The following is a 134,446-nucleotide window of genomic DNA, read 5'->3' as shown; positions in this document are numbered from 1 at the left end:
CAATCTAACTTGCTACTTCCATTCAGGAAGTCACTGTCTGTCAAATGGGGCTTTCTGCAGGCACTCATTCCTGCTTGGATTGATTGTGCTCTAAAGACATTCTACTGTAAATGTGATCTCCTTTTGTTTATCATGTATTTAATAGGATTGATAATGGCAGAATAGCTATGTAGTTTAATGGAATCACAACGTATTGTGGATATGGCAATGGCACCCTTTTTATTTCTCTGTCCCGCTATTTATTTGTGTGGTGTAGATGTTGCCACGGTAACCAACCCAGGAAACGTACAGGAGTACCATGTTAGACGGTAGCAGGTAGCAGGCAGGAGTAGTGTTTACAGTAGTACCACGTTACAGAAGGTAGCAGGCAGGAGTAGTGTTTACAGTAGTACCACGTTACAGAAGGTAGCAGACAGGAGTAGTGTTTACAGTAGTACCACGTTACAGAAGGTAGCAGGCAGGAGTAGTGTTTACAGTAGTACCACGTTACAGAAGGTAGCAGGCAGGAGTAGTGTTTACAGTAGTACCACGTTACAGAAGGTAGCAGGCAGGAGTAGTGTTTACAGTAGTACCACGTTACAGAAGGTAGCAGGCAGGAGTAGTGTTTACAGTAGTACCACGTTACAGAAGGTAGCAGGCAGGAGTAGTGTTTACAGTAGTACCACGTTACAGAAGGTAGCAGGCAGGAGTAGTGTTTACAGTAGTACCACGTTACAGAAGGTAGCAGACAGGAGTAGTGTTTACAGTAGTACCACGTTACAGAAGGTAGCAGGCAGGAGTAGTGTTTACAGTAGTACCACGTTACAGAAGGTAGCAGGCAGGAGTAGTGTTTACAGTAGTACCACGTTACAGAAGGTAGCAGGCAGGAGTAGTGTTTACAGTAGTACCACGTTACAGAAGGTAGCAGGCAGGAGTAGTGTTTACAGTAGTACCACGTTACAGAAGGTAGCAGGCAGGAGTAGTGTTTACAGTAGTACCACGTTACAGAAGGTAGCAGGCAGGAGTAGTGTTTACAGTAGTACCACGTTACAGAAGGTAGCAGGCAGGAGTAGTGTTTACAGTAGTACCACGTTACAGAAGGTAGCAGGTGGCAGACAGGAGAGTTGTTGTAATTTAAAAGGTGTGAAGGAAATTAACAGAATATTGCTATATACAATGCAACCCACATCATTACAATTTCTTGGTTAAACCACAGCACATGAATTTTTAGTTTTGGAGTCATTTATTAGTGAAAAGGGAATCAAACAAAGCCATTGTATTAGCTGTGAATTACTAGAGATGTCCATCTACTACACTAGGCAAATTAAAATCTGCATCTCAAAGACATTTCCATTGTGATTTTCATTCTTCCCCCTCTAATCAAGGTCTGATTTAGTCCTGGGACATCGGGTCAGTGCGATGAATTATCAGGTGGAACAGAACACCAGCAGTACTCTGGACCTCCAGGCTGGGATTTGAATAGCCCCTTTGTACTACACCATGAAATAATATCGTTGTCAGCTAAAGATTTTCCCAGAGTTTTTTTTTGAACGTTTGTGAACACTGACTGGACAATATAGTAATCTTCTTCTTCTTGTTCTCCTAGATGCTACACAACAAGCATGTGATGGTGCGTGTGGGAGGAGGCTGGGAGACCTTTGAGAGCTACCTGTTGAAACACGACCCATGTCGGATGCTCCAGATCTCCAGAGTGGAGGGGAAGACCTTTCCCATGTCCCCCAAGTCACCCAACACCAAGGACCTCACCCCAGACAGCTACTTGGTGGTGGCCGCACACTACCGCAGCAAGAAGTAAAGATGGCCGCCTACTAACACAACAAGAAGTAAAGATGGCCGCCTACTACCGCAGCAAGAAGTAAAGATGGCCGCCTACTACCACAACAAGAAGTAAAGATGGCCGCCAACTACCACAACAAGAAGTAAAGATGGCCGCACACTACCGCAGCACGAAGTAAAGATGGCCGCCTACTACCACAACAAGAAGTAAAGATGGCCGCCTACTACCGCAGCAAGAAGTAAAGATGGCCGCCTACTACCGCAGCAAGAAGTAAAGATGGCCGCCTACTACCACAACAAGAAGTAAAGATGGCCGCACACTACCACAGCACGAAGTAAAGAAGGCCGCCTACTACCACAACAAGAAGTAAAGATGGCCGCCTACTACCGCAGCAAGAAGTAAAGATGGTCGCCTACTACCACAACAAGAAGTAAAGATGGCTACCTACTACCGCAGCAAGAAGTCAACTGGCGCTTCAACCAAGGGGATCAGTTTGAGCAAGGCGAGGATGGTGATGGCCTACTACCACAACAAGAAGTAAAGATGGCCGCCTACTACCGCAACAAGAAGTAAAGATGGCCGCCTACTACCACAACAAGAAGTAAAGATGGCCACCTACTACCACAACAAGAAGTAAAGATGGCCGCCTACTACCACAACAAGAAGTAAAGATGGCCGCCTACTACCGCAACAAGAAGTAAAGACATTCATGAGGACCTGAGGAAATGACCTCTTGCCTTTCCCAACTAGCAAAACTGATTGAAATGACAGTGACACAGGGCAAAGCCAGTTGACACTGTCATTCCAACCAGATTCCAACCAGTTGCTTGTACAGTATGTCTTCTAGTTGATGTAAGCCACAGCCGGCCCACCTGAGCTACAGAATAGACAGTGGCCAGCAGGTATATATCTCCTGTCCTAGCGGTCACGGCAAACTAGCGTCACGGTGACGGTTTGATTTGGATTTCTAGCCTTTGAGAATAATCTATGCAATCATTTTGACAATCATTTTTAGTCGGGGATTGAGGCTGGTATATTTGGTTCTAAAAGCATGTTTTCTAATGTTACCTTGTGTGTATTTTGTTTGACTTTTGTCATTCATTCATTTAATAGTGTGAAAGTATAGTATGACTTCTGTAATAATTGATATATTCTGAATAGTGATTGGATACTGGTAAATCTGAATCTGGACATGTTCCACCAATCATGTTCCTCCTACGGTTCCACCAATCATGTTCTTCCTACGGTTCCACTAATCATGTTCCTCCTACGGTTCCACCAATCATGTTCCTCCTACGGTTCCACCAATCATGGCGTTTTTCCTTTCCTTGTTTTCTAAATATGCAGCTACACCACACAAGGGAAGATAATCATGGCTAAAACAATATATTTTTAAATGTATTCATGTAATCACACAATCAGTCACAGTACAGGCTTACTGGTTACCATGCCCAGGGACTTGTCTCTGGCTTGAGCTTTTGGCTTTAAAGACCAAAGGGTTCCACCATTCAATCTAATGGAAGTCAACATTTAAAATATGTTTGAAATAGTGCTACTTTATTATGTTAAAAGTCCTGACTAATATGAACAGCTGTAGGATGTGTTTATTATGGTGCTGATTATGGATTTCTCTGTAATGTCTGTTAAGAGTGATTCTCTTTTTTTTCACGAGCTAGTTCTGCTCTCCTGTTTTGAAGTTAAAAGCTTTTGATCATTTGTTAAAGGAACGCTATTAACATCATTATTGTGAGAAGATTATTTCCGAGGATTAAAGAGACAATCAAATGTAGAATATTTCTTTTTGATTCTTGTGAATGGCAATAGGACTGATCCAGATAACATGTATTGTATGGTCTGTCTACGATAACGTAGATTTGTGTCCATTCAACCTCATCCCCTGGCAAATTGCAAGAGAGCTGGCTGGTGGACAAGACTCGTGTTGATTGCTACTTTACTGACACCTACTGGTATGTTACAGTACTGAAAATGGCCATCCACAACTACAACGTGATGGCTGGCACTGGCTTGTTCCAAGAAGCCTTGCGAAACCACACTAACAGACATGTTATAACATGACATTCAACCAACCGTCAGAGCAACCTCCAATCAAATCTAATCCTCTTTTATTCGCATTTACAAAATAACCTGTTTTACAACAGCATAGAAATTGGAGTCGTTATCCTTCATCAATGTTATTCAGTCACAGAACAAATCGTATATTTTACACACTCTAGCCTATAGTGCTGTGCACTACTTTTGACCAGGACCCATAGGGTTGTGTTCAAAAGTACACATGATGACAGGGAATAGGCTGTCATTTGGTAGAGCCTGGAGCACCGACAGATCACTGCTGGGTTACATTACAGATTAGAACTATGAACCAACCAGGAACTACTAGAATTCAATGACATCACTTTATTCACACAAACTACTAGAAAACATAAACAATCACAAAGACAACACATCCGTTTTATAATACAATTTATTGAATTTATTTTAAAAGAGGACGGAACATAAGATTAGAATCATTCAAACAGAATAGGGCCCGGTTTCCCAAAAGCATGTTAAGGATAAATGAATCGTTAGAACCTTCGTAGGAACATCGTACAATTTCCCGAGCGGTTTCACAAAACCATTGTTATTAACGTTGCACTGGAAAACGCTCGTAAATCTAATACACTACCTCAGACCACTCGGAGAACAGCTAAATGCGTCCGTACATGTTTAAAAAAATATTTTTAATAAACAATCTCCGGTAAAACATGAACCTAGAATCACGTGTTTTTCCGTCTGTGACCGCCAATAACATCTGAACAAAGTTGACTACAAATAATACAAAGTTGCCAATGCCTTTGCAATTTATACAAACAAGCGACGAATACAAATATGCTTCTAATGCAAAACGATGACTGTTTTAAAATATAAACAGTAGGCTCTAGGACCATTTTAATCATATTGAAATACATTTAATGTTCAATCAACTGAATTATATTTTGTTACTTGAAGGCTACTGTCTGAAACTAAACCAATTCACCTTGGTGGTGTGCAGACTGGTTTTATATTATTCTTAACGATTTCACACAAAACAGAAAAAAATGCAACAATTTGTCTGTGAAACTATATATACACTGCTCAAAAAAATAAAGGGAACACTTAAACAACACAATGTAACTCCAAGTCAATCACACTTCTGTGAAATCAAACTGTCCACTTAGGAAGCAACACTGATTGACAATAAATTTTACATGCTGTTGTGCAAATGGGATAGACAAAAGGTGGAAATTATAGGCAATTAGTAAGACACCCCCAAAAAAGGAATGGTTCTGCAGGTGGTGACCACAGACCACTTCTCAGTTCCTATGCTTCCTGGCTGATGTTTTGGTCACTTTTGAATGCTGGCGGGGTTTTCACTCTAGTGGTAGCATGAGACGGAGTCTACAACCCACACAAGTGGCTCAGGTAGTGCAGTTCATCCAGGATGGCACATCAATGCGAGCTGTGGTAAAAAGGTTTGTTGTGTCTGTCAGCGTAGTGTCCAGAGCATGGAGGCGCTACCAGGAGACAGGCCAGTACATCAGGAGACGTGGAGGAGGCCGTAGGAGGGCAACAACCCAGCAGCAGGACCGCTACTTCCGCCTTTGTGCAAGGAGGTGCACTGCCAGAGCCCTGCAAAATGACCTCCAGCAGGCCACAAATGTGCATGTGTCAACATATGGTCTCACAAGGGGTCTGAGGATCTCATCTCGGTACCTAATGGCAGTCAGGCTACCTCTGGCGAGCACATGGAGGGCTGTGCAGCCCTACAAAGAAATGCCACCCCACACCATGACTGACCCACCGCCAAACCGGTCATGCTGGAGGATGTTGCAGGCAGCAGAACATTCTCCACGGCGTCTCCAGACTCTGTCACGTCTTTCACGTGCTCATGTGCTCAGTGTGAACCTGCTTTCATCTGTGAAGAGCACAGGGCGCCAGTGGCGAATTTGCCAATCTTGGTGTTCTCTGGCAAATGCCAAACGTCCTGCGCGGTGTTGGGCTGTAAGCACAACCACCACCTGTGGACGTCGGGCCCTCACACCACCCTCATGGAGTCTGTTTCTGAACGTTTGAGCAGACACATGCACATTTGTGGCCTGCTGGAGGTGGTACTCTCCTCAGACAGTCTGCTACACCTGCAAAGTGGTACTCTCCTCTGAGACAGTCTGTTACACCTGCAAAGTGGTACTCTCCTCTGAGACAGTCTGTTACACCTGCAAAGTGGTACTCTCCTCAGACAGTCTGCTACACCTGCAAAGTGGTACTCTCCTCTGAGACAGTCTGCTACACCTGCAAAGTGGTACTCTCCTCTGAGACAGTCTGTTACACCTGCAAAGTGGTACTCTCCTCTGAGACAGTCTGCTACACCTGCAAAGTGGTACTCTCCTCAGACAGTCTGCTACACCTGCAAAGTGGTACTCTCCTCAGACAGTCTGTTACACCTGCAAAGTGGTACTCTCCTCTGAGACAGTCTGCTACACCTGCAAAGTGGTACTCTCCTCTGAGACAGTCTGTTACACCTGCAAAGTGGTACTCTCCTCTGAGACAGTCTGTTACACCTGCAAAGTGGTACTCTCCTCAGACAGTCTGCTACACCTGCAAAGTGGTACTCTCCTCAGACAGTCTGCTACACCTGCAAAGTGGTACTCTCCCCTCAGACAGTCTGTTTCACCTGCAAAGTGGTACTCTCCTCAGACGGTCTGCTACACCTGCAAAGTGGTACTCTCCTCTGAGACAGTCTGCTACACCTGCAAAGTGGTACTCTCCTCAGACAGTCTGCTACACCTGCAAAGTGGTACTCTCCTCTGACAGTCTGCTACACCTGGCGGTTCCTGAATAACAGTCTTTATGAACCCATCATAACAGAACCAGTAGAAAGGGAAAATACAGCCTGGTCCAACAATGGGCTGGTTGTTCTCTGAACGTCCCTCTGTAAAAGAAATTGTGAAGAAATAGTTCTTCGAGTAAGATTTTTTTTTTATTCACAAGCACTTGTGGTAATCTTAGTACAGTAAAACAATGTTTGTCTTCATTGAGTAGCCAAGCTATCGGTCAATCCACAGACATCTTGGATATCTCAGTTACAATCACATGCTTCTGAAACTTCACACGAGATAAAACTAAGGTGATAAAAATCAAGAGGATTTAGGCTGCTTCTCCATTCAATTAGAATTCTAAAAGTTATTAGTAAGACAAGAGAGATTCAATATCTCCCAGATAAAGCAGAGTTTTGCAGGACACAGCCTGTCTGAAAGCATAATATCTCTTATCCACCTTTATGTTTGGATGTTCAGGGAATCGAAGATAAATGATACTTAAAGGTTGATTTAAATTGGTAGATAAGTGATTTGGCATTGTTGGGCTCCCGAGCGGCACAGCGGTCTAAGGCACTGCATCTCAGTGCTAGAGGCGTCACTACAGACACCCTGGATTGATTCCAGTCTGTATCACAACCGGCCGTGATTGGGAGTCCCGTAGTGCGGTGCACAATTGGCTCAGTGTCGTCCGGGTTTGGCCCGGTCGGTAGGCTGTCGTTGTAAATAAGAATTTGTTCTTAACTGACTTGCCTAGTTAAATAAATGAGTTGAGAGGAGGAAACAAAAGAAGATGAGGAAGAGGAGAAAGTTGGATATGATATGATATGTTACCTTTGGCATAACAGTAGGTTACTTAAGGCAAAAACTAAAAGACGGTGGTTGTTCGGGATGGATGTGTTTCCGTATAACGCGAATGTCAATCCAAAGGTTGCATGTTTTGAATCTCATCACGGACAACTTTAGCAACTTTGAAACGACTTACTACTTAGCATGTTAGCTAACACCAACCTTAACCCTATAACTTAGCATGTTAGCTAACACCAACCATAACCTTAACCCTATAACTTAGCATGTTAGCTAACACCAACCTTAACCCTATAACTTAGCATGTTAGCTAACACCAACCGTAACCTTAACCCTATAACTTAGCATGTTAGCTAACACCAACCGTAACCTTAACCGTATAACTTAGCATGTTAGCTAACACCAACCATAACCTTAGCCCTATAACTTAGCATGTTAGCTAACACCAACCGTAACCCTATAACTTAGCATGTTAGCTAACGCCAACCGTAACCTTAACCCTATAACTTAGCATGTTAGCTAACACCAACCGTAACCTTAACCGTATAACTTAGCATGTTAGCTAACACCAACCGTAACCCTATAACTTAGCATGTTAGCTAACGCCAACCGTAACCTTAACCCTATAACTTAGCATGTTAGCTAACACCAACCTTAACCCTATAACTTAGCATGTTAGCTAACACCAACCGTAACCTTAACCCTATAACTTAGCATGTTAGCTAACACCAACCGTAACCTTAACCGTATAACTTAGCATGTTAGCTAACACCAACCATAACCTTAGCCCTATAACTTAGCATGTTAGCTAACACCAACCGTAACCCTATAACTTAGCATGTTAGCTAACGCCAACCGTAACCTTAACCCTATAACTTAGCATGTTAGCTAACACCAACCTTAACCCTATAACTTAGCATGTTAGCTAACACCAACCATAACCTTAACCCTATAACTTAGCATGTTAGCTAACACCAACCGTAACCTTAACCCTATAACTTAGCATGTTAGCTAACACCAACCGTAACCTTAACCGTATAACTTAGCATGTTAGCTAACACCAACCATAACCTTAGCCCTATAACTTAGCATGTTAGCTAACACCAACCGTAACCCTATAACTTAGCATGTTAGCTAACGCCAACCGTAACCTTAACCCTATAACTTAGCATGTTAGCTAACACCAACCGTAACCTTAACCGTATAACTTAGCATGTTAGCTAACACCAACCGTAACCCTATAACTTAGCATGTTAGCTAACGCCAACCGTAACCTTAACCCTATAACTTAGCATGTTAGCTAACACCAACCTTAACCCTATAACTTAGCATGTTAGCTAACACCAACCGTAACCTTAACCCTATAACTTAGCATGTTAGCTAACACCAACCGTAACCTTAACCGTATAACTTAGCATGTTAGCTAACACCAACCATAACCTTAGCCCTATAACTTAGCATGTTAGCTAACACCAACCGTAACCCTATAACTTAGCATGTTAGCTAACGCCAACCGTAACCTTAACCCTATAACTTAGCATGTTAGCTAACACCAACCTTAACCCTATAACTTAGCATGTTAGCTAACACCAACCATAACCTTAACCCTATAACTTAGCATGTTAGCTAACACCAACCGTAACCTTAACCCTATAACTTAGCATGTTAGCTAACACCAACCGTAACCTTAACCGTATAACTTAGCATGTTAGCTAACACCAACCGTAACCTTAACCGTATAACTTAGCATGTTAGCTAACACCAACCGTAACCTTAACCCTATAACTTAGCATGTTAGCTAACACCAACCATAACCTTAACCCTATAACTTAGCATGTTAGCTAACACCAACCATAACCTTAACCCTATAACCTAACTTAACAACTCCTAACCCTTTTTTATATATATATTTAATTCAACTTATTATTAAGTAACTGGTTTCACAGCATTTTTTTTGTTTACTCAACTTTTTGATCAAAGTGTTTACAGAACTTAAAGTTTTAAGTTGGTCCAAACTTGAGAAGTTAGGCTAGGGACACCCACACATTCAAATAGATATTTTAAATACAAAGTTTTCAACTCACGTTGACATTGTGCATGTTCATAGTAATTATTATTCAACATGTCCTCACCTGGGATTTGAACTCACAACCTCTTGGTTCACAGTATTACTATATTCCTGCTACGCCACCATGTCTGAGTCAATGACTGATTTCACCTGTCAAAGGACACTCCAAAAAAAACATTTTTGATTTATTATAGTGATTTAAGGAGTAACAATAAAACAAAAAAAAATGAAATAATAATAAGTCAATAGGTAAATCAAACCAATGATGAGAGAATAGTCAGATTACTTGATAATTGACTAAGACCTGATGGCGTTGGAGGAAGATCATAATACTGAGAACCAAGAGGTTGTGAGTTCAAATCCCAGATGAGGACATGTTGAATATCATTTACTGCATCAACAAACATCCACAATGTTGTTGTGTGTGAAATATGTAAGTTGAAAACGTTTGTTAACAGCACTGTGTGTTTCACTAGCCTTGATTTTCTCGAGCTTGCAGCTTGGGCCCACTAAAAGTTGAGTGAACTAAAAATGTTAAGTTCAGGTAACACTTTGACTGAAAAGTTGAGTAAACTAAAAAATGGCTGTGGAACCAGTTACTAAATATTTATATATATATATATATATATTTTCTTTTTTACAGTGTAACCTAACGTAGCATATAATACTAAAGCAGTCAAACGTAATATATCATACTAAAGTTTAGTATGATATATTACGCGAACACTGTGTACTGGTCAGTACAACACAACCACCTACTAGCCGCTAGTAGGTGGTTGTGTTGTACTGACCAGTACACAGTGTTCGCGGGGTCCGACATGTCAATCAACCTGCTATCTGCCAATCACGGGAATGCCTGGAATGTTCTGATGCCGGGCATCGTGGTGGTTGGCGGAGTGGCGTGGAGGGGGGTTGGGCAGGGGGGTGGAGCATCGGAAGTTAAGACCAGGTTCACCCTTTGTTCTCCCTCTTTCGTCTGGATTTCACAAGAGAAGGTCACGGTTGGCTTGTGGGTTATTTTTCATTTATTTGGCGTGGGCTACGGCCAAACAGTAGCCTGTGTAAAGTTAGGTTAATAAACCGTCAATTCGTAAACTCAAACCTCTGTCTGGATAATTGTTCCTTTATGATCTAGTCAGGTCATTACATTGGTGTCAGAAGTAAAAACGTCGATAAAAGTTAGCCAGCTAGCTAGCTGACTTCTGTGGCTAGCTACCGTAGGTGAGAACGGGGTTGAAAATGCTTCGAGGGAATCCGAAAGTGAAGGTGGAGGTAGGGGACGATTATGGCCAATGAGGTACGTGTGAATGGACGTCGGTGGGTCTGGCTGAGGAGATCGCCAGGGCGTCGGAGCCCAGAGGCCGCTTGAGGGAGGACATTAGAGTGATGGCGGCTGAAGCGGGCATGAGCGCTTTGTCGACTGCTTCGCGCCGATTCTGGTGGGCGGACCGAAGGTGTGACGTCGACGAGGAATCTGGGGCTCAGGATGTAAACAAACATGGCGGCGCCCGGTTCCCAGCTGCGTCCCTAGCTGTTAAGACCCCGAAGTATTCCGGTAAGGCGGATTGGGAAGCTTTTCATGCTCAGTTTGAACTGTTAGCTCATTTTAGTGGCTACTGGCAGGTGCCCCTCTCCCCAGAGGCCAGAGACAAAACTGTGTTCTCCACTAACAGAGGACACTGGCAGTTCAATGTCCTGTGTTTTGGCCTGTGCAACGCTCCAGCTACTTTTGAGCGTTTGATGGACAGGGTGCTGGATGGCATCCCCGACAGCAGTGTCTGGTATACCATATATAAAGGCCTCCTCACAATGGCCTTATCATACAAGGCTCTACAGACAGATTAAAAAATACATAGGCTATTTTTGCGTTGATGATGTATGTATTGAAGTCAAGTGGTTCAACATTCAAGTGTATTTTATTGACAACATAGAACTGCTTGTACAAGGCGACGGTCGGTGGAAGTCTGGCGCCACCAAGTGGACAATTTGTTTTGTTCCCTTGTGGCATCAACGCTTCCTGAGATATTTTATAAAAGATAAAATGTTATGTCAATATTATTATCTGCAAATTGTTTCTCCCACCCGTATTTGATAGATTATTCCAATTTAGCTGTAAATCTGGTTTTAACTCAATAAGGATTTGTCTAGTTTCCGATTGGAGGGCGGATGAACGCGTGACTTTGTATCCTACCAATGTGTTACATTGTATCAGTGAAAAGTGTCTTTTCCCGACGTTGATCAAATCCCGATCTATGCCACCATTTTTTAACAGCATCATAATCTTTGATATTTGATGTAAAGTTTACAGAGCTCATTTTGCTGTAAGCGTTTCCGGATTTGACGTGTCTGAGAACGGCACCTTCCTCCCGAAAGCATTGCGGTATCGCTTCTCGGCCTTTTGGCTAAGATCAAGAAAAAGATCGCGAGAAGTACCCGCGGGATCCACAAGGAGGTGCGATGTCGACATCGGCCACATCACAGTCAGCAGCCGCTGGACTGAAGAACACGCTGCGTTTTCAATGGACCGGAAATGATAGTTTGATGGAGAGATTTCGTTTTGGGAAGGAAGTTCTTTTTGGACCGCTACGCCTGACAGCAGACGACGTGCACTGCCTGCAACAGAACACACCGGAGAAGTTTTACGACGTCTCGTTCTACACCATCACCAGGCTGGAGGAGGTGAGAGGGCTTTTCCGCGCGAACGCGACAGCACCCGCCCTCAGTGCTTTTCAAGTGGAGTCCCTGTGCAGGCACAACATGAGGGTGCTAACGGTGCACATGTTCAACCCATGGGTCACAGAGGAAACATTAGTGTGCTACCTCAGCCGGTACGTGACCATCTTGCCAGGAGTGAGAGACATTAAGGACGCCCTGGGCATCTGGACAGGGAAGAGGCAGTTTCGTGTGCTGCTAAAGGAGGACGAGAGCGGCCATGATGGCTACCGCCATCCACCCGCTTCTTTTTCCATCGGAGCAGACAGGGGCTACCTTATGTATGCTGGTCAGCCTCGTTTCTGCAGGAAGTGCAGCACCTACGGGCACCTCGCTGATGCCTGCACCCAGACAAGGTGCAGAAACTGTGGGACTCTGGGCCATATAATGAGGGATTGCACCGTGCCCAAGCGCTGCAGTCTGTGCAACTCAGAGGACCACCTGTTCCGTCACTGCCCGAAGGCAGCCCCCTCTTACGCCAGAGCGGTGAGCGGGAAAAGAGCGGAGAGCGACAAAAGACCAGAGAGCGGGAAAATACCAGACAAGGGAGAAGGAATGGAACTACGCGCCATTGAGGAGGTGGTGGAGGAGCTGGTGATGGAGAGAGAACTGCGAGGGTCCGAGGAGAGCGGGAGTGAGACGCCATCATCATCCCACGAGGAGAGCGGAGAGACCGACGGGAGTTGGAACAAGCAAGTGGAGGGGGAGAAGGGAGAGCCCACCGCGCCCTCGGCTCAGGAGAGCTGGACAACGGTGAGAGAGAGGAGGAAGTGCTCGGTGAAGAGGAAGCAGATGAGCCCTGTTTCCCCACTCATCAGCATGGAGGCGACGGAGAAGTCTGCTCTGGGGGGAAACCGTTTCAGTGTTTTGGAAAGCGGGAGGTCTGAGGAGAAAGGCGAGGGAAACCCGGGCAGCGCAGAGGAGACTCTGCTTTCCCCGTCAGGCAGCTCCATCGACAGCAGCGGTCTGGCACCCAGCGGTGTTCCAGCGCCCACACAGATGGAGGAGGAAAGGGTTTTCCCGACCAAGATCCTTGTGGACAGTCCTCCCGCAGGAGACCACCGTTTCCCGGATAGGCCTCCTAACGAGGAGATGTATTTAAAGTGAGTATGGAAAAATGTCATATTTTAGATAGTAGTCCGTTTCCCTCCTTATCCCATGTCGTCTTTTTTAAACCTAGCTAGCATAAATGTTAGAGGGCTTAGGAACCCAGTTAAAAGGGCGACTGTTTTTTCCCATTTGTCCTCCATTTGCTTCTCTGTGTGTTTTTTACAAGAAGTACATTTAAAAGATCAAAATGACGTGGAGAGGTTTACGCAGGAATGGGTTCAGGGAGAGTCGAGGTGGAGTGTAGGCGGGGTGCATTCAACAGGGGTTGGGGTGCTATGTGGGAATAGGGATTTAAAAATAGTAGGGAGTTTTTCGGCTGTACACGGGAGGGTTTTAATAGTAGATATCGATTGGAGGGGTAAATGTTTTAGATTTTATTAACGTGTATGCACCATCGACACCCAAGGAAAGGAGGGAAATGCTTAACGACCTAGACGCTATTTTTATGACAAACAGACAGGTGTTTATGGGGGGAGATTTTAATGTATCATACGACCGAGGTAATCTAGGAGGGCATCTTGTAAAAAGTTTAATAGGTAAATATAATTTGGTTGATACGTATAGAGTGGAGCACGCGGATGCTACAGGTTTCACTTGGGAAAACAGCAGGGGCGCGAGGAGCCGAATAGATTATCTGTTTGCTCCGCGTGGACTCGGTGTGTCCTCTGCGCGCGTCACTCCGGTATTCTATTCAGACCACAGTTGCCTGTCTGTGACAATAGAATTAAAAACAATTGAATTTGGAAAAGGGTATTGGAAAATTAATAACGGCATTTTACATGACACAACTTTTGAGACAAGATTTAGGTCTTTTTTCCAGGGCTGTGTAACTATGAAACCGTTTTATTCTACTGTCATAGAGTGGTGGGAGAGCACAAAATTAAGAATCAAGATTTTTATTCAGAACTTTTGCAAAGACAAAGTACGTAATACCCACAAAGATTTTTATGAATTGCAGAACGAACTAAAAGATCTACACATCCAAGGTAATTTGAATGGTGGTGGATTAGATAAAGACAAATTATGTATCCTACAGAAAAAGCAGCATGCTTTTTTTGAAAAGAAAGCTCGAGACTTCATGTTTAAAAGTCAGCAGGATAAATGGGAAAATGATGAGAAGTGCTCTGCATATTTTTTCAAACAAATTAAATCACGGGGAAAGAGGAGGACTATTTCGGCTTTATTGGACCAAGATGGGGAGATGGTTGAGGATGGAGATGGCATGCTTGGTGTCGCTACACATCACTTTTCTCAGCTATTTCAAAAACAAACAATTGATTATGAGAAGGGGACTAAATTTTTAAAATGCGTGGATGTGCAGATACCTTTAGATATTAGAGACCAATTAGAAGGGGAATTGAAATTAGATGAAATTTATATGGCACTGAAGAGCATGAAAGATAACAAAGTACCAGGAGTGGATGGGCTCTCTAAAGAGTTTTACATCGTTTTTTGGGATTTAATTGGATGTCATCTGTTGGAAGTGTTTAGAAGTATATTTGGTTTGGAGCATATGGGAGGTTCGATGTGCGAGGGGGTAATCTCTCTACTTTACAAAAAGGGAGACCCCAAGACATTAGCAAATTGGAGACCTTTAACAATGTTGTGTGTTGACTATAAATTATTAAGCAAAGCCATAACTAATCGCCTATCATCTGCCATGGCATATGTTGTTGGTTTAGACCAAACATGCGGTGTGGTGGGGAGAAAATTAACCTGGAACTTGCAATTGCACAGAGACGTTCAAGCATATTTAGAGGAAAGGCACTTGCCAGCTATTACTGTGAATTTGGACCAGGAAAAAGCCTTTGACATGGTAAGCCATGAGTTTTTATTTAGAGTTATGGGAAAATTTGGGTTTGGAAATAATTTTATGAAATGGGTCAAAATTCTTTATAGTAATGTGGGTAGCAGGGTAAATATTAATGGGAATATGGGAACGGTCATCAAGCAATTACGAGGTGTCAGGCAGGGGGACCCTCTATCTGCTCTATTGTATGTTTTATATATCGAACCTTTTGCATGCGCAATTAGGACAAATTACAACATCAAAGGCATCTGTTTACCCGGAGGGGATATCCTAAAAATTTCGCAATATGCGGACGACACAGTTTTATATTTACAGGACGACCTGAGCTTGAAAGAGTCTATCAAAGTCATGGATGAATTCTCTGTTGCCTCTGGGTCAAAGATAAACAAGAATAAAACAGAAATAAAATATATGGGACCGTGGAAATGGAGAACTGATCAGTTATGTGGTTTGACTGTGTGCACAGGACCAATGGTAGTGCTCGGCATATCTTTCGGAAATGAAATTAAAGATGACATGTTTAATTGGAAAGAAAAACTAGTATCTCTTAATAAAAGATTGGGACTGTGGAAAGTGAGGCGACTATCCTTTAGTGGGAAGGTGTTAGTGCTGAAGGCGGACATTCTGCCTTCATTACTTCACCTTGCCTATGTGTTTCCCATGCCGGTGTCTCTCAGGAAAACTTTCATACGGGCACTGTTTAATTTCTTTTGGGGGGGATATGAGTACATCCGTAGAGATCGGATGTACCAGCCTATAGAGGCTGGTGGAAGGGATTTCCCTCATATTCCTCTCAAGCTAGATGCTTTGTTCTATTCAAACGTTTGTTGTATTTTGCCGTCTTCTGTACACAAATGTCATATTTTAATCAAATTCTGGCTGTCTGTACCGTTAAGGTTCATGGTGGAATGGGATAATAGTAAGCCAAAAGCTGAAAGTATCCCATTACATTTTAAGAAAATAGTGGAATGGGCAAAGAAAACCCCTGTCTGCAAAGTAAAAGAAAACGTAATCAACCACAGATTGCTATACGAAAAATTAATAGAAAATTGTCGTCCTAGAGACCGATTACCAATATCGCCTTCCACCTGGCTACGGGCACAATTAAAAGGGTTAGACAACAGACTGAAAGATTTTAATTGGCTTGTTTTACACAGACGTCTTCCGGTCAGATCAACATTATATGATCATAATTTGACCCTGAATAAATTTTGTCCCAGGGACAATTGTTTTGCAATTGAAACAATTCCCCATGTTTTATGGGAATGTTCTTTTGCCAAATTGGTTTGGAGAAAAATTAAACAATTTTTTGTGATTTTAAAAAACATTGATTATGAAGGGGTAGCCAAACTTGAACTAAAAAATGTGGAAAGGGTGCAATTATTAGCATTAGTGACTCTGGTGTCCCTTATCAAGACCAAACTTTGGGAGGCCAGATGTGGTGCGGTCAATGACACCCTCAAGTGGTCACCGACGGGATTAGTTGAATTTATAAAACAGGACATTTGGAAAAGAATACAATTCGAAATAGATAAGTGGGGCATTGTATCAGTGAAACAGAAATGGAAAGGGGTTTACCCTTCACTTTAAATGTTTTTAGAGCCAATTGAAATGTAGGCTAAGCCTTTGTACATATTTGATATACACTGAGGTTTATTCAGAATTCACTTTGGTATATGTATATGTTTGTATTTATAGAATTCTTTGTATTGTTTTTTAGAGATTGTTAGAGGCAAGTTAAACTTGAATGTAATAACACTGGTCAGGTTCTGCAGAACTGCATTTTTTTGAGTAGTTTTGCTATTGTTATATTGTTACACTATTTTTGGATACTGTTTTTATGAATCGATGTTATGTAATGCACTGATTATGTAATTGTATTTCAATGAGAAATGTAAATAAAATTCTTTTTCCAAAAAAAAAAAAAAAAAATCTGTTCTTATCAGTTTAATATCTGATACGTCCCCTATCTGGGGACCATATATTAAATTGATTTTTGGAATAGGGAGATGGAATAGGGGCTTGCTCCGTCCACTCCACGCATCGACCTGGTATTGCAGTACCTCCAGGAACGGTGCACCCCCTGCCGTTGTAAAGAAAAAGCAGACGAAGCCAACCGGATGGTTTGTTTATTATATTCATGATGGATATTGCGTTTAATTAAGCAAGTCTATGTCACTAGATAGTGTTCAGTCACCCATTTAATCAAAACAAATTCAAATAGTTTTTGATGCTTTAATGCCGTTTTTATGTGTATAATATGATGTACAAAAATATATATGAGCTGTTTTCAAAGAAAATGCAACAATAAAACTTTTCCATAAGAAAATATATGTTCTCTGGGAGACCCGCCAGGGACCTGTGGAAGAAAACAGGCCCTGATCTCATGTCCGCCAGCAGGGGAAGACCTAACGCTCCAGCTCGTGCTGTTATGGGGTGGGCCGAAGGCCTCCACAAAGCTCTGGCCCACCCTCACGTGTCTGAAGGACGCACTGTGGTCCTCCCGCAACCTGCTGGTAGAGAAACGAGTCCCTCATGGTGTACTCTTGTACTATTTCAATCAGGAAACAACTGTCTTTACCTACTATTTTTTTTGGAACAAGGTTGTCGAGTTTCAAAACAGGAAATGGATTTTCAAAATGTAGTTGTCTTTTTAAAACATAAATACATTCATCAAAAGAACACGACTGCTTGCAACAACAAAAAAGATTAACGCGACTATACTTGTCTCTTGTGTCCAAGCGGAAAAAACAGGAAGTTAGTTTTGTATTTTAAAAATCCCAGTAGATCTATACATTTTCTTTGCAGTCACTAAAATCATGATGATCAAAATTGGAAGTGCAACTATCCAAAGGTACAGAATTATGGGAAATGACTCATTTTAAGCATATTTCACCAACCAATATTACAAATCAAATTTGATACCTGATTTCAAAAAAATATTTCAAAAATAAGCAGATTGTGTGCCTGATTCATTCATCAGTACCATCCCAATCCAATTCCATGTATTCAATACATGGCTGGTTTGCTCTTTGTTTTGTCGACTTTCCATTGGCGTACAGAAACACAATCCACAACAGAGCTAAGGAAAGGTGGAGGAACACAAGTTCAAGTGCTTAATTTGAGCCGAATCCTGTCGGAACAAGATCCGGCACCTCTACGTTTTGGACTGTTTCGTTCCGGACCCTATTTGGCCGGATCTGGTACCTCTCGTGGCATGAAAAATAAGTGTCACTTTTTACAATGTAAAGTTCTAATAAACACGAACAAAGTTCATTTGAGTTGCCTCCTCCTTAATTTCCCCCCCCCCCCCCCCTGTATCTCTCACCAAACTAGAATGAGATTCCCTTTCTAAAATCTCTCTCTGCTCTGATAGACATGAGCCTGCAACTCTCATCTCTCCAGCGTCGCACTTCATCATTCCCCTTATAGAATCATACGAAGGGTTCTGGAGGAGCTGAAGCACGCATGAGAAATTGAAATAAATGTGCCAAAGTTATAGAGTTACTGCTGTCTGTTCAGAAATACATTTAATAATTCAGAATAGCCTACTACACCATGAGAACGCCTAAACGTTTGCCACAGAGGATAAATAGCCTATTGGAGTGTACAATACAAGGCATAGTCTACAGTCGGGGACGCGCGCATAGGCCATCACCAGTGAGTGAGCCGCACATCTTTGGGTGAATCAGTGAAACTGGAAAGCATTTTTAGGACTATAATTTCCTATAGTCTCCACACAACTAGGCGTTGGGTATTGATGGACTCAAGAAGAGGTGGTTTTCATTCATCTCAGTTTGTCAGTGTCAAAGTAGCCTGTCATTTCGCTCATTTCTGAGCTATTATGGTGCTTTCGAGATGAATCGGGAAGTCGGAGCTCTAGAAAGAGGCCAGTAGAAATAGTAAAAATAAAGAAAAACCCTTGAATGAGTAGGTGTTCTAAAACTTTTGACAAGTAGTGTACACACACTGTATATTCCGGACTATGACATTGCTCGTTCTGATATTTCTTAATATCTTTCTATTACTTTTTGGTTTATATGTGTATTACTGCACTGTTGGAGCAAGATAAAAGCATCTTTTTATATATATATATATATATATATATATATATATATATCTGTGTACGTGACCAATTAACTGATTTGTGTGTCCATCATAAAGGGTGGCAGGTAGCCTAGTGGTTAGTGTTGGGCCAGTAACCGAAAGGTTGACGGTTTGAATACCCGAGCCGACAAGGTGAATAATCTGTTAATGTGCCCTTGCGCAAGGCACTTATAACCCTAATTTGCTCCAGGGGTGCTGTACTATGGCTGACCCTGTAAACTGCACCTTTCCAGTGTATGTGACAAATTGTTTATTATTTTACATTATTTATAAACACATTGTTATGCTCAGCGGTCTAAGGCACTGCACCTCAGTGCTAGAGGCGTCACTACAGACCCTGGTTCGATCCTGGGCTGTATCACAACCGGCCGTGATCGGGAGTCCCATAAGGCGGTGCACAATTGCCCCAGGTCAAAAGGTCATAAACAACAGTCATCTGACAACTTTATTTCAACAAAATGACATTGGCGTGACTTCATGCACCTCAAAATGGCAAGAGCCTTTGAAGCACTAGGTGGGTATAGGAAGAAGAAACCTCAAGTATAAAAAGCAAGGCAGGTATAAATGCAATACTTCCAAGTGCACAATAACACCTGCTGGTTCAGGCTCTCTTCCCATTTCCTTCTGAGATCTGCAGAGTTATCATCGTGGACAGGTACGCCCCAGTGGATGACAGATCTGCAGAGTTATCATCGTGGACAGGTACGCCCCAGTGGATGACAGATCTGCAGAGTTATCATCGTGGACAGGTACGCCCCAGTGGATGACAGATCTGCAGAGTTATCATCGTGGACAGGTACGCCCCAGTGGATGACAGATCTGCAGAGTTATCATCGTGGACAGGTACGCCCCAGTGGATGACAGATCTGCAGAGTTATCATCGTGGACAGGTACGCCCCAGTGGATGACAGATCTGCAGGTATCATCGTGGACAGGTACGCCCCAGTGGATGACAGGGTTGGGGTCAATTCTATTTCAATTCAGAAAGTAAATCCCCCAAAAAAATGTTCCTCATTGAAAAGCATTGCAGATAATTGTAATTTCAGTGTACTTCCTGAACTGAAATGGACCGAAACCTGGTGAATAACGGTAGTCCTATTACCATCCTGACAACAGACTGCATACCCAAGAAAGAACATTGTGACACCGGTGTATGTTTGGATAAAATAATTCCTGGAACATTGTCATGACAACAATATTACTGAACAGGTTGAAATGAGAAAGAAAAGAAGAAATATTCATGCATAAAAAAACACTTTCATCAGGCTTTCACGACTCAAACTTCTTACCTCATTTAAAATATAGCATTTTCTTCATACATTACAAACCGATAGAACGTGTAGCAAATAACTTACATTGCACAGACATATGAAAATCAAACACTAAAGTGAAGTCAACTGAATAGTGCTGGTGCGGGAACTCTAAAACGTTCATCAGTAGCTATGGGAAACGTAGTTCTTTTCACACTGATCTACAATAGAAAATGACATTTTAATCATCTAGGCCTATTTTGAACAGTAAAAAGGACTTTGTTGCATAAAATAATTTTAGAAGGAAAATATACTATACAGTAAATAGATCACAAGAATATTCCTCAAAGTTCAAAATGTCTGAAACAATTGCAAAAGAAGTAAGCGCCATGGTGTTAAAGCTGGCAAAGTGGAAATGGCTGAGAGAAAGAAAGGCGAGAGGACAAAGAGAACACAAAGAGAGAGAGTTCACTGCAAGACGCCTGGTACAGTTTATCGATGTAGTGTGAGAGCATATTTCCTCTGAGTGTTTATATTCTATTCATAGCTACGCCACCCTGTCCCAAAGCTCCATTGGCTGGCTTGCATATTCTCTTGTATATCTTGGCATTAAGGGAGGCATGTCCTGTGATTCACACGGCCAACATTGGGCAGCAGAATCTTTTATTTTATTTTTTTTACCAGCGTCGAAGCCCGGCAAACTATCCTACGAAGTTGAGAGATGCAGACACACAATCGGCTCAAAAAAAAGCTTGCATTTAAAAATTAAAAATCTAGTATAAGGGCTGATATTCAAAAAAAAAAAAGCCTTTAAGTCAACTGGTACCATCTTCATGTTGTTAGCTGAACCTCAGTCTACATTGAGACTTCCAGGATCTCTCCATGTCTATCTTTAGCCTACCTGCCACTACAAAACAGAAGAAAACATGGTATTAAAGGATGGAATAGACACAGCTCACGCATCTCCTCAAAAAGGGGAAAAGCATACTCGTAGACAAATAAATGACCTGTTGAGAGAAACAGGAAACATTCGAACAACAAGTGGGACGTGGCATAAATAAAGCAGATTCAGTCATTCATGTAGTCGGAGACATTAAAACGCCTTTATGTTTTGGCCTACATCCTTTAACTATTCTAGCTCAAAACAAATGACCTATATGATTCATTCATTATTTAAAAAGGAATATATATAAGCCAGCAAAGAATACAAGGTTAGGCCGTCTTGCCTTTCTCAAAGGTGTGCTGATTCGTTAAGAGACTTACCTCCTGAAGTTGCAGGCAGACTGTGACATGACATAATCTGTGTTGAAAATATGAGGACTAACCTTCATCTCTCCTCCTCCTCCTTCTCCTCCAGGCGGAGACGGTCTCATCTCTTGTTTCTCCATCTCCTTATTCTTTTTATTTCTCTCAACTGCTTGGGGGTTTTTGACACCCCTGTAGGTTGTCTAAGAGGAGATGGAGAGGTCATAATGGCAGCTACAGACACACGGCTCTGTCCCCACTGGAACCCTATTCCCTATATAGTGCACTACTTTAGACCAGGATCCTATAGAACCCTATTCCCTATATAGTGCACTACTTTAGACCAGGGCCCTATAGAACCCTATTCCCTATGTAGTGCACTACTTTAGACCAGAGCCCTAAAAAAACCTATTCCCTATATAGTGCACTACTTTAGACCAGGATCCTATAGAACCCTATATATGTGATGTGATCTTCCTGTCTGGGTTGGCGCCCCCCCTTGGTTTGTGCTGTGGTGGAGATCTTTGTGGGCTATACTCGGCCTTGTCTCACGATGGTAAGTTGGTGGTTGAAGATATCCCTCTAGTGGTGTGGGGGCTGTTCTTTGGCAAAGTGGGTGGGGTTATATCCTTCCTGTTTGGCCCTGTCCGGGGGTATCATCGGATGGGGCCACAGTGTCTCCTGACCCCTCCTGTCTCAGCCTCCAGTATTTATGCTGCAGTAGTTTGTGTCGGGGGGCTAGGGTCAGTTTGTTATATTTGGAGTACTTCTCCTGTCTTATCCGGTGTCCTGTGTGAATTTAAGCATGCTCACTCTAATTCTCTCTCTCTCGGAGGACCTAAGCCCTAGGACCATGCCTCAGGACTACCTGGCCTGATGACTCCTTGCTGTCCCCAGTCCACCTGGCCGTGCTGCTGCTCCAGTTTCAACTGTTCTGCCTGCGGCTATGGAACCCTGACCTGTTCACCGGACGTGCTACCTGTCCCAGACCTGCTGTTTTCAACTCTAGAGACTAGAGGTCGACCGATAAATCGGAATGGCCGATTTCAAGTTTATAACATTTTTTATTTTACACCTTTATTTAACTAGGCAAGTCAGTTAAGAACACATTCTTATTTTCAATGACGGCCTAGGAACGAGGCAGAACGACAGATTTTTAACCTTGTCAGCTCGGGGGATCCAATCTTGCATTGATTACATTGCACTCCACGAGGAGCCTGCCTGTTAGCGAATGCAGTAAGGTAAGTTGCTAGCTAGCATTAAACTTATCTTATAAAAACAATCAATGACTGTCATTGCTCCAATGTGTACTTAACCATAAACATCAATGCCTTTCCTAAAATCAATACACAAGTATTTTTAAACCTGCATATTTAGCTAAAATAAATCCAGGTTAGCAGGCAATATTAACCAGGTGAAATTGTGTAATTTCTCTTGCGTTCATTGCACGCAGTCAGGGTATATGCAACAGTTTGGGCCGCCTGGCTCTTTGCAAACTAATTTGCCAGAACTTTACGTAATTATGACAACATTGAAGGTTGTGCAATGTAACAGGAATATTTAGACTGATGGATGCCACCCGTTAGATAAAATACGGAACGGAATAAACGTTTTGTTTGAGGTGATAGTTTCCGGATTAGTCAAAGGTATATGGTTTAGAGAGAAATAGTCGACGCGTTATAATTCCTGTAATAACTTGCGGCTGAACTTGAAAGGGGTTCCTTCGTTATTTTACCGTTCATGTCTTCCATAGAGAATGTCTTGATCTACTTCAAATAAGGTCTGTGTTTCGTGCAGGCTTAAACTGCCTCGACGTTTTGATACCCGTGTAAATCTCACTAGGATAAGGTAACGTTTGTCAACATATTTTCATAAATCCACACCACAATTTTTTTTATCTTCACTTATATTTAGCCAATATTGATCAGAGTTACCTTGTCCTATGGATATCTACACAGTTATAAAATTGGCACGGTGGTGTAAGCCTAAACGAAACACAGACCTTATTTTAAGTGAATCTAAAAATATCCTATGGAATAAATGAAGGAACCGCTTTTCAAATTTTGCTAGGTGTCATGGGAATTATGACTCGCACTTTGGTTGTCAATTCTTACCATGCCCATTATTAAAATAGGATTTCCTGCATATAGAAATTAAAGTTTTTGTTTTCAATATTCATCACAGGTAACTTAAACTCAATTTTTATTCAAACAGTTGAGTATTTGTCTCCTAAGCAGACTCTTCAGTATCATTGTCACTTAGTTAAAATAAGTGTTCACTGTTCATTCAGTATTGTTGCAATTGTCATTATTACAAAAATGTGTGTGTGTATGAGATATACCGTAATTGCTGGACTATTAAGCGCACCTGAATATAAGCCGTACCCACTGATTTTTTTTACAAATATGTATTTTGTACATAAATAAACCGCACATGTCTATAAGCCGCAAGTGCCTACCGGTACATTGAAACAAATGAACTTTACACAGCCTTTAAACGAAACACGGCTTGTAACAAAAATAAATAGGCTTTTAAACGAAACACGGCTTGTAACAAAAATAAAAAATAAATAGCAGTAAACAGTAGCCTACCAAGAAAGTCAAACTTCATTGCGGTGGCGATTGTTTTGGCTTTCAGTTGGATCTGCACAGTTCCAACGTCTTATCATCGACTCATTAAGGCCAACCTCCCATACAGCAGCTCTATTTCCTTTTCCAACAGCCAGATCGATCGCCTTCAACTTGAAAGCTGCATCATATGCATTTCTCCGTGTCTTTGCCATGATGAGGGTGACAAGATGACTACCGTAATCAGAATGATGGGAAGTTTGAGAGCGCTCGATTTACGTCACATTATGTGACGGTGCTCAGTTTTTTGGCGGCATGAATCTTGTAAAAAAATAAATAAATAGCCGCGTCATTGTATAAACCGCGAGGTTCATAGCGTGGGAAAAAAGTAGCGGCTTATAGTCTGGAAATTACGGTATATATATATATTTTTTTTAATAAAAATCGGCCGATTAATCGGTATTGGCTTTTTTTGCCCTCCAATAATCGGTATCGGTATTGAAAAATCATAATCGGTCGACCTCTACTAGAAACTGCAGGAGCGGTAGAGATACTCTTAATGATTGGCTATGAAAAGCCAACTGACATTTACTCCTGATTATTATTTGACCATAGTGGTCATTTATGAACATTTTGAACATCTTGGCCATGTTCTGTTATAATCTCCCGGCACAGCCAGAAGAGGACTGGCCACCCCTCAGCCTGGTTCCTCTCTAGGTTTCTTCCTAGGGAGTTTTTCCTAGCCACCGTGCTTCTACACCTGCATTGCTTGCTGTTTGGGGTTTTAGGCTGGGTTTCTGTACAGCACTTTGAGATATCAGCTGATGTACGAAGGGCTATATGAATAAATTCGATTTGATATATAATAGTGCACTACTTTAGACCAGGGCCCTATAGAACCCTATATATAGTGCACTACTTTAGACCAGGGCCCTATAGAACCCTATATATAGTGCACTACTTTAGACCAGAGCCCTATAGAACCCTATTCCCTATATAGTGCACTACTTTAGACCAGGGCCCTATAGAACCCTATTCCCTATATAGTGCACTACTTTAGACCAGGGCCCTATTGAACCCTATTCCCTATATAGTGCACTACTTTAGACAAGGGCCCTATAGAACCCTATATAGTGCACTACTTTAGACCAGGGCCCTATAGAACCCTATATAGTGCACTACTTTAGACTAGGGCCCTATAGAACCCTATATATAGTGCACTACTTTAGACAAGGGCCCATAGTGTTGACTACACTGTTACAAGTCTAACGTCTCTTATCATGTGTTCAGTTGAAACGAGTTAATTCATCGTCTTCAGTTCACTTCATCGATCTTTTCAGAAATGGGTCTCGCATAATTGAGAGAATTTACAGACAAGAGTTTTACTAGAATACAGGCCTACATGTGCATGTCATGATCTGACTAGAAATATTATGTTGAACGTAATTCTATTTGTACGGTTAAACGCTAGATACAGAAGGGTTGCAAATCAAACTGAGCTTACTGAAAGAGGATAGTGCTCGCCATTGGGCAGGGCAGCCAGTTGTCAGACTTCCTGAAAGAGGATAGTGCTCGCCATTGGGCAGGGAAGCCAGTTGTCAGACTTCCTGAGAGACATTCAGTACAGTTCATGCAGACAGATAGCCGTTGCCAGGTCGTCACTAGTTACCACAGCCACAAAGTCATAAACACCACGTATTTCTACAATTGATCTTCTTAAAATATTATGTTAAACCTAACCATAACCACACTGCTAGCCTTATGCCTTAAATTAAGACAACAACAAAAAAATCATGAATTTTACCATTTAGCCAATTTTGACTTTGTGGCTGTCCTATCTAGTGGGAACCCAGTTGCCAGCTGTTTGACACATGCTGGATTATATGACCTCCAATGTGGCAAGAGGCCTGGTCCCAGATCTGTTAGAGGCATTAAGTTCCAGTATATAGTGTTGTTGTGTCGGGGAAAGCATATAGCCTGGTTCCAGATCTGTTTGTGCCGTCTTGCCAACTCCTGTGGTCAACGGAGTGACAATAACCATTGGACAGCACAAACAGATCTGGAACCAGGGTAAGGAACGTTTAAAATAAAGTTAAGACAGAATGACAAAGTGTGCAGCACCAGAAGTGAGAGGTGGGTCGTGTGGGTGGTGGGAGGAAATACCAGCCGAGTCAAAACATGGAGCTAAGAACACGGTCTTCATACTCACCTCGATGCTTTAGTAGGACCACATGTTTTATGGGTTGGATACAATTGGCTTTGACTGAAGAATTTCTGCATAACAGTAAAAAAAAAATACCCACCAGTCTTATGAGGAGCTACTAAACATTATGATTGAAGAGACTTTAGTAGCCTTGCAACAAAGGGTACAAAACACCATAGATTGAATTTCTAGATTGGATTTCTTGGTTCAAGGCTCGTTATATTCGGCTAACCTTTTCACACTACGGAGCCGAAATCAAGCCGAGCTGCAGTGTGCTGACCTGGTTACACGGCACATCTACCGTACAGATGTAGGATCTTCATTTGAGCCAGTTTGCTACAGCCTGAACATTATCACGCAGCAACAGGATAAGTGAATTATTATGTGTATTATAATTAAATTGATTTTTTTTTTTTTGTAGGAGTTGATACATTTTTCGTAAGGGAAAAATCGAGTGAGATATCACAGTGGAAATTACAAAGTTCAGAAGACTTTTTAAATCTCAAATATACTGCAAGTTCTCCTGCAGCAGGGTGATCACATTAAGATCCTACATCTGTAGCTGCTGGAACCGTACTGGGAAGGGATTGGAGCCAGCGCAGTAGGGGTTTTCGGTCAGTTAACACGATAGTGGTAAAAGGGATAGGTAATGAGATGCCTTCTCTCTTCTCCCAGCAGACTCCACTCTGTCTCAGGAAGCTCTTCTATACGAATAACAAGACTGGGAGAGTGGCTGGCTGCTGAGATGAACTGGTAGAGTTGGGACAAATAAACCATACCGATCACTTATCACAGGCATTTTGGCAGATATCGTTCATTACGATAAGTAGCCTATACTAGAGAAATGTGTTTTGAAATGAAATGTTTTCTAATATGACTGATTGTTCATGGAACAATAGATGGCTACAACAATACAACTAGTAGTAGTAGTTTAAAGGATTTAATTTTTTTTGTACAGATGGTGCACATTAAATGTTATAAACTTTATCTCATAAATTCAGGCAATTTATCACAATATGGATTTGTGTCCGTATCGCCCAGCTCTACTGACTGTTCAGTGGTTGTCTACAGTACGCCACTTAGAAGACCCTCATCCCAGCTAAATGACTCATGGTACAGTGGTGTACAGGATCCCTGTGGGAACTGACCCCACAACCTCACCACACCCTAATCCAACTGAGCCACACAGGACCACCATGTGTGGGCTATATAGGGCTGGTTTCCTGGACACATTAATCCTAGTCCTGGACTGAAAAAAAGAATAATTTAACAGTGAATCTCCATGGAAAATGCTTTTCAATCCTGGACTAGGCTTAATCTGTGTCCGGGAAACCAGCCCTTTGCTGTACCAGTGTAAGCCTACCGTATATGGTTGTCATAACAACTTGTCCAAAACAGTCATACCTCTTTCTGTCTCTTCTCAGCGGCCTCTGCCAGCTCACGTCTCCTTGTTTCCTGGGAAGGAAGCAGAACATGTTGAGTGGGAGGAAAATTTTAATAAAAAAATTAATGTTGAATGAAATTAATGAGGAGAAAAAAAAATATTAAAGTAATGAGAAATGAAGAGCAGAAATCTGAATGGGAACGTATAATTCTTATTGTTTTGGTGTTTATTGGTTACGCTGTTTTATGTTACATTGTTTCATTTTGGAATCCAAATATATGTACAATTTGTTTACGATGTTGACCTGAAACATAGACAATTGTGTGTGTGTATACATACACAGCTGGCAATATATATAAAGTGTAGCTCGCTAGTTACCGGCAGCAACCAAGCTAATAATGAACCTAGCTACTGTAACAAGTTACTTAATCGATCTGGTGTGGTGGACAAGTCGTTTCCAGGTCCACCAAGGCACGGTAAGCACATCCCCATACTTGAGCAAGGAAATCAACTTTTTAGTTTCAGTGTTGAATGTTTGTTGGCTACTTGACTAGATTGAGCTAGTTAACGTTAGTTCGCTAAATCTAGAAGAACCCACCAGGCAAGGTTAGCAAAAGTGCCAAGTTAGTTACTCTTGTGCACGTCGACAAAGTGGCTACCCACTCTGCTTTTGCTAAATCTACGAGCTAACTAACTATAACCATGGAGGAACAGACCTTAATCACCACGGAAGGGCCAACCTCCAACCATTCTCATCAGCAAGTTTTTCCAACTGTCCAACCAAAACCACTGCCTTGTCTACTTGTATATTCCCAACAGTCATCTAGAACAGTAGCAGTAGGATGCTCAATTTAACAGCCTTTCAGCCTAACCCAATAAAATAATGTTTTTTACGCCGTATATCCAAAGGCATCTCATCACTCGGACAGGCTGCACACAACACTGAGGTATACAGACCGGCTGCATAGTGTGTTCTGAATATATTTGTGAACCGCTTTGCGAGCTGAAACACAACCCTTTTGTCGTCTGCCATGTGCGATCGAAGCTGCCGCCCTGTAATTAGGAGTCACCAGCTTGTCGTCAGCAACACACAAAAAAAAAAAAGTACTTCCGTGTAGCGGAATTTAAGAAACTTTCAAAATAAAAGTCCCCCACGTAATATTATATAAAGTGTGAAAAACTTGTATTTATTCATGATATATGAACAACTATTGTCTAAACATTAACAATGACTCATATTTGTTCATATTTAAGTTGCATTTGCATTACATTTGTAAAAAAAATATATATATGTTCTAAGGTCAAATAAATGTTCCCAACGCAAATGGAATACCTATTTGCCTATAGAGCAACACATATTCTGGGTGCCACAGTAAAAGTATTATAGGAAATACTCAGGGGTGTCTGTAGAATGTATATATGGAGTCATTTAATGGTGTTCTGAATAATACGGAGTGTTGCCAATATGTATTACATATACAGTGATTTGCATTGTGATCAATGGAATGGGTGGAGAAAGGCCAGCATCATTCTAGGTGTTATTCCGTATGAATCGTTTTTCCTGTAAAGTGCTATATTTGTACCGTATAGTTTCCAGGCACCACATTTTAAGCTGTTTGACCACAGTAAAAGTCCAGCAACATTTCCTATGACCTAGCATTTTGTTTAAACCGATTTGTATTCTAGGGACTCTAGTGAGTAGACTGGACGAGGGACTCTAGTGAGTAGACTCGACTAGGGACTCTAGTGAGTAGACTGGACGAGGGACTCTAGTGGGTAGACTGGACGAGGGACTCTAGTGGGTAGACTGGACGAGGGACTCTAGTGAGTAGACTCGACTAGGGACTCTAGTGAGTAGACTGGACGAGGGACTCTAGTGAGTAGACTGGACGAGGGACTCTAGTGAGTAGACTGGACTAGGGATTCTATGGAGTAGACTGGACGAGGGACTCTAGTGAGTAGACTGGACTAGGGACTCTAGTGAGTAGACTGGACTAGGGACTCTAGTGAGTAGACTGGACTAGGGACTCTAGTGAGTAGACTGGACGAGGGACTCTAGTGAGTAGACTGGACGAGGGACTCTAGTGAGTAGACTGGACTAGTGAGTAGGCTGGACTAGGGACTCTAGTGAGTAGACTGGACGAGGGACTCTAGTGAGTAGACTGGACGAGGGACTCTAGTGAGTAGACTGGACGAGGGACTCTAGTGAGTAGACTGGACGAGGGACTCTAGTGAGTAGACTGGACGAGGGACTCTAGTGAGTAGACTGGACGAGGGACTCTAGTGAGTAGACTGGACTAGGGACTCTAGTGAGTAGACTGGACTAGGGACTCTAGTGAGTAGACTGGACTAGGGACTCTAGTGAGTAGACTGGACTAGGGACTCTAGTGAGTAGACTGGACTAGGGACTCTAGTGAGTAGACTGGACTAGGGTCTCTAGTGAGTAGACTGGACTAGGGTCTCTAGTGAGTAGGCTGGACTAGGGACTCTAGGGAGTAGGCTGGACTAGGGACTCTAGTGAGTAGACTGGACTAGACGAGGGACTCTAGTGAGTAGACTGGATGAGGGACTCTAGTGAGTAGACTGGACGAGGGACTCTAGTGAGTAGACTGGACTAGGGACTAGTGAGTAGACTGGACTAGGGACTCTAGTGAGTAGACTGGACTAGGGACTCTAGTGAGTAGACTGGACTAGGGACTCTAGTGAGTAGACTGGACTAGGGTCTCTAGTGAGTAGGCTGGACTAGGGACTCTAGGGAGTAGGCTGGACTAGGGACTCTAGGGAGTAGGCTGGACTAGGGACTCTAGGGAGTAGGCTGGACTAGGGACTCTAGGGAGTAGGCTGGACTAGGGACTCTAGGGAGTAGGCTGGACTAGGGACTCTAGGGAGTAGGCTGGACTAGGGACTCTAGGGAGTAGGCTGGACGAGGGACTCTAGGGAGTAGACTGGACGAGGGACTCTAGTGAGTAGACTGGACGAGGGACTCTAGTGAGTAGACTGGACGAGGGACTCTAGTCAGTAGACTGGACTAGGGACTAGTCAGTAGACTGGACTAGGGACTAGTGAGTAGACTGGACTAGGGACTCTAGTGAGTAGACTGGACTAGGGACTCTAGTGAGTAGACTGGACTAGGGACTCTAGTCAGTAGACTGGACTAGGGACTAGTGAGTAGACTGGACTAGGGACTCTAGTGAGTAGGCTGGACTAGGGACTCTAGTGAGTAGGCTGGACTAGGGACTCTAGTGAGTAGGCTGGACTAGGGACTCTAGTGAGTAGACTGGACGAGGGACTCTAGTGAGTAGACTGGACTAGGGACTCTAGTGAGTAGGCTGGACTAGGGACTCTAGTGAGTAGGCTGGACTAGGGACTCTAGTGAGTAGACTGGACGAGGGACTCTAGTGAGTAGACTGGACTAGGGACTCTAGTGAGTAGACTGGACTAGGGACTCTAGTGAGTAGACTGGACTAGTGAGTAGGCTGGACTAGGGACTCTAGGGAGTAGACTGGACTAGGGACTCTAGTGAGTAGACTGGACTAGGGACTCTAGTGAGTAGACTGGACGAGGGACTCTAGTGAGTAGACTGGACTAGGGACTCTAGTGAGTAGACTGGACTAGGGACTCTAGTGAGTAGACTGGACGAGGGACTCTAGTGAGTAGACTGGACGAGGGACTCTAGTGAGTAGACTGGACGAGGGACTCTAGTGAGTAGACTGGACTAGGGACTCTAGTGAGTAGGCTGGACTAGGGACTCTAGTGAGTAGGCTGGACTAGGGACTCTAGTGAGTAGGCTGGACTAGGGACTCTAGTGAGTAGACTGGACGAGGGACTCTAGTGAGTAGACTGGACTAGGGACTCTAGTGAGTAGACTGGACTAGTGAGTAGACTGGACTAGGGACTCTAGTGAGTAGACTGGACTAGGGACTCTAGTGAGTAGACTGGACTAGGGACTCTAGTGAGTAGACTGGACTAGGGACTCTAGTGAGTAGGCTGGACTAGGGACTCTAGTGAGTAGGCTGGACTAGGGACTCTAGGGAGTAGGCTGGACTAGGGACTCTAGTGAGTAGGCTGGACTAGGGACTCTAGTGAGTAGACTGGACTAGGGACTCTAGTGAGTAGGCTGGACAAGGGACTCTAGGGAGTAGACTGGACTAGGGACTCTAGGGAGTAGACTGGACTAGGGACTCTAGGGAGTAGACTGGACTAGGGACTCTAGGGAGTAGACTGGACTAGGGACTCTAGTGAGTAGACTGGACTAGGGACTCTAGTGAGTAGACTGGACTAGGGACTCTAGTGAGTAGACTGGACTAGGGACTCTAGTGAGTAGACTGGACTAGGGACTCTAGTGAGTAGACTGGACTAGGGACTAGTGAGTAGACTGGACTAGGGACTAGTGAGTAGACTGGACTAGGGACTAGTGAGTAGACTGGACGAGGGACTCTAGTGAGTAGACTGGACGAGGGACTCTAGTGAGTAGACTGGACGAGGGACTCTAGTGAGTAGACTGGACGAGGGACTCTAGTGAGTAGACTGGACGAGGGACTCTAGTGAGTAGACTGGACTAGGGACTCTAGTGAGTAGACTGGACTAGGGACTCTAGTGAGTAGACTGGACTAGGGACTCTAGTGAGTAGACTGGACTAGGGACTCTAGTGAGTAGACTGGACTAGGGACTCTAGTGAGTAGACTGGACTAGGGACTCTAGTGAGTAGGCTGGACTAGGGACTCTAGTGAGTAGGCTGGACTAGGGACTCTAGTGAGTAGACTGGACTAGGGACTCTAGTGAGTAGACTGGACGAGGGACTCTAGTGAGTAGACTGGACGAGGGACTCTAGTGAGTAGACTGGACGAGGGACTCTAGTGAGTAGACTGGACTAGTGAGTAGGCTGGACTAGGGACTCTAGTGAGTAGACTGGACGAGGGACTCTAGTGAGTAGACTGGACGAGGGACTCTAGTGAGTAGACTGGACGAGGGACTCTAGTGAGTAGACTGGACGAGGGACTCTAGTGAGTAGACTGGACGAGGGACTCTAGTGAGTAGACTGGACGAGGGACTCTAGTGAGTAGACTGGACGAGGGACTCTAGTGAGTAGACTGGACGAGGGACTCTAGTGAGTAGACTGGACTAGGGACTCTAGTGAGTAGACTGGACTAGGGACTCTAGTGAGTAGACTGGACTAGGGACTCTAGTGAGTAGACTGGACTAGGGACTCTAGTGAGTAGACTGGACTAGGGACTCTAGTGAGTAGACTGGACTAGGGACTCTAGTGAGTAGACTGGACTAGGGACTCTAGTGAGTAGACTGGACTAGGGTCTCTAGTGAGTAGACTGGACTAGGGTCTCTAGTGAGTAGGCTGGACTAGGGACTCTAGGGAGTAGGCTGGACTAGGGACTCTAGTGAGTAGACTGGACTAGACGAGGGACTCTAGTGAGTAGACTGGACGAGGGACTCTAGTGAGTAGACTGGACGAGGGACTCTAGTGAGTAGACTGGACTAGGGACTAGTGAGTAGACTGGACTAGGGACTCTAGTGAGTAGACTGGACTAGGGACTCTAGTGAGTAGACTGGACTAGGGACTCTAGTGAGTAGACTGGACTAGGGACTCTAGTGAGTAGACTGGACTAGGGACTCTAGTGAGTAGACTGGACTAGGGACTCTAGTGAGTAGGCTGGACTAGGGACTCTAGGGAGTAGGCTGGACTAGGGACTCTAGGGAGTAGGCTGGACTAGGGACTCTAGGGAGTAGGCTGGACTAGGGACTCTAGGGAGTAGGCTGGACTAGGGACTCTAGGGAGTAGGCTGGACGAGGGACTCTAGGGAGTAGGCTGGACGAGGGACTCTAGTGAGTAGACTGGACGAGGGACTCTAGTGAGTAGACTGGACGAGGGACTCTAGTCAGTAGACTGGACTAGGGACTAGTCAGTAGACTGGACTAGGGACTAGTGAGTAGACTGGACTAGGGACTCTAGTGAGTAGACTGGACTAGGGACTCTAGTGAGTAGACTGGACTAGGGACTCTAGTCAGTAGACTGGACTAGGGACTAGTGAGTAGACTGGACTAGGGACTCTAGTCAGTAGACTGGACTAGGGACTCTAGTGAGTAGGCTGGACTAGGGACTCTAGTGAGTAGGCTGGACTAGGGACTCTAGTGAGTAGACTGGACGAGGGACTCTAGTGAGTAGACTGGACGAGGGACTCTAGTGAGTAGACTGGACTAGGGACTCTAGTGAGTAGACTGGACTAGGGACTCTAGTGAGTAGACTGGACTAGGGACTCTAGTCAGTAGACTGGACTAGGGACTAGTGAGTAGACTGGACTAGGGACTCTAGTCAGTAGACTGGACTAGGGACTCTAGTGAGTAGGCTGGACTAGGGACTCTAGTGAGTAGGCTGGACTAGGGACTCTAGTGAGTAGACTGGACGAGGGACTCTAGTGAGTAGACTGGACGAGGGACTCTAGTGAGTAGACTGGACTAGGGACTCTAGTGAGTAGACTGGACTAGGGACTCTAGTGAGTAGACTGGACTAGTGAGTAGGCTGGACTAGGGACTCTAGGGAGTAGACTGGACTAGGGACTCTAGTGAGTAGACTGGACTAGGGACTCTAGTGAGTAGACTGGACGAGGGACTCTAGTGAGTAGACTGGACTAGGGACTCTAGTGAGTAGACTGGACTAGGGACTCTAGTGAGTAGACTGGACTAGGGACTCTAGTGAGTAGACTGGACTAGGGACTCTAGTGAGTAGACTGGACGAGGGACTCTAGTGAGTAGACTGGACGAGGGACTCTAGTGAGTAGACTGGACTAGTGAGTAGGCTGGACTAGGGACTCTAGTGAGTAGACTGGACGAGGGACTCTAGTGAGTAGACTGGACGAGGGACTCTAGGGAGTAGACTGGACGAGGGACTCTAGGGAGTAGACTGGACTAGGGACTCTAGGGAGTAGACTGGACTAGGGACTCTAGGGAGTAGACTGGACGAGGGACTCTAGGGAGTAGACTGGACTAGGGACTCTAGGGAGTAGACTGGACTAGGGACTCTAGGGAGTAGACTGGACTAGGGACTCTAGGGAGTAGACTGGACTAGGGACTCTAGTGAGTAGACTGGACTAGGGACTCTAGTGAGTAGACTGGACTAGGGACTCTAGTGAGTAGACTGGACTAGGGACTCTAGTGAGTAGACTGGACTAGGGACTAGTGAGTAGACTGGACTAGGGACTAGTGAGTAGACTGGACTAGGGACTAGTGAGTAGACTGGACGAGGGACTCTAGTGAGTAGACTGGACGAGGGACTCTAGTGAGTAGACTGGACGAGGGACTCTAGTGAGTAGACTGGACGAGGGACTCTAGTGAGTAGACTGGACGAGGGACTCTAGTGAGTAGACTGGACTAGGGACTCTAGTGAGTAGACTGGACTAGGGACTCTAGTGAGTAGACTGGACTAGGGACTCTAGTGAGTAGACTGGACTAGGGACTCTAGTGAGTAGACTGGACTAGGGACTCTAGTGAGTAGACTGGACTAGGGACTCTAGTGAGTAGGCTGGACTAGGGACTCTAGTGAGTAGGCTGGACTAGGGACTCTAGTGAGTAGACTGGACTAGGGACTCTAGTGAGTAGACTGGACTAGGGACTCTAGTGAGTAGACTGGACGAGGGACTCTAGTGAGTAGACTGGACGAGGGACTCTAGTGAGTAGACTGGACTAGTGAGTAGGCTGGACTAGGGACTCTAGTGAGTAGACTGGACGAGGGACTCTAGTGAGTAGACTGGACGAGGGACTCTAGTGAGTAGACTGGACGAGGGACTCTAGTGAGTAGACTGGACGAGGGACTCTAGTGAGTAGACTGGACGAGGGACTCTAGTGAGTAGACTGGACGAGGGACTCTAGTGAGTAGACTGGACGAGGGACTCTAGTGAGTAGACTGGACTAGGGACTCTAGTGAGTAGACTGGACTAGGGACTCTAGTGAGTAGACTGGACTAGGGACTCTAGTGAGTAGACTGGACTAGGGACTCTAGTGAGTAGACTGGACTAGGGACTCTAGTGAGTAGACTGGACTAGGGACTCTAGTGAGTAGACTGGACTAGGGACTCTAGTGAGTAGACTGGACTAGGGTCTCTAGTGAGTAGACTGGACTAGGGTCTCTAGTGAGTAGGCTGGACTAGGGACTCTAGGGAGTAGGCTGGACTAGGGACTCTAGTGAGTAGACTGGACTAGACGAGGGACTCTAGTGAGTAGACTGGACGAGGGACTCTAGTGAGTAGACTGGACGAGGGACTCTAGTGAGTAGACTGGACTAGGGACTAGTGAGTAGACTGGACTAGGGACTCTAGTGAGTAGACTGGACTAGGGACTCTAGTGAGTAGACTGGACTAGGGACTCTAGTGAGTAGACTGGACTAGGGACTCTAGTGAGTAGACTGGACTAGGGACTCTAGTGAGTAGACTGGACTAGGGACTCTAGTGAGTAGGCTGGACTAGGGACTCTAGGGAGTAGGCTGGACTAGGGACTCTAGGGAGTAGGCTGGACTAGGGACTCTAGGGAGTAGGCTGGACTAGGGACTCTAGGGAGTAGGCTGGACTAGGGACTCTAGTGAGTAGGCTGGACTAGGGACTCTAGTGAGTAGACTGGACGAGGGACTCTAGTGAGTAGACTGGACGAGGGACTCTAGTGAGTAGACTGGACTAGGGACTCTAGTGAGTAGACTGGACTAGGGACTCTAGTGAGTAGACTGGACTAGTGAGTAGGCTGGACTAGGGACTCTAGGGAGTAGACTGGACGAGGGACTCTAGTGAGTAGACTGGACGAGGGACTCTAGGGAGTAGACTGGACGAGGGACTCTAGTGAGTAGACTGGACGAGGGACTCTAGTGAGTAGACTGGACGAGGGACTCTAGTGAGTAGACTGGACGAGGGACTCTAGTGAGTAGACTGGACTAGGGACTCTAGTGAGTAGACTGGACTAGGGACTCTAGTGAGTAGACTGGACTAGGGACTCTAGTGAGTAGACTGGACTAGGGACTCTAGTGAGTAGACTGGACTAGGGACTCTAGTGAGTAGACTGGACTAGGGTCTCTAGTGAGTAGACTGGACTAGGGTCTCTAGTGAGTAGGCTGGACTAGGGACTCTAGGGAGTAGGCTGGACTAGGGACTCTAGTGAGTAGACTGGACTAGACGAGGGACTCTAGTGAGTAGACTGGATGAGGGACTCTAGTGAGTAGACTGGACGAGGGACTCTAGTGAGTAGACTGGACTAGGGACTAGTGAGTAGACTGGACTAGGGACTCTAGTGAGTAGACTGGACTAGGGACTCTAGTGAGTAGACTGGACTAGGGACTCTAGTGAGTAGACTGGACTAGGGACTCTAGTGAGTAGACTGGACTAGGGACTCTAGTGAGTAGACTGGACTAGGGTCTCTAGTGAGTAGGCTGGACTAGGGACTCTAGGGAGTAGGCTGGACTAGGGACTCTAGGGAGTAGGCTGGACTAGGGACTCTAGGGAGTTGGCTGGACTAGGGACTCTAGGGAGTAGGCTGGACTAGGGACTCTAGGGAGTAGGCTGGACTAGGGACTCTAGGGAGTAGGCTGGACGAGGGACTCTAGTGAGTAGACTGGACGAGGGACTCTAGTGAGTAGACTGGACGAGGGACTCTAGTGAGTAGACTGGACGAGGGACTCTAGTCAGTAGACTGGACTAGGGACTAGTCAGTAGACTGGACTAGGGACTAGTGAGTAGACTGGACTAGGGACTCTAGTGAGTAGACTGGACTAGGGACTCTAGTGAGTAGACTGGACTAGGGACTCTAGTCAGTAGACTGGACTAGGGACTAGTGAGTAGACTGGACTAGGGACTCTAGTGAGTAGACTGGACTAGGGACTCTAGTGAGTAGACTGGACTAGGGACTCTAGTGAGTAGGCTGGACTAGGGACTCTAGTGAGTAGGCTGGACTAGGGACTCTAGTGAGTAGACTGGACTAGGGACTCTAGTGAGTAGACTGGACTAGGGACTCTAGTGAGTAGACTGGACTAGGGACTAGTGAGTAGACTGGACTAGGGACTAGTGAGTAGACTGGACGAGGGACTCTAGTGAGTAGACTGGACGAGGGACTCTAGTGAGTAGACTGGACGAGGGACTCTAGTGAGTAGACTGGACGAGGGACTCTAGTGAGTAGACTGGACGAGGGACTCTAGTGAGTAGACTGGACGAGGGACTCTAGTGAGTAGACTGGACTAGGGACTCTAGTGAGTAGACTGGACTAGGGACTCTAGTGAGTAGACTGGACTAGGGACTCTAGTGAGTAGACTGGACTAGGGACTCTAGTGAGTAGACTGGACTAGGGACTCTAGTGAGTAGACTGGACTAGGGACTCTAGTGAGTAGGCTGGACTAGGGACTCTAGTGAGTAGGCTGGACTAGGGACTCTAGTGAGTAGGCTGGACTAGGGACTCTAGTGAGTAGGCTGGACTAGGGACTCTAGTGAGTAGACTGGACTAGGGACTCTAGTGAGTAGACTGGACTAGGGACTCTAGTGAGTAGACTGGACGAGGGACTCTAGTGAGTAGACTGGACGAGGGACTCTAGTGAGTAGACTGGACTAGTGAGTAGGCTGGACTAGGGACTCTAGTGAGTAGACTGGACGAGGGACTCTAGTGAGTAGACTGGACGAGGGACTCTAGTGAGTAGACTGGACGAGGGACTCTAGTGAGTAGACTGGACGAGGGACTCTAGTGAGTAGACTGGACGAGGGACTCTAGTGAGTAGACTGGACGAGGGACTCTAGTGAGTAGACTGGACTAGGGACTCTAGTGAGTAGACTGGACTAGGGACTCTAGTGAGTAGACTGGACTAGGGACTCTAGTGAGTAGACTGGACTAGGGACTCTAGTGAGTAGACTGGACTAGGGACTCTAGTGAGTAGACTGGACTAGGGACTCTAGTGAGTAGACTGGACTAGGGACTCTAGTGAGTAGACTGGACTAGGGACTCTAGTGAGTAGACTGGACTAGGGTCTCTAGTGAGTAGACTGGACTAGGGTCTCTAGTGAGTAGGCTGGACTAGGGACTCTAGGGAGTAGGCTGGACTAGGGACTCTAGTGAGTAGACTGGACTAGACGAGGGACTCTAGTGAGTAGACTGGACGAGGGACTCTAGTGAGTAGACTGGACTAGGGACTAGTGAGTAGACTGGACTAGGGACTCTAGTGAGTAGACTGGACTAGGGACTCTAGTGAGTAGACTGGACTAGGGACTCTAGTGAGTAGACTGGACTAGGGACTCTAGTGAGTAGACTGGACTAGGGACTCTAGTGAGTAGACTGGACTAGGGACTCTAGTGAGTAGGCTGGACTAGGGACTCTAGGGAGTAGGCTGGACTAGGGACTCTAGGGAGTAGGCTGGACTAGGGACTCTAGGGAGTAGGCTGGACTAGGGACTCTAGGGAGTAGGCTGGACTAGGGACTCTAGTGAGTAGGCTGGACTAGGGACTCTAGTGAGTAGACTGGACGAGGGACTCTAGTGAGTAGACTGGACGAGGGACTCTAGTGAGTAGACTGGACTAGGGACTCTAGTGAGTAGACTGGACTAGGGACTCTAGTGAGTAGACTGGACTAGTGAGTAGGCTGGACTAGGGACTCTAGGGAGTAGACTGGACGAGGGACTCTAGTGAGTAGACTGGACGAGGGACTCTAGTGAGTAGACTGGACGAGGGACTCTAGTGAGTAGACTGGACGAGGGACTCTAGTGAGTAGACTGGACGAGGGACTCTAGTGAGTAGACTGGACGAGGGACTCTAGTGAGTAGACTGGACTAGGGACTCTAGTGAGTAGACTGGACTAGGGACTCTAGTGAGTAGACTGGACTAGGGTCTCTAGTGAGTAGACTGGACTAGGGTCTCTAGTGAGTAGGCTGGACTAGGGACTCTAGGGAGTAGGCTGGACTAGGGACTCTAGTGAGTAGACTGGACTAGACGAGGGACTCTAGTGAGTAGACTGGATGAGGGACTCTAGTGAGTAGACTGGACGAGGGACTAGTGAGTAGACTGGACTAGGGACTCTAGTGAGTAGACTGGACTAGGGACTCTAGTGAGTAGACTGGACTAGGGACTCTAGTGAGTAGACTGGACTAGGGTCTCTAGTGAGTAGACTGGACTAGGGACTCTAGTGAGTAGACTGGACTAGGGTCTCTAGTGAGTAGGCTGGACTAGGGACTCTAGGGAGTAGGCTGGACTAGGGACTCTAGGGAGTAGGCTGGACTAGGGACTCTAGGGAGTAGGCTGGACTAGGGACTCTAGGGAGTAGGCTGGACTAGGGACTCTAGGGAGTAGGCTGGACTAGGGACTCTAGGGAGTAGGCTGGACGAGGGACTCTAGTGAGTAGACTGGACGAGGGACTCTAGTGAGTAGACTGGACGAGGGACTCTAGTGAGTAGACTGGACGAGGGACTCTAGTCAGTAGACTGGACTAGGGACTAGTCAGTAGACTGGACTAGGGACTAGTGAGTAGACTGGACTAGGGACTCTAGTGAGTAGACTGGACTAGGGACTCTAGTGAGTAGACTGGACTAGGGACTCTAGTCAGTAGACTGGACTAGGGACTAGTGAGTAGACTGGACTAGGGACTCTAGTGAGTAGACTGGACTAGGGACTCTAGTGAGTAGGCTGGACTAGGGACTCTAGTGAGTAGGCTGGACTAGGGACTCTAGTGAGTAGACTGGACGAGGGACTCTAGTGAGTAGACTGGACGAGGGACTCTAGTGAGTAGACTGGACTAGGGACTCTAGTGAGTAGACTGGACTAGGGACTCTAGTGAGTAGACTGGACTAGTGAGTAGGCTGGACTAGGGACTCTAGGGAGTAGACTGGACTAGGGACTCTAGTGAGTAGACTGGACTAGGGACTCTAGTGAGTAGACTGGACAAGGGACTCTAGTGAGTAGACTGGACTAGGGACTCTAGTGAGTAGACTGGACTAGGGACTCTAGTGAGTAGACTGGACGAGGGACTCTAGTGAGTAGACTGGACGAGGGACTCTAGTGAGTAGACTGGACGAGGGACTCTAGTGAGTAGACTGGACTAGGGACTCTAGTGAGTAGGCTGGACTAGGGACTCTAGTGAGTAGGCTGGACTAGGGACTCTAGTGAGTAGGCTGGACTAGGGACTCTAGTGAGTAGACTGGACGAGGGACTCTAGTGAGTAGACTGGACTAGGGACTCTAGTGAGTAGACTGGACTAGTGAGTAGACTGGACTAGGGACTCTAGTGAGTAGACTGGACTAGGGACTCTAGTGAGTAGACTGGACTAGGGACTCTAGTGAGTAGACTGGACGAGGGACTCTAGTGAGTAGACTGGACGAGGGACTCTAGTGAGTAGACTGGACTAGTGAGTAGACTGGACTAGGGACTCTAGTGAGTAGACTGGACTAGGGACTCTAGTGAGTAGACTGGACTAGGGACTCTAGTGAGTAGACTGGACTAGGGACTCTAGTGAGTAGACTGGACTAGGGACTCTAGTGAGTAGGCTGGACTAGGGACTCTAGTGAGTAGGCTGGACTAGGGACTCTAGGGAGTAGGCTGGACTAGGGACTCTAGTGAGTAGGCTGGACTAGGGACTCTAGTGAGTAGACTGGACTAGGGACTCTAGTGAGTAGGCTGGACAAGGGACTCTAGGGAGTAGACTGGACTAGGGACTCTAGGGAGTAGACTGGACTAGGGACTCTAGGGAGTAGACTGGACTAGGGACTCTAGTGAGTAGACTGGACTAGGGACTCTAGTGAGTAGACTGGACTAGGGACTAGTGAGTAGACTGGACTAGGGACTAGTGAGTAGACTGGACGAGGGACTCTAGTGAGTAGACTGGACGAGGGACTCTAGTGAGTAGACTGGACGAGGGACTCTAGTGAGTAGACTGGACGAGGGACTCTAGTGAGTAGACTGGACGAGGGACTCTAGTGAGTAGACTGGACGAGGGACTCTAGTGAGTAGACTGGACGAGGGACTCTAGTGAGTAGACTGGACGAGGGACTCTAGTGAGTAGACTGGACTAGGGACTCTAGTGAGTAGACTGGACTAGGGACTCTAGTGAGTAGACTGGACTAGGGACTCTAGTGAGTAGACTGGACTAGGGACTCTAGTGAGTAGACTGGACTAGGGACTCTAGTGAGTAGGCTGGACTAGGGACTCTAGTGAGTAGGCTGGACTAGGGACTCTAGTGAGTAGACTGGACTAGGGACTCTAGTGAGTAGACTGGACTAGGGACTCTAGTGAGTAGACTGGACGAGGGACTCTAGTGAGTAGACTGGACGAGGGACTCTAGTGAGTAGACTGGACTAGTGAGTAGGCTGGACTAGGGACTCTAGTGAGTAGACTGGACGAGGGACTCTAGTGAGTAGACTGGACGAGGGACTCTAGTGAGTAGACTGGACGAGGGACTCTAGTGAGTAGACTGGACGAGGGACTCTAGTGAGTAGACTGGACGAGGGACTCTAGTGAGTAGACTGGACGAGGGACTCTAGTGAGTAGACTGGACGAGGGACTCTAGTGAGTAGACTGGACTAGGGACTCTAGTGAGTAGACTGGACTAGGGACTCTAGTGAGTAGACTGGACTAGGGACTCTAGTGAGTAGACTGGACTAGGGACTCTAGTGAGTAGACTGGACTAGGGACTCTAGTGAGTAGACTGGACTAGGGACTCTAGTGAGTAGACTGGACTAGGGACTCTAGTGAGTAGACTGGACTAGGGTCTCTAGTGAGTAGACTGGACTAGGGTCTCTAGTGAGTAGGCTGGACTAGGGACTCTAGGGAGTAGGCTGGACTAGGGACTCTAGTGAGTAGACTGGACTAGACGAGGGACTCTAGTGAGTAGACTGGACGAGGGACTCTAGTGAGTAGACTGGACGAGGGACTCTAGTGAGTAGACTGGACTAGGGACTAGTGAGTAGACTGGACTAGGGACTCTAGTGAGTAGACTGGACTAGGGACTCTAGTGAGTAGACTGGACTAGGGACTCTAGTGAGTAGACTGGACTAGGGACTCTAGTGAGTAGACTGGACTAGGGACTCTAGTGAGTAGACTGGACTAGGGACTCTAGTGAGTAGACTGGACTAGGGACTCTAGTGAGTAGACTGGACTAGGGTCTCTAGTGAGTAGACTGGACTAGGGTCTCTAGTGAGTAGGCTGGACTAGGGACTCTAGGGAGTAGGCTGGACTAGGGACTCTAGTGAGTAGACTGGACTAGACGAGGGACTCTAGTGAGTAGACTGGACGAGGGACTCTAGTGAGTAGACTGGACGAGGGACTCTAGTGAGTAGACTGGACTAGGGACTAGTGAGTAGACTGGACTAGGGACTCTAGTGAGTAGACTGGACTAGGGACTCTAGTGAGTAGACTGGACTAGGGACTCTAGTGAGTAGACTGGACTAGGGACTCTAGTGAGTAGGCTGGACTAGGGACTCTAGTGAGTAGGCTGGACTAGGGACTCTAGGGAGTAGGCTGGACTAGGGACTCTAGGGAGTAGGCTGGACTAGGGACTCTAGGGAGTAGGCTGGACTAGGGACTCTAGGGAGTAGGCTGGACTAGGGACTCTAGTGAGTAGGCTGGACTAGGGACTCTAGTGAGTAGACTGGACGAGGGACTCTAGTGAGTAGACTGGACGAGGGACTCTAGTGAGTAGACTGGACTAGGGACTCTAGTGAGTAGACTGGACTAGGGACTCTAGTGAGTAGACTGGACTAGGGACTCTAGTGAGTAGACTGGACTAGTGAGTAGGCTGGACTAGGGACTCTAGGGAGTAGACTGGACGAGGGACTCTAGTGAGTAGACTGGACGAGGGACTCTAGTGAGTAGACTGGACGAGGGACTCTAGTGAGTAGACTGGACGAGGGACTCTAGTGAGTAGACTGGACTAGGGACTCTAGTGAGTAGACTGGACTAGGGACTCTAGTGAGTAGACTGGACTAGGGACTCTAGTGAGTAGACTGGACTAGGGACTCTAGTGAGTAGACTGGACTAGGGACTCTAGTGAGTAGACTGGACTAGGGACTCTAGTGAGTAGACTGGACTAGGGACTCTAGTGAGTAGACTGGACTAGGGACTCTAGTGAGTAGACTGGACTAGGGTCTCTAGTGAGTAGACTGGACTAGGGTCTCTAGTGAGTAGGCTGGACTAGGGACTCTAGGGAGTAGGCTGGACTAGGGACTCTAGTGAGTAGACTGGACTAGACGAGGGACTCTAGTGAGTAGACTGGATGAGGGACTCTAGTGAGTAGACTGGACGAGGGACTAGTGAGTAGACTGGACTAGGGACTCTAGTGAGTAGACTGGACTAGGGACTCTAGTGAGTAGACTGGACTAGGGACTCTAGTGAGTAGACTGGACTAGGGACTCTAGTGAGTAGACTGGACTAGGGACTCTAGTGAGTAGACTGGACTAGGGACTCTAGTGAGTAGACTGGACTAGGGTCTCTAGTGAGTAGGCTGGACTAGGGACTCTAGGGAGTAGGCTGGACTAGGGACTCTAGGGAGTAGGCTGGACTAGGGACTCTAGGGAGTAGGCTGGACTAGGGACTCTAGGGAGTAGGCTGGACTAGGGACTCTAGGGAGTAGGCTGGACTAGGGACTCTAGGGAGTAGGCTGGACGAGGGACTCTAGTGAGTAGACTGGACGAGGGACTCTAGTGAGTAGACTGGACGAGGGACTCTAGTGAGTAGACTGGACGAGGGACTCTAGTCAGTAGACTGGACTAGGGACTAGTCAGTAGACTGGACTAGGGACTAGTGAGTAGACTGGACTAGGGACTCTAGTGAGTAGACTGGACTAGGGACTCTAGTGAGTAGACTGGACTAGGGACTCTAGTCAGTAGACTGGACTAGGGACTAGTGAGTAGACTGGACTAGGGACTCTAGTGAGTAGACTGGACTAGGGACTCTAGTGAGTAGGCTGGACTAGGGACTCTAGTGAGTAGGCTGGACTAGGGACTCTAGTGAGTAGACTGGACGAGGGACTCTAGTGAGTAGACTGGACTAGGGACTCTAGTGAGTAGACTGGACTAGGGACTCTAGTGAGTAGACTGGACTAGTGAGTAGGCTGGACTAGGGACTCTAGGGAGTAGACTGGACTAGGGACTCTAGTGAGTAGACTGGACTAGGGACTCTAGTGAGTAGACTGGACGAGGGACTCTAGTGAGTAGACTGGACTAGGGACTCTAGTGAGTAGACTGGACTAGGGACTCTAGTGAGTAGACTGGACGAGGGACTCTAGTGAGTAGACTGGACGAGGGACTCTAGTGAGTAGACTGGACGAGGGACTCTAGTGAGTAGACTGGACTAGGGACTCTAGTGAGTAGGCTGGACTAGGGACTCTAGTGAGTAGGCTGGACTAGGGACTCTAGTGAGTAGGCTGGACTAGGGACTCTAGTGAGTAGACTGGACGAGGGACTCTAGTGAGTAGACTGGACTAGGGACTCTAGTGAGTAGACTGGACTAGTGAGTAGACTGGACTAGGGACTCTAGTGAGTAGACTGGACTAGGGACTCTAGTGAGTAGACTGGACTAGGGACTCTAGTGAGTAGACTGGACTAGGGACTCTAGTGAGTAGACTGGACTAGGGACTCTAGTGAGTAGGCTGGACTAGGGACTCTAGTGAGTAGGCTGGACTAGGGACTCTAGGGAGTAGGCTGGACTAGGGACTCTAGTGAGTAGGCTGGACTAGGGACTAGTGAGTAGACTGGACTAGGGACTCTAGTGAGTAGGCTGGACAAGGGACTCTAGGGAGTAGACTGGACTAGGGACTCTAGGGAGTAGACTGGACTAGGGACTCTAGGGAGTAGACTGGACTAGGGACTCTAGTGAGTAGACTGGACTAGGGACTCTAGTGAGTAGACTGGACTAGGGACTAGTGAGTAGACTGGACTAGGGACTAGTGAGTAGACTGGACTAGGGACTAGTGAGTAGACTGGACGAGGGACTCTAGTGAGTAGACTGGACGAGGGACTCTAGTGAGTAGACTGGACGAGGGACTCTAGTGAGTAGACTGGACGAGGGACTCTAGTGAGTAGACTGGACGAGGGACTCTAGTGAGTAGACTGGACTAGGGACTCTAGTGAGTAGACTGGACTAGGGACTCTAGTGAGTAGACTGGACTAGGGACTCTAGTGAGTAGACTGGACTAGGGACTCTAGTGAGTAGACTGGACGAGGGACTCTAGTGAGTAGACTGGACTAGGGACTCTAGTGAGTAGACTGGACTAGGGACTCTAGTGAGTAGACTGGACTAGGGTCTCTAGTGAGTAGGCTGGACTAGGGACTAGTGAGTAGACTGGACTAGGGACTAGTGAGTAGACTGGACGAGGGACTCTAGTGAGTAGACTGGACGAGGGACTCTAGTGAGTAGACTGGACGAGGGACTCTAGTGAGTAGACTGGACGAGGGACTCTAGTGAGTAGACTGGACGAGGGACTCTAGTGAGTAGACTGGACTAGGGACTCTAGTGAGTAGACTGGACTAGGGACTCTAGTGAGTAGACTGGACTAGGGACTCTAGTGAGTAGACTGGACTAGGGACTCTAGTGAGTAGACTGGACTAGGGACTCTAGTGAGTAGACTGGACTAGGGACTCTAGTGAGTAGACTGGACTAGGGACTCTAGTGAGTAGGCTGGACTAGGGACTCTAGTGAGTAGGCTGGACTAGGGACTCTAGTGAGTAGGCTGGACTAGGGACTCTAGTGAGTAGACTGGACTAGGGACTCTAGTGAGTAGACTGGACTAGGGTCTCTAGTGAGTAGGCTGGACGAGGGACTCTAGTGAGTAGACTGGACTAGGGATTCTATGGAGTAGACTGGACGAGGGACTCTAGTGAGTAGACTGGACTAGGGACTCTAGTGAGTAGACTGGACTAGGGACTCTAGTGAGTAGACTGGACTAGGGACTCTAGTGAGTAGACTGGACTAGGGACTCTAGTGAGTAGACTGGACGAGGGACTCTAGTGAGTAGACTGGACGAGGGACTCTAGTGAGTAGACTGGACTAGTGAGTAGGCTGGACTAGGGACTCTAGTGAGTAGACTGGACGAGGGACTCTAGTGAGTAGACTGGACTAGGGACTCTAGTGAGTAGACTGGACTAGGGACTCTAGTGAGTAGACTGGACTAGGGACTCTAGTGAGTAGACTGGACGAGGGACTCTAGTGAGTAGACTGGACGAGGGACTCTAGTGAGTAGACTGGACTAGTGAGTAGGCTGGACTAGGGACTCTAGTGAGTAGACTGGACGAGGGACTCTAGTGAGTAGACTGGACGAGGGACTCTAGTGAGTAGACTGGACGAGGGACTCTAGTGAGTAGACTGGACGAGGGACTCTAGTGAGTAGACTGGACGAGGGACTCTAGTGAGTAGACTGGACGAGGGACTCTAGTGAGTAGACTGGACGAGGGACTCTAGTGAGTAGACTGGACTAGGGACTCTAGTGAGTAGACTGGACTAGGGACTCTAGTGAGTAGACTGGACTAGGGACTCTAGTGAGTAGACTGGACTAGGGACTCTAGTGAGTAGACTGGACTAGGGACTCTAGTGAGTAGACTGGACTAGGGTCTCTAGTGAGTAGACTGGACTAGGGTCTCTAGTGAGTAGGCTGGACTAGGGACTCTAGGGAGTAGGCTGGACTAGGGACTCTAGTGAGTAGACTGGACTAGACGAGGGACTCTAGTGAGTAGACTGGACGAGGGACTCTAGTGAGTAGACTGGACGAGGGACTCTAGTGAGTAGACTGGACTAGGGACTAGTGAGTAGACTGGACTAGGGACTCTAGTGAGTAGACTGGACTAGGGACTCTAGTGAGTAGACTGGACTAGGGACTCTAGTGAGTAGACTGGACTAGGGACTCTAGTGAGTAGACTGGACTAGGGACTCTAGTGAGTAGACTGGACTAGGGTCTCTAGTGAGTAGGCTGGACTAGGGACTCTAGGGAGTAGGCTGGACTAGGGACTCTAGGGAGTAGGCTGGACTAGGGACTCTAGGGAGTAGGCTGGACTAGGGACTCTAGGGAGTAGGCTGGACTAGGGACTCTAGGGAGTAGGCTGGACTAGGGACTCTAGGGAGTAGGCTGGACTAGGGACTCTAGGGAGTAGGCTGGACGAGGGACTCTAGTGAGTAGACTGGACGAGGGACTCTAGTGAGTAGACTGGACGAGGGACTCTAGTGAGTAGACTGGACGAGGGACTCTAGTCAGTAGACTGGACTAGGGACTAGTCAGTAGACTGGACTAGGGACTAGTGAGTAGACTGGACTAGGGACTCTAGTGAGTAGACTGGACTAGGGACTCTAGTGAGTAGACTGGACTAGGGACTCTAGTCAGTAGACTGGACTAGGGACTAGTGAGTAGACTGGACTAGGGACTCTAGTGAGTAGACTGGACTAGGGACTCTAGTGAGTAGGCTGGACTAGGGACTCTAGTGAGTAGGCTGGACTAGGGACTCTAGTGAGTAGACTGGACGAGGGACTCTAGTGAGTAGACTGGACTAGGGACTCTAGTGAGTAGACTGGACGAGGGACTCTAGTGAGTAGACTGGACTAGGGACTCTAGTGAGTAGACTGGACTAGTGAGTAGGCTGGACTAGGGACTCTAGGGAGTAGACTGGACTAGGGACTCTAGTGAGTAGACTGGACTAGGGACTCTAGTGAGTAGACTGGACGAGGGACTCTAGTGAGTAGACTGGACTAGGGACTCTAGTGAGTAGACTGGACTAGGGACTCTAGTGAGTAGACTGGACGAGGGACTCTAGTGAGTAGACTGGACGAGGGACTCTAGTGAGTAGACTGGACGAGGGACTCTAGTGAGTAGACTGGACTAGGGACTCTAGTGAGTAGGCTGGACTAGGGACTCTAGTGAGTAGGCTGGACTAGGGACTCTAGTGAGTAGGCTGGACTAGGGACTCTAGTGAGTAGACTGGACTAGGGACTCTAGTGAGTAGACTGGACTAGGGACTCTAGTGAGTAGACTGGACTAGGGACTCTAGTGAGTAGACTGGACTAGGGACTCTAGTGAGTAGACTGGACTAGGGACTCTAGTGAGTAGACTGGACTAGGGACTCTAGTGAGTAGACTGGACTAGGGTCTCTAGTGAGTAGACTGGACTAGGGTCTCTAGTGAGTAGACTGGACTAGGGTCTCTAGTGAGTAGGCTGGACTAGGGACTCTAGGGAGTAGGCTGGACTAGGGACTCTAGTGAGTAGACTGGACTAGACGAGGGACTCTAGTGAGTAGACTGGACGAGGGACTCTAGTGAGTAGACTGGACGAGGGACTCTAGTGAGTAGACTGGACTAGGGACTAGTGAGTAGACTGGACTAGGGACTCTAGTGAGTAGACTGGACTAGGGACTCTAGTGAGTAGACTGGACTAGGGACTCTAGTGAGTAGACTGGACTAGGGACTCTAGTGAGTAGACTGGACTAGGGACTCTAGTGAGTAGACTGGACTAGGGACTCTAGTGAGTAGGCTGGACTAGGGACTCTAGGGAGTAGGCTGGACTAGGGACTCTAGGGAGTAGGCTGGACTAGGGACTCTAGGGAGTAGGCTGGACTAGGGACTCTAGGGAGTAGGCTGGACTAGGGACTCTAGGGAGTTGGCTGGACGAGGGACTCTAGGGAGTAGGCTGGACGAGGGACTCTAGTGAGTAGGCTGGACGAGGGACTCTAGTGAGTAGACTGGACGAGGGACTCTAGTCAGTAGACTGGACTAGGGACTAGTCAGTAGACTGGACTAGGGACTAGTGAGTAGACTGGACTAGGGACTCTAGTGAGTAGACTGGACTAGGGACTCTAGTGAGTAGACTGGACTAGGGACTCTAGTCAGTAGACTGGACTAGGGACTAGTGAGTAGACTGGACTAGGGACTCTAGTGAGTAGACTGGACTAGGGACTCTAGTGAGTAGGCTGGACTAGGGACTCTAGTGAGTAGGCTGGACTAGGGACTCTAGTGAGTAGGCTGGACGAGGGACTCTAGTGAGTAGACTGGACGAGGGACTCTAGTGAGTAGACTGGACGAGGGACTCTAGTGAGTAGACTGGACTAGGGACTCTAGTGAGTAGACTGGACTAGGGACTCTAGTGAGTAGACTGGACTAGTGAGTAGGCTGGACTAGGGACTCTAGGGAGTAGACTGGACGAGGGACTCTAGTGAGTAGACTGGACGAGGGACTCTAGTGAGTAGACTGGACGAGGGACTCTAGTGAGTAGACTGGACGAGGGACTCTAGTGAGTAGACTGGACGAGGGACTCTAGTGAGTAGACTGGACGAGGGACTCTAGTGAGTAGACTGGACTAGGGACTCTAGTGAGTAGACTGGACTAGGGACTCTAGTGAGTAGACTGGACTAGGGACTCTAGTGAGTAGACTGGACTAGGGACTCTAGTGAGTAGACTGGACTAGGGACTCTAGTGAGTAGACTGGACTAGGGACTCTAGTGAGTAGACTGGACTAGGGACTCTAGTGAGTAGACTGGACTAGGGTCTCTAGTGAGTAGACTGGACTAGGGTCTCTAGTGAGTAGACTGGACTAGGGTCTCTAGTGAGTAGACTGGACTAGGGACTAGTGAGTAGACTGGACTAGGGACTCTAGTGAGTAGACTGGACTAGGGACTCTAGTGAGTAGACTGGACTAGGGACTCTAGTCAGTAGACTGGACTAGGGACTAGTGAGTAGACTGGACTAGGGACTCTAGTGAGTAGACTGGACTAGGGACTCTAGTGAGTAGGCTGGACTAGGGACTCTAGTGAGTAGGCTGGACTAGGGACTCTAGTGAGTAGGCTGGACTAGGGACTCTAGTGAGTAGACTGGACGAGGGACTCTAGTGAGTAGACTGGACTAGGGACTCTAGTGAGTAGACTGGACTAGTGAGTAGGCTGGACTAGGGACTCTAGGGAGTAGACTGGACTAGGGACTCTAGTGAGTAGACTGGACTAGGGACTCTAGTGAGTAGACTGGACGAGGGACTCTAGTGAGTAGACTGGACTAGGGACTCTAGTGAGTAGACTGGACTAGGGACTCTAGTGAGTAGACTGGACGAGGGACTCTAGTGAGTAGACTGGACGAGGGACTCTAGTGAGTAGACTGGACGAGGGACTCTAGTGAGTAGACTGGACTAGGGACTCTAGTGAGTAGGCTGGACTAGGGACTCTAGTGAGTAGGCTGGACTAGGGACTCTAGTGAGTAGGCTGGACTAGGGACTCTAGTGAGTAGACTGGACGAGGGACTCTAGTGAGTAGACTGGACTAGGGACTCTAGTGAGTAGACTGGACTAGTGAGTAGACTGGACTAGGGACTCTAGTGAGTAGACTGGACTAGGGACTCTAGTGAGTAGACTGGACTAGGGACTCTAGTGAGTAGACTGGACTAGGGACTCTAGTGAGTAGACTGGACTAGGGACTCTAGTGAGTAGGCTGGACTAGGGACTCTAGTGAGTAGGCTGGACTAGGGACTCTAGGGAGTAGGCTGGACTAGGGACTCTAGTGAGTAGGCTGGACTAGGGACTCTAGTGAGTAGACTGGACTAGGGACTCTAGTGAGTAGGCTGGACAAGGGACTCTAGGGAGTAGACTGGACTAGGGACTCTAGGGAGTAGACTGGACTAGGGACTCTAGGGAGTAGACTGGACTAGGGACTCTAGTGAGTAGACTGGACTAGGGACTCTAGTGAGTAGACTGGACTAGGGACTAGTGAGTAGACTGGACTAGGGACTAGTGAGTAGACTGGACTAGGGACTAGTGAGTAGACTGGACGAGGGACTCTAGTGAGTAGACTGGACGAGGGACTCTAGTGAGTAGACTGGACGAGGGACTCTAGTGAGTAGACTGGACGAGGGACTCTAGTGAGTAGACTGGACGAGGGACTCTAGTGAGTAGACTGGACTAGGGACTCTAGTGAGTAGACTGGACTAGGGACTCTAGTGAGTAGACTGGACTAGGGACTCTAGTGAGTAGACTGGACTAGGGACTCTAGTGAGTAGACTGGACGAGGGACTCTAGTGAGTAGACTGGACGAGGGACTCTAGTGAGTAGACTGGACGAGGGACTCTAGTGAGTAGACTGGACTAGGGACTCTAGTGAGTAGGCTGGACTAGGGACTCTAGTGAGTAGGCTGGACTAGGGACTCTAGTGAGTAGGCTGGACTAGGGACTCTAGTGAGTAGACTGGACGAGGGACTCTAGTGAGTAGACTGGACTAGGGACTCTAGTGAGTAGACTGGACTAGTGAGTAGACTGGACTAGGGACTCTAGTGAGTAGACTGGACTAGGGACTCTAGTGAGTAGACTGGACTAGGGACTCTAGTGAGTAGACTGGACTAGGGACTCTAGTGAGTAGACTGGACTAGGGACTCTAGTGAGTAGACTGGACTAGGGACTCTAGTGAGTAGGCTGGACTAGGGACTCTAGTGAGTAGGCTGGACTAGGGACTCTAGGGAGTAGGCTGGACTAGGGACTCTAGTGAGTAGGCTGGACTAGGGACTCTAGTGAGTAGACTGGACTAGGGACTCTAGTGAGTAGGCTGGACAAGGGACTCTAGGGAGTAGACTGGACTAGGGACTCTAGGGAGTAGACTGGACTAGGGACTCTAGGGAGTAGACTGGACTAGGGACTCTAGTGAGTAGACTGGACTAGGGACTCTAGTGAGTAGACTGGACTAGGGACTAGTGAGTAGACTGGACTAGGGACTAGTGAGTAGACTGGACTAGGGACTAGTGAGTAGACTGGACGAGGGACTCTAGTGAGTAGACTGGACGAGGGACTCTAGTGAGTAGACTGGACGAGGGACTCTAGTGAGTAGACTGGACGAGGGACTCTAGTGAGTAGACTGGACGAGGGACTCTAGTGAGTAGACTGGACTAGGGACTCTAGTGAGTAGACTGGACTAGGGACTCTAGTGAGTAGACTGGACTAGGGACTCTAGTGAGTAGACTGGACTAGGGACTCTAGTGAGTAGACTGGACGAGGGACTCTAGTGAGTAGACTGGACTAGGGACTCTAGTGAGTAGACTGGACTAGGGACTCTAGTGAGTAGACTGGACTAGGGTCTCTAGTGAGTAGGCTGGACTAGGGACTAGTGAGTAGACTGGACTAGGGACTAGTGAGTAGACTGGACGAGGGACTCTAGTGAGTAGACTGGACGAGGGACTCTAGTGAGTAGACTGGACGAGGGACTCTAGTGAGTAGACTGGACGAGGGACTCTAGTGAGTAGACTGGACGAGGGACTCTAGTGAGTAGACTGGACTAGGGACTCTAGTGAGTAGACTGGACTAGGGACTCTAGTGAGTAGACTGGACTAGGGACTCTAGTGAGTAGACTGGACTAGGGACTCTAGTGAGTAGACTGGACTAGGGACTCTAGTGAGTAGACTGGACTAGGGACTCTAGTGAGTAGACTGGACTAGGGACTCTAGTGAGTAGGCTGGACTAGGGACTCTAGTGAGTAGGCTGGACTAGGGACTCTAGTGAGTAGACTGGACTAGGGACTCTAGTGAGTAGACTGGACTAGGGACTCTAGTGAGTAGACTGGACTAGGGTCTCTAGTGAGTAGGCTGGACGAGGGACTCTAGTGAGTAGACTGGACTAGGGATTCTATGGAGTAGACTGGACGAGGGACTCTAGTGAGTAGACTGGACTAGGGACTCTAGTGAGTAGACTGGACTAGGGACTCTAGTGAGTAGACTGGACTAGGGACTCTAGGGAGTAGGCTGGACTAGGGACTCTAGGGAGTAGGCTGGACGAGGGACTCTAGTGAGTAGACTGGACGAGGGACTCTAGTGAGTAGACTGGACGAGGGACTCTAGTGAGTAGACTGAACGAGGGACTCTAGTCAGTAGACTGGACTAGGGACTAGTCAGTAGACTGGACTAGGGACTAGTGAGTAGACTGGACTAGGGACTCTAGTGAGTAGACTGGACTAGGGACTCTAGTGAGTAGACTGGACTAGGGACTCTAGTCAGTAGACTGGACTAGGGACTAGTGAGTAGACTGGACTAGGGACTCTAGTGAGTAGACTGGACTAGGGACTCTAGTGAGTAGGCTGGACTAGGGACTCTAGTGAGTAGGCTGGACTAGGGACTCTAGTGAGTAGACTGGACGAGGGACTCTAGTGAGTAGACTGGACTAGGGACTCTAGTGAGTAGACTGGACGAGGGACTCTAGTGAGTAGACTGGACTAGGGACTCTAGTGAGTAGACTGGACTAGTGAGTAGGCTGGACTAGGGACTCTAGGGAGTAGACTGGACTAGGGACTCTAGTGAGTAGACTGGACTAGGGACTCTAGTGAGTAGACTGGACGAGGGACTCTAGTGAGTAGACTGGACTAGGGACTCTAGTGAGTAGACTGGACTAGGGACTCTAGTGAGTAGACTGGACGAGGGACTCTAGTGAGTAGACTGGACGAGGGACTCTAGTGAGTAGACTGGACGAGGGACTCTAGTGAGTAGACTGGACTAGGGACTCTAGTGAGTAGGCTGGACTAGGGACTCTAGTGAGTAGGCTGGACTAGGGACTCTAGTGAGTAGGCTGGACTAGGGACTCTAGTGAGTAGACTGGACTAGGGACTCTAGTGAGTAGACTGGACTAGGGACTCTAGTGAGTAGACTGGACTAGGGACTCTAGTGAGTAGACTGGACTAGGGACTCTAGTGAGTAGACTGGACTAGGGACTCTAGTGAGTAGACTGGACTAGGGACTCTAGTGAGTAGACTGGACTAGGGTCTCTAGTGAGTAGACTGGACTAGGGTCTCTAGTGAGTAGGCTGGACTAGGGACTCTAGGGAGTAGGCTGGACTAGGGACTCTAGTGAGTAGACTGGACTAGACGAGGGACTCTAGTGAGTAGACTGGACGAGGGACTCTAGTGAGTAGACTGGACGAGGGACTCTAGTGAGTAGACTGGACTAGGGACTAGTGAGTAGACTGGACTAGGGACTCTAGTGAGTAGACTGGACTAGGGACTCTAGTGAGAAGACTGGACTAGGGACTCTAGTGAGTAGACTGGACTAGGGACTCTAGTGAGTAGACTGGACTAGGGACTCTAGTGAGTAGACTGGACTAGGGACTCTAGTGAGTAGGCTGGACTAGGGACTCTAGGGAGTAGGCTGGACTAGGGACTCTAGGGAGTAGGCTGGACTAGGGACTCTAGGGAGTAGGCTGGACTAGGGACTCTAGGGAGTAGGCTGGACTAGGGACTCTAGGGAGTTGGCTGGACGAGGGACTCTAGGGAGTAGGCTGGACGAGGGACTCTAGTGAGTAGGCTGGACGAGGGACTCTAGTGAGTAGACTGGACGAGGGACTCTAGTCAGTAGACTGGACTAGGGACTAGTCAGTAGACTGGACTAGGGACTAGTGAGTAGACTGGACTAGGGACTCTAGTGAGTAGACTGGACTAGGGACTCTAGTGAGTAGACTGGACTAGGGACTCTAGTCAGTAGACTGGACTAGGGACTAGTGAGTAGACTGGACTAGGGACTCTAGTGAGTAGACTGGACTAGGGACTCTAGTGAGTAGGCTGGACTAGGGACTCTAGTGAGTAGGCTGGACTAGGGACTCTAGTGAGTAGACTGGACGAGGGACTCTGGTGAGTAGACTGGACGAGGGACTCTAGTGAGTAGACTGGACTAGGGACTCTAGTGAGTAGACTGGACTAGGGACTCTAGTGAGTAGACTGGACTAGTGAGTAGGCTGGACTAGGGACTCTAGGGAGTAGACTGGACGAGGGACTCTAGTGAGTAGACTGGACGAGGGACTCTAGTGAGTAGACTGGACGAGGGACTCTAGTGAGTAGACTGGACGAGGGACTCTAGTGAGTAGACTGGACGAGGGACTCTAGTGAGTAGACTGGACGAGGGACTCTAGTGAGTAGACTGGACTAGGGACTCTAGTGAGTAGACTGGACTAGGGACTCTAGTGAGTAGACTGGACTAGGGACTCTAGTGAGTAGACTGGACTAGGGACTCTAGTGAGTAGACTGGACTAGGGACTCTAGTGAGTAGACTGGACTAGGGACTCTAGTGAGTAGACTGGACTAGGGTCTCTAGTGAGTAGACTGGACTAGGGTCTCTAGTGAGTAGGCTGGACTAGGGACTCTAGGGAGTAGGCTGGACTAGGGACTCTAGTGAGTAGACTGGACTAGACGAGGGACTCTAGTGAGTAGACTGGATGAGGGACTCTAGTGAGTAGACTGGACGAGGGACTCTAGTGAGTAGACTGGACTAGGGACTAGTGAGTAGACTGGACTAGGGACTCTAGTGAGTAGACTGGACTAGGGACTCTAGTGAGTAGACTGGACTAGGGACTCTAGTGAGTAGACTGGACTAGGGACTCTAGTGAGTAGACTGGACTAGGGACTCTAGTGAGTAGACTGGACTAGGGTCTCTAGTGAGTAGGCTGGACTAGGGACTCTAGGGAGTAGGCTGGACTAGGGACTCTAGGGAGTAGGCTGGACTAGGGACTCTAGGGAGTAGGCTGGACTAGGGACTCTAGGGAGTAGGCTGGACTAGGGACTCTAGGGAGTAGGCTGGACTAGGGACTCTAGGGAGTAGGCTGGACGAGGGACTCTAGTGAGTAGACTGGACGAGGGACTCTAGTGAGTAGACTGGACGAGGGACTCTAGTGAGTAGACTGGACGAGGGACTCTAGTCAGTAGACTGGACTAGGGACTAGTCAGTAGACTGGACTAGGGACTAGTGAGTAGACTGGACTAGGGACTCTAGTGAGTAGACTGGACTAGGGACTCTAGTGAGTAGACTGGACTAGGGACTCTAGTCAGTAGACTGGACTAGGGACTAGTGAGTAGACTGGACTAGGGACTCTAGTGAGTAGACTGGACTAGGGACTCTAGTGAGTAGGCTGGACTAGGGACTCTAGTGAGTAGGCTGGACTAGGGACTCTAGTGAGTAGGCTGGACTAGGGACTCTAGTGAGTAGACTGGACGAGGGACTCTAGTGAGTAGACTGGACTAGGGACTCTAGTGAGTAGACTGGACTAGTGAGTAGGCTGGACTAGGGACTCTAGGGAGTAGACTGGACTAGGGACTCTAGTGAGTAGACTGGACTAGGGACTCTAGTGAGTAGACTGGACGAGGGACTCTAGTGAGTAGACTGGACTAGGGACTCTAGTGAGTAGACTGGACTAGGGACTCTAGTGAGTAGACTGGACGAGGGACTCTAGTGAGTAGACTGGACGAGGGACTCTAGTGAGTAGACTGGACGAGGGACTCTAGTGAGTAGACTGGACTAGGGACTCTAGTGAGTAGGCTGGACTAGGGACTCTAGTGAGTAGGCTGGACTAGGGACTCTAGTGAGTAGGCTGGACTAGGGACTCTAGTGAGTAGACTGGACGAGGGACTCTAGTGAGTAGACTGGACTAGGGACTCTAGTGAGTAGACTGGACTAGTGAGTAGACTGGACTAGGGACTCTAGTGAGTAGACTGGACTAGGGACTCTAGTGAGTAGACTGGACTAGGGACTCTAGTGAGTAGACTGGACTAGGGACTCTAGTGAGTAGACTGGACTAGGGACTCTAGTGAGTAGGCTGGACTAGGGACTCTAGTGAGTAGGCTGGACTAGGGACTCTAGGGAGTAGGCTGGACTAGGGACTCTAGTGAGTAGGCTGGACTAGGGACTCTAGTGAGTAGACTGGACTAGGGACTCTAGTGAGTAGGCTGGACAAGGGACTCTAGGGAGTAGACTGGACTAGGGACTCTAGGGAGTAGACTGGACTAGGGACTCTAGGGAGTAGACTGGACTAGGGACTCTAGTGAGTAGACTGGACTAGGGACTCTAGTGAGTAGACTGGACTAGGGACTAGTGAGTAGACTGGACTAGGGACTAGTGAGTAGACTGGACTAGGGACTAGTGAGTAGACTGGACGAGGGACTCTAGTGAGTAGACTGGACGAGGGACTCTAGTGAGTAGACTGGACGAGGGACTCTAGTGAGTAGACTGGACGAGGGACTCTAGTGAGTAGACTGGACGAGGGACTCTAGTGAGTAGACTGGACTAGGGACTCTAGTGAGTAGACTGGACTAGGGACTCTAGTGAGTAGACTGGACTAGGGACTCTAGTGAGTAGACTGGACGAGGGACTCTAGTGAGTAGACTGGACGAGGGACTCTAGTGAGTAGACTGGACTAGGGACTCTAGTGAGTAGACTGGACTAGGGTCTCTAGTGAGTAGGCTGGACTAGGGACTAGTGAGTAGACTGGACTAGGGACTAGTGAGTAGACTGGACGAGGGACTCTAGTGAGTAGACTGGACGAGGGACTCTAGTGAGTAGACTGGACGAGGGACTCTAGTGAGTAGACTGGACGAGGGACTCTAGTGAGTAGACTGGACGAGGGACTCTAGTGAGTAGACTGGACTAGGGACTCTAGTGAGTAGACTGGACTAGGGACTCTAGTGAGTAGACTGGACTAGGGACTCTAGTGAGTAGACTGGACTAGGGACTCTAGTGAGTAGACTGGACTAGGGACTCTAGTGAGTAGACTGGACTAGGGACTCTAGTGAGTAGGCTGGACTAGGGACTCTAGTGAGTAGGCTGGACTAGGGACTCTAGTGAGTAGACTGGACTAGGGACTCTAGTGAGTAGACTGGACTAGGGACTCTAGTGAGTAGACTGGACTAGGGTCTCTAGTGAGTAGGCTGGACGAGGGACTCTAGTGAGTAGACTGGACTAGGGATTCTATGGAGTAGACTGGACGAGGGACTCTAGTGAGTAGACTGGACTAGGGACTCTAGTGAGTAGACTGGACTAGGGACTCTAGTGAGTAGACTGGACTAGGGACTCTAGTGAGTAGACTGGACTAGGGACTCTAGTGAGTAGACTGGACTAGGGTCTCTAGTGAGTAGGCTGGACTAGGGACTAGTGAGTAGACTGGACTAGGGACTAGTGAGTAGACTGGACGAGGGACTCTAGTGAGTAGACTGGACGAGGGACTCTAGTGAGTAGACTGGACGAGGGACTCTAGTGAGTAGACTGGACGAGGGACTCTAGTGAGTAGACTGGACGAGGGACTCTAGTGAGTAGACTGGACTAGGGACTCTAGTGAGTAGACTGGACTAGGGACTCTAGTGAGTAGACTGGACTAGGGACTCTAGTGAGTAGACTGGACTAGGGACTCTAGTGAGTAGACTGGACTAGGGACTCTAGTGAGTAGACTGGACTAGGGACTCTAGTGAGTAGACTGGACTAGGGACTCTAGTGAGTAGGCTGGACTAGGGACTCTAGTGAGTAGGCTGGACTAGGGACTCTAGTGAGTAGGCTGGACTAGGGACTCTAGTGAGTAGACTGGACTAGGGACTCTAGTGAGTAGACTGGACTAGGGTCTCTAGTGAGTAGGCTGGACGAGGGACTCTAGTGAGTAGACTGGACTAGGGATTCTATGGAGTAGACTGGACGAGGGACTCTAGTGAGTAGACTGGACTAGGGACTCTAGTGAGTAGACTGGACTAGGGACTCTAGTGAGTAGACTGGACTAGGGACTCTAGTGAGTAGACTGGACTAGGGACTCTAGTGAGTAGACTGGACGAGGGACTCTAGTGAGTAGACTGGACGAGGGACTCTAGTGAGTAGACTGGACTAGTGAGTAGGCTGGACTAGGGACTCTAGTGAGTAGACTGGACGAGGGACTCTAGTGAGTAGACTGGACTAGGGACTCTAGTGAGTAGACTGGACTAGGGACTCTAGTGAGTAGACTGGACTAGGGACTCTAGTGAGTAGACTGGACGAGGGACTCTAGTGAGTAGACTGGACGAGGGACTCTAGTGAGTAGACTGGACTAGTGAGTAGGCTGGACTAGGGACTCTAGTGAGTAGACTGGACGAGGGACTCTAGTGAGTAGACTGGACGAGGGACTCTAGTGAGTAGACTGGACGAGGGACTCTAGTGAGTAGACTGGACGAGGGACTCTAGTGAGTAGACTGGACGAGGGACTCTAGTGAGTAGACTGGACGAGGGACTCTAGTGAGTAGACTGGACGAGGGACTCTAGTGAGTAGACTGGACTAGGGACTCTAGTGAGTAGACTGGACTAGGGACTCTAGTGAGTAGACTGGACTAGGGACTCTAGTGAGTAGACTGGACTAGGGACTCTAGTGAGTAGACTGGACTAGGGACTCTAGTGAGTAGACTGGACTAGGGTCTCTAGTGAGTAGACTGGACTAGGGTCTCTAGTGAGTAGGCTGGACTAGGGACTCTAGGGAGTAGGCTGGACTAGGGACTCTAGTGAGTAGACTGGACTAGACGAGGGACTCTAGTGAGTAGACTGGACGAGGGACTCTAGTGAGTAGACTGGACGAGGGACTCTAGTGAGTAGACTGGACTAGGGACTAGTGAGTAGACTGGACTAGGGACTCTAGTGAGTAGACTGGACTAGGGACTCTAGTGAGTAGACTGGACTAGGGACTCTAGTGAGTAGACTGGACTAGGGACTCTAGTGAGTAGACTGGACTAGGGACTCTAGTGAGTAGACTGGACTAGGGTCTCTAGTGAGTAGGCTGGACTAGGGACTCTAGGGAGTAGGCTGGACTAGGGACTCTAGGGAGTAGGCTGGACTAGGGACTCTAGGGAGTAGGCTGGACTAGGGACTCTAGGGAGTAGGCTGGACTAGGGACTCTAGGGAGTAGGCTGGACTAGGGACTCTAGGGAGTAGGCTGGACTAGGGACTCTAGGGAGTAGGCTGGACGAGGGACTCTAGTGAGTAGACTGGACGAGGGACTCTAGTGAGTAGACTGGACGAGGGACTCTAGTGAGTAGACTGGACGAGGGACTCTAGTCAGTAGACTGGACGAGGGACTAGTCAGTAGACTGGACTAGGGACTAGTGAGTAGACTGGACTAGGGACTCTAGTGAGTAGACTGGACTAGGGACTCTAGTGAGTAGACTGGACTAGGGACTCTAGTCAGTAGACTGGACTAGGGACTAGTGAGTAGACTGGACTAGGGACTCTAGTGAGTAGACTGGACTAGGGACTCTAGTGAGTAGGCTGGACTAGGGACTCTAGTGAGTAGGCTGGACTAGGGACTCTAGTGAGTAGACTGGACGAGGGACTCTAGTGAGTAGACTGGACTAGGGACTCTAGTGAGTAGACTGGACGAGGGACTCTAGTGAGTAGACTGGACTAGGGACTCTAGTGAGTAGACTGGACTAGTGAGTAGGCTGGACTAGGGACTCTAGGGAGTAGACTGGACTAGGGACTCTAGTGAGTAGACTGGACTAGGGACTCTAGTGAGTAGACTGGACGAGGGACTCTAGTGAGTAGACTGGACTAGGGACTCTAGTGAGTAGACTGGACTAGGGACTCTAGTGAGTAGACTGGACGAGGGACTCTAGTGAGTAGACTGGACGAGGGACTCTAGTGAGTAGACTGGACGAGGGACTCTAGTGAGTAGACTGGACTAGGGACTCTAGTGAGTAGGCTGGACTAGGGACTCTAGTGAGTAGGCTGGACTAGGGACTCTAGTGAGTAGGCTGGACTAGGGACTCTAGTGAGTAGACTGGACTAGGGACTCTAGTGAGTAGACTGGACTAGGGACTCTAGTGAGTAGACTGGACTAGGGACTCTAGTGAGTAGACTGGACTAGGGACTCTAGTGAGTAGACTGGACTAGGGACTCTAGTGAGTAGACTGGACTAGGGACTCTAGTGAGTAGACTGGACTAGGGACTCTAGTGAGTAGACTGGACTAGGGTCTCTAGTGAGTAGACTGGACTAGGGTCTCTAGTGAGTAGACTGGACTAGGGTCTCTAGTGAGTAGGCTGGACTAGGGACTCTAGGGAGTAGGCTGGACTAGGGACTCTAGTGAGTAGACTGGACTAGACGAGGGACTCTAGTGAGTAGACTGGACGAGGGACTCTAGTGAGTAGACTGGACGAGGGACTCTAGTGAGTAGACTGGACTAGGGACTAGTGAGTAGACTGGACTAGGGACTCTAGTGAGTAGACTGGACTAGGGACTCTAGTGAGTAGACTGGACTAGGGACTCTAGTGAGTAGACTGGACTAGGGACTCTAGTGAGTAGACTGGACTAGGGACTCTAGTGAGTAGACTGGACTAGGGACTCTAGTGAGTAGGCTGGACTAGGGACTCTAGGGAGTAGGCTGGACTAGGGACTCTAGGGAGTAGGCTGGACTAGGGACTCTAGGGAGTAGGCTGGACTAGGGACTCTAGGGAGTAGGCTGGACTAGGGACTCTAGGGAGTTGGCTGGACGAGGGACTCTAGGGAGTAGGCTGGACGAGGGACTCTAGTGAGTAGGCTGGACGAGGGACTCTAGTGAGTAGACTGGACGAGGGACTCTAGTCAGTAGACTGGACTAGGGACTAGTCAGTAGACTGGACTAGGGACTAGTGAGTAGACTGGACTAGGGACTCTAGTGAGTAGACTGGACTAGGGACTCTAGTGAGTAGACTGGACTAGGGACTCTAGTCAGTAGACTGGACTAGGGACTAGTGAGTAGACTGGACTAGGGACTCTAGTGAGTAGACTGGACTAGGGACTCTAGTGAGTAGGCTGGACTAGGGACTCTAGTGAGTAGGCTGGACTAGGGACTCTAGTGAGTAGGCTGGACGAGGGACTCTAGTGAGTAGACTGGACGAGGGACTCTAGTGAGTAGACTGGACGAGGGACTCTAGTGAGTAGACTGGACTAGGGACTCTAGTGAGTAGACTGGACTAGGGACTCTAGTGAGTAGACTGGACTAGTGAGTAGGCTGGACTAGGGACTCTAGGGAGTAGACTGGACGAGGGACTCTAGTGAGTAGACTGGACGAGGGACTCTAGTGAGTAGACTGGACGAGGGACTCTAGTGAGTAGACTGGACGAGGGACTCTAGTGAGTAGACTGGACGAGGGACTCTAGTGAGTAGACTGGACGAGGGACTCTAGTGAGTAGACTGGACTAGGGACTCTAGTGAGTAGACTGGACTAGGGACTCTAGTGAGTAGACTGGACTAGGGACTCTAGTGAGTAGACTGGACTAGGGACTCTAGTGAGTAGACTGGACTAGGGACTCTAGTGAGTAGACTGGACTAGGGACTCTAGTGAGTAGACTGGACTAGGGACTCTAGTGAGTAGACTGGACTAGGGTCTCTAGTGAGTAGACTGGACTAGGGTCTCTAGTGAGTAGACTGGACTAGGGTCTCTAGTGAGTAGGCTGGACTAGGGACTCTAGGGAGTAGGCTGGACTAGGGACTCTAGTGAGTAGACTGGACTAGACGAGGGACTCTAGTGAGTAGACTGGACGAGGGACTCTAGTGAGTAGACTGGACGAGGGACTCTAGTGAGTAGACTGGACTAGGGACTCTAGTGAGTAGACTGGACTAGGGACTAGTGAGTAGACTGGACTAGGGACTCTAGTGAGTAGACTGGACTAGGGACTCTAGTGAGTAGACTGGACTAGGGACTCTAGTGAGTAGACTGGACTAGGGACTCTAGTGAGTAGACTGGACTAGGGTCTCTAGTGAGTAGGCTGGACTAGGGACTCTAGGGAGTAGGCTGGACTAGGGACTCTAGGGAGTAGGCTGGACTAGGGACTCTAGGGAGTAGGCTGGACTAGGGACTCTAGGGAGTAGGCTGGACTAGGGACTCTAGGGAGTAGGCTGGACTAGGGACTCTAGGGAGTAGGCTGGACGAGGGACTCTAGTGAGTAGACTGGACGAGGGACTCTAGTGAGTAGACTGGACGAGGGACTCTAGTGAGTAGACTGGACGAGGGACTCTAGTCAGTAGACTGGACTAGGGACTAGTCAGTAGACTGGACTAGGGACTAGTGAGTAGACTGGACTAGGGACTCTAGTGAGTAGACTGGACTAGGGACTCTAGTGAGTAGACTGGACTAGGGACTCTAGTCAGTAGACTGGACTAGGGACTAGTGAGTAGACTGGACTAGGGACTCTAGTGAGTAGACTGGACTAGGGACTCTAGTGAGTAGGCTGGACTAGGGACTCTAGTGAGTAGGCTGGACTAGGGACTCTAGTGAGTAGGCTGGACTAGGGACTCTAGTGAGTAGACTGGACGAGGGACTCTAGTGAGTAGACTGGACTAGGGACTCTAGTGAGTAGACTGGACTAGTGAGTAGGCTGGACTAGGGACTCTAGGGAGTAGACTGGACTAGGGACTCTAGTGAGTAGACTGGACTAGGGACTCTAGTGAGTAGACTGGACGAGGGACTCTAGTGAGTAGACTGGACTAGGGACTCTAGTGAGTAGACTGGACTAGGGACTCTAGTGAGTAGACTGGACGAGGGACTCTAGTGAGTAGACTGGACGAGGGACTCTAGTGAGTAGACTGGACGAGGGACTCTAGTGAGTAGACTGGACTAGGGACTCTAGTGAGTAGGCTGGACTAGGGACTCTAGTGAGTAGGCTGGACTAGGGACTCTAGTGAGTAGGCTGGACTAGGGACTCTAGTGAGTAGACTGGACGAGGGACTCTAGTGAGTAGACTGGACTAGGGACTCTAGTGAGTAGACTGGACTAGTGAGTAGACTGGACTAGGGACTCTAGTGAGTAGACTGGACTAGGGACTCTAGTGAGTAGACTGGACTAGGGACTCTAGTGAGTAGACTGGACTAGGGACTCTAGTGAGTAGACTGGACTAGGGACTCTAGTGAGTAGGCTGGACTAGGGACTCTAGTGAGTAGGCTGGACTAGGGACTCTAGGGAGTAGGCTGGACTAGGGACTCTAGTGAGTAGGCTGGACTAGGGACTCTAGTGAGTAGACTGGACTAGGGACTCTAGTGAGTAGGCTGGACAAGGGACTCTAGGGAGTAGACTGGACTAGGGACTCTAGGGAGTAGACTGGACTAGGGACTCTAGGGAGTAGACTGGACTAGGGACTCTAGTGAGTAGACTGGACTAGGGACTCTAGTGAGTAGACTGGACTAGGGACTAGTGAGTAGACTGGACTAGGGACTAGTGAGTAGACTGGACTAGGGACTAGTGAGTAGACTGGACGAGGGACTCTAGTGAGTAGACTGGACGAGGGACTCTAGTGAGTAGACTGGACGAGGGACTCTAGTGAGTAGACTGGACGAGGGACTCTAGTGAGTAGACTGGACGAGGGACTCTAGTGAGTAGACTGGACGAGGGACTCTAGTGAGTAGACTGGACTAGGGACTCTAGTGAGTAGACTGGACTAGGGACTCTAGTGAGTAGACTGGACTAGGGACTCTAGTGAGTAGACTGGACTAGGGACTCTAGTGAGTAGACTGGACGAGGGACTCTAGTGAGTAGACTGGACGAGGGACTCTAGTGAGTAGACTGGACGAGGGACTCTAGTGAGTAGACTGGACTAGGGACTCTAGTGAGTAGGCTGGACTAGGGACTCTAGTGAGTAGGCTGGACTAGGGACTCTAGTGAGTAGGCTGGACGAGGGACTCTAGTGAGTAGACTGGACGAGGGACTCTAGTGAGTAGACTGGACTAGGGACTCTAGTGAGTAGACTGGACTAGTGAGTAGACTGGACTAGGGACTCTAGTGAGTAGACTGGACTAGGGACTCTAGTGAGTAGACTGGACTAGGGACTCTAGTGAGTAGACTGGACTAGGGACTCTAGTGAGTAGGCTGGACTAGGGACTCTAGTGAGTAGGCTGGACTAGGGACTCTAGGGAGTAGGCTGGACTAGGGACTCTAGTGAGTAGGCTGGACTAGGGACTCTAGTGAGTAGACTGGACTAGGGACTCTAGTGAGTAGGCTGGACAAGGGACTCTAGGGAGTAGACTGGACTAGGGACTCTAGGGAGTAGACTGGACTAGGGACTCTAGGGAGTAGACTGGACTAGGGACTCTAGTGAGTAGACTGGACTAGGGACTCTAGTGAGTAGACTGGACTAGGGACTAGTGAGTAGACTGGACTAGGGACTAGTGAGTAGACTGGACTAGGGACTAGTGAGTAGACTGGACGAGGGACTCTAGTGAGTAGACTGGACGAGGGACTCTAGTGAGTAGACTGGACGAGGGACTCTAGTGAGTAGACTGGACGAGGGACTCTAGTGAGTAGACTGGACGAGGGACTCTAGTGAGTAGACTGGACTAGGGACTCTAGTGAGTAGACTGGACTAGGGACTCTAGTGAGTAGACTGGACTAGGGACTCTAGTGAGTAGACTGGACTAGGGACTCTAGTGAGTAGACTGGACGAGGGACTCTAGTGAGTAGACTGGACGAGGGACTCTAGTGAGTAGACTGGACTAGGGACTCTAGTGAGTAGACTGGACTAGGGTCTCTAGTGAGTAGGCTGGACTAGGGACTAGTGAGTAGACTGGACTAGGGACTAGTGAGTAGACTGGACGAGGGACTCTAGTGAGTAGACTGGACGAGGGACTCTAGTGAGTAGACTGGACGAGGGACTCTAGTGAGTAGACTGGACGAGGGACTCTAGTGAGTAGACTGGACGAGGGACTCTAGTGAGTAGACTGGACGAGGGACTCTAGTGAGTAGACTGGACTAGGGACTCTAGTGAGTAGACTGGACTAGGGACTCTAGTGAGTAGACTGGACTAGGGACTCTAGTGAGTAGACTGGACTAGGGACTCTAGTGAGTAGACTGGACTAGGGACTCTAGTGAGTAGACTGGACTAGGGACTCTAGTGAGTAGGCTGGACTAGGGACTCTAGTGAGTAGGCTGGACTAGGGACTCTAGTGAGTAGACTGGACTAGGGACTCTAGTGAGTAGACTGGACTAGGGACTCTAGTGAGTAGACTGGACTAGGGTCTCTAGTGAGTAGGCTGGACGAGGGACTCTAGTGAGTAGACTGGACTAGGGATTCTATGGAGTAGACTGGACGAGGGACTCTAGTGAGTAGACTGGACTAGGGACTCTAGTGAGTAGACTGGACTAGGGACTCTAGTGAGTAGACTGGACTAGGGACTCTAGGGAGTAGGCTGGACTAGGGACTCTAGGGAGTAGGCTGGACGAGGGACTCTAGTGAGTAGACTGGACGAGGGACTCTAGTGAGTAGACTGGACGAGGGACTCTAGTGAGTAGACTGAACGAGGGACTCTAGTCAGTAGACTGGACTAGGGACTAGTCAGTAGACTGGACTAGGGACTAGTGAGTAGACTGGACTAGGGACTCTAGTGAGTAGACTGGACTAGGGACTCTAGTGAGTAGACTGGACTAGGGACTCTAGTCAGTAGACTGGACTAGGGACTAGTGAGTAGACTGGACTAGGGACTCTAGTGAGTAGACTGGACTAGGGACTCTAGTGAGTAGGCTGGACTAGGGACTCTAGTGAGTAGGCTGGACTAGGGACTCTAGTGAGTAGACTGGACGAGGGACTCTAGTGAGTAGACTGGACTAGGGACTCTAGTGAGTAGACTGGACGAGGGACTCTAGTGAGTAGACTGGACTAGGGACTCTAGTGAGTAGACTGGACTAGTGAGTAGGCTGGACTAGGGACTCTAGGGAGTAGACTGGACTAGGGACTCTAGTGAGTAGACTGGACTAGGGACTCTAGTGAGTAGACTGGACGAGGGACTCTAGTGAGTAGACTGGACTAGGGACTCTAGTGAGTAGACTGGACTAGGGACTCTAGTGAGTAGACTGGACGAGGGACTCTAGTGAGTAGACTGGACGAGGGACTCTAGTGAGTAGACTGGACGAGGGACTCTAGTGAGTAGACTGGACTAGGGACTCTAGTGAGTAGGCTGGACTAGGGACTCTAGTGAGTAGGCTGGACTAGGGACTCTAGTGAGTAGGCTGGACTAGGGACTCTAGTGAGTAGACTGGACTAGGGACTCTAGTGAGTAGACTGGACTAGGGACTCTAGTGAGTAGACTGGACTAGGGACTCTAGTGAGTAGACTGGACTAGGGACTCTAGTGAGTAGACTGGACTAGGGACTCTAGTGAGTAGACTGGACTAGGGACTCTAGTGAGTAGACTGGACTAGGGTCTCTAGTGAGTAGACTGGACTAGGGTCTCTAGTGAGTAGGCTGGACTAGGGACTCTAGGGAGTAGGCTGGACTAGGGACTCTAGTGAGTAGACTGGACTAGACGAGGGACTCTAGTGAGTAGACTGGACGAGGGACTCTAGTGAGTAGACTGGACGAGGGACTCTAGTGAGTAGACTGGACTAGGGACTAGTGAGTAGACTGGACTAGGGACTCTAGTGAGTAGACTGGACTAGGGACTCTAGTGAGAAGACTGGACTAGGGACTCTAGTGAGTAGACTGGACTAGGGACTCTAGTGAGTAGACTGGACTAGGGACTCTAGTGAGTAGACTGGACTAGGGACTCTAGTGAGTAGGCTGGACTAGGGACTCTAGGGAGTAGGCTGGACTAGGGACTCTAGGGAGTAGGCTGGACTAGGGACTCTAGGGAGTAGGCTGGACTAGGGACTCTAGGGAGTAGGCTGGACTAGGGACTCTAGGGAGTTGGCTGGACGAGGGACTCTAGGGAGTAGGCTGGACGAGGGACTCTAGTGAGTAGGCTGGACGAGGGACTCTAGTGAGTAGACTGGACGAGGGACTCTAGTCAGTAGACTGGACTAGGGACTAGTCAGTAGACTGGACTAGGGACTAGTGAGTAGACTGGACTAGGGACTCTAGTGAGTAGACTGGACTAGGGACTCTAGTGAGTAGACTGGACTAGGGACTCTAGTCAGTAGACTGGACTAGGGACTAGTGAGTAGACTGGACTAGGGACTCTAGTGAGTAGACTGGACTAGGGACTCTAGTGAGTAGGCTGGACTAGGGACTCTAGTGAGTAGGCTGGACTAGGGACTCTAGTGAGTAGACTGGACGAGGGACTCTGGTGAGTAGACTGGACGAGGGACTCTAGTGAGTAGACTGGACTAGGGACTCTAGTGAGTAGACTGGACTAGGGACTCTAGTGAGTAGACTGGACTAGTGAGTAGGCTGGACTAGGGACTCTAGGGAGTAGACTGGACGAGGGACTCTAGTGAGTAGACTGGACGAGGGACTCTAGTGAGTAGACTGGACGAGGGACTCTAGTGAGTAGACTGGACGAGGGACTCTAGTGAGTAGACTGGACGAGGGACTCTAGTGAGTAGACTGGACGAGGGACTCTAGTGAGTAGACTGGACTAGGGACTCTAGTGAGTAGACTGGACTAGGGACTCTAGTGAGTAGACTGGACTAGGGACTCTAGTGAGTAGACTGGACTAGGGACTCTAGTGAGTAGACTGGACTAGGGACTCTAGTGAGTAGACTGGACTAGGGACTCTAGTGAGTAGACTGGACTAGGGTCTCTAGTGAGTAGACTGGACTAGGGTCTCTAGTGAGTAGGCTGGACTAGGGACTCTAGGGAGTAGGCTGGACTAGGGACTCTAGTGAGTAGACTGGACTAGACGAGGGACTCTAGTGAGTAGACTGGATGAGGGACTCTAGTGAGTAGACTGGACGAGGGACTCTAGTGAGTAGACTGGACTAGGGACTAGTGAGTAGACTGGACTAGGGACTCTAGTGAGTAGACTGGACTAGGGACTCTAGTGAGTAGACTGGACTAGGGACTCTAGTGAGTAGACTGGACTAGGGACTCTAGTGAGTAGACTGGACTAGGGACTCTAGTGAGTAGACTGGACTAGGGTCTCTAGTGAGTAGGCTGGACTAGGGACTCTAGGGAGTAGGCTGGACTAGGGACTCTAGGGAGTAGGCTGGACTAGGGACTCTAGGGAGTAGGCTGGACTAGGGACTCTAGGGAGTAGGCTGGACTAGGGACTCTAGGGAGTAGGCTGGACTAGGGACTCTAGGGAGTAGGCTGGACGAGGGACTCTAGTGAGTAGACTGGACGAGGGACTCTAGTGAGTAGACTGGACGAGGGACTCTAGTGAGTAGACTGGACGAGGGACTCTAGTCAGTAGACTGGACTAGGGACTAGTCAGTAGACTGGACTAGGGACTAGTGAGTAGACTGGACTAGGGACTCTAGTGAGTAGACTGGACTAGGGACTCTAGTGAGTAGACTGGACTAGGGACTCTAGTCAGTAGACTGGACTAGGGACTAGTGAGTAGACTGGACTAGGGACTCTAGTGAGTAGACTGGACTAGGGACTCTAGTGAGTAGGCTGGACTAGGGACTCTAGTGAGTAGGCTGGACTAGGGACTCTAGTGAGTAGGCTGGACTAGGGACTCTAGTGAGTAGACTGGACGAGGGACTCTAGTGAGTAGACTGGACTAGGGACTCTAGTGAGTAGACTGGACTAGTGAGTAGGCTGGACTAGGGACTCTAGGGAGTAGACTGGACTAGGGACTCTAGTGAGTAGACTGGACTAGGGACTCTAGTGAGTAGACTGGACGAGGGACTCTAGTGAGTAGACTGGACTAGGGACTCTAGTGAGTAGACTGGACTAGGGACTCTAGTGAGTAGACTGGACGAGGGACTCTAGTGAGTAGACTGGACGAGGGACTCTAGTGAGTAGACTGGACGAGGGACTCTAGTGAGTAGACTGGACTAGGGACTCTAGTGAGTAGGCTGGACTAGGGACTCTAGTGAGTAGGCTGGACTAGGGACTCTAGTGAGTAGACTGGACGAGGGACTCTAGTGAGTAGACTGGACTAGGGACTCTAGTGAGTAGACTGGACTAGTGAGTAGACTGGACTAGGGACTCTAGTGAGTAGACTGGACTAGGGACTCTAGTGAGTAGACTGGACTAGGGACTCTAGTGAGTAGACTGGACTAGGGACTCTAGTGAGTAGACTGGACTAGGGACTCTAGTGAGTAGGCTGGACTAGGGACTCTAGTGAGTAGGCTGGACTAGGGACTCTAGGGAGTAGGCTGGACTAGGGACTCTAGTGAGTAGGCTGGACTAGGGACTCTAGTGAGTAGACTGGACTAGGGACTCTAGTGAGTAGGCTGGACAAGGGACTCTAGGGAGTAGACTGGACTAGGGACTCTAGGGAGTAGACTGGACTAGGGACTCTAGGGAGTAGACTGGACTAGGGACTCTAGTGAGTAGACTGGACTAGGGACTCTAGTGAGTAGACTGGACTAGGGACTAGTGAGTAGACTGGACTAGGGACTAGTGAGTAGACTGGACTAGGGACTAGTGAGTAGACTGGACGAGGGACTCTAGTGAGTAGACTGGACGAGGGACTCTAGTGAGTAGACTGGACGAGGGACTCTAGTGAGTAGACTGGACGAGGGACTCTAGTGAGTAGACTGGACGAGGGACTCTAGTGAGTAGACTGGACTAGGGACTCTAGTGAGTAGACTGGACTAGGGACTCTAGTGAGTAGACTGGACTAGGGACTCTAGTGAGTAGACTGGACGAGGGACTCTAGTGAGTAGACTGGACGAGGGACTCTAGTGAGTAGACTGGACTAGGGACTCTAGTGAGTAGACTGGACTAGGGTCTCTAGTGAGTAGGCTGGACTAGGGACTAGTGAGTAGACTGGACTAGGGACTAGTGAGTAGACTGGACGAGGGACTCTAGTGAGTAGACTGGACGAGGGACTCTAGTGAGTAGACTGGACGAGGGACTCTAGTGAGTAGACTGGACGAGGGACTCTAGTGAGTAGACTGGACGAGGGACTCTAGTGAGTAGACTGGACTAGGGACTCTAGTGAGTAGACTGGACTAGGGACTCTAGTGAGTAGACTGGACTAGGGACTCTAGTGAGTAGACTGGACTAGGGACTCTAGTGAGTAGACTGGACTAGGGACTCTAGTGAGTAGACTGGACTAGGGACTCTAGTGAGTAGGCTGGACTAGGGACTCTAGTGAGTAGGCTGGACTAGGGACTCTAGTGAGTAGACTGGACTAGGGACTCTAGTGAGTAGACTGGACTAGGGACTCTAGTGAGTAGACTGGACTAGGGTCTCTAGTGAGTAGGCTGGACGAGGGACTCTAGTGAGTAGACTGGACTAGGGATTCTATGGAGTAGACTGGACGAGGGACTCTAGTGAGTAGACTGGACTAGGGACTCTAGTGAGTAGACTGGACTAGGGACTCTAGTGAGTAGACTGGACTAGGGACTCTAGTGAGTAGACTGGACTAGGGACTCTAGTGAGTAGACTGGACGAGGGACTCTAGTGAGTAGACTGGACGAGGGACTCTAGTGAGTAGACTGGACTAGTGAGTAGGCTGGACTAGGGACTCTAGTGAGTAGACTGGACGAGGGACTCTAGTGAGTAGACTGGACGAGGGACTCTAGTGAGTAGACTGGACGAGGGACTCTAGTGAGTAGACTGGACGAGGGACTCTAGTGAGTAGACTGGACGAGGGACTCTAGTGAGTAGACTGGACGAGGGACTCTAGTGAGTAGACTGGACGAGGGACTCTAGTGAGTAGACTGGACTAGGGACTCTAGTGAGTAGACTGGACTAGGGACTCTAGTGAGTAGACTGGACTAGGGACTCTAGTGAGTAGACTGGACTAGGGACTCTAGTGAGTAGACTGGACTAGGGACTCTAGTGAGTAGACTGGACTAGGGACTCTAGTGAGTAGACTGGACTAGGGTCTCTAGTGAGTAGACTGGACTAGGGTCTCTAGTGAGTAGGCTGGACTAGGGACTCTAGGGAGTAGGCTGGACTAGGGACTCTAGTGAGTAGACTGGACTAGACGAGGGACTCTAGTGAGTAGACTGGACGAGGGACTCTAGTGAGTAGACTGGACGAGGGACTCTAGTGAGTAGACTGGACTAGGGACTAGTGAGTAGACTGGACTAGGGACTCTAGTGAGTAGACTGGACTAGGGACTCTAGTGAGTAGACTGGACTAGGGACTCTAGTGAGTAGACTGGACTAGGGACTCTAGTGAGTAGACTGGACTAGGGACTCTAGTGAGTAGACTGGACTAGGGTCTCTAGTGAGTAGGCTGGACTAGGGACTCTAGGGAGTAGGCTGGACTAGGGACTCTAGGGAGTAGGCTGGACTAGGGACTCTAGGGAGTAGGCTGGACTAGGGACTCTAGGGAGTAGGCTGGACTAGGGACTCTAGGGAGTAGGCTGGACTAGGGACTCTAGGGAGTAGGCTGGACTAGGGACTCTAGGGAGTAGGCTGGACGAGGGACTCTAGTGAGTAGACTGGACGAGGGACTCTAGTGAGTAGACTGGACGAGGGACTCTAGTGAGTAGACTGGACGAGGGACTCTAGTCAGTAGACTGGACTAGGGACTAGTCAGTAGACTGGACTAGGGACTAGTCAGTAGACTGGACTAGGGACTAGTGAGTAGACTGGACTAGGGACTCTAGTGAGTAGACTGGACTAGGGACTCTAGTGAGTAGACTGGACTAGGGACTCTAGTCAGTAGACTGGACTAGGGACTCTAGTGAGTAGACTGGACTAGGGACTCTAGTGAGTAGGCTGGACTAGGGACTCTAGTGAGTAGGCTGGACTAGGGACTCTAGTGAGTAGACTGGACTAGTGAGTAGGCTGGACTAGGGACTCTAGGGAGTAGACTGGACTAGGGACTCTAGTGAGTAGACTGGACTAGGGACTCTAGTGAGTAGACTGGACGAGGGACTCTAGTGAGTAGACTGGACTAGGGACTCTAGTGAGTAGACTGGACTAGGGACTCTAGTGAGTAGACTGGACTAGTGAGTAGGCTGGACTAGGGACTCTAGGGAGTAGACTGGACTAGGGACTCTAGTGAGTAGACTGGACTAGGGACTCTAGTGAGTAGACTGGACGAGGGACTCTAGTGAGTAGACTGGACTAGGGACTCTAGTGAGTAGACTGGACTAGGGACTCTAGTGAGTAGACTGGACGAGGGACTCTAGTGAGTAGACTGGACGAGGGACTCTAGTGAGTAGACTGGACGAGGGACTCTAGTGAGTAGACTGGACTAGGGACTCTAGTGAGTAGGCTGGACTAGGGACTCTAGTGAGTAGGCTGGACTAGGGACTCTAGTGAGTAGGCTGGACTAGGGACTCTAGTGAGTAGACTGGACGAGGGACTCTAGTGAGTAGACTGGACTAGGGACTCTAGTGAGTAGACTGGACTAGTGAGTAGACTGGACTAGGGACTCTAGTGAGTAGACTGGACTAGGGACTCTAGTGAGTAGACTGGACTAGGGACTCTAGTGAGTAGACTGGACTAGGGACTCTAGTGAGTAGGCTGGACTAGGGACTCTAGTGAGTAGGCTGGACTAGGGACTCTAGTGAGTAGGCTGGACTAGGGACTCTAGTGAGTAGGCTGGACTAGGGACTCTAGTGAGTAGACTGGACTAGGGACTCTAGTGAGTAGGCTGGACAAGGGACTCTAGGGAGTAGACTGGACTAGGGACTCTAGGGAGTAGACTGGACTAGGGACTCTAGGGAGTAGACTGGACTAGGGACTCTAGTGAGTAGACTGGACTAGGGACTCTAGTGAGTAGACTGGACTAGGGACTCTAGTGAGTAGACTGGACTAGGGACTCTAGTGAGTAGACTGGACTAGGGACTCTAGTGAGTAGACTGGACTAGGGACTCTAGTGAGTAGACTGGACTAGGGACTCTAGTGAGTAGACTGGACTAGGGACTCTAGTGAGTAGACTGGACTAGGGACTAGTGAGTAGACTGGACTAGGGACTAGTGAGTAGACTGGACGAGGGACTCTAGTGAGTAGACTGGACGAGGGACTCTAGTGAGTAGACTGGACGAGGGACTCTAGTGAGTAGACTGGACGAGGGACTCTAGTGAGTAGACTGGACTAGGGACTCTAGTGAGTAGACTGGACTAGGGACTCTAGTGAGTAGACTGGACTAGGGACTCTATTGAGTAGACTGGACTAGGGACTCTAGTGAGTAGACTGGACTAGGGACTCTAGTGAGTAGACTGGACTAGGGACTCTAGTGAGTAGGCTGGACTAGGGACTCTAGTGAGTAGGCTGGACTAGGGACTCTAGGGAGTAGACTGGACTAGGGACTCTAGGGAGTAGACTGGACTAGGGACTCTAGTGAGTAGACTGGACTAGGGACTCTAGTGAGTAGACTGGACTAGGGACTCTAGTGTGTAGGCTGAACCCTGGTTTTATGGACACACAATCAATAATTTTTCCTGTACAGTGCATTTTGTTTGTGCAGTAGAACAAAAATAGTGACTTTTCTTAAACATTACATTTCAAAATTGCATCCCTTGAACAATAGCACCAGTAAATAAACAATAATCTTACAATCAGAATAAAATGTTTTTTTATTATTTAAATTTGTATGTATTTGTATATTTTTTTTTTACCAGTAGGCTATTATTATGTTCTTGACATTAATTTACTTAAACTCCAACCTTTCCTCAATGTGCTAAACCTTATAATATTATCTATCTTATATAATGTAGTCTGTGTCTTTCGTTTAGAATTTTCACACATGTAGTTATATTTTTTACATCATTTTAACATCATGCACTATTCAAAGCTGAAAAAAAAAAAATTCGTTTACACATAGCGTCATACCGCCGACTTTTATTTTGAAGGCAAAATGCCGGGCGTCTATGCAGGTGTTGTGAGATCTGACAATCTGTGTCGAACTGCAAAAAGAACACTTGGAACACTAGCGTTTTCATGCAGTTGGGATGGTTGTCCAGTAAATGGAATATTATTGATTTCATTATCATAGCCAAAAAAAAACGACTCCACTGTCCGTTTTTTTTTTATATATAGGAAATGTAAACAAATAATGTCTAGTTTCCATAGTTTCTCTCATGGGAGAATTCCTTTGCTGCATGATTTGGGGTTTAAGAGAGCATAGGAGGGGAATGTGACGTGTTCCTTCAAAATCAATAAAAAGGACATGTATAAATGAAAAAAATACACTCTTCTCTACTACTGTCGCCTACATGTTATTTACAAAAGTATATCCTGGACAAGATCACTTCAGATGGATAGACTTCACAGCTATGCATCTTTATGTGTGTAATCCACTGACATGCAATCAAGAGATCTGTACAGACTTGTGTATGTAAATATTCCAGTATATTAGATTATTTGAAATCTAGCCTATGATCATCTCTTTGTCATCTTGGATTAGCCCTGTTCAGTTAAATAGGCGAGCATTTTTTTTCCACAGATTTGATTTCACCACTCCACCAATCAATAATCAATAGGCGTTTTATTATGTAACGCTGTCAGACTCTTAACCAATCGAATTTCAAAACCCCACCCATGAATACCGCTATGATGAACATGTCAAAGGACAGTGCGTCAGTGTCTATTGGAAGATCATGATCCGACTCCGTTTCGGGGAACCATATTTAATTTAATGTGTATCAGTTAGCCTAATGACATAGTTTCTCCGAGGTTAGGCTACCGGAATCGCACCATGAATACTCAAATTCCGTTTCATTCGGTGGATCCCGGACTCGAACTCTCCTCAACGCAGACAGGTAGGGCTACCACCAACTTCACTTTTAAAGACTTTCTTTTTGGAATAATTATAAAGGGGTTATCTTCCGTTCATTGGCACGGGGATAGCCTTGTTTGTCTGACATACATTTCCCTAATAAAGCGAAGCGACTCTCGGTAGAGTCAACACGTTTCCATTTCTCATGAATTAGATTTCAACCGCTATAATTTCTATGATCATAAATTATTCCGGAGGCACAATGGAGCGCCATGCTATGAATTTGACATTTTACGCACTAGCCTAATAATATACAGTACCAGTCAAAAGTTTGGACACACCTACTCATTCATGTGTTTCTCTTGTTTTCTACTTTGTAGAATATTAGTGAAGACATCAACACTATGAAATCCCACAAATGGAATTATGTCGTAACCAAAAAAAGTGTTAAACACATCAAAATATATTTTAGATTTGAGATTCTTCTAAATAGCCACCCTTTGCCTTGATGACAGCTTTGCACACTCAGCATTCTCTTAACCAACTTCATGAGGGAGTCACCTGGAATGCATTCCAATTAACAGGTGTGCCTTCTTAAAAGTTAATTTGTGGAATTTCTTTCCTTCTTAATGTGTTTGAGCCAATCAGTTGTGTTGTGACAAGGTAGGGGTGGTGTACAGAAGCTAGCCCTTTTTGGTAAGAGACCAAGTCCATATTATGGCAAGAAAAGTTCAAATAAGCAAAGAGAAACGACAGTCCATCATTACGTTAAGACATGAAGGTCAGTCAATCTGGAAAATTTGTACAGTCGCAAAAACCATCAAGTGCTATGATGAAACTGTCTCTCATGAGGACCGCCACAGGAAAGGAAGACCCAGAGATAACTCTGCTGCAGAGAATAATTTCATTAAAGTTAACTGCACCTCCGAAATTGCAGCCCAAATAAATGCTTCACAGAATTCAAGTAACAGACACATCTCAACATCAACTGTTCAGAGGAGACTGCATGAATCAGGCCTTCATGGTCAAATTGCTGCAAAGAAACCACTACTAAAGGACACCAATAAGAAGACTAGATTGAGCCAAGAAACACGAGTAATGGACATTAGAGCGGTGGAAATCTGTCCTTTGGTCTGATAAATCCAAATGTGAGATTTTTGGTTCCAAACAACATGTCTTTGTGAGACGCATAGAAGGTGTACGGATGATCTCTGCACGTGTAGCGATACGCCATCCCATATGGTTTACGCTTAGTGGGACTATCATTTGTTTTTCAACAGGACAATGACCCAACACACCTCCAGACTGTGTAAGTGTAACAGTTCAGTAACTACAGACGCTGGGAGATGGGATGCAAGTACAAGGTGCTGATTTAGTAAATAATAGACACGTTCTTCCAAGACGGCGTAGCAGTGTAGACGTCTTTGTCCTGTCGTGTCCCGTGTCCCTTGTATATATCTTTTTACATATTTTTCTTCGCATATCTTTTAAAAATACTTTCTTAAACCTCAACTTCTAAATACTCTCCTGCAACCCGCCTCACCCAATGTGGCGTGGATCTGCTTTTTTCTAAAGTATTTCTATTTACTTCTGATCTGGAATCCATCTACTGAAGATAGCCAGCTAACTGCCTACCAGCTATCAGTTAGCAAACCATTTCTAGCGGTCATCAGCTAACCTTTAGCTCGGAAAGCTCTCGCTAGTTCGAACAACGTGACTAAAACCAGAGCATAACGGACCTATTTCTCTCCATATCCCCGGATTCCTACCGCAAACTCTGAACATTTTCATCTGGATCTTCGCAACTAGCTAACCACAATCCCGGGTGACCACTCCTGGCTAGCGTTTCCATCCCGGAGCAGGCACCGGAGCAGGCACCAATTAGCCTGAAGCTAATCGGCTAGGGCTCCTGTGCTACCACTGAAGCCCACTCCTGGGCTACAAGACCCGGACCCATTTACTGCCGGTACGGAGCACGGAACCCCGCCTATCCTCTATGACTGGAATACCGACATAATCTGCCCGGGGACTCCAACAGGCCCCTCAGGCGTGACGCCCGCTGAAGGCCCATTCTGCTAACCTACTAGGCCTGTTAGCTACCTAGCGCTACCTGGAACCCTGCTAATTCCACGACTGGTCTATCGACGTCACCGCACGAAGAGGCAAAAACAGACTTCCCCCCCCATCGCGACGTCCCCCAAAGGCTAACTTGCCTGCCCCGGTCTGCTAACTGCTAGCTTATCTTGCAGCTAGCGCAGCCAGGAAGCTAGCACCAGTTAGCAAACACAATTCTACAATTCACAACCTCTCTTTCGCCATCGCTATCCGGCTTGGATTCTCTGTCGACACGACCACGTCTGGTTTGCAGACGTGCCCTCAACCGGTGCCCTCAACCGGCCTCCGTCTGAGCAGACCCCCTCCGTCTGAGCAGACCACCCCCCCGGGCTACTAACTTTAAACGCGTGCTAGCTTAGTGGAGGCCTCACTACTCCATCTACGGCTGCCCCCTGGACACTATGATCACTTGGCTACATAGCTGATGCCTGCTTGACTGTCCATTAATTCACGGTACTCCATTCTGTTTATTTGTGTTTTATCTGTCGGCTCTGTGCCTTAACTCAGGATCTGTGTGTAGTTAATCCGACCCTCTCTGCCCAGTCGTCGCCATTTTTACCTTCTGTTGCTGTGTTAGCTGACTAGCTGCTGTTATCTCACCTGCTGTTTTAGCTAGCTCTCCCAATCATGACCTGCAATCACTTTATGCCTTATTGTATGTCTCTCTCAAATATCAATATGCCTTGCATACTGTTGTTCAGGCTAGTTATCATTGTTTTGGTTTGCAATGGACCCCGTAGTTCCACTCTCCGTACCTCTGATACCTCCTTTGTCCCACCCCCCACACATGCGGTGACCTCACCCATTGAGACCAGCATGTCCAGAGATACAACCTCTCTTATCATCACCCAGTGCCTGGGCTTGCCTCCGCTGTACCCGTGCCCCACCATACCCTGGTCTGCACATTATGCCCAGAATCTATTCTACCACGCCCATAAATCTGCTCCTTTTATTCCTTGTCCCCAACGCTCTAGGCGACCAGTTTTGATAGCCTTTAGCCGCACCCTCATCCTACTACTACTCTGTTCCTCGGGTGATGTGGAGGTAAACCCAGGCCCTGCATGTCCCCAGTCACCCTCATTTGTTGACTTCTGTGATCGAAAAAGCCTTGGCCTCATGCATGTCAACATCAGAAGCCTCCTCCCTAAGTTTGCCTTACTCACCGCTTTAGCACACTCTGCCAACCCTGATGTCCTTGCCGTGTCTGAATCCTGGCTTAGGAAGGCCACCAAAAACTCTGAGATTTCCATACCCAACTATAACACTTTCCGTCAAGATAGAACTGCCAAAGGGGGAGGAGTTGCAATCTACTGCAGAGATAGCCTGCAAAGTTCTGTCATACTTTCCAAGTCTATGCCCAAACAGTTCGAACTTCTAATTTTAAAAATTAATCTCTCCAGAAATAAGTCTCTCACTGTTGCCGCCTGCTACCGACCCCCCTCAGCTCCCAGCTGTGCCCTGGACACCATCTGTGAATTGATCGCTCCCCATCTAGCTTCAGAGTTTGTTCTGTTAGGTGACCTAAACTGGGATATGCTTAACACCCCGGCAGTCCTACAATCTAAGCTTGATGCCCTCAATCTCACACAAATCATCAAGGAACCCACCAGGTACAACCCTAAATCCGTAAACATGGGCACCCTAATAGACATTATCCTGACCAACTTGCCCTCCAAATACACCTCTGCTGTCTTCAATCAAGATCTCAGCGATCACTGCCTCATTGCCTGTATCCGCCACGGGTCCACGGTCAAACGACCACCCCTCATCACTGTCAAACGCTCCCTGAAACACTTCTGCGAGCAGGCCTTTCTAATCGACCTGGCCCGGGTACCCTGGAAGGATATTGACCTCATCCCGTCAGTTGAGGATGCCTGGTCATTCTTTAAAAGTTACTTCCTCACCATATTAGACAAGCATGCTCCGTTCAAAAAATGCAGAACCAAGAACAGATATAGCCCTTGGTTCACTCCAGACCTGACTGCCCTCGACCAGCACAAAAACATCCTGTGGCGAACTGCAATAGCATCGAAGAGCCCCCGTGATATGCAACTGTTCAGGGAAGTCAGGAACCAATACACGCAGTCAGTCAGGAAAGCAAAGGCCAGCTTTTTCAAGCAGAAATTTGCATCCTGTAGCTCTAACTCCAAAAAGTTCTGGGATACTGTAAAGTCCATGGAAAACAAGAGCACCTCCTCCCAGCTGCCCACTGCACTGAGGCTAGATAACACGGTCACCACTGATAAGTCCGTGATAATCGAAAACTTCAACAAACATTTCTCAATGGCTGGCCAAGCCTTCCACCTGGCGACTCCAACCTTGGCCAACAGCCCCGCCCCCCCCGCTGCTACTCGCCCAAGCCTCCCCAGCTTCTCCTTTACCCATATCCAGATAGCAGATGTTCTGAAAGAGCTGGAAAACCTGGACCCATACAAATCAGCTGGGCTTGACAATCTGGACCCCCTATTTCTGAAACTGTCCGCCGCCATTGTCGCACCCCCTATTACCAGCCTGTTCAACCTCCCCTTCGTATCATCTGAGATCCCCAAGGATTGGAAAGCTGCCGCTGTCATCCCCCTCTTCAAAGGGGGAGACACCCTGGACCCAAACTGTTACAGACCTATATCCATCCTGCCCTGCCTAGCTAAGGTCTTCGAAAGCCAAGTCAACAAACAGATCACTGACCATCTCGAATCCCACCGTACCTTCTCCGCTGTGCAATCCGGTTTCCGAGCCGGTCACGGGTGCACCTCAGCCACGCTCAAGGTACTAAACGATATCATAACCGCCATCGATAAAAGACATTACTGTGCAGCCGTCTTCATCGACCTGGCCAAGGCTTTCGACTCTGTCAATCACCATATTCTTATCGGCAGACTCAATAGCCTCGGTTTTTCTAATGACTGCCTTGCCTGGTTCACCAACTACTTTGCAGACAGAGTTCAGTGTGTCAAATCGGAGGGCATGTTGTCCGGTCCTCTGGCAGTCTCTATGGGGGTACCACAGGGTTCAATTCTCGGGCCGACTCTTTTCTCTGTATACATCAATGATGTTGCTCTTGCTGCGGGCGATTCCCTGATCCACCTCTACGCAGACGACACCATTCTGTATACTTCCGGCCCTTCCCTGGACACTGTGCTATCTAACCTCCAAACGAGCTTCAATGCCATACAACACTCCTTCCGTGGCCTCCAACTGCTCTTAAACGCTAGTAAAACCAAATGCATGCTTTTCAACCGCTCGCTGCCTGCACCCGCACGCCCAACTAGCATCACCACCCTGGACGGTTCCGACCTAGAATATGTGGACATCTATAAGTACCTAGGTGTGTGGCTAGACTGCAAACTCTCCTTCCAGACTCATATCAAACATCTCCAATCCAAAATCAAATCTAGAGTCGGCTTTCTATTCCGGAACAAAGCCTCCTTCTCTCACGCCGCCAAACTTACCCTAGTAAAACTGACTATCCTACCGATCCTCGACTTCGGCGATGTCATCTACAAAATAGCTTCCAATACTCTACTCAGCAAACTGGATGCAGTTTATCACAGTGCCATCCGTTTTGTTACTAAAGCACCTTATACGACCCACCACTGCGACCTGTATGCCCTAGTCGGCTGGCCCTCGCTACATGTTCGTCGTCAGACCCACTGGCTCCAGGTCATCTACAAGGCTATGCTAGGTAAAGTGCCGCCTTATCTCAGTTCACTGGTCACGATGGCTACACCCACCCGTAGCACGCGCTCCAGCAGGTGTATCTCACTGATCATCCCTAAAGCCAAAACCTCATTTGGACGCCTTTCCTTCCAGTTCTCTGCTGCCTGCGACTGGAACGAATTGCAAAAATCTCTGAAGTTGGAGACTTTTATCTCCCTCAACAACTTTAAAAATCTGCTATCCGAGCAGCTAACCGATCGCTGCAGCTGTACATAGTCCATCTGTAAACTACCCACCCAATTTACCTACCTCACCCCCATACTGCTTTTATTTATTTACTTTTCTGCTCTTTTGCACACCAGTATCTCTTCTTGCACATGATCATCTGATGATTTATCACTCCAGTGTTAATCTGCTAAATTGTAATTATTCGATTTATTGCCTACCTCATGCCTTTTGCACACATTGTATATAGATTCTCTTTTTTCTACCATGTTATTGACTTGTCTATTGTTTACTCCATGTGTAACTCTGTGTTGTTGTCTGTTCACACTGCTATGCTTTATCTTGGCCAGGTCGCAGTTGCAAATGAGAACTTGTTCTCAACTAGCCTACCTGGTTAAATAAAGGTGAAATAAAATAAAAATAAAATAAAAAACAAAGCAAGAACAGCATCTGGACAAGAGAAACAAAAACAACATCAATGCAGACATGGGAATGAAACTGAGGAAGTGACGGATATTTGACCAAGAAGGAGGGTGATGGAGTGCTGCATCAGATGACCTGGCCTCCACAGTCACCCAACCTCAACCTAATTGGGATGAGTTGGACCGCAGGGTGAAGGAAAAGCAGCCAACAAGTGCTCAGCATATGTGGGAACTCCTTCAAGATTGTAGAAAAAGCATTACAGGTGAAGCTGGTTGAGAGAATGCCAAGAGTGCAAAATTGTCATCAAGGCAAAGAGTGGTTACTTTGATTTGTTTAACACTTTTCTGGTTACTACATGATTCCATATGTGTTATTTCATAGTGTTGATGTCTTCACTATTATTCTACAATGTAGAAATATAGTAAAAATAAAGAAAAACCCTGGAATGAGTAGGTGTGTCCAAATGTTTGACTGGTACTGTACATGCATGTCAATCTATTTCCAATAATAAAAAAATATATAATTTGCCCCTTATTTGACCATGCAAACAGTAATTGGGAAATTGTGTAGACTACATATTTAACCTGTATTTCTCCCCTTAAATATATTCATATGCACTACATTACACTACACAAAATGCAGGGTTGTTTGGATGACTGGTGGTGGCAGGTATTGGGTCAGTCAGTTGGGTTGCTTTCTTCACAAAGAGCATGGTTGGGTTGTTAACGCTAGGTTATTGATGCTGCGTTAATTCTCCCGCCAAATCCAGAAGGTCAAAGTGATGAGGTAAGCTTGTCAATGAGGATTGTTGCAGCTGTTTAGCAAGTCTAGCGTACCGTGCAGCCAGCGCTGAATGGAATTACTTTTTGCTGGACAAATGGGAAAGGCGTTGTGGCTGACCAAAAACGGTGAGTAAAAAGCTAGCTAGCTAACATGACTAATGATCCATTCAGGTTAAATAGACCTAGCTATCATAATTACATATTTTCTCAGTCATTGAGTCATTAAAACTCGTTTTTCAACCACTCCACAAATTTCTTGTTAACAAACTATAGTTTTGGCAAGTCGGTTAGGACATCTACTTTGTGCAAGACACAGGTCATTTTTGTTTACAGACAGATTATTTCATTTATAATTCACTGTATCGCAATTCCAGTGGGTCAGAAGTTCACATACACTAAATTGACTGTGGTTTTTTTAACAGCTTGGAAAATTCCAGAAAATTATGTCATGGCTTTAGAAGCTTCTGATAGGCTAATTGACATCATTTGAGTCAATTAGAGGTGTACCTGTGGATGTATTTCAAGGCCTACCTTCAAACTCGGTGCCTCTTTGCTTGACGTCATGGGAAAATCAAAAGGCGTCAGCCAAGACCTCAGAAAAAAAAATTGTAGACCTCCACAAGTCTGGTTCATCCTTGGGATCAATTTCCAAACGCCCAAAGGTACCACGTTCATCTGTACAAACAATAGTACGCAAGTATAAACACCATGGGACCACGCAGCCGTCATACCGCTCAGGAAGGAGACGCATTCTGTCTCCAAGAGAGGAACGTACTTTGGTGCGAAAAGTGCAAATCAATCCCAGAACAACGGTAAAGGATCTTGTGAAGATGCTGGAGGAAACGGGTACAAAAGTATCTATATCCACAGTAAAACGAGTCCTATATCGACATAACCTGAAAGGCCGCTCAACAAGGAAGAAGCCACTGCTCCAAAACCGCCATAAAAAAGACAGACTACCGCTTGCAACTGCACATGGGGACAAAGATCATACTTTTTGGAAAAATGTCCTCTGGTTTGATGATACAAAAATAGAACTGTTTGGCCATAATGACCATCATTATGTTTGGAGGAAGAAGGGGGAGGCTTGCAAGCCGAAGAACACCATCCCAACCATGAAGCACGGGGGTGGCAGCATCATGTTGTGGGTGTGCTTTGCTGCAGGAGGGACTGGTGCACTTCTCAAAATAGATGGCATCATGAGGATGGAAATTTATGTCAATATATTGAAGCAACATCTCAAGACATCAGTCAGGAAGTTAAAGCTTGGTCACAAATTTTAGTTTTATTGATTTTTTTTTTTTTTCATTGATATCAGTGTTCCCATTCCTCTGTCAAAGATAGTCAACACATTTTTATTTTACCTATATTTAACTACGCAAGTCAGTTAAGAACAAATTCTTATTTTAAATGACGGCCTAGGAACAGGGGGTTAACTGCCTTGTTCAGGGGCAGAATGACAGATTTTCACCTTGTCAGCTCAGGGATTTGATCTTTCAACCTTTTGGTTACTAGTTCAATGCTCTAACCACTAGGCTACCTGCTGCAAATTGGTCTTCCAAATGGACAATGACTCCAAGCATACTTCCAAAGTTGTGGCAAAATGGCTTAAGGAAAATAAAGTCAAGGTATTGGAGTGGCCATCACAAAGCCCTGACCTCAATCCCATAGAAAATTTGTGGGCAGAACTGAAAAAGCGTGTGCGAGCAAGGAGGCCTACAAACCTGACTCAGTTACACCTGCTCTGAATGGGAATGGGCCAAAATTCACCCAACTTATTGTGGGAAGCTTGTGGAAGGCTACCCAAAACGTTTGACCCAAGTTAAACAATTTAAAGGCAATGCTACCAAATACTACATGTTATTTACAGATTGATTACCAGGAATTTATGAGGATTACCAGAAATGTATCAGGATTACCAGGAATTTAGGAGGATTACCAGGAATTTAGGAGGATTACCAGGAATTTATGAGGATTGCCAGGAATTTATGAGGATTACCAGGAATTTAGGAGGATTACCAGGAATTTAGGAGGATTACCAGGAATTTAGGAGGATTACCAGGAATTTAGGAGGATTACCAAGAATTTGAGGATTACCAGGAATTTGAGGATTACCAGGAATGTATGAGGATTACCAGGAATTTATGAGGATTACCAGGAATTTAATAGGATTGCCAGGAATTTAAGAGGATTGCCAGGAATTTAAGAGGATTACCAGGAATTTAGGAGGATTACCAGGAATTTAGGAGGATTACCAGGAATTTAGGAGGATTACCAGGAATTTAGGAGGATTACCAGGAATTTATTAGGATTACCAGGAATTTATGAGGTTTACCAGGAATGTATGAGGATTACCAGGAATGTATCAGGATTACCAGGAATTTAGGAGGATTACCAGGAATTTAGGAGGATTACCAGGAATTTAGGAGGATTACCAGGAATTTAGGAGGTTTACCAGGAATGTATGAGGATTACCAGGAATTTAGGAGGATTACCAGGAATTTATGAGGATTGCCAGGAATTTATGAGGATTACCAGGAATTTATGAGGATTACCAGGAATTTATGAGGATTACCAGGAATTTAGGAGGATTACCAGGAATTTAGGAGGATTACCAGGAATTTATGAGGATTACCAGGAATTTATGAGGATTACCAGGAATGTATGAGGTTTACCAGGAATTTAGGAGGATTACCAGGAATTTAGGAGGATTACCAGGAATTTAGGAGGATTACCAGGAATTTATGAGGATTACCAGGAATGTATGAGGATTACCAGGAATTTAGGAGGATTACCAGGAATTTAGGAGGATTACCAGGAATTTAGGAGGTTTACCAGGAATTTAGGAGGATTACCAGGAATTTAGGAGGTTTACCAGGAATTTAGGAGGATTACCAGGAATTTAGGAGGATTAACATGCATTTTGTGGAGGGTTGTTGGATTGACCTCCGGACTAATCTAATGATGTTTGTTTGTGCATGTGTGCGTCTCAGGTGAAGCATATCTTTGAGGACCCTCCCTGCAAGTGTCCCAATAAGTTCTGTGTGGAGAGACAGGCTCAGGGCCGCTATCGCGTCGGAGAGAAGATGCTCTTCATCCGGGTGTGTGTGCCACCTCCTCGTCTTCTTTTTAACGCACTTTCTCTGACACAAAAAAAACACCTTGTTTTTGTAACATGATTTTTCTAGTTGCACACGGCTCAGCCACGTAGTTAACAGCAGCTGGACTTTAAATTGGGCTTGGACTGTGCCTGCCAAAATATCTTTGACCGAATGTTTTGGGTTCGGTGGGGTCAAATCTGAAGTGTTGAAATCTGGTGTAAATAATTTTGCACATGGCTGGCTTGTACTGTAAGTGATTTACACTGGGGTTGTGGTGTTTCATATTGCTGTGAATATTATATTGATACGGCAGATATGAATACGGATTGTATGCCCGGCTACAGAAATACTTACTTAGGTCCATTGCTCCTCAGTGTCCTCAGGGACCCATAGACCATTGATGACTACAGATGGCTGTTTAATGACAGCCAATTCTGTCCTCATAGCAAACCCACTCTTTCCTTCTTGTTCTGAGATTTGATGAGTCTGGATTTGATGAGTCTGAATTTTATGAGTCTGGATTTTGGCTGACCCACTTTTACCAGGAATTTGTTGTTTATTGACCTTTCACTTTTGGCAGGATTTAAAAAAAAAAAATCCAGGTTGGAGTTATATGAGGTTTTCAGTTTAACAACAATAATGTTTCTCATCTCAATGTGAACTGAGTCACTCACACACACACACACACACACACACACACACACACAGTCACACACACACACACAGTCACACACACACACACACACACACACACACACACACACACACACACACACACACACACACACACACACACACACACACACACAGTCACACACACACACACACAGTCACACACACACACACACAGTCACACACACACACAGTCACACACACACACAGTCACACACACACACACACACAGTCACACACGCACACACACACAGTCACACACGCACACACACACACACACACACACACACACAGTCACACACACACACAGTCACACAGTGCACATTGCAGTGTGTTGATATTTGGACTGCCTGACTGTGTGGATGACAGACGTCCATTGTCTCTGCTGGTAGCAGCTCCTCTGCTGCTGTGAGCCTTCATTTACTGGTGATGCTATTCCAACTATGTCTGTGTCCTGGCCCATAGAGATAGAAAGAGAACTCCTCTTTGTATTATCCATGCTTAAAAAGAAAAATGGTTTATATCCATCTAGACTCCTCTTTCTACCTCTATGGGCCAGCCAGGGTTGATGGGGTTTGGGGGAAAAGAGAGCCCTCAGGATCAACAGGCTTGATAAATAATACATAGGATTGGAATAGCCCTTTTCTAAAACACAAAGATACTTTACGATAATACATATGCAGTTATTGTTGCCAATGAGCTATCGCCCTAATTTGTATTTATTATTAATTGTTTCCTCGTTTACATAAAATATAAATGTTCTTATGTCAAAATATCTTACTGTATACTGTAACGTTCTATTTATTTATTTTATTTAACTAAGGCAAGTCAGTTAAAGAACAAATTCTTATTTACAATAACAGCCTAGGAACTGTCTTGTTCAGGGGCAGAATGACAGATATTTACCTTGTCAGCTCGGGGATTCGATCCAGCAACCTTTCGGTTACTGGCCCAACCCTCTAACCACTAAGCTACCTGCCACCCCTAACTCAAACAGACCTTGCAACAAAAAAATGCCTTGCAAGAATGAAGTCTATTGACAAGTACAGATTGGTGAAGTAGCATTTGGTGCTCTTGGGATCTTGGATTTACAACCAGGATTCACATGTCTTAAAATGCTGTTGAAGGAGGATCTGGACTGTAGGTCAACAAGGGCTGACAATGCGCTCTAGAAGGACCCCTGCTGGTAGCACACAGTATCACCATTTCTGGATGGATAGCTCTTTGAGGAAACACAAATGCAGAATAAGAGAAAGGTTGTATGTTAGCCTGGTTTTAACGTACATGGACCAGTGTTCAGGGTCTAAAATAAACCTTTTGTTCCGATAGTGCCCTCTGCTGTCAAGTAGATATCTTTAAGAAAATATTTTCTACCGTACAGAGAGGGGGAACCCAGACATCTTTTGTACGATAGACGTTTCTTTCAACCATCCATGAGGGTTGCTGAGCAACCAAGGACAAGTCACAACTAAAGGCGAGTCTTGATTCTTCTTTGTCCAATGACTGTTCAATTCCAATAATGAGCTTGTTGGACTCTAGAGTGTTGGATGAAATGACACGTCTGTTGCTGTGTGCTCTCTACATGGGCTGTACATGGGCTCTACATGGGCTGTACATGCTCTCTACATGGGCTGCCTGTTAAGGTGTGAACCTCCATCTCACTCTGGTTCTCAGCTAGCAAAATGGCGGTGGAAAAAGTACTCCAATTATCATACTTGAGTAAAAGTAAAGGTACCTTGATTTGAAAATGACTCAAGTCAAGGTGTCACCCAGTAAAATACTACTTGAGTAAAAGTCTAAAGTATTTGGGTTTTAAATATAAATTAAAGCTATAATGTTACTTATATTAAGTATCAAAAGTAAATGTAATTGCTAAAATCTATTTAAAGCTACAACATGTAACTTTTTTGGGCGACCCACCAAATTCACATAGAAATGTGAGTTCTAGATGTGTCATTCACAATTGAAAGGAAGTCTAAGAAGCGGTAGATATGGTCTATGTGTGCTATTTCTATGCTTCCTGTTCTTACGTTTCGTTTCTGTATATTTTACTTTCGGTTTTGTACTTCAAACAGTTGAAAATACATTATTAATATTTTTTGTTTATGAAAAATATATTTCAAAGCGGTTTTAGATTGTACATTGATTCTCTACACTATACTTGTTTGTTTTGTCACATAAACTGAAATTAGGCAAACTATTAGAATATTAGCAACCAGGAAATGGTGGCGTGATTTCTACATAGTGCACCTTTAAGTATCAAAAGTAAAAGTATAAATCATTTAAAATGACTTATATTAAGCAATCCAGACAGCACAATTATTATATAAAAAAAAAATAATGTGGATAGCCAGGGGCACACTCCAACACTCAGACATAATTTACAAACAAATCATTTTTCTTTCGTGAGTCTGCCAGATCGAGGCAGAATGGATGATCAGGGATGTTCTCTTGATAAATGTGTGAATTTCAAAACATAATTCTGCCCTGCTAAGCATTTAAAATGTAATGACTACTTTTGGGTGTCAGGGGAAATGTATGGAGTAAAAAGTACAGTGCCTTCGGAAAGTATTCAGACCCCTTGACTTTTTCCACATTTCGTTACGTTACAGCCTCATTCTAAAAATGGATTACATTGTTTTTTCCCCTCAATCTACACACAATGCCCCATTATGACGTCACAATACCCCATAATGACGTCACAATACCCCTTAATGACGTCACAATACCCCATAATGACAAAGCAAAACAGGTTTAGATATTTTTGCTACTTTATCCCCCCAAAAAACTGAAATATCACATTTACATAAGTATTCAGACCCTTTACTCAGTACTTTGTTGAAGCACCTTTGGCAGCGATTACAGCCTTGAGTCTTCTTGGGTATGACGCGACAAGCTTGGCACACCTGTATTTGGGGAGTTTCTCCCATTCTTTTCTGCAGATCTTCTCAAGCTCTGTCAGGTTGGATGGGGAGTGTTGTTGCACAGTTATTTTCAGGTCTCTCCAGAGAACCTTGTTTCTCATGGTCTGGGAGTCTTTATGTGCCTTTTGGCAAACTCCAAGTGGGCTGTCGTGCCTTTTACTGAGGAGTGGCTTCCGTCTGGCCACTCTACCATAAGGGCCTGATTGGTGGAGTGCTGCAGAGACTGTTGTCCTTCTGGAAGGTTCTCCCATTTCCACAGAGGAACTATAGCTCTGTCAGAGTGACCATCGGGTTCTTGGCCACCTCCTTGACCAACGCCCTTCTCCCCCGATTTCTTAGTTTGGCTGGGTGGCCAGCTATAGGAAGAGTCTTGGTGGTTCCAAACTTCTTCCATTTAAGAATGATGGAGGCCACTGTGTTCTTGGGGACCTTCAATGCTGCAGACATTTTTTGGTACCCTTCCCCAGATCTGTGCTTTCGCCACAATCCTGCCTTCAACCTCATGGTTTTTGCTGTGACATACACTGTTAGTTGGGGGACCTTATATAGACAGGTGTGTACCTTTCCAAATCATGTCAATTGACCACAGGTGGACTCTAATCAAGTTGATGAAACATCTCATGGATGATCAATGGAAACAGGATGCCCCTGAGCTCAATTTCAAGTCTCATAGCAAAGTGTCTGAATACTTATGTAAATAAGGTATTTCAGTTTTTTGAATACATTATTATCTCTCTCTCTCTCTTTCTCGCTCGCTAGCTAACCGGCCACCAGGACACCTGTTCACACCCAGGCTCCTCTCTCTCTCCTGGATACAGGCCTAGCCGCGGTCTGCCAGCACCATAGAGACATGATTGAAAAGGCCTCTGTGTCAAAAGCCCATAATGTCCCTAGTCACAATGCCTGAGGGGGCACACATTCATGGAACGAGTGTCCCGCCAATGGCCTGTTGATTGATTCTGTTAAAGAGGCTTATAAATGTTTGATGTTGAGAGAGCGAGAGAGAGCGAGAGAGAGAGAGAGAGAATAGAAGAGGACAGGCCATACCACATACCACAGATATCCTATTAAATGATATATGTAATTCTATGGGACACACAATCTAACTTGCTACTTCCATTCAGGAAGTCACTGTCTGTCAAATGGGGCTTTCTGCAGGCACTCATTCCTGCTTGGATTGATTGTGCTCTAAAGACATTCTACTGTAAATGTGATCTCCTTTTGTTTGTCATGTATTTAATAGGATTGATAATGGCAGGATAGCTATGTAGTTTAATGGAATCACAACGTATTGTGGATATGGCAATGGCACCCTTTTTATTTCTCTGTCCCGCTATTTATTTGTGTGGTGTAGATGTTGCCACGGTAACCAACCCAGGAAACGTACAGGAGTACCATGTTAGACGGTAGCAGGTAGCAGGCAGGAGTAGTGTTTACAGTAGTACCACGTTACAGAAGGTAGCAGGCAGGAGTAGTGTTTACAGTAGTACCACGTTACAGAAGGTAGCAGGCAGGAGTAGTGTTTACAGTAGTACCACGTTACAGAAGGTAGCAGACAGGAGTAGTGTTTACAGTAGTACCACGTTACAGAAGGTAGCAGGCAGGAGTAGTGTTTACAGTAGTACCACGTTAGAGAAGGTAGCAGACAGGAGTAGTGTTTACAGTAGTACCACGTTACAGAAGGTAGCAGACAGGAGTAGTGTTTACAGTAGTACCACGTTACAGAAGGTAGCAGACAGGAGTAGTGTTTACAGTAGTACCACGTTACAGAAGGTAGCAGACAGGAGTAGTGTTTACAGTAGTACCACGTTACAGAAGGTAGCAGGCAGGAGTAGTGTTTACAGTAGTACCACGTTACAGAAGGTAGCAGGCAGGAGTAGTGTTTACAGTAATACCACGTTACAGAAGGTAGCAGGCAGGAGTAGTGTTACAGTAGTACCACGTAAGAGAAGGTAGCAGACAGGAGTAGTGTTTACAGTAGTACCACGTTACAGAAGGTAGCAGACAGGAGTAGTGTTTACAGTAGTACCACGTTACAGAAGGCAGCAGGCAGGAGTAGTGTTTACAGTAGTACCACGTTACAGAAGGTAGCAGACAGGAGTAGTGTTTACAGTAGTACCACGTTACAGAAGGTAGCAGGCAGGAGTAGTGTTTACAGTAGTACCACGTTACAGAAGGTAGCAGGCAGGAGTAGTGTTTACAGTAGTACCACGTTACAGAAGGTAGCAGGTGGCAGACAGGAGAGTTGTTGTAATTTAAAAGGTGTGAAGGAAATTAACAGAATATTGCTATATACAATGCAATTATTACAATATTACAATTCATTACAATTTCTTGGTTAAACCACAGCACATGAATTTTTAGTTTTGGAGTCATTTATTAGTGAAAAAGGAATCAAACAAAGCCATTGTATTAGCTGTGAATTACTAGAGATGTCCATCTACTACACTAGGCAAATTAAAATCTGCATCTCAAAGACATTTCCATTGTGATTTTCATTCTTCCCCTCTAATCAAGGTCTGATTTAGTCCTGGGACATCGGGTCAGTGCGATGAATTATCAGGTGGAACAGAACACCAGCAGTACTCTGGACCTCCAGGCTGGGATTTGAATAGCCCCTTTGTACTACACCATGAAATAATATCGTTGTCAGCTAAAGATTTTCCCAGAGTTTTTTTTGGAACGTTTGTGAACACTGACTGGACAATATAGTAATCTTCTTCTTCTTGTTCTCCTAGATGCTACACAACAAGCATGTGATGGTGCGTGTGGGAGGAGGCTGGGAGACCTTTGAGAGCTACCTGTTGAAACACGACCCATGTCGGATGCTCCAGATCTCCAGAGTGGAGGGGAAGACCTTTCCCATGTCCCCCAAGTCACCCAACACCAAGGACCTCACCCCAGACAGCTACTTGGTGGTGGCCGCACACTACCGCAGCAAGAAGTAAAGATGGCCGCCTACTACCGCAACAAGAAGTAAAGATGGCCGCCTACTACCGCAACAAGAAGTTAAGATGGCCACCTACTACCGCAGCAAGAAGTCAACTGGCGCTTCAACCAAGGGGATCAGTTTGAGCAAGGCGAGGATGGTGATGGCCTACTACAGCAACAAGAAGTAAAGATGGCCGCCTACTACCACAACAAGAAGTAAAGATGGCCGCCTACTACCGCAACAAGAAGTAAAGATGGCAGCCTACTACCGCAACAAGAAGTAAAGAAGGCCGCCTACTACCACAACAAGAAGTAAAGATGGCCGCCTACTACCGCAACAAGAAGTAAAGATGGCCGCCTACTACCGCAACAAGAAGTAAAGATGGCCGCCTACTACCACAACAAGAAGTAAAGACATTCATGAGGACCTGAGGAAATGACCTCTTGCCTTTCCCAACTAGCAAAACTGATTGAAATGACAGTGACACAGGGCAAAGCCAGCTGACACTGTCATTCCAACCAGATTCCAACCAGTTGCTTGTACAGTATGTCTTCTAGTTGATGTAAGCCACAGCCGGCCCACCTGAGCTACAGAACAGACAGTGGCCAGCAGGTATATATCTCCTGTCCTAGCGGTCACGGCAAACTAGCGTCACGGTGACGGTTTGATTTGGATTTCTAGCCTTTGAGAATAATCTATGCAATCATTTTGACAATCATTTTTAGTCGGGGATTGAGGCTGGTATATTTGGTTCTAAAAGCATGTTTTCTAATGTTACCTTGTGTGTAATTTGTTTGACTTTTGTCATTCATTCATTTAATAGTGTGAAAGTATAGTATGACTTCTGTAATAATTGATATATTCTGAATAGTGATTGGATATTGGTAAAGCTGAATCTGGACATGTTCCACCAATCATGTTCCTCCTACGGTTCCACGAATCATGTTCCTCCTACGGTTCCACCAATCATGTTCTTCCTACGGTTCCACTAATCATGTTCCTCCTACGGTTCCACCAATCATGTTCCTCCTACGGTTCAACCAATCATGTTCTTCCTACGGTTCTACTAATCATGTTCCTCCTACGGTTCCACCAATCATGTTCTTCCTACGGTTCTACTAATCATGTTCCTCCTACGGTTCCACCAATCATGGAGTTTCTCCTTTCCTTGTTTTCTAAATATGTGTTTATTATGGTGCTGATTATGGATTTCTCTGTAATGTCTATTATGAGTGATTCTCTTTTTTTCACGAGCTAGTTCTGCTCTCCTGTTTTGAAGTTAAAAGCTTTTGATCATTTGTTAAGGAACCTTATTAACATCATTATTGTGAGAAGATTATTTCCGAGGATTAAAGAGACAATCAAATGTAGAATATTTCTTTTTGATTCTTGTGAATGGCAATAGGACTGATCCAGATAACATGTATTGTATGGTCTGTCTACGGTAGATTTGTGTCCATTCAACCTCATCCCCTGGCAAATTGCTAGAGAGCTGGCTGGTGGACAAGACTCGTGTTGATTGCTACTTTACTGACACCTACTGGTATGTTACAGTACTGAAAATGGCCATCCACAACTACAACGTGATGGCTGGCACTGGCTTGTTCCAAGAAGCCTTGCGAAACCACACTAACAGACATGTTATAACATGACATTCAACCAACCGTCAGAGCAACCTCCAATCAAATCTAATCCTCTTTTATTCGCATTTACAAAATAACCTGTTTTACAACAGCATAGAAATTGGAGTCGTTATCCTTCATCAATGTTATTCAGTCACAGAACAAATAGTATATTTTACACACTCTAGCCTATAGTGCTGTGCACTACTTTTGACCAGGACCCCATAGGGTTGTGTTCAAAAGTACACGTGATGACAGGGAATAGGCTGCCATTTGGTAGAGCCTGGAGCACCGACAGATCACTGCTGGGTTACACTACAGATTACAACTATGAACCAACCAGGAACTACTAGAATTCAATGACATCACTTTATTCACACAAACTACTAGAATACATAAACAATCACCAAGACAACACATCGTTTTATAATACAATTTATTGAATTTATTTTAAAAGAGGACGGAACATTAGATTTGAATCATTCAAACAGAATAGGGCCCAGTTTCCCAAAAGCATGTTAAGGATAAATGAATCGTTAGACCCTTCGTAGGAACATCGTACAATTTCCCGAGCGGTTTCACAAAACCATTGTTATTAACGTTGCACTGGAAAACGCTCGTAAATCTGATAAACTACCTCAGACCACTCGGAGAACAGCTAAATGCGTCCGTACATGTTTTTAAAAATATTTTTAATAAACAATCTCCGGTAAAACATGAACCTAGAATCACATGTGTTTTTCCGTCTGTGACCGCCGATAACATCTGAACAAAGTTGACTACAAATACAAAGTTGCCAATGCCTTTGCAATTTATACAAACAAGCGACGAATACAAATATGCTTCTAATGCAAAACGATGACTGTTTTAAAATATAAACAGTAGGCTCTAGGACCATTTTAATCATATTGAAATACATTTAATGTTCAATCAACTGAATTATATTTTGTTACTTGAAGGCTACTGTCTGAAACTAAACCAATTCACCTTGGTGGTGTGCAGACTGGTTTTATATTATTCTTAACGATTTCACACAAAACAGAAAAAAATGCAACAATTTGTCTGTGAAACTATATATACACTGCTCAAAAAAATAAAGGGAACACTTAAACAACACAATGTAACTCCAAGTCAATCACACTTCTGTGAAATCAAACTGTCCACTTAGGAAGCAACACTGATTGACAATAAATTTTACATGCTGTTGTGCAAATGGGATAGACAAAAGGTGGAAATTATAGGCAATTAGTAAGACACCCCCAAAAAAGGAATGGTTCTGCAGGTGGTGACCACAGACCACTTCTCAGTTCCTATGCTTCCTGGCTGATGTTTTGGTCACTTTTGAATGCTGGCGGTGCTTTCACACTAGTGGTAGCATGAGACGGAGTCTACAACCCACACAAGTGGCTCAGGTAGTGCAGTTCATCCAGGACGGCACATCAATGCGAGCTGTGGCAAAAAGGTTTGTTGTGTCTGTCAGCGTAGTGTCCAGAGCATGGAGGCGCTACCAGGAGACAGGCCAGTACATCAGGAGACGTGGAGGCGGCCGTAGGAGGGCAACAACCCAGCAGCAGGACCGCTACCTCTGCCTTTGTGCAAGGAGGTGCACTGCCAGAGCCCTGCAAAATGACCTCCAGCATGCCACAAATGTGCATGTGTCAACATATGGTCTCACAAGGGGTCTGAGGATCTCATCTCGGTACCTAATGGCAGTCAGGCTACCTCTGGCGAGCACATGGAGGGCTGTGCAGCCCCACAAAGAAATGCCACCCCACACCATGACTGACCCACCGCCAAACCGGTCATGCTGGAGGATGTTGCAGGCAGCAGAACGTTCTCCACGGCGTCTCCAGACTCTGTCACGTCTGTCACGTGCTCATGTGCTCAGTGTGAACCTGCTTTCATCTGTGAAGAGCACAGGGCGCCAGTGGCGAATTTGCCAATCTTGGTGTTCTCTGGCAAATGCCAAACGTCCTGCACGGTGTTGGGCTGTAAGCACAACCACCACCTGTGGACGTCGGGCCCTCACACCACCCTCATGGAGTCTGTTTCTGAACGTTTGAGCAAACACATGCACATTTGTGGCCTGCTGGAGATGGTACTCTCCTCAGACAGTCTGCTACACCTGCAAAGTGGTACTCTCCTCAGACAGTCTGTTATACCTGCAAAGTGGTACTCTCCTCAGACAGTCTGTTACACCTGCAAAGTGGTACTCTCCTCAGACAGTCTGTTACACCTGCAAAGTGGTACTCTCTGAGACAATCTGCTGCACCTGCAAAATGGTACTCTCCTCTGAGACAGTCTGCTACACCTGCAAAGTGGTACTCTCCTCTGAGACAGTCTGCTACACCTGCAAAGTGGTACTCTCCTCTCAGGCAGTCTGCTACACCTGCAAAGTGGTAATCCTCTGAGACAGTCTGCTACACCTGCAAAGTGGTACTCTCCTCTGAGACAGCCTGCTACACCTGCAAAGTGGTACTCTCCTCAGACAGTCTGCTACACCTGCAAAGTGGTAATCCTCTGAGACAGTCTGTTACACCTGCAAAGTGGTACTCTCCTCTGACAGTCTGCTACACCTGCAAAGTGGTACTCTCCTTTGAGACAGTCTGCTACACCTGCAAAGTGGTAATCCTCTGAGACAGTCTGTTACACCTGCAAAGTGGTACTCTCCTCAGACAGTCTGCTACACCTGCAAAGTGGTACTCTCCTTTGAGACAGTCTGCTACACCTGGCGGTTCCTGAATAACAGTCTTTATGAACCCATCATAACAGAACCAGTAGAAAGGGAGAATACAGCCTGGTCCAACAATGGGCTGGTTGTTCTCTGAACGTCCTTCTGTAAAAAAAATTGTGAAGAAATAGTTCTTCAAGAAAGATTTTTTTACATTCACAAGCACTTGTGGTAATCTTAGTACAGTAAAACAATGGTTGTCTTCATTGAGTAGCCAAGCTATCGGTCAATCCACAGACATCTTGGATATCTCAGTTACAATCACATGCTTCTGAAACTTCACAAGAGATAAAACTAAGGTGATGAAAATCAAGAGGATTTAGGCTGCTTCTCCATTCAATTAGAATTCTAAAAGTTATTAGTAAGACAAGAGAGATTCAATATCTCCCAGATAAAAGCACAGATTTGCAGGACACAGCCTGTCTGAAAGCATAATATCTCTTATCCACCTTTATGTTTGGATGTTCAGGGAATACAAGATAAATGATACTTAAAGGTTGATTTAAATTGGTAGATAAGTGATTTGGCATTGTTGGGCTCCCGAGCGGCACAGCGGTCTAAGGCACTGCATCTCAGTGCTAGAGGCGTCACTACAGACACCCTGGATTGATTCCAGTCTGTATCACAACCGGCCGTGATTGGGAGTCCCGTAGTGCGGTGCACAATTGGCTCAGTGTCGTCCGGGTTTGGCCCGGTCGGTAGGCTGTCGTTGTAAATAAGAATTTGTTCTTAACTGACTTGCCTAGTTAAATAAATGAGTTGAGAGGAGGAAACAAAAGAAGATGAGGAAGAGGAGAAAGTTGGAGGAAGAGGAGGAGGTGTGGTGAGCTTTAGTGTTAATACTGGAGAAAGGCCTGTCCCAGTCTCCGCTGTCTATGTACCACCAATGTCAATATAAATATCAAAACAGATACCAAACATTAAGAAACTATAAGGAAGAGAAGAGTAACTGCAGTGAAATAAGCCAGGGACCTGTGGAAAGAAGCCCCCTGATCTCCCCGTGTCCGCCAGCAGGGGAGGACACAACACCTCAGCTCGTGCTGTATGGGGTGGACCGAAGGCCGATTCCACCAAGCTCTGGCTCACCCTCAGGTGTCTGAAGGACAAACTGTGGTCCTCTGACAACTTGTTGGTAGGGAAACGGGTGGAGACCCCCCACCAGGTAGTGGCCTTGAGAGCCACGGAAGCCCTGAGGTGGTATGGACAAAATAGTCTCGACCCCAGACAAAGTATCACCCACAACATCTAAGGTCCCGGCCGCCATGGCCTGACAGTGCTGCGGCGCCTAGGGGAGGGATCTCTTCTGGGCCCTGAAGGATGGTGTTAAGGCTGCGAAGGTTCAACTGAGATAGGAACAATAGCACACCTGAACTTGGTTAAAATAATTGTTTAATTCAAAAGTTAATAAATGGCAAATGCAATTTCCGTATATACGGGGTCACTGTGTCATCACGCAGGACAAGACAGAGAACTGATTTGTTCCTGACAAAGATATTATAATATACTCATGACAGAGATAATTCCCGTTTCCGAGCCGGCCTGTCAGAGTAGAGACTGGGCGTGGTTTAGACTCACCCAGCCTATCGTTGGTGTTGGCGCTTAAGCTAGTCACAGCCCCTTAGCGCTCTCTGGTGTCCCGTCGCTGTTGCTGTGTAGATTACGCTCCCTCACCCCAGAGACTGAGGTCAGACAGCTCTGCAACATTGTCTGAGCTATTTGCACCTGTATACAAAGCCCACTGTTCTCGCTCAAGGCTAACCACAGCTTCCCAGCACACTTATCTGAGGCTAACTGTTACTTCCAGCACACACACACAGACACCCAGGCTCCCAGGCCAACAGTTGCTAATATTCAATCACATGTGTTATAGTATTGGGTTATAGTGCATAACTCAGAACCTCACAGATGTTCTTCGTGTGTATAGTTGATCTGTTATTGTCTATTGTACACCACAGTCAGCAGTCTCCTGATTCACCCCCCTCCCTCTACACCCCTCCTGTGCCTCTCTAAGATTAGCACAGTTTCGGACACACAGAACAGAGCCCTTCTTGCCACACACACACACACACACATTATTGTTCATATATTAGGCCTTGTACATTGTTGCATACACACATATTTCAGGCTGTGGCCTCATGGTTAGGCTATGAGAACTGTTACTCCTGAGAACAAAGACAAATGTCAGGCCTACATGAGTCTTTAGCTTAAACTTTAATTAATGCAAAATCCTTCTAGTTTATAGTTATTTTAGCACGCTAAGCTTAGCAAAACCCCACAATGGGGGCGGAGTTGATTCGGAAGAGCAGGAGGAGGCAAATTTGATAAGGACTCACCCCATTCCTCCACAAAGGAGAGAAGACCGCTTTTTTAATAATGGGATTTTTAAACCGTTTTACATGTCTTTAAAAAGGTATACAGTACTCTTGTTTGAATTATATGTGCACATTTGAAATGGCTTTTACAGATTGGATATTTTTAAAATTAATTATTTCTTAGGTTATTTTATTGTTTTAATAACAACATGTACTTTTAACATATTGTAGCGACCCGCACAGACAGCTGTGTGTTATGTGTTAGGCTAGTAGGTGGTTGTGTTGTACTGACCAGTACACAGTGTTCGCGGGTCCGACATGTCAATCAACCTGCTATCTGCCAATCACGGGAATGCCTGGAATGTTCTGATGCCGGGCATCGTGGTGATTGGCGGAGTGGCGTGGAGGGGGGTTGGGCAGGGGGGTGGAGCATCGGAAGTTAAGACCAGGTTCACCCTTTGTTCTCCCTCTTTCGTCTGGGCTTCACAAGAGAAGGTCACGGTTGGCTTGTGGGCTACGGCCAAACAGTAGCCTGTGTAAAGTTAGGTTAATAAACCGTCAATTCGTAAACTCAAACCTCTGTCTGGATAATTGTTCCTTTATGATCTAGTCAGGTCATTACATTGGTGTCAGAAGTAAAAACGTCGATAAAAGTTAGCCAGCTAGCTAGCTAGCTGACTTCTGTGGCTAGCTACCGTAGGTGAGAACGGGGTTGAAAATGCTTCGAGGGAATCCGAAAGTGAAGGTGGAGGTAGGGGACGATTATGGCCAATGAGGTACGTGTGAATGGACGTCGCTGGGTCTGGCTGAGGAGATCGCCAGGGCGTCGGAGCCCAGAGGCCGCTTGAGGGAGGACATTAGAGTGATGGCGGCTGAAGCGGGCATGAGCGCTTTGTCGACTGCTTCGCGCCGATTCTGGTGGGCGGACCGAAGGTGTGACGTCGACGAGGAATCTGGGGCTCAGGATGTAAACAAACATGGCGGCGCCCGGTTCCCAGCTGCGTCCCTAGCTGTTAAGACCCCGAAGTATTCCGGTAAGGCGGATTGGGAAGCTTTTCATGCTCAGTTTGAACTGTTAGCTCATTTTAGTAGCTACTGGCAGGTGCCCCTCTCCCCAGAGGCCAGAGCCAAAACTGTGTTCTCCACTAACAGGGGACACTGGCAGTTCAAGGTCCTGTGTTTTGGCCTGTGCAACGCTCCAGCTACTTTTGAGCGTTTGATGGACAGGGTGCTGGATGGCATCCCCGACAGCAGTGTCTGGTATACCATATATAAAGGCCTCCTCACAATGGCCTTATCATACAAGGCTCTACAGACAGATTAAAAAATACATAGGCTATTTTTGCGTTGATGATGTATGTATTGCTATTTTTGCGTTGATGATGTATGTATTGAAGTCAAGTGGTTCAACATTCAAGTGTATTTTATTGACAACATAGAACTGCTTGTACAAGGCGACGGTCGGTGGAAGTCTGGCGCCACCAAGTGGACAATTTGTTTTGTTCCCTTGTGGCATCAACGCTTCCTGAGATATTTTATAAAAGATAAAATGTTATGTCAATATTATTGTCTGCAAATTGTTTCTCCCACCCGTATTTGATAGATTATTCCAATTTAGCTGTAAATCTGGTTTTAACTCAATAAGGATTTGTCTAGTTTCCGATTGGAGGGCGGATGAACGCGTGACTTTGTATCCTACCAATGTGTTACATTGTATCAGTGAAAAGTGTCTTTTCCCGACGTTGATCAAATCCCGATCTATGCCACCATTTTTTAACAGCATCATCATCTTTGATATTTGATGTAACGTTTACAGAGCTCATTTTGCTGTAAGCGTTTCCGGATTTGACGTGTCTGAGAACGGCACCTTCCTCCCGAAAGCATTGCGGTATCGCTTCTCGGCCTTTTGGCTAAGATCAAGTGTAGTATGGTGGAATGGGATAATAGTAAGCCAAAAGCTGAAAGTATCCCATTACATTTTAAGAAAATAGTGGAATGGGCAAAGAAAACCCCTGTCTGCAAAGTAAAAGAAAACGTAATCAACCACAGATTGCTATACGAAAAATTAATAGAAAATTGTCGTCCTAGAGACCGATTACCAATATCGCCTTCCACCTGGCTACGGACACAATTAAAAGGGTTAGACAACAGACTGAAAGATTTTAATTGGCTTGTTTTACACAGACGTCTTCCGGTCAGATCAACATTATATGATCATAATTTGACCCTGAATAAATTTTGTCCCAGGGACAATTGTTTTGCAATTGAAACAATTCCCCATGTTTTATGGGAATGTTCTTTTGCCAAATTGGTTTGGAGAAAAATTAAACAATTTTTTGAGATTTTAAAAAACATTGATTATGAAGGGGTAGCCAAACTTGAACTAAAAAATGTGGAAAGGGTGCAATTATTAGCAATAGTGACTGGTGTCCCTTATCAAGACCAAACTTTGGGAGGCCAGATGTGGTGCGGTCAATGACACCCTCAAGTGGTCACCGACGGGATTAGTTGAATTTATAAAACAGGACATTTGGAAAAAAATACAATTCGAAATAGATAAGTGGGGCATTGTATCAGTGAAACAGAAATGGAAAGGGGTTTACCCTTCACTTTAAATGTTTTTAGAGCCAATTGAAATGTAGGCTAAGCCTTTGTACATATTTGATATACACTGAGGTTTATTCAGAATTCACTTTGGTATATGTATATGTTTGTATTTATAGAATTCTTTGTATTGTTTTTTGGAGATTGTTAGAGGCAAGTTAAACTTGAATGTAATAACACTGGTCAGGTTCTGCAGAACTGCATTTTTTTGAGTAGTTTTGCTATTGTTATATTGTTACACTATTTTTGGATACTGTTTTTATGAATCGATGTTATGTAACGCACTGATTATGTAATTGTATTTCAATGAGAAATGTAAATAAAATTCTTTTCCAAAAAAAAAAAAAAAAAAAAAATCTGTTCTTATCAGTTTAATATCTGATACGTCCCCTATCTGGGGACCATATATTAAATTGATTTTTGGAATAGGGAGATGGAATAGGGGCTTGCTCCGTCCACTCCACGCATCGACCTGGTATTGCAGTACCTCCAGGAACGGTGCACCCCCTGCCGTTGTAAAGAAAAAGCAGACGAAGCCAACCGGATGGTTCGTTTATTATAGTCATGATGGATATTGCTTTTAATTAAGCAAGTCTATGTCACTAGATAGTGTTCAGTCACCCATTTAATCAAAACATTCAAATAGTTTTTGATGCTTTAATGCCGTTTTTATGTGTATAATATGATGTACAAAAATATATATGAGCTGTTTTCAAAGAAAATGCAACAATAAAACTTTTCCATGAGAAAATATATGTTCCCTGGGAGACCAGCCAGGGACCTGTGGAAGAAAACAGGCCCTGATCTCATGTCCGCCAGCAGGGGAAGACCTAACGCTCCAGCTCGTGCTGTTATGGGGTGGGCCAAAGGCCTCCACAAAGCTCTGGCCCACCCTCACGTGTCTGAAGGACGCACTGTGGTCCTCCCGCAACCTGCTGGTAGAGAAACGAGTCCCTCATGGTGTACTCTTGTACTATTTCAATCAGGAAACAACTGTTTTTAACCTACTATTTTATTTGGAACAAGGTTGTCATGTTTCAAAACAGCGTCCATAAGACCTACAGAGCTGTTGCAAAACAGGAAATGGATTTTCAAAATGTAGTTGTCTTTTTAAAACATAAATACATTCATCAAAAGAACACGACTGCTTGCAACAACAAAAAAGATTAACGCGACTATACTTGTCTCTTGTGTCCAAGCGGACAAAACAGGAAGTTAGTTTTGTATTTTAAAAATCCCAGTAGATCTATACATTTTCTTTGCAGTCACTAAAATCATGATGATCAAAATTGGAAGTGCAACTATCCAAAGGTACAGAATTATGGGAAATGACTCATTTTAAGCATATTTCACCAACCAATATTACAAATCAAATTTGATACCTGATTTCAAAAAAATATTTCAAAAATGAGCAGATTGTGTGCCTGATTCATTCATCAGTACCATCCCAATCCAATTCCATGTATTCAATACATGGCTGGTTTGCTCTTTGTTTTGTCGACTTTCCATTGGCGTACAGAAACACAATCCACAACAGAGCTAAGGAAAGGTGGAGGAACACAAGTTCAAGTGCTTAATTTGAGCCGAATCCTGTCGGAACAAGATCCGGCACCTCTACGTTTTGGACTGTTTCGTTCCGGACCCTATTTGGCCGGATCTGGTACCTCTCGTGGCATGAAAAATAAGTGTCACTTTTTACAATGTAAAGTTCTAATAAACACGAACAAAGTTCATTCGAGTTGCCTCCTCCTTAATTTTTCTTCCCCCCCCCCCCCCCCCCCCTGTATCTCTCACCAAACTAGAATGAGATTCCCTTTCTAAAATCTCTCTCTGCTCTGATAGACATGAGCCTGCAACTCTCATCTCTCCAGCGTCGCACTTCATCATTCCCCTTATAGAATCATACGAAGGGTTCTGGAGGAGCTGAAGCACGCATGAGAAATTGAAATAAATGTGCCAAAGTTATAGAGTTACTGCTGTCTGTTCAGAAATACATTTAATAATTCAGAATAGCCTACTACACCATGAGAACGCCTAAACGTTTGCCACAGAGGATAAATAGCCTATTGGAGTGTACAATACAAGGCATAGTCTACAGTCGGGGACGCGCGCATAGGCCATCACCAGTGAGTGAGCCGCACATCTTTGGGTGAATCAGTGAAACTGGAAAGCATTTTTAGGACTATAATTTCCTATAGTCTCCACACAACTAGGCGTTGGCTATTGATGGACTCAAGAAGAGGTGGTTTTCATTCATCTCAGTTTGTCAGTGTCAAAGTAGCCTGTCATTTCGCTCATTTCTGAGCTATTATGGTGCTTTCGAGATGAATCGGGAAGTCGGAGCTCTAGAAAGAGGCCAGTAGAAATAGTAGAAATAAAGAAAAACCATTGAATGAGTAGGTGTTCTAAAACTTTTGACAAGTAGTGTACACACACTGTATATTCCGGACTATGACATTGCTCGTTCTGATATTTCTTAATATCTTTCTATTACTTTTTGGTTTATATGTGTATTACTGCACTGTTGGAGCAAGATAAAAGCATCTTTTTTTATATATATATATCTGTGTACGTGACCAATTAACTCTGATTTGATTTGTGTGTCCATCATAAAGGGTGGCAGGTAGCCTAGTGGTTAGTGTTGGGCCAGTAACCGAAAGGTTGACGGTTTGAATACCCGAGCCGACAAGGTGAATAATCTGTTAATGTGCCCTTGCGCAAGGCACTTATAACCCTAATTTGCTCCAGGAGTGCTGTACTATGGCTGACCCTGTAAACTGCACCTTTCCAGTGTATGTGACAAATTGTTTATTATTTTACATTATTTATAAACACATTGTTATGCTCAGCGGTCTAAGGCACTGCACCTCAGTGCTAGAGGCATCACTACAGACCCTGGTTCGATCCTGGGCTGTATCACAACCGGCCGTGATCGGGAGTCCCATAAGGCGGTGCACAATTGCCCCAGGTCAAAAACAACAGTCATCTGACAACGTTATTTCAACAAAATGACATTGGCGTGACTTCATGCACCTCAAAATGGCAAGAGCCTTTGAAGCACTAGGTGGGTATAGGAAGAAGAAACCTCAAGTATAAAAAGCAAGGCAGGTATAAATGCAATACTTCCAAGTGCACAATAACACCTGCTGGTTCAGGCTCTCTTCCCATTTCCTTCTGAGATCTGCAGAGTTATCATCGTGGACAGGTACGCCCCAGTGGATGACAGATCTGCAGAGTTATCATCGTGGACAGGTACGCCCCAGTGGATGACAGATCTGCAGAGTTATCACCGTGGACAGGTACGCCCCAGTGGATGACAGATCTGCAGTTATCATCGTGGACAGGTACGCCCCAGTGGATGACAGGGTTGGGGTCAATTCTATTTCAATTCAGAAAGTAAATCCAAAAAAAATGTTCCTCATTGAAAAGCATTGCAGATAATTGTAATTTCAGTGTACTTCCTGAACTGAAATGGACTGAAACCTGGTGAATAACGGTAGTCCTATTACCATCCTGACAACAGACTGCATACCCAAGAAAGAACATTGTGACACCGGTGTATGTTTGGATAAAATAATTCCTGGAACATTGTCATGACAACAATATTACTGAACAGGTTGAAATGAGAGGAAAAAAATAAGAAATATTCATGCATAAAAAAACACTTTCATCAGGCTTTCACGACTCAAACTTCTTACCTCATTTAAAATATAGCATTTTCTTTATACATTACAAACCAATACAACGTGTAGCAAATAACTTATATTGCACAGACATATGAAAATCAAACACTAAAGTGAAGTCAACTGAATAGTGCTGGTGCGTGAACTCTAAAACATTCATCAGTAGCTATGGGAAACGTAGTTCTTTTCACACTGATCTACAATAGAAAAGTCAACTGAATAGTGCTGGTGCGTGAACTCTAAAACATTCATCAGTAGCTATTTTTATTTATTTATTTATTTAACCTTTATTTAACCAGGTAGGCAAATTGAGAACACGTTCTCATTTACAATTGCGACCTGGCCAAGATAAAGCAAAGCAGTTCGACACATACAACAACACATAGTTACACATGGAGTAAAAACAAACATATAGTCAATAATACAGTGAAAAAGATAAAAAAATAAGTCTATATACAATGTGAGTAAGTGAGGTGAGATAAGGGAGGTGAAGGCAAACAGATATATGTATAAATAAATAAAAATATAAAAAGGCCATGGAGGCGAAGTGAGTACAACACGGGAAACGTAGTTCTTTTCACACTGATCTACAATAGAAAAGTCAACTGAATAGTGCTGGTGCGGGAACTCTAAAACGTTCACGTGGTTCATCAGTAGCTATGGGAAACGTAGTTCTTTTCACACTGATCTACAATAGAAAATGACATTTGAATCATCTAGGCCTATTTTGAACAGTAAAAAGGACATTGTTGCATAAAATCATTTTAGAAGGAAAATATACTATACGGTAAATAGATCACAAGAATATTCCTCAAAGTTCAAAATGTCTGAAACAATTGCAAAAGAAGTAAGCGCCATGGTGTTAAAGCTGGCACAGTGGAAATGGCTGAGAGAAAGAAAGGCGAGAGGACAAAGAGAACACAAAGAGAGAGAGTTCACTGCAAGACGCCTGGTACAGTTTATCGATGTAGTGTGAGAGCATATTTCCTCCGAGTGTTTATATTCTATTCATAGCTACGCCACCCTGTCTGTTCCAAAGCTCCATTGGCTGGCTTGCATATTCTCTTGTATATCTTGGCATTAAGGGAGGCATGTCCTGTGATTCACACGGCCAACATTGGGCAGCAGAATTTTTTATTTATTTATTTTACCAGCGTCGAAGCCCGGCAAACTATCCTACGAAGTTGAGAGATGCAGACACACAATCGCCTCTAAAAAAGGCTTGCATTTAAAAATAAAAAATCTAGTATAAGGGCTGATATTCAAAAAAAAAAAGCCTTTAAGTCAACTAGTACCATCTTCATGTTGTTAGCTGAACCTCAGTCTACATTGAGACTTCCAGGATCTCTCCATGTCTATCTTTAGCCTACCTGCCACTACAAAACAGAAGAAAACATGGTATTAAAGGATGGAATAGACACAGCTCACGCATCTCCTCAAAAAGGGGAAAAGCATCCTCGTAGACAAATAAATGACCTGTTGAGAGAAACAGGAAACATTCGAACAACAAGTGGGATGTGGCATAAATAAAGCAGATTCAGTCATTCATGTAGTCGGAGACATTAAAACGCCTTTATGTTTTGGGCTACATCCTTTAACTATTCTAGCTCAAAACAAATGACCTATATGATTCATTCATTATTTATAAAGGAATATATATAAGCCAGCAAAGAATACAAGGTTAGGCCGTCTTGCCTTTCTCAAAGGTGTGCTGATTCGTTAAGAGACTTACCTCCTGAAGTTGCAGGCAGACTGTGACATGATATAATCTGTGTTGAAAATATGAGGACTAACCTTCATCCCTCCTCCTCCTTCTCCTCCAGGCGGAGACGGTCTCATCTCTTGTTTCTCCATCTCCTTATTCTTTTTATTTCTCTCAACTGCTTGGGGGTTTTTGACACCCCTGTAGGTTGTCTAAGAGGAGATGGAGAGGTCAGAATGGCAGCTACAGACACACGGCTCTGTCCCCACTGGAACCCTATTCCCTATGTAGTGCACTACTTTAGACCAGGATCCTATAGAACCCTATTCCCTATATAGTGCACTACTTTAGACCAGAGCCCTATAGAACCCTATTCCCTATATAGTGCACTACTTTAGACCAGGGCCCTATAGAACCCTATTCCCTATATAGTGCACTACTTTAGACCAGAGCCCTATAGAACCCTATTCCCTATATAGTGCACTACTTTAGACCAGGGCCCTATAGAACCCTATTCCCTATATAGTGCACTACTTTAGACCAGGGCCCTATAGAACCCTATATATAGTGCACTACTTTAGACCAGGGCCCTATAGAACCATATTCCCTATATAGTGCACTACTTTAGACCAGGGCCCTATAGAACCCTATTCCCTATATAGTGCACTACTTTAGACCAGGGCCCTATAGAACCCTATTCCCTATATAGTGCACTACTTTAGACCAGGGCCCTATAGAACCCTATTCCCTATATAGTGCACTACTTTAGACAAGGGCCCATAGTGTTGACTACACTGTTACAAGTCTAACGTCTCTTATCATGTGTTCAGTTGAAACGAGTTAATTCATCGTCTTCAGTTCACTTCATCGATCTTTTCAGAAATGGGTCTCGCATAATTGAGAGAATTTACAGACAAGAGTTTTACTAGAATACAGGCCTAGATGTGCATGTCATGATCTGACTAGAAATATTATGTTGAACGTAATTCTATTTGTACGGTTAAACGCTAGATACAGAAGGGTTGCAAATCAAACAGCTTCCAGAGAGAGGATAGTGCTCGCCATTGAGCAGAGCAGCCAGTTATCAGACTTCCTGAAAGAGGATAGTGCTCGCCATTGGGCAGGGAAGCCAGTTGTCAGACTTCCAGAGAGAGGATAGTGCTCGCCATTGGGCAGGGAAGCCAGTTGTCAGACTTCCAGAGAGAGGATAGTGCTCGCCATTGAGCAGGGAAGCCAGTTATCAGACTTCCTGAGAGACATTCAGTACAGTTCATGCAGACAGATAGCCGTTACCACAGCCACAAAGTCAAACACCACATATTTCTACAATTGATCTTGTTAAAATATTATTTTAAACCTAACCATAACCACACTGCTAGCCTTATGCCTTAAATTAAGACAACAACAAAAAAAAATCATGAATTTTACAATATAGCCAATTTTGACTTTGTGGCTGTCCTATCTAGTGGGAACCCAGTTGCCAGCTGTTTGACACAGGCTGGATTATATGACCTCCAATGTGGCAAGAGGCCTGTTCCCAGATCTGTTAGAGGCATTAAGTTCCAGTATATAGTGTTGTTGTGTCGGGGAAAGCATATAGCCTGGTTCCAGATCTGTTTGTGCCGTCTTGCCAACTCCTGTGGTCAACGGAGTGACAATAACCATTGGACAGCACAAACAGATCTGGAACCAGGGTAAGGAACGTTTAAAATAAAGTTAAGACAGAATGACAAAGTGTGCAGCACCAGAAGTGAGAGGTGGGTCGTGTGGGTGGTGGGAGGAAATACCAGCCGAGTCAAAACATGGAGCTAAGAACACGGTCTTCATACTCACCTCGATGCTTTAGTAGGACCACATGTTTTATGGGTTGGATACAATTGGCTTTGACTGAAGAATTTCTGTATAACAGTAAAAAAAAATACCCACCAGTCTTATGAGGAGCTACTAAACATTATGATTGAAGAGACTTTAGTAGCCTTGCAACAAAGGGTACAAAACACCATAGATTGAATTTCTAGATTGGATTTCTTGGTTCAAGGCTCGTTATATTCGGCTAACCTTTTCACACTATGGAGCCGAATCAAGCCGAGCTGCAGTGTGCTGACCTGGTTACACGGCACATCTACCGTACAGATGTAGGATCTTCATTTGAGCCAGTTTGCTACAGCCTGAACATTATCACGCAGCAACAGGATAAGTGAATTATTATGTGTATTATAATTAAATTGATTTTTTTTTTTTGTAGGAGTTGATACATTTTTCGTAAGGGAAAAATCGAGTCTGAAATATCACAGTGGAAATTACAAAGTTCAGAAGACTTTTTAAATCTCAAATATACTGCAAGTTCTCCTGCAACAGGGTGATCACATTAAGATCCTACATCTGTAGCTGCTGGAACCGTACTGGGAAGGGATTGGAGCCAGCGCAGTAGGGGTTTTCGGTCAGTTAACACGATAGTGGTAAAAGGGAAAGGTAATGAGATGCCTTCTCTCTTCTCCCAGCAGACTCCACTCTGTCTCAGGAAGCTCTTCTATACGAATAACAAGACTGGGAGAGTGGCTGGCTGCTGAGATGAACTGGTAGAGTTGGGACAAATAAACCATACCGATCACTTATCACAGGCATTTTGGCAGATATCGTTCATTACGATAAGTAGCCTATAACTAGAGAAATGTGTTTTGAAATTAAATGTTTTCTAATATGACTGATTGTTCATGGAACAATAGATGGCTACAACCATACAACTAGTAGTAGTTTAAAGGATTTCATTTTTTTTGTACACATGGTGCACATTAAATGTTATAAACTTTATCGCATAAATTCAGGCAATTTATCACAATATGGATTTGTGTCCGTATCGCCCAGCTCTACTGACTGTTCAGTGGTTGTCTACAGTACTCCACTTAGAAGACCCTCATCCCAGCTAAATGACTCATGGTACAGTGGTGTACAGGATCCCTGCGGGAACTGACCCCACAACCTCACCACACCCTAATCCAACTGAGCCACACAGGACCACCATGTGTGGGCTATATAGGGCTGGTTTCCTGGACACATTAATCCTAGTCCTGGACTGAAAAAAAATAGCAGAACATGTTGAGTGGGAGGAAAATTTAAATTAAAAAAGTATAATGTTAAATGAAATTAATGAGGAGAAAAAAAATATTCAAGTAATGAGAAATGAAGAGCAGAAATCTGAATGGGAACGTATAATTCTTATTGTTTTGGTGTTTATTGGTTACGCTGTTTTATGTTACATTGTTTCATTTTGGAATCCAAATATATTTACAATTTGTTTACGATGTTGACCTGAAACAGACAATTGTGTGTGTGTGTGTGTATACATACACAGCTGGCAATATATATAAAGTGTAGCTCGCTAGTTACCGGCAGCAACCAAGCTAATAATGAACCTAGCTACTGTAACAAGTTACTTACTCGATCTGGTGTGGTGGACAAGTCGTTTCCAGGTCCACCAAGGCACGGTAAGCACATCCCCATACTTGAGCAAGGAAATCAACTTTTTAGTTTCAGTGTTGAATGTTTGTTGGCTACTTGACTAGATTGAGCTAGTTAACGTCAGTTCGCTAAATCTAGAAGAACGCACCAGGCAAGGTTAGCAAAAGTGCCAAGTTAGTTACTCTTGTGCACGTCGACAAAGTGGCTACCCACTCTGCTTTTGCTAAATCTACGAGCTAACTAACTATAACCATGGAGGAACAGACCTGAATCACCACGGAAGGGCCAACCTCCAACCATTCTCATCAGCAAGTTTTTCCAACTGTCCAACCAAAACCACTGCCTTGTCTACTTGTATATTCCCAGCAGTCATCTAGAACAGTAGCAGTGGGATGCTCAACTTTACAGCCTTTCAGCCTAACCCAATAAATTAATGTTGTTTTTTACGCCGTAAATCCAAAGGCATCTCACCACTCGGACAGGCTGCACACAACACTGAGGTATACAGACCGGCTGCATAGTGTGTTCTGAATATATTTGTGAACCGCTTTGCGAGCTGAAACACAACCCTTTTGTCGTCTGCCATGTGCGATCGAAGCTGCCGCCCTGTAACTAGGAGTCACCAGCTTGTCGTCAGCAAAACAAAAAAAATAAAAGTACTTCCGTGTTGCGGAATTTGAGAAACTTTCAAAATAAAAGTCCCCCACGTAATATTATATAAAGTGTGAAAAACTTGTATTTATTCATGATATATGAACAACTATTGTCTAAACATTAACAATGATTCATATTTGTTCATATTTAAGTTGCATTTGCATTACATTTGTAAAAAAAAATATATATATATATATGTTCTAAGGTCAAATAAATGTTCCCAATGCAAATCAACGCAAATGGAATACCTTTTTGCCTATAGAGCAACACATATTCTGGGTGCCACAGTAAAAGTATTATAGGAAATACTCAGGGGTGTCTGTAGAATGTATATATGGAGTCATTTAATGGTGTTCTGAATAATACAGAGTGTTGCCAATATGTATTACATATACAGTGATTTGCATTGTGATCAATGGAATGGGTGGAGAAAGGCCAGCATCATTCTAGGTGTTATTCCGTATGAATCGTTTTTCCTGTAAAGTGCTATATTTGTACCGTATAGTTTCCAAGCACCACATTTAAGCTGTTTGACCACAGTAAAAGTCCAGCAACATTTCCTATGACCTAGCATTTTGTTTAAACCGATTTGTATTCTAGGGACTCTAGTGAGTAGACTGGACGAGGGACTCTAGTGAGTAGACTGGACGAGGGACTCTAGTGAGTAGACTGGACGAGGGACTCTAGTGGGTAGACTGGACTAGGGACTCTAGTGGGTAGACTGGACTAGGGACTCTAGTGAGTAGACTGGACGAGGGACTCTAGTGAGTAGACTGGACGAGGGACTCTAGTGAGTAGACTGGACGAGGGACTCTAGTGAGTAGACTGGACGAGGGACTCTAGTGAGTAGACTGGACTAGGGACTCTAGTGAGTAGACTGGACTAGTGAGTAGACTGGACTAGGGACTCTAGGGAGTAGACTGGACTAGGGACTCTAGGGAGTAGACTGGACGAGGGACTCTAGTGAGTAGACTGGACGAGGGACTCTAGTGAGTAGGCTGGACGAGGGACTCTAGTGAGTAGGCTGGACGAGGGACTCTAGTGAGTAGGCTGGACGAGGGACTCTAGTGAGTAGGCTGGACGAGGGACTCTAGGGAGTAGACTGGACGAGGGACTCTAGGGAGTAGACTGGACTAGGGACTCTAGTGAGTAGACTGGACTAGGGACTCTAGTGAGTAGACTGGACGAGGGACTCTAGTGAGTAGGCTGGACTAGGGATTCTATGGAGTAGACTGGACTAGGGACTCTATGGAGTAGACTGGACTAGGGACTCTAGTGAGTAGACTGGACTAGGGACTCTAGTGAGTAGACTGGACTAGGGACTAGTGAGTAGACTGGACGAGGGACTCTAGTGAGTAGACTGGACTAGGGACTCTAGTGAGTAGACTGGACGAGGGACTCTAGTGAGTAGACTGGACTAGGGACTCTAGTGAGTAGACTGGACTAGGGACTCTAGTGAGTAGACTGGACTAGGGACTCTAGTGAGTAGACTGGACTAGGGACTCTAGTGAGTAGACTGGACTAGGGACTCTAGTGAGTAGACTGGACTAGGGACTCTAGTGAGTAGACTGGACTAGGGACTCTAGTGAGTAGACTGGACTAGGGACTCTAGTGAGTAGACTGGACTAGGGACTCTAGTGAGTAGACTGGACTAGGGACTCTAGTGAGTAGACTGGACTAGGGACTCTAGTGAGTAGACTGGACTAGGGACTCGGGTGAGTAGACTGGACTAGGGACTCTAGTGTGTAGGCTGAACCCTGGTTTTATGGACACACAATCAATAATTTTTCCTGTACAGTGCATTTTGTTTGTGCAGTAGAACAAAAATAGTGACTTTTCTTAAACATTACATTTCAAAATTGCATCCCTTGAACAATAGCACCAGTAAATAAACAATAATCTTACAGTCAGAATAAAATGTTTTTTTATTATTTAAATTTGTATGTATTTGTATTTTTTTTTTTTACCAGTAGGCTATTATTATGTTCTTGACATTAATTTACTTAAACTCCAACCTTTCCTCAATGTGCTAAACCTTATAATATTATCTATCTTATATAATGTAGTCTGTGTCTTTCGTTTAGAATTTTCACACATGTAGTTATATTTTTTACATCATTTTAACATCATGCACTATTCAAAGCTGAAAAAAATAAAAAATCGTTTACACATAGCGTCATACCGCCGACTTTTATTTTGAAGGCAAAATGCCGGGCGTCTATGCAGGTGTTGTGAGATCTGACAATCTGTGTCGAACTGCAAAAAGAAGACTTGGAACACCAGCGTTTTCATGCAGCTGGGATGGTTGTCCAGTAAATGGAATATTATTGATTTCATTATCATAGCCAAAAAAAACGACTCCACTGTCCGTTTTTTTTTTATGTATAGGAAATGTAAACAAATAATGTCTAGTTTCCATAGTTTCTCTCATGGGATGTCATTCCTTTGCTGCATGATTTGGGGTTTAAGAGAGCATAGGAGGGGAATGTGACGTGTTCCTTCAAAATCAATAAAAAGGACATGTATAAATGAAAAAAGTACACTCTTCTCTACTACTGTCGCCTACATGTTATTTACAAAAGTATATCCTGGACAAGATCACTTCAGATGGATAGACTTCACAGCTATGCATCTTTATGTATGTAATCCACTGACATGCAATCAAGAGATCTGTACAGACTTGTGTATGTAAATATTCCAGTATATTAGATTATTTGAAATCTAGCCTATGATCATCTCTTTGTCATCTTGGATTAGACCTGTTCAGTTAAATAGGCGAGCATTTTTTCCCCCACAGATTTGATTTCACCACTCCACCAATCAATAATCAATAGGCGTTTTATTATGTAATGCTGTCTTACTCATAACCAATCGAATTTCAAAACCCCACCCACGAATACCGCTATGATGAACATGTCAAAGGACAGTGCGTCAGTGTCTATTGGAAGACCATGGTCCGACTCCGTTTCGGGGAACCATATTTAATTTCATGTGTATCAGTTAGCCTAATGACATAGTTTCTCCGAGGTTAGGCTACCGGAATCGCACCATGAATACTCAAATTCCGTTTCATTCGGTGGATCCCGGACTCGAACTCTCCTCAACGCAGACAGGTAGGGCTACCACCAACTTCACTTTTAAAGACTTTCTTTTTGGAATAATTATAAAGGGGTTATCTTCCGTTCATTGGCACGGGGATAGCGTTGTTTGTCTGACATACATTTTCCTAATAAAGCGAAGCGACTCTCGGTAGAGTCAACACGTTTCCATTTCTCATGAATTAGATTTCAACCGCTATAATTTCTATGATCATAAATTATTCCGGAGGCACAATGGAGCGCCATGCTATGAATTTGACATTTTACGCACTAGCCTAATAATATACAGTACCAGTCAAAAGTTTGGACACACCTACTCATTCATGGGTTTCTCTTGTTTTCTACATTGTAGAATATTAGTGAAGACATCAACACTATGAAATCCCACAAATGGAATTATGTCGTAACCAAAAAAAGTGTTAAACACATCAAAATATATTTTACATTTGAGATTCTTCTAAATAGCCACCCTTTGCCTTGATGACAGCTTTGCACACTCAGCATTCTCTTAACCAACTTCATGAGGGAGTCACCTGGAATGCATTCCAATTAACAGGTGTGCCTTCTTAAAAGTTAATTTGTGGAATTTCTTTCCTTCTTAATGTGTTTGAGCCAATCAGTTGTGTTGTGACAAGGTAGGGGTGGTATACAGAAGCTAGCCCTTTTTGGTAAGAGACCAAGTCCATATTATGTCAAGAAAAGTTCAAATAAGCAAAGAGAAACGACAGTCCATCATTACTTTAAGACATGAAGGTCAGTCAATCTGGAAAATTTGTACAGTCGCAAAAACCATCAAGTGCTATGATGAAACTGTCTCTCATGAGGACCGCCACAGGAAAGGAAGACCCAGAGATAACTCTGCTGCAGAGAATAATTTCATTAAAGTTAACTGCACCTCTGAAATTGCAGCCCAAATAAATGCTTCACAGAGTTCAAGAAACAGAAACATCTCAACATCAACTGTTTAGAGGAGACTGCTTGAATCAGGCCTTCATGGTCAAATTGCTGCAAAGAAACCACTACTAAAGGACACCAATAAGAAGACTAGATTGAGCCAAGAAACACGAGCAATGGACATTAGAGCGGTGGAAATCTGTCCTTTGGTCTGATAAATCCAAATGTGAGATTTTTAGTTCCAAACAACATGTCTTTGTGAGACGCATAGAAGGTGTACGGATGATCTCTGCACGTGTTGCGATACGCCATCCCATATGGTTTACGCTTAGTGGGACTATCATTTGTTTTTCAACAGGACAATGACCCAACACACCTCCAGACTGTGTAAGTGTAACAGTTCCGTAACTACAGACGCTGGGAGATGGGTTGCAAGTACAAGGTGCTGATTTAATAAATAATAGACATGAAACAAAGCAAGAACAGCATCTGGACAAGAGAAACAAAAACAACATCAATGCAGACATGGGAATGAAACTGAGGAAGTGACGGATATTTGACCAAGAAGGAGGGTGATGGAGTGCTGCATCAGATGACCTGGCCTCCACAGTCACCCAACCTCAACCCAATTGGGATGAGTTGGACCGCAGTGTGAAGGAAAAGCAGCCAACAAGTGCTCAGCATATGTGGGAACTCCTTCAAGACTGTAGAAAAAGCATTACAGGTGAAGCTGGTTGAGAGAATGCAAAGAGTGGTTACTTTGATTTGTTTAACACTTTTCTGGTTACTACATGATTCCATATGTGTTATTTCATAGTTGTGATGTCTTCACTACTAACCTACAATGTAGAAATATAGTAAAAATAAAGAAAAACCCTGGAATGAGTAGGTGTGTCCAAATGTTTGACTGGTACTGTACATGCATGTCAATCTATTTCCAATAATAAAAAAATATATAATTTGCCCCTTATTTGACCATGCAAACAGTAATTGGGAAATTGTGTAGACTACATATTTAACCTGTATTTCTCCCCTTAAATATATTCATATGCACTACATTACACTACACAAAATGCAGGGTTGTTTGGATGACTGGTGGTGGCAGGTATTGGGTCAGTCAGTTGGGTTGCTTTCTTCACAAAGAGCATGGTTGGGTTGTTAACGCTAGGTTATTGATGCTGCGTTAATTCTCCCGCCAAATCCAGAAGGTCAAAGTGATGAGGTAAGCTTGTCAATGAGGATTGTTGCAGCTGTTTAGCAAGTCTAGCGTACCGTGCAGCCAGCGCTGAATGGAATTACTTTTTGCTGGACAAATGGGAAAGGCGTTGTGGCTGACCAAAAACGGTGAGTAAAAAGCTAGCTAGCTAACATGACTAATGATCCATTCAGGTTAAATAGACCTAGCTATCATAATTACATATTTTCTCAGTCATTGAGTCATTAAAACTCGTTTTTCAACCACTCCACAAATTTCTTGTTAACAAACTCTAGTTTTGGCAAGTCGGTTAGGACATCTACTTTGTGCATGACACAAGTCATTTTTCCAACAACTGTTTACAGACAGATTATTTCATTTATAATTCACTGTATCGCAATTCCAGTGGGTCAGAAGTTCACATACACTAAATTGACTGTGGTTTTTTTAACAGCTTGGAAAATTTCAGAAAATTATGTCATGGCTTTAGAAGCTTCTGATAGGCTAATTGACATAATTTGAGTCAATTAGAGGTGTACCTGTGGATGTATTTCAAGGCCTACCTTCAAACTCGGTGCCTCTTTGCTTGACGTCATGGGAAAATCAAAAGGCATCAGCCAAGACCTCAGAAGAAAAAAATTGTAGACCTCCACAAGTCTGGTTCATCCTTGGGATCAATTTCCAAACGCCCGAAGGTACCACGTTCATCTGTACAAACAATAGTACGCAAGTATAAACACCATGGGACCACGCAGCCGTCATACCGCTCAGGAAGGAGAAGCATTCTGTCTCCAAGAGAGGAACGTACTTTGGTGCGAAAAGTGCAAATCAATCCCAGAACAACGGTAAAGGACCTTGTGAAGATGCTGGAGGAAACGGGTACAAAAGTATCTATATCCACAGTACAACGAGTCCTATATCGACATAACCTGAAAGGCCGCTCAACAAGGAAGAAGCCACTGCTCCAAAACCGCCATAAAAAAGACAGACTACCGCTTGCAACTGCACATGGGGACAAAGATCATACTTTTTGGAAAAATGTCCTCTGGTTTGATGATACAAAAATAGAACTGTTTGTTCATAATGACCATCATTATGTTTGGAGGAAGAAGGGGGAGGCTTACAAGCCAAAGAACACCATCCATACCGTGAAGCATGGGGGTGGCAGCATCATGTTGTGGGTGTGCTTTGCTGCAGGAGGGACTGGTGCACTTCTCAAAATAGATGGCATCATGAGGATGGAAATTTATGTCAATATATTGAAGCAACATCTCAAGACATCAGTCAGGAAGTTAAAGCTTGGTCACAAATTTTAGTTTTATTGATTTTTTTTTTTTCAGTGATATCAGTGTTCCCATTCCTCTGTCAAAGATAGTCAACACATTTTTATTTTACCTTTATTTAACTACGCAAGTCAGTTAAGAACAAATTCTTATTTTAAATGACGGCCTAGGAACAGGGGCAGAATGACAGATTTTCACCTTGTCAGCTCAGGGATTTGATCTTTCAACCTTTTGGTTACTAGTCCAATGCTCTAACCACTAGGCTACCTGCTGCAAATTGGTCTTCCAAATGGACAATGACCCCAAGCATACTTCCAAAGTTGTGGCAAAATGGCTTAAGGAAAACAAAGTCAAGGTATTGGAGTGGCCATCACAAAGCCCTGACCTCAATCCCATAGAAAATTTGTGGGCAGAACTGAAAAAGCGTGTGCGAGCAAGGAGGCCTACAAACCTGACTCAGTTACACCTGCTCTGAATGGGAATGGGCCAAAATTCATACAACTTATTGTGGGAAGCTTGTGGAAGGCTACCCAAAACGTTTGACCCAAGTTAAACAATTTAAAGGCAATGCTACCAAATACTAATTGAGTGTATGTACATTTCTGACCCACTGGGAATGTGATGAAAGAAATTAAAGCTGAAATAAATCATTCTCTCTACTATTATTCTGACATTTCACATTCTTAAAATAAAGTGGTTATCCAACTGACCTAAAACAGGTAATTTTTACTAGGATTAAATGTCAGGAATTGAGAAAAACTAAGTATAAATGTATTTGGCTAAAGTGTATGTAAACTTCCGACTTCAACTGTACATATTGAACTGAAGGTAGTGTCTCAAATGACCCCTAAAACCTTGGTACGTCTTTGTCCCCCAGATACTAAAGACAACATTGTCCTGAGAGTTTCTCCCACCACCAGTAACGAGTTGGAAAGAAGACTGCCTTTACAAGCATTGATCAGGCCCAGGAGTCATATTGTAGCGTAAGTATACATGTTAAATTATTGTATACAATTTAATATGTAATACTTTTAACCAGAGGAATTAACTAATTACAAATACACTCGTTACTGTAATTGAGTAGCTTTTCCAAGTACTTGTACTTAAAAAAATTAATTTAAATAAATTTTACCCCCCTTTCTCCCCAATTTCCGTGGTATCCAATCTCTAGTAATTACTATCTTGTCTCATCGCTACAACTCCCGTAGGGCTCGGGAGAGACGAAGGTCGAAAGCCATGTGTCCTCCGAAGCACAACCCAACCAAGCCGCACTGCTTCTTAACACAGCGCGCCTCCAACCCGGAAGAAATGCAAATTAATTACTTAAAAATCATACAATGTGATTTTCTGGATATTTGTTTTAGATTCTGTCTCTCACAGTTGAAGTGTACCTATGATACAAATTACAGACCTCTACATGCTTTGTAAGTAGGAAAACCTGCAAAATCGGCAGTGTATCAAATACTTGTTCTCCCCACTGTATTTCCACCGGTCTAATGTTCATAGCTTGTGTTTCTTGGCCCAAGCAAGTCTCTTCTTATTGGTGTCCTTTAGCCGTGGTTTCTTTGCAACAATTCAACCATGAAGGCCTGATTCACACAGTCTCCTCTCAACAGTTGATGTTGAGATGTCTGTTACTTGAACTCTGAAGCATCTATTTGGGATATAATCTGAGGCTGGTAACTCTAATGAATTTATCCTCTGCAGCAGAGGTAACTCTGGGGTTCCATTCCTGTGACGGTCTTCATGAGAGCCAGTTTCATCATAGTGTTTTATGGTGTTTGCGACTTCACTTGAAGAAACTTTCAAAGTTCTTGAAATGTTCCATATTTACTGATCTTCATGTCTTAAAGTAATGATGGACTGTCATTTCTCTTTACTTATTTGAGCTGTTCTTGCCATAATATGGACTTGGTCGTGTACCAAATAGGTCTCTCTTTTATATACCACCCCTAGGTTGTCACAACACAACTGATTGGCTCAAATGCTTTAATTTGTGGACTTTCTTTCCTTAACTTTTAAGAAGGCACACCTGTTAATTGAAATGCATTCCAGGTGACTACCTCATGAAGCTGGTTGAGAGTGTGCAAAGAATGGCTACTTTGAAGAATCTCATATTTTTTTTCCTGTTTTAATTTTTTTTGTGTTATTAAAAGTAAAATAAAGAAACCCTTGAATGAGTAGGTATGTCCATATCCTATATTAAGAAAGAGAAGCTTAGGCCTAACCCCAGAGAGCGATACTGTATGCCAATGGCATGCTACAACACAGAAATGCATTTCTTTATGTCAGATGGCTACTGCGTCTTCTATATAGATGTACAGAAGGTGTAATTGATACATTTTCGATTCAAATGTTTTGTATAAAGATGAGCATTATACCGTTTGATTTATAGGAGTAACTCTGGTCGACCTGAAACAGTCGTCCTCACCTGAATTTCAACTGTCGGAGTCCATTGGCGCGTCGGAGGCGCACTGCCTTCATATCGTAGGCCTGCAGTAGCTAAAGCTTTATAATAGCATCAAATGTTTCTCAACTTTATTAGGGTAATATCAAAAGTAAGTCAAGCCGTTGTTAATAGGGGAAATACGAGCAGAAGAGCGAAATGTAAACCAAGGGGAAAAATGCACTACCCTCCCGTGTGCCTAATAAAAAAATAACATAAACACAACGTTCCCCAAAGCAAAAATATAAGTTTGACAACCCTCCCCTATTTTGGACCACCCCTCCCACCCAGTAAATGTAGGTACTTTGGGTGAGTTTCTCAAAAACGTAAAGATGAACTTTCAGCAATAATATCATCATGTTGATAGTTGTGGCCCGTTATTGAAAACCAGTGGAATGGTCAATCATCTGTTGGTAACCACAAAGGGACCCGTGTTACCCATCAGGTCTGTTACCCATCAGGTCTGTTACCCATCAGGTCTGTTACCCAACAGGTCTGTTACCCAACAGGTCTGTTACCCATCAGGTCTGTTTGCTGCAGTGCTTTGTTAATTGAGACTCGTCTTGAGAAAGGCCTCTGTTTAACGGGGAGGTTTGAGCATAGTCTCAACTATATCCCCTGGTCTTGAGAAATGCCTCTGTTTTAACGGGGAGGTTTGAGCATAGTCTCAACTATATCCACTGGTCTTGAGAAAGGCCTCTGTTTAACGTGGAGGTTTGAGCATAGTCTCAACTATATCCCCTGGTCTTGAGAAATGCCTCTGTTTTAACGGGGAGGTTTGAGCATAGTCTCAACTATATCCCCTGGTCTTGAGAAAGGCCTCTGTTTAACGTGGAGGTTTGAGCATAGTCTCAACTATATCCCCTGGTCTTGAGAAAGGCCTCTGTTTAACGTGGAGGTTTGAGCATAGTCTCAACTATATCCCCTGGTCTTGAGAAAGGCCTCTGTTTAACGTGGAGGTTTGAGCACAGTCTCAACTATATCCCCTGGTCTTGAGAAAGGCCTCTGTTTAACATGGAGGTTTGAGCATAGTCTCAACTATATCCCCTGGTCTTGAGAAAGGCCTCTGTTTAACGGGGAGGTTTGAGCATAGTCTCAACTATATCCCCTGGTCTTGAGAAAGGCCTCTGTTTAACATGGAGGTTTGAGCATAGTCTCAACTATATCCCCTGGTCTTGAGAAAGGCCTCTGTTTAACGGGGAGGTTTGAGCATAGTCTCAACTATATCCCCTGTTCTTGAGAAAGGCCTCTGTTTAACATGGAGGTTTGAGCATAGTCTCAACTATATCCCCTGGTCTTGAGAAAGGCCTCTGTTTAACATGGAGGTTTGAGCATAGTCTCAACTATATCCCCTGGTCTTGAGAAAGGCCTCTGTGCTCAAACATCCACGTTAAACAGTCTCAACTATATCCCCTTATCTTGGTTTGTAACGTAACAAACTGTGGAAAAGGGTCTGAATGTACTGTATAGTATGAAGCCCAATAGGGCTTATATAATGTATAATATATATATATATATATATATATATATATATATATATATATATATATGTTTCACTATGTAGCACTGCTCTTTATTCTTTTAATTTGTTATTTTCTGTCATCAGTTGATTTATAGGAATAAACTGAACAAATACTTCTGATATTGAGTTTGATTTTGTTATTTCATTTTATTGGGCCTTAACATTTCCACACACACAAAAGCTGGAAACAATTTTTAAGCAATGAAAGTTTTTACTCTGGTAAAAAAAAACACATCATTATTCAATTAAATTTATAAACCTTATTTTTAAATCACCAAAATTCAAAAAAAGTCACACATACATCTTGTTGCAGGTTCATGGTCTCATTGAGAACTTGAAAGAAAAGCAAAAACCCGTACATTGCTCTTGCTAGTGTTACTGTTTTTTTATTAAAGATAATTAGCAGTTGTCACAAGGTGCTTTACAATAACCTGCTCTAGACCCCAAAGAGCTAAAGCATTCTTCTTCTTCATGTACATACTATTAGAGGCAGGAGCTAAGACATTATGGTCCCGTTTTAAGTTATGTGGAAATGTGTCTCTTAAGAGGGTTTTGTTTGAATAACTTCATCAATATTCCAGGAAGTAAGTACCTGTACCGCTTTCCAATCAATCAGCTTATCGTACTGTCTACCAGCTCATCAATACATTCTCAACAGATTTCACAACATATTAAAGGAAGTACCGGTACTCGCTAAGCAAGCAACATGTCACCTTTTACACATCCGTTTAACCACCGGGCCCGTATTTTGGTCGTAGGATCTGGACTAATAGCCATGATGGGGTAGACGTTCCTTTTTACTTGAACACGTTAATAACAAGGCACATCAATTACCGAACTTCACTTCGACGGCTAAGTCTTGATATAATCTAACTCCTCTCAGGAGCTCGAAACACTTGAATGCGTCAGCATGTATGACTGATTAGTAGAGATGCACTGAGCCTACAGAAATACCCATTTTAATCACAGAAAGAACACTGATAGCCAGATGGAACACTGATAGCCAGACAGGCAAAACACTGACAGTCAGACTGTCTGTGCCCTTGAGTAAAATCACCCATTCTGTTTGCAACAAGGCCGTTACTGCAAGACAACATGGCTAACACATCAACTTTTTGGCCTAAATTTAAAAAACTACAGGTTTGGGTCCTATCCAATACAACAGTGTGAAACCCTCCTGTATTTTCAAGTACTGTGGTGGCAGCCATAGGCGGAAATCCCAGGGGGGACGGGGGGGGACACGACCCCCCCATCCTGGGGAAAATATGATTTGTCCCCCCCAATATATCACTGTAAACATAACTATGTAATTTCAATAATATTAATAATACGCAATGAAAGCACTTGTACTGATTATAGACACTTAATAGCATGTTTTTAAATTTCACAAGATTGCGACCCCCCCCGCCCTTTGCCTCACAATGGTTTGATCCACTGCCAGTTCTTTAGCTGGCAAGGTAATAGAGGGCTCGTATCTACTGTCCGAAAGGCACTCAATGTACGTAACTGACGTGAGGTAATCCAGTCAATCGCGCCTTAGCAATGTATATATTTTTTTCATGTTGCAGGGTTCACACACTAGCTGAATTTGCAGAGCTAGCGCGCAAACTAAAGCAAACATTAACTATCAAGCTAGCTAGTACCTATTCCATTTATGTGGCGTCGTCAAAGATGGAATATTTGCTATCGTCAGTTTATTCCAAGATTAGCATGCAGCTGTAGTGCTTCAAAGTCCGTGTGATAAGGTTAGCGATAAACTGAAGTCCAAACTGAACAAAACTACACTCTCTTATACCATTGTCTTAAATATATTTAATGGTCTCGTTGCAAAAGCTAAATTGTCGCTAGTGAATGTTTTATTTTTTTCACCTTTAACCAGGTAGCAAAGATTATAGCAAACACCACAGAAACGGAATTGGTGCTCGCTAGCTTTGCAAATTCAGCTATTGTTGGAAGCCTGCCAATATGAAACAAACTATGTTAAAATTTCAAAACGTTGCAGCATGTGTTGTGTAAATGTGTGTGTGCAGCTAGACCGGTCAGCCAGCCAGCCAGGTAGAAAAATGTCAGAAAAAAGTAAAAAGACGGACATCAGAGTATTTTTCAGTACACCAAAACGCAAAGTAAGAACTCTAGTAGCCTAATATCTCAAAGACCAGTTGATAAAATGTTCATAAGAAAGAAGTGAAATGCTAATGGAAATATTTCACAATGATGTCATTAGGCAGAGCAGGCAACAGATGGCACAGACAGCAGAGCTGGGGACAGATATGCAGGGACAGACTGGCAGAGACAGGGAGTCTCAGGTAAGTTTGTTGAGTCTTTGTTTGGCAACATTATGAAAGGTTCTCAATTTTTTTGATTTGTAAAATAGGGACATAATTGGAAAATGCCATGAATACCCCCACTCTCAATTTAAACTGGTGACTGAACCAAGATTTGTTTAAGGCAATGGTATTGCTGTTGTGATTAATTGTGTAGTTTTGGGTACCGGTAGTTAGGAGTACAGCAAACACCTTATTTCTTTTCTAGGAGACAGACTGTGAGTCAGTGAGGGTGGTGAAAGGGAAAGAGCCAAGGAGAGAGACTTGAGGACAGTGTCACAGCCACGGCAGGACCAGGTGTCACCCTTGTTGCCAGCAGCACCAGTATAGGGGACAGTGGCACAGCATCGTCCAGTTCCCTCAGTGATGACACAAAACCATATCAGCCACACCCACAATTTATAGAACCGCAAACTCTTGCAAACGTTTCAAGAGAGAGGAACACTGCACTGATAAGGAACATTGCTATAACTATTATTATTAGTAGTATTATAATGATTTAAACAAGTTTGGACAACCCTTCAGTTAACTACTGTACCTAACAATTATCCAGTAGTAGTGATTATGGTCCCTCAATATACATTTAACATATTACAACATAGTCTATGTGTTACAGCACTACTTTTGGTGTCCCCCTCAGGAATTGCTCCTGAGAAAATTTCATGTAATTGTCCCCTCCAAGGTTGATATCAGATTTTCGCCCCTGGTGGCAGCATCATGTTATGGGTATGCTTGTCACCGGCAGAGACTGGGGAGTTTGTCAAGATTTTAAATAAATACGAAAGGAGCAAAGTCAAGGTAAAAAGTTAAAGGAAAACCTGCCTCAAGTCTTCTGAAAATCTAACCTTGGGATACAGTTTATTTTTCAGAGAGATATTTACACATTTTTATGCCAAAGATACACCCGAATGACTTTCCAAGATGTGTTGAGTGATCCTGAATGGTCCAGTCTCCGTCCTGATTTTAAATCTGCTTTAAAAAAAATAAATAAGACGATGTTTGAATATTGCTTTCCATCGGCGATTCCAAATGTACTGAGTTTGAGCAATTTTGACAAAAACAATGGATATATGTTGCCCTAAGAGTTTGGTAAAATCTTCATAAAAATGATTCACAGCTGTAACCAAGTATTCACTCAGGGGGGGGGGGGGGGGAGACTTATGGTTCTTCCACCAAGTATTCACTCAGGGGGGTGGAGACTTATGGTTCTTCCACCAAGTATTCACTCAGGGGGGGTGGAGACTTATGGTTCTTCCACCAAGTATTCACTCAGGGGGGTGGAGACTTATGGTTCTTCCACCAAGTATTCACTCAGGGGGGGTGGAGACTTATGGTTCTTCCACCAAGTATTCACTCAGGGGGGTGGAGACTTATGGTTCTTCCACCAAGTATTCACTCAGGGGGGGTGGAGACTTATGGTTCTTCCACCAAGTATTCACTCAGGGGAGTGGGAGACTTATGGTTCTTACACCAAGTATTCACTCAAGTATTCACCCATACGTCCAGGTACGTCCAGATTCCATCCCATACATTCAGATTCCATCCCATACGTCCAGGTACATCCAGATTCCATCCCATACGTCCAGGTACATCCAGATTCCATCCCATACGTCCAGGTACATCCAGATTCCATCCCATACGTCCAGATTCCATCCCATACATTCAGATTCCATCCCATACGTCCAGGTACATCCAGATTCCATCCCATACGTCCAGATTCCATCCCATATGTCCAGGTACATCCAGATTCCATCCCATATGTCCAGGTACATCCAGATTCCATCCCATACGTCCAGGTACATCCAGATTCCATCCCATACGTCCAGGTACGTCCAGATTCCATCCCATACATCCAGATTCCATCCCATACGTCCAGATTCCATCTCATACGTCCAGGTACATCCAGATTCCATCTCATACGTCCAGGTACATCCAGATTCCATCCCATACGTCCAGGTACATCTAGATTCCATCCCATACGTCCAGGTACATCCAGATTCTATCCCATACGTCCAGGTACATCCAGATTCTATCCCATACGTCCAGGTACATCTAGATTCCATCCCATACGTCCAGATTCCATCCCATACGTCCAGGTACGTCCAGATTCCATCCCATACGTCCAGATTCCATCTCATTAGTCCGGGTACATCCAGATTCCATCCCATATGTCCAGGTACATCCAGATTCCATCCCATACGTCCAGATTCCATCTCATACGTCCAGGTACATTCAGATTCCATCCCATACGTCCAGGTACATCCAGATTCCATCCCATATGTCCAGGTACATCCAGATTCCATCCCATACGTCCAGATTCCATCTCATACGTCCAGGTACATTCAGATTCCATCCCATACGTCCAGGTACATCCAGATTCCATCCCATATGTCCAGGTACATCCAGATTCCATCCCATATGTCCAGGTACATTCAGATTCCATCCCATACGTCCAGGTACATTCAGATTCCATCCCATACGTCCAGGTACATCCAGATTCCATCCCATACGTCCAGATCCCATCCCATATGTCCAGGTACATCCAGATTCCATCCCATATGTCCAGGTACATCCAGATTCCATCCCATATGTCCAGGTACATCCAGATTCCATCCCATATGTCCAGGTACATCCAGATTCCATCCCATACGTCCAGGTACATCCAGATTCCATCCCATATGTCCAGGTACATCCAGATTCCATCCCATACGTCCAGGTACGTCCAGATTCCATCTCATACATCCAGGTACATCCAGATTCCATCCCATATGTCCAGGTACGTCCAGATTCCATCCCATACGTCCAGATTCCATCCCATACGTCCAGGTACATCCAGATTCCATCCCATACGTCCAGGTACATTCAGATTCCATCTCATACGTCCAGGTACGTCCAGATTCCATCCCATACGTCTAGGTACATCCAGATTCCATCCCATACGTCCAGGTACATCCAGATTCCATCCCATATGTCCAGGTACATCCAGATTCCATCCCATACATTCAGATACAGTAAGATCAGACTTCACGTGACCTAATATCTTGATGGATGGCATTTCCCCCCACAGTACAGCGGAGAGGTGTGTGTATGTGTGGTAACTGGTGAGTGTGCCTGTGTGATTGACTATTTAATTTGGGACTGAAATGACCTAACAAACTAGAACAGGAGCCAAGGACACAGACAAAGATTAAATCAATGCTTCTATTTAGGTCTGTGGGAGACGGAATGCTATGTTGCCAGAGAGGGTGATCTCTGAGGTGGCCTGGTTTGTCAAATCAAATCAAATTTATTTATATAGCCCTTCGTACATCAGCTGATATCTCAAAGTGCTGTACAGAAACCCAGCCTAAAACCCCAAACAGCAAGCAATGCAGGTGTAGAAGCACGGTGGCTAGGAAAAACTCCCTAGAAAGGCCAAAACCAAGGAAGAAACCTAGAAAGGAACCAGGCTATGAGGGGTGGCCAGTCCTCTTCTGGCTGTTTCGGGTGGAGATTATAACAGAACATGGCCAAGATGTTCAAAATGTTCATAAGGGACAAGCATGGTCAAATAATAATAATCACAGTAGTTGTCGAGAGTGCAGCAAGTCAGCACCTCAGGAGTAAATGTCAGTTGGCTTTTCATAGCCGATCATTAAGAGTATCTCTACCACTCCTGTGGTCTCTAGAGAGTTGAAAACAGCAGGTCTGGGACAGGTAGCACGTCCGGTGAACAGGTCAGGGTTCCATAGCCGCAGGCAGAACAGTTGAAACTGGAGCAGCAGCATGGCCAGGTGGACTGGGGACAGCAAGGAGTCATCATGCCAGGTAGTCCTGACGCATGGTCCTAGGGCTCAGGTCCTCCGAGAGAGAGAAAAAAAGAGAGAATTAGAGAGAGCATACTTAAATTCACACAGGACACCGGATAAGACAGTAGAAGTACCCAGCTATAACGATGTGGCTTCTCAGTCTATTAGTATACTGTAAATCTTGTCTCCAAATTGTACCACTTATACTGCAATCACACGCCTTACAGCAACACCACCACCACCATCTTGATTAGCCGACCCAGGCAGTTTAGGAAGTAGTTATTAGAAGTGGCTAATTGATTTAATTGTAAGCCTTCTAAATATTTGATCAGCGGGAAAGATTGCTGTACTTATTTATTCATGTATCCCATAAAGAATTGCTTTTGGAAGCCTGATAAAAATCCAGGGCTCGTATTCACTAAGCTTTTAACAGTAGGAGTGCTGATCTAGGATCAGGTCCCCCCCCCTGTCCGTATAATGACGAGCTAAAAGGAAGAACTGATCCTAGATCACCACTACTACTCTGATATGCTTTGGGACTCCGCACCCTGATAAAACCAGGGCCTCCATTAGTGTCAAGGATCAGCAGTCTGTTATCAGCGTGCTGAGGAATCTTAAACAGGTGGTTTAAAATGGATGAGGCCCAGCTGAGGAATCTTAAACAGGTGGTTTTAAAAATGGATGAGGTCCAGCTGAGGAATCTTAAACAGGTGGTTTTAAAATGGATGAGGTCCAGCTGAGGAATCTTAAACAGGTGGTTTTAAAAATGGATGAGGTCCAGCTGAGGAATCTTAAACAGGTGGTTTTAAAAATGGATGAGGTCCAGCTGAGGAATCTTAAACAGATGGTTTTACAATGGATGAGGTCCAGCTGAGGAATCTTAAACAGGTGGTTTAAAAAATGGATGAGGTCCAGCTGAGGAATCTTAAACAGGTGGTTTTAAAAATGGATGAGGTCCAGCCCAGCTGCCAGCAACATGAGAAGCAGAGAAAAGACCAGGGCAGCATTATTCCGATCTACTAACTGTTTGACTTTCCAAATATATTCGATTGTTGATTGGTTGTTTTTATACTGACATGGACGTGGGTTGTGACCCCTCCCTTTTAGGGTCATGTCTTCAGGAGAGTCAGCAGCCCCTGCTGGAGGAGGACGCAGACCCAGGCTCCATCAGGACCAGGAGAGGCAGGCAGAATGTCCTGCCCCAGACCCTGCTGGAGGAGGACGCAGACCCAGGCTCCATACGTACCAGGAGAGGCAGGCAGAATGTCCTGCCCCAGACCCTGCTGGAGGAGGACGCAGACCCAGGCTCCATCAAGACCAGGAGAGGCAGGCAGAATGTCCTGCCCCAGACCCTGCTGGAGGAGGACGCAGACCCAGGCTCCATCAAGACCAGGAGAGGCAGGCAGAATGTCCTGCCCCAGACCCTGCTGGAGGAGGACGCAGACCCAGGCTCCATCAGGACCAGGAGAGGCAGGCAGAATGTCCTGCCCCAGACCCTGCTGGAAGAGGACGCAGACCCAGGCTCCATCAGGACCAGGAGAGGCAGGCAGAATTTCCTGCCCCAGAACCTGCCGCGACACTGTCTGAGCAACTCCTCGTACTGGAGATCCTCTCTGGCTAGCAGCCTTCACACTGGAGACACTGAGACAGATCACGACTCTGGTGAGTGAGATCTATGACAGCAAGTCTTTTACATAAACCTCTCTCTGTAGTCAACACATATAGTCAAAGTACAAGTTAACATTGTACAGAGACAGGTTCTGTTGAGTGAGTTGCGTAGGTACTCACAGGTGAACACAGTACTCATAGTTTAACTCCTAGATTAAATGGGTTAACACAGTACTCATGGGTTAACACAGTACTCACGGGTTAACACAGTACTCACGGGTTAACACAGTACTCACGGGTTAACACAGTACTCATGGGTTAACACAGTACTCATGGGTTAACACAGTACTCACGGGTTAACACAGTACTCACGGGTTAACACAGTACTCACGGGTTAACACAGTACTCACGGGTTAACACAGTACTCACGGGTTAACACAGTACTCACGGGTTAACACAGTACTCACGGGTTAACACAGTACTCACGGGTTAACACAGTACTCACGGGTTAACACAGTACTCACGGGTTAACACAGTACTCACGGGTTAACACAGTACTCACGGGCTAACAAATAGATTAACGCAGGACTCACGGGGTTAACGCAGGACTCACTGGGGTTAACGCAGGACTCACTGGGGTTAACGCAGGACTCACGGGGTTAACGCAGTACTCACGGGGTTAACTCTGATGACAGTGAGACTGTGTGTGTGTTTGCGCGTGCATAGAATCAACCCTATATAAACACAAGTCCCCTCAGCAGCTGTAGCCTCCTGTTTGGTCTAGCTGTCTAAAAGGGCATTTATTGCGAAATGATCTGTCATCCTGTTCCATGTTTTCTCTGAGCTGCTGGTAAAATAACCACATCAGCAAATTACTGCTGTGTCGGTAGCTGCTGCTGAGTGTATGAAGGAGGTAGGACGTCGACTGTAATGTACACTGCTCAAAAAAATAAAGGGAACACTAAAATAACACATCCTAGATCTGAATGAATGAAATATTCTTATTAAATACTTTTTTCTTTACATAGTTGAATGTGCTGACAACAAAAACACACAAAAATTATAAATGGAAATCAAATTTATCAACCCATGGAGGTCTGGATTTGGAGTCAGTCACTACAGGCTGATCCAACTTTGATGTAATGTCCTTAAAACAAGTCAAAATGAGGCTCAGTAGTGTGTGTGGCCTCCACGTGCCTGTATGACCTCCCTACAACGCCTGGGCATGCTCCTGATGAGGTGGCGGATGGTCTCCTGAGGCATCTCCTCCCAGACCTGGACTAAAGCATCCGCCAACTCCTGGACAGTCTGTGGTGCAACGTGGCGTTGGTGGATGGAGCGAGACATGATGTCCCAGATGTGCTCAATTGGATTCAGGTCTGGGGAACGGGCGGGCCAGTTCATAGCATCAATGCCTTCCTCTTGCAGGAACTGCTGACACACTCCAGCCACATGAGGTCTAGCATTGTCTTGCATTAGGAGGAACCCAGGGCCAACCGCACCAGCATATGGTCTCACAAGGGGTCTGAGGATCTCATCTCGGTACCTAATGGCAGTCAGGCTACCTCTGGCGAGCACATGGAGGGCTGTGCGGCCCCCCAAAGAAATGCCATCCCACACCATGACTGACCCACCGCCAAACCGGTCATGCTGGAGGATGTTGCAGGCAGCAGAACGTTCTCCACGGCGTCTCCAGACTCTGTCACGTCTGTCATGTGCTCATGTGCTCAGTGTGAACCTGCTTTCATCTGTGAAGAGCACAGGGCGCCAGTGGCGAATTTGCCAATCTTGGTGTTCTCTGGCAAATGCCAAACGTCCTGCACGGTGTTGGGCTGTAAGCACAACCACCACCTGTGGACGTTGGGCCCTCACACCACCCTCATGGAGTCTGTTTCTGAACGTTTGAGCAGACACATGCACATTTGTGGCCTGCTGGAGGTGGTACTCTCCTCAGACAGTCTGCTACACCTGCAAAGTGGTACTCTCCTCAGACAGTCTGCTACACCTGCAAAGTGGTACTCTCCTCAGACAGTCTGCTACACCTGCAAAGTGGTACTCTCCTTTGAGACAGTCTGTTACACCTGACAGTTCCTGAATAACAGTCTTTATGAACCCATCATAACAGAACCAGTAGAAAGGGAGAATACAGCCTGGTCCAACAATGGGCTGGTTGTTCTCTGAACGTCCTTCTGTAAAAAAAATTGTGAAGAAATAGTTCTTCAAGAAAGATTTTTTTACATTCACAAGCACTTGTGGTAATCTTAGTACAGTAACACAATGTTTGTCTTCATTGAGTAGCCAAGCTATTGGTCAATCCACAGACATCTTGGATATCTCAGTTACAATCACATGCTTCTGAAACTTCACACGAGATAAAACTAAGGTGATAAAAATCAAGAGGATTTAGGCTGCTTCTCCATTCAATTCGAATTCTAAAAGTTATTAGTAAGACAAGAGAGATTCAATATCTCCCAGATAAAAGCACAGATTTGCAGGACACAGCCTGTCTGAAAGCATAATATCTCTTATCCACCTTTATGTTTGGATGTTCAGGGAATAGAAGATAAATGATACTTAAAGGTTGATTTAAATTGGTAGATAAGTGATTTGGCATTGTTGGGCTCCCGAGCGGCACAGCGGTCTAAGGCACTGCATCTCAGTGCTAGAGGCGTCACTACAGACACCCTGGATGGATTCCAGTCTGTATCACAACCGGCCGTGATTGGGAGTCCCGTAGTGCGGTGCACAATTGGCTCAGTGTCGTCCGGGTTTGGCCCGGTCGGTAGGCTGTCGTTGTAAATAAGAATTTGTTCTTAACTGACTTGCCTAGTTAAATAAATGAGTTGAGAGGAGGAAACAAAAGAAGATGAGGAAGAGGAGAAAGTTGGATATGATATGATATGTTACCTTTGGCATAACAGTAGGTTACTTAAGGCAAAAACTAAAAGACGGTGGTTGTTCGGGATGGATGTGTTTCCGTATAACGCGAATGTCAATCTAAAGGTTGCATGTTTTGAATCTCATCACGGACAACTTTAGCAACTTTGAAACGACTTACTACTTAGCATGTTAGCTAACACCAACCTTAACCCTATAACTTAGCATGTTAGCTAACACCAACCATAACCTTAACCCTATAACTTAGCATGTTAGCTAACACCAACCTTAACCCTATAACTTAGCATGTTAGCTAACACCAACCGTAACCTTAACCCTATAACTTAGCATGTTAGCTAACACCAACCGTAACCTTAACCGTATAACTTAGCATGTTAGCTAACACCAACCATAACCTTAGCCCTATAACTTAGCATGTTAGCTAACACCAACCGTAACCTTAACCGTATAACTTAGCATGTTAGCTAACACCAACCGTAACCCTATAACTTAGCATGTTAGCTAACGCCAACCGTAACCTTAACCCTATAACTTAGCATGTTAGCTAACACCAACCTTAACCCTATAATTTAGCATGTTAGCTAACACCAACCGTAACCTTAACCCTATAACTTAGCATGTTAGCTAACACCAACCGTAACCTTAACCGTATAACTTAGCATGTTAGCTAACACCAACCATAACCTTAGCCCTATAACTTAGCATGTTAGCTAACACCAACCGTAACCCTATAACTTAGCATGTTAGCTAACGCCAACCGTAACCTTAACCCTATAACTTAGCATGTTAGCTAACACCAACCTTAACCCTATAACTTAGCATGTTAGCTAACACCAACTGTAACCTTAACCCTATAACTTAGCATGTTAGCTAACACCAACCGTAACCTTAACCCTATAACTTAGCATGTTAGCTAACACCAACCGTAACCTTAACCGTATAACTTAGCATGTTAGCTAACACCAACCATAACCTTAGCCCTATAACTTAGCATGTTAGCTAACACCAACCATAACCTTAACCCTATAACTTAGCATGTTAGCTAACACCAACCATAACCTTAACCCTATAACTTAGCATGTTAGCTAACACCAACCATAACCTTAACCCTATAACCTAACTTAACAACTCCTAACCCTTTTTTATATATATATTTAATTCAACTTATTATTAAGTAACTGGTTTCACAGCATTTTTTTTGTTTACTCAACTTTTTGATCAAAGTGTTTACAGAACTTAAAGTTTTAAGTTGGTCCAAACTTGAGAACTTAGGCTAGGGACACCCACACATTCAAATAGATATTTTAAATACAAAGTTTTCAACTCACGTTGACATTGTGCATGTTCATAGTAATTATTATTCAACATGTCCTCACCTGGGATTTGAACTCACAACCTCTTGGTTCACAGTATTACTATATTCCTGCTACGCCACCATGTCTGAGTCAATGACTGATTTCACCTGTCAAAGGACACTCCAAAAAAAACATTTTTGATTTATTATAGTGATTTAAGGAGTAACAATAAAACAAAAAAAACTGAAATAATAATAAGTCAATAGGTAAATCAAACCAATGATGAGAGAATAGTCAGATTACTTGATAATTGACTAAGACCTGATGGCGTTGGAGGAAGATCATAATACTGAGAACCAAGAGGTTGTGAGTTCAAATCCCAGATGAGGACATGTTGAATATCATTTACTGCATCAACAAACATCCACAATGTTG

At 45.6% G+C, this 134,446-nt stretch overlaps 1 protein-coding gene, 2 long non-coding RNA genes, 2 other non-coding genes and 1 pseudogene across 6 annotated transcripts; 4 read left to right on the top strand and 2 right to left on the bottom strand.

Annotated features, from left to right (window-relative positions):
• The first annotated feature begins 17,037 nt into the window (after nucleotides 1-17,037).
• Nucleotides 17,038-17,219, top strand: LOC129863061 (U2 spliceosomal RNA). The gene has a single exon (XR_008760925.1). It is a non-coding gene; the product is annotated as a U2 spliceosomal RNA (small nuclear RNA).
• A 2,449-nt stretch (nucleotides 17,220-19,668) lies between these two features.
• On the bottom strand, nucleotides 19,669-27,935 carry LOC129861967 (uncharacterized). The gene is made up of 3 exons (XR_008760689.1): nucleotides 26,513-27,935; nucleotides 21,817-21,939; nucleotides 19,669-21,398 (listed from the first exon to the last, which is right to left on the bottom strand). It is a non-coding gene; the product is annotated as an uncharacterized LOC129861967 (long non-coding RNA).
• Nucleotides 27,936-75,931: 47,996 nt separating this feature from the next.
• LOC129861966 (growth arrest-specific protein 2-like) lies at nucleotides 75,932-94,193 on the top strand. Of its 2 annotated transcripts, XM_055933202.1 has the most exons (3): nucleotides 75,932-76,105; nucleotides 86,258-86,365; nucleotides 92,700-94,193. In XM_055933202.1, the coding sequence occupies exons 2-3, from the start codon at nucleotides 86,351-86,353 to the stop codon at nucleotides 92,907-92,909; spliced, it is 225 nt and encodes a 74-aa protein (XP_055789177.1). In that variant the 5' UTR covers nucleotides 75,932-76,105; nucleotides 86,258-86,350; the 3' UTR covers nucleotides 92,910-94,193. The 2 variants fall into 2 exon arrangements, with proteins under 2 accessions (XP_055789177.1, XP_055789175.1); XM_055933200.1 differs by lacking the exon at nucleotides 75,932-76,105 and having other exon boundaries at nucleotides 86,153-86,365.
• A 7,255-nt stretch (nucleotides 94,194-101,448) lies between these two features.
• Nucleotides 101,449-101,572, top strand: LOC129862978 (U2 spliceosomal RNA; annotated as a pseudogene).
• Nucleotides 101,573-102,485: 913 nt separating this feature from the next.
• Nucleotides 102,486-102,671, top strand: LOC129863062 (U2 spliceosomal RNA). Its single transcript, XR_008760926.1, has one exon. It is a non-coding gene; the product is annotated as a U2 spliceosomal RNA (small nuclear RNA).
• Nucleotides 102,672-103,938: 1,267 nt separating this feature from the next.
• Nucleotides 103,939-111,660, bottom strand: LOC129861965 (uncharacterized). Its single transcript, XR_008760688.1, has 3 exons — nucleotides 111,273-111,660; nucleotides 107,640-111,049; nucleotides 103,939-107,221 (listed from the first exon to the last, which is right to left on the bottom strand). It is a non-coding gene; the product is annotated as an uncharacterized LOC129861965 (long non-coding RNA).
• Nucleotides 111,661-134,446: the final 22,786 nt, after the last annotated feature.

The sequence above is a fragment of the Salvelinus fontinalis genome, chromosome 9 (genome assembly GCF_029448725.1).
Source record: "Salvelinus fontinalis isolate EN_2023a chromosome 9, ASM2944872v1, whole genome shotgun sequence".
Taxonomy (NCBI): Eukaryota; Metazoa; Chordata; class Actinopteri; order Salmoniformes; family Salmonidae; genus Salvelinus; species Salvelinus fontinalis.
This window is presented reverse-complemented; position numbering and strand designations above follow the sequence as displayed.

Excerpts from the sequence above, each read along its gene's own strand:
- LOC129861966 (XM_055933200.1), top strand. The coding sequence starts at position 86,243 with ATGTGTGCGTCTCAGGTGAAGCATATCTTTGAGGACCCTCCCTGCAAG. Across the intron at positions 86,366-92,699 it reads AGAAGATGCTCTTCATCCGG|ATGCTACACAACAAGCATGT; the intron begins GTGTGTGTGCCA and ends TTGTTCTCCTAG.